This window comes from Pithys albifrons, chromosome Z (genome assembly GCF_047495875.1).
Source record: "Pithys albifrons albifrons isolate INPA30051 chromosome Z, PitAlb_v1, whole genome shotgun sequence".
Lineage (NCBI taxonomy): Eukaryota > Metazoa > Chordata > Aves > Passeriformes > Thamnophilidae > Pithys > Pithys albifrons.
The window spans coordinates 12686416-12808311 of record NC_092497.1 but is presented as its reverse complement, the minus strand read 5'-3'; the positions used below and the strand labels follow the sequence as shown (position 1 = coordinate 12808311).

Here is a 121896-nt window from a genome sequence, read left to right as displayed (position 1 = left end):
CACCTTGCAGTGGCTGAATCACTGAAAACTTACGCTCACTTTTTCTTCGTATTTTGCAGGTATGTGTATGTGGTGAATTTGAATGAACTTCAGTAGGATAAACACTGGCTCTTTTAATTCTAAGTGATCCTCCCTACTACCATTTACTTCTTTGTTTTTGGTGACCAATCTGTATGCAGGTATTTGAAGTTACGAAGCTCTGCTATCTCAAAGACCTGATGGATAAAATGGCTTGAAATTCCTGAAATCCTATACTATCAGCCCTGGGTGTGTGTGAAGCTTCTATTGCAGAGCCTTTGAAAGAAATTCTAAATCACAGTAAGAGCAGTAATGTAAAACTATTTTTATTGAAAATACATCTACAAAGTAATGTTTCTCAATCCACTCTGGGTGCATACCAATGCAAAACCAGTGAGGGATGGTGAAGGGAATCTTTCTATAATACCTGATTTCCATAAGAAACAAAGTTAGTATAAAAAAATCACATTCTTTGTGACACAATTCAGTTTTCTCAGCTGATGTCATAGAAAGACAGCCTTTTACATTGTCTTTGCAATGTATTTCCAAACAAAATCTTAAAAAATTTAAACTGTTATGCCATAAATTCTACAGTTAATGTTTATACACACATTCTGAATACAGTATCTATACAAAAATAACTCTAATTATATATCAGAAAATGCCTGTCTGTATCCTAAATTTGCATTCTGTTAGCAAAAAAAAAAAAAAAAGAACAACCCATATTTTCATTCAGTCAGAGATTCATTTGGAGCTTGCTTGGTTTGACTGCTCAATACTCTGTATGTAACCCTGCTCACTTCATTCACTAGAGAGTTCTTGACGTATTGTTCAGTAACTGGAGAAGATGAACAGGAGTTTTCAGTCCTAATTAAACAGTTTTGCCCGGGAAAAAAACTTGCCTTCAACCAGCATGCTGATATTTTCACTAGTTATTCACACTCCATATTACAGAATTTTAGTGACAGAAGGAACATATTGAATGTTTTCCAAATGGCTGCTGGGACAATGCAAGGGAATCCTTCATTTCTGTCACCAGAATTGCTTTGGTAATGGGAGGGAGAAAGAAGACAACTGGATATTTTAATAGAACAGATCACTGAACGCTATTGTGCCTGTTCATTAATATTTTTCTTTCTCTCAACTGTAACTGCATTATAGATGTTTCCAATTTAACTTCTCTAATGATGCAAGGCAAAAAAGAAAACATATATAATTTATATTTTTAGAAAAGGGCTTTGTAAGGGAATAATCTTGAAATGAACAAAAACCCCACAGGATTACAAGTGCATTTTTTCTCCCTTTTTTCAATATTTGCTTATCTATTCCCTGAAAGAAACCTACAATATTAATTTTAAAATAATTTCTAATTAAATGTCAACATTTATTGTAGTATTTACTATTTGGCAGGTTTTTTTCCTAGTAAAATGTATAAAAGCACCCATTAGTTTTACTTTCTAAAGGGTTTTTTCCCTTTCTTGGATGCTACTGATGAATGCACTAGGAATTCAAATTTCACATTGAGAGAGGGAGCCTTCTTCTCCAGATGCAAAAATGTAAATCCAGTTAACAGCTCTGTAATTTGTTAATGGAATGATCAAGAATTTGGGATGTTTCCAATCAGAAAACCTCATGCTGGTCTCAGGAATTCAGATTTAGAATCTATTCTGTTCAGGATCTTAGCATCTCACCCTTCTGCACCTCCTACAGGAGGGTGGCATTGCCTCCTTGTTACTGCTCATTAAGTAGCTCATTAGCATATCCAGAGCATGCTATTCTTTTTTCCAAACAGAGATAAGACACATTTTCTGTCCCAGAACAGGGCCTTGCCCCTACAAACACTTACATGTAAGATTGTTCAGCTGGGTTGTGATGTTGAAATTAAAGGAGCAAATCCAGACTGGAAGTACATACATGCACATGTAATGTTTGGGAGTCAGTGGAAGCCAGCTAAGCTAAATTTTCATAAAGATCAACTGAATCTAACGTGAAAAACTGCCTATATAAAATGACTTTCTCAGAAATATTTCAACTCAGCTGTTAAAAGTGCTGATTTGGGGGTACTTTTTTTCCTTATTTATATATCTTCCCCCTTTTTATCCCCTCAATTAATCTCCTGCTTTTTTATTGTCCTGCTAGTATTTGAAGAATAATACAACACTAGAGAAAAAAAAATCAAATAAAAAAGCAAAAGTCCTGTTAATTTACTTAGCTGGATGTAGTTATCAAGTTAGAAGTATTGATTGTGTGTTTAAAGATGTTAGGGATTTTGCAACAGGTATTTAAAAAAATAAAAATAATTTTCAGGCTCTGTTATCTGTTTTTACTTTCCAGTTCACAAAAACAAAACCAAAAAAGTTCACAGGACTGAGTAACATATACACAATCTCTTTTTTTATCCCCAGTTAGCATATGTCTAGCAGGACCACTGTTGTTGCCTGTTAATTTTTTTTTAAGTGGGAAGCCAACATATACCATGATCACTGCTAGTTTGGAACACATTTTCATTAACTCTTTCCAGTGCGAACATAAAGGAAGAAAACAACAGATGAACTCGATGAATTCAAGATATACATGGCCAGAAAATCAGTGTTTTGCCACACTTGTAGTGTTGAACTCACGCTTTCTCTAGCCTACATCTTGGTTTCACTGTCTAGTGGTTTCTCATTCTCATTTTCTTGGGAGATCAGTTGGTATGGTTTTGTCATTTCATTCTCCTCTATCACAGCATTACCCATTTCAGAATCCCTATTCTTCAGCTCATGCCGTGATAAATGTTCAACAATTCCTGCTCCAATGGAGTCTCCCAAGACATTTGTAGTGGTACGGAGACGATCCCTAGGGCAGAAGTAGTGAGTTAGTCTTGATTTCATTGCCTGTTCAGGGAAGTATGCAGACTAGCTGTGCAAACCTATTTTATGTATATTCACTTATCTGAACTGTTAATGCCATGCTTTCTTCTACAGACATTACCACATGTACTGCAAGGTGGAGTCACAAAATATGTTACTACTCTTAGCAACTTCACAACAAGAAAAAGCTGTGTGATGAGGACAGCACCGGGAGCACATGGCTTCTTGGAGGCAATTTTGAGACTCTGGTTGTTTTGGTTTGTATGTCCTGAACATGTTAAGCCAATGAGAATCTATCTTGCTAGGATCATTTGTCTCCTGACCATAAACTATGGTAATTTAGGGTGAGATTATGCTGAAGTGACTCAAATTAAACTACAATAATTCAGCCCTCTCAGAGTGCTCTGCACAGCCAATGTAGGTGGCAGCTTCATGAGGAAGGGACTGGCACTGTTAGCAGATAAGCTTCCACCTACATCAGGCTGTGGGCATGTGGTTAGGTAACCATCTGAAGGCACTGTGTTCTGATAACAACATGGGCAACTTCTTGCAGGGATCACTTGACAAGACAGAAGGGTAAAAGCTCCTGGAAATGATGCATAGTAGGTGTTAGGTGAAACAGAGGTTGGAGGAAACCTTCATTTGATTTAGTTCCTGGACCTAAGGGTATATATACACCTACAGGTGTCTGTCAGTCTTCTACAGATAGAGGAATGGAAAAATTTGGGGTAATACTTTCTGGTGTCTGGATAAAAGAGTTACACAACTATTTTTTGTTTCTGTGTCCACAGGGCAGACATAGCAAGAACCCTCCCTAGATTAGAGACAGCAGGGCTGCAGTTCATTGGGTGGACCTGATTGATGCAAAGGTTTTAATTGCCATCCTACAAAAAATAGAAGACTGAAGCAATTCTTTGCTATTTAATTGCAACTTGTCTGTTAGTACCCTAATATTACCAGTTTCTAAGTAACCATTTTTGCATGCAAAAGGACTCACCATTAAGCAACACCCTTTACCATTTGCACTAATAAAATACTGCAATAGCAAGAAATTGTGATTCTTTTTAACATTTGTCTCCAATTGCCTTCCATAGCAAAAAGATTGCAGTACAGCCAGAATGCCCCTGCCTATTTCACTTCTGAATATGGCTTAAACCCTTAATGACTCCATAAAAATACTTACAAGAACCAGTCCACCGCAATGATAAGGGTGATGTCATCTGTAGGCAACCCTACTGATGTCAGCACAATGACCATGGTGACCAGTCCAGCTTGAGGAATGCCTGCAGCCCCAATACTGGCAGCTGTGGCAGTAATGCTGTGCAGAGAGATGGCAAGAGCAATTAATTGACTTCCATAATAAATTCAGCTTATCATCTGGCAAACTTTAAAGCCAGATATGAAGCAAGAAGGCATTTGCTCAACAGTAAATAAAGATGAGCCCAGTCCCTTATTTGAACACCTCATAGCTGCAGGGGAGTGTGACTTTTGATCCAAAGTGTTTACACTAGACCTTTATCTAGAAATAGTGGAATATGATTTTGTCAGGTGCTAAATCCCCTACTAGATGCCAAGGGCCAGACAAAAGCATTAAAGCCACATGTTCCCACCCACTGTAAAGACTCACTCCACAAGCTCAAACATGTTAAAAGAAAAGCTGAGGAGGCGATTGTGTCCTGGCAGATCTAATGCAAGAACTTTTATTCTTTGTCCATCTCACTGTAACCTCATGACAGGTGAAGTCTCTGTTCGCCAGCAGTTGGCATTGTGCCATCTGGAAATAGAAAGCTGCCAGAAATCTTGAATCACAGTGACTTAGTAGAAATATGCCTGTTGGCACCTGGTTTAGGAAGAATCTGTTTTGTCAAGTGGTTTGCCAGGGAACAGCTCTAGTACTAATGAACCTGAAACTATTGCCTTGCAGTGTGAAGGTAGAGTTTTGCCTTAAGTTCATGAATATAGAAATAAGTCAGTGGGTTTTATGGAGGAAAGTGCTATAACTGAACTTTCATCTTTCCTATGTGGTAAATACCTATCTCTTCGTCTTACAGTGTCCATCTCTCCCCTTGCTGACATTTCTTTCTTCTGCACATGTGCTCACCACCCTTTTGTCTTCTATTGTGAAGAAAATAATGAAATCACTTCAGATCAGTTATCATTGAGTGCTAATTAGTGGGTTATTTGCTCTTCTATTTCAAACAAGAACACTTGAAAACATACCTTCTCCATTTCTGTCAGCTGATGTAATAAAAGACATTACTGCTCCTTACACAGCTTGCCCTGGCTTGTATCCTGAGACCACCAGAACTAGGGAAGCACTTCCTCTCCCAGCTTTAACACTGTGATGCTTTCGTGCTATAGCTTTGTATATGCACTATGAATTACCCATTACTGGTTGTAAGTATATAGCTCCCAACAGCTGCATGAGTTCTTTAGAAAGAAAAACTTAAAACTACATAAGAAACTGTTTTTGTTGACTTTAACAAGTGCAATGACAGGCGTCGTGTTACAATTTTTGAAGGTTCACCTAGAGGAGAATATATACTGTGGGCCCTTTACTGTGCAAAAGACGTAAATAATTACAGATATTCAGGTACTGTAGCAGTTCTTGCTTTTAGCTCTAGACGCTTTTGGTTAATCCCACATAAACCAGCAAGGAGTCATCACGAAGACGGTTTTATCAGATGTAAGTAATAATGGCCTCCATACCTGATTGTGATAATCTGACCAAAGTTCAGCTCAAAGTTGTTAACCTGTGCAATGAAAATTGCAGCCAAAGCCTCATATAAAGCAGTTCCATCCATATTAATTGTAGCACCAACTGGGAGTACAAATCTTGTGACTCGTTTGTCCACTCCATTTATTTCTTCTAGACACTTGAAAGTAATAGGTAGTGTTGCAGAACTGAAAAAAAAAATAAGGAAGGTAATTTGTCTTGTAAATTATGTAAAGAGAGAAAGAAAAGACTGTCACACATTATGATGACAACAAATGCCTTCATCTGTTTGTGATCTACCTGATTTTTTTTTTAAATGCAAAGGCAGGATTTAAGCACTGAATTTAAATGCAAAATCTGAATTTACAGTGGAGGTTCTCCTAATGCTTTTAGGAACTTTTTCCGATGGTTATTTACTGTCATTCTCTATGTAGTCCCTTGTCTGAAGGTGTCTTCTGCTAGGCAGAGGAATCTATTTAAAAAATCCCACCTCTCTTTCTAAGTCATAGAGTTGGGTTTGAATCATCCCTAAGTAGTTTGTTTGAAGTTACACAAGTTGAGCTATTAAATCTTTCAGTACAAAGCATTCTTTCTCTTATTTATTTGCTGACCCCTATGGAAGGGGCATTTTGACCAACGGTTGCATTGCTTTACCACTTACAGTTTAGCACCAGCAGGCAGCTGAGCACCACACCATACTTGTCTCCACACCCTGAGCTGGGCAGGCAAACAGGAAGGGAACAGTAAGGCAAGAAAACACTGGGGTTGAGTTTGAAAATGTTTAATAAGTGAAGGGTAAGTGGAAAAGGAGTGAAAAAAAACAAGTCCTGCATAGTCAACACTCGCCACTTCCCATGGGTAGAGCAAAGACCAGCAAGTTCCTCAGTAACAGCTGGCTACACTTCCTGAAACCCTCTCTTTTCCCCCTGCATTGCTGAGCATGATGTGTATGGCATGAGATGGCTGTTTTACTTAGTTTGGTTCATCTGCCTGGCTGTGTGCCCTCCCAGCCCATGGCACAGCCTCAATCTACTCACTGTGGGGGCAGAATGAGGGACAGAGAGAAGGTCCTGATGCTGTGCCAACACTGCTCAGCAATAGCTAGAACATCTTGTGAATGTGGTCATAACTCTGAAACATGGCACCACATGACCCACCATGAAGAAGTTAATGCTTGCCAAGCCAGGTCTGGTATTTCTACATCTGATCACAACAAAGTGAAGGGTTTTCCATGGCACAGCAATTCAGATTATTCTGCCTCAGTGAAATCATCATTGCTAACTGCTTAACAGACTTTAAAGTCTTTGAAAACTCTATCAATATTGATACAATACTGACAAAAACTAAAGAAGGGCTGTGAAAGACTGTGCTATAAAAATATCTCTGATGACAGTCATCTTGCGGTTGAATTTTGAACAGTTTTAAAATACACTTACAGTAGAATATGCTGTTTTGCATCAGTGAAGGTTCTTGCTAAGAATCTTGATCAGCTCCAGGTGAAATGTCTTACAAAAACTTGAACATATCCTCTTAACACTGTAACTGTTACCCACCAAAATTGTAGTTTCATTTTATTGTCTCTGAAATTATGATGACTGGCATGAATTTTATTTAATTTAAAAATAACTTTTAATCAATTTCTCTTGTAGGCTTTCCACTTTTAGGCATTCCACAGATTTGTAAGGACTGACATCAAAATGTCAAATGTGAAATTAGTAATTATCCCTCTCTCCCATTAATCTGCGGTCAGAATTTTTTAATCCTCAAAAGCTTTTCTGGTGATGCAAAACTAAATCAGATTCTACATTAATGGTCACAATTACTTCTCCTCCAGACCCTCAAAATAATCCCAAACACAAGGGACTTGAATTTATTACTACAGAACAGCTGCCTTAAAACACCTGTCTTTAAGAGGCACTTTTAAAATCTATTAAAATGGAAGGTGTTTTATAAAAGGCCATGTGGTAATGTTTCCTTTCATGATACATGCAAATGTTTCCAATTCACATGACTTATCTATGACTTCACCAGCAAAGAGCAAAAGTGGTATTTCTATTGTAGGTTCTATCCATCACTGGCTATCAGGATTTTGAGCATAGAATGTCAGCTGCCAGTAAGAATGCCCTCTAAACTTTCCTGTTTGCTGCTCCATTTTGCCATGCATATCCTTAACCAGCTGTATCCTTTATGAGCAAGCTTTTACAGGCTTCTTAATAATATCAAACACGAAAACTAGTCAGAGTCACAAGGTGTTCTGGCCATCCAGTCTGCATCACCAAACAGATTTATTTGATCTCTGTTGAAGGTTTCTTACAGAAAGCAGAGTTCAAGTCAATATTGGAGAGCAGTAAAACTGAAACACAGTGCCCATGTCAATACTGGAATACAGAGCTCACCAAACATTAGGCAAAATGGTTTCTCAAAACAGTAATACTATAAAAAATATGTCTTTAAAATACTTTTTTTACCTGGAAGATGTTCCCAAAGCTGTGACTAAAGCCTGGATTAAGCCTCCAATAAATACCCATGGGTTCTTGCGAGTGATCACAAAGTAGAGAAGAGGTAGGACAATGACAGCATGAATCAGCAGACCGATGATAACTGTCACAGTATACATGGCGAGCTGGCCCCCGATCACACCCATATCTTCCATCTCAACAATTTTTCCAGCAATCAAGAAGAGAATTCCAAGTGGAGCATACCTGCCATTATGAAATCAAATCACTATTACTGACCAATGTAGATCCACTCCCTCATCCATACTGTTTTGTGTTTACCTCTTCTACTCTTAACAGTTCAACCTGGATTAAACCACAGCAGTGAATGTTTCTGATGGGTTTCAGTGGAATTAAGATCTGATAAGGATTTCAAGACATACAGCATGTCTGTGTGAACGAAGGCTCATCCAACCTGGTTGTAGACTATGCCAGGCTCCCAGTACTACTCCAGTGCTGTTACCCATGTTGCTGGGGAAGGAATCCACACACAAGTCTGATAACCTCTGAAGATTTCAAGCTGCCTCTGGCCATTCTACATTTTATGCAGTGAAGACATCTGTATGGCAAAGGTTGGCTGCATTGTGGGACAGCAACAAAGGTGCTATGAACTGCTGTTTCCCATCAGGGAACATAGCTAGAGGTGAAGAAAGAGCTAGTGCTGAGCATAAAACTTTAACATAATTCGTCTGTAGTGGTAATTTTGGTACCACCTTATCTCTATAAACCTTCACTTGTATTCTCACACTAAGGTATCACAGAATAAAATCTATCCACCATATCAGAATTGCCCTTTAAGTCATCAGATCTGTGTAGAAATTTACCTAAAGTAGGAATTCTTGCCCTCTGCTTCCTAATTTTTAGCATGCTTGTAAAGGAGAAAAGATTTTTGCTTTCTATAAATCTGATCTGGCAGAACAGAATTTTAGTTACTGGAGAAAATATGCTTATTTTTAGTTTCGTATCTAGTACTGCAACCTGTATGTGTGCTCTTGAATAAGCTTTTGCAGTTGGGTTTTTTCCGTAGTAAAGAAGGCAGTAAGACAAAAATTCTCTTCATAATTAACTTTCTACCTGGCAAATAATGAATCTTCATTGTTGAAAAGATTTCATACCTTGAGGGAAAAGATATAAGTTTTATTACTTACACAATAGAGAAAGTAGGAAAACCACGTGCTGAGCAGTGCATCTGCGATGCAAGGCCGTACATGTGCACTGCACAGCCACAGGAACCAGATGTGTTGGAAACCGGCTAACAAGGCCTTGCTGTGTAGAAATAAGATTATCAGAGCGGTTTGCCAGTTTCCTTTAATGAAGTCTGATTAGGATATAAGGAAACTTCAAGAGCATACTGCTGTGATTACTGTCTTTATGAGGGCATAAGTGTAGCAACTTTTGCCACAGACCCTGATTTTTCCACTGTTGAAAGCAAAACCCACTGCAAAAGCTGGTACCTTTGGGCAGATACTGAGGTAGAGCATTGCAGTTCTCGAGTTGATGTGTGAAAAAAGCTACAAGGCAGATACAATCTTACAGCCCGACTTTCTGCCAGACAGACTTTTGCTACCCAATGCCTGATTGTGATGAAGAACATTGTTAGTAACTTAAAAAGGAGTTTATCAAAGAGTCACTTACCACATGATTAGAGCTACCAATCTCATGATAGCCTCGTTAAGGCTGTCAAAGAAGTCTTTCAATGCCTGACCTTGCTCCCTCATGCTTCCAATCACCAGGCCAAAGCTAATTGAGAAAACCACCAAGCCAAGGGCATTCACTCCGTTTACAGAACCTGGAACAGGAACTATTTCCTCTTTCATTTGGCTGAGGTTTGCCAATGCTTCTGACACATTGTTTATTATGGCAGTCACTGCGGATGTGTCATTGGACGGAGCAGGTACTTTAAACTTTCTCTTTTCATAGTTAGTTTTGAACTGTTAAAACAAGAATTAAAGACAGAATCTGTGAATCATAGTGAACAAAGGCTAAAATCACAAATTAAATTAACAATTACTACTGTAGGACTTTTTAATTCTTTGCATAACATTTCTAGGTAAAATATACTGTGAGGAAAACCTGCTTTTCCTGAAAGCAACAAAAATTCATGTGAACTTCAAGAGTTAAATCTTCACTTTTAGCTTCCAGAACTCATTTTTCTCACAAATATGTCAAAGATGCAGATTGATCCTGCTCTTGAGTTCTGTGGCAAAGTTATTGATTCTTAGTTTGCATTTTTATACATTGCTATTTTCTGAAGAACAAAATCCCAACTGTTAAATAAACAGGTCTTTTTTGGATAGCTAAGGTATTTTCACGTGCTCTGTAGTTTTTTTGTTTATCTTTTCAAATTATAAAAAAGTAGACTGAAGCTAACTTAAATAAACAAACCTATTTTTTCCTTTTTTTGTGGCAAAATCCATAGTTTACTTTGCAGTACAACTCACCACTTTTCTTAATTAAGGAAAGTATTCTACTTTAAACGGTTCCATTATGGAACAGACAAATCAATTCAAAAATCTCAATACAGTCCTAAATGTCTGCTTTGAAAACCAGTCATTCACTCCCTAATATTTTTCCAAAGAGAAATGCACATCCTGAATACTTCTATCTAGGCTCGAAAAGCCCTGCAGATTCCCACTGAGGAATTAAAGTCCGGATTAAATTCTGTTGAACACAAAGAATGCTCAATATCACTAGTAAAATGTTTCTCATATGTCTCAAGACATTAATTATTCCATTAAAGTAGCAGAATTCTGATGTCAAAGTTATTTAGCAACTTTGCATTTTAATCCTCTGCAATTACTTACCATAGATAAATACTAAGAGCTGGTGTAGCATTAGTGATATCTGGAGACTGCTGCACACTCCAGAGGTATTGGAATGAAAAGAAGTACTTAGGACTAAGATGGGAAACCTGGATCGTGATCTTTCAACACTGATCTGGTTTAATGGCTTTTTCCACACTGGAATAGTTTTATGTATTGCTTCCACACATTGGATGTATCCCCCTGGAGGCTCTAGTCTTCTAGAATGCCAAAGAAAACTTGCTTACAAAAGATTTATGAAAAGTTTCTCAGTAGTATGTAGCAGAAGAGATTTCCATGAAGGTCAGATGTTCTTGGGTTTTGAATGAATTTTCCTTAAAACCTTGTAAGATTTGGGCTGTAGTTAAGAAATCAAGGGAGCTGTTTGAAAAGCTGACTACACAGAAAATCCCAGTTCCACTGCCCCACCCACCCTCATTCACCCTCTGGCAAACTCTTGTTTGGCCTCTTACGGAGCCAATCCTACCTTTTTGAATTGGCAGAAATGTTACTAAGCAAAAAAGTGGCTATTTTTTTGGGTAAAGGCTACGTAGGTGAATCAGCTCTCAGTGACTGATGAATGTCAGAGAGGGAAAAACCACTGAAACTAGAACTACACAGCCAGGGAAGGAGGGATGGATTGCCTCTTGAAATGACAGAAAGGTATTACGAGTGTAAATTGAAATATAATAGAAGTGCTCATGAGATCATTTTTTATTCAGTCTTGTCAGGAATGTTAAAATACTGCCTAGCACAATCTTTTTTTTTATTTTTGTCTACAGGTATAACAATTGTGTTACTTATGTATCTTCATTACTGTTTCTCAGTAGGAAAAAAAACTTAGGTGGGAATTCATTAATGTAAATGTCTGAAGGATGTAACTATGGTATATTTGCAGGCATATAGAATATAGATAAACAGAAAAACAAGTTGTCTGGGACAATAAAGGCTGGAATTACAGCCTAGTTTCCTGTGAAATTTCCTATTCATTTCCCACTCTTCCTGTCACATCACAAGTGTCGTGTTCCTGACTCCGTTACCCTCATTCCTGATCTCATTCCTGTCTGTTGGACTGGGTCAGAAGCACATGTGGGGCAGCTGTTCAGCACTGTTGTGTGTTGTTCCCTGTTCGGGGTCTGCCTGTTGAAACAGCCACGAGCCAAGTAATGAACTACTCCTCCTCCAGGGGAAGCACAGCCTCAATTTGCCTGAGGATTGTGCTCCTCAAGCCACATTAAGTAGGAATTGGCCATGGTGCTCAACAATTATGACAGGGGACTGAGAAAATATCTGGCTCTACAGGGAAGAAAGCACAAGCATGTGAAGTTTCATCCCTTCAAAACACAGGTTAGGAGTAATTTTAGGCTGCAATAAGCATACTCCTTCATTTTGTGCTCATTCTGGAATTCTGTCACAGCAACTGCATGCTTTTAATTCTTTATTAGTGAAGTCTCTTTAGGGGTATAATAAAGATTTTAGGACTTCACTTAGGAAAGTTCTTTGCCATTTCAGCTACTGGATTGGTACACAGAGATGCAGATCTTACCTGTTGACTCCCCTTACTCATTAGACTTAAGTATTCAGAAATATTAGTAAGGAAAATACTCTTTCTAGAAACCCTTCCAGAACAGTGGAGAAATTATTTACTTAGAGTGAGATTCAAAAAGGTAGTCTAAGCAACAGGAACCAAAGCAACTTTCTTTGTTCTGAATATCTACTTGAGCTGGTCTTTCTTTCATTATAGCTGAACGACTCAAGGATAACTCTGTGGATGTGTCTGTCTTCTTCTGCCCAAAGCTGTTTATCAAAAGTCACGAGAAGTTTCCTGGTGAAGTGAAAGAAATGAAGGAAAACCAAATACAGAAAATGCAAAGGAAGTATCTACTCCGGGAAAAAGCATAGGTTGAACTTTACTCTTACTACTGCTTTTTCAAATGACAATAAAGGCAAAACACAAGATTGCTTGGCCACCACAATGTATTTTCTGTGTGTGAAATGCTGAAAAGGCCAAGTTCTTATAGAAGTGACTGGGTAGGAAAGACCACCCTCAAGATGTTCGAAATGTTTGGAAATAGATGAGACAGTAACAGAGTCGACTATTACTGCTCTGCAGAGTAAGGGGTGGCAAAAGATGATTTTGTAAACTTTTATGGTGTTCCTGCTTTCATAGATCTCTCTCAGTGGGAATCAAAGTTATCAGCTGATCATGTAGCTCAAACTGACAGCTTAATATCACACTGTGATTCTGCTGATCCTTGCTCCTTTTCAACATTCAGAAATGGAAGAGAAATCAGACAAAATAAAACTGCTCAGAAGAATCTCAGAAGAGAGACTAGAGGTCCACACACCCATGATGTGTGATGGGCAAGATGACACCACTGAAGTCCTGTCCTTTCTGAGAACATGTGGGGCATTGTACCTCCAGGCAGACATATTTTTGGCTGGTAAGATTTTAGATGCAAAATACTCATAATTTTTCCTTAAGTTCATGTATAGAGAACAACTGAAGAGTAAGATAAATATTTAAATATGTTAATTCTAATACCTTTCTATGAACATCCTTATCTGCAAGTAAAATAGAAAAATACCACGTTTGTGGACTCTTTTTGCAAGACATGGTGGTGGTAATAACTAACTTTAAAATTAATTTTGATTAAGTAAACTCATTATGAAATTGACAATTTTTTAAAATTCCATAATATAATGAATTGGTTGTTTACATTTCAATTATTTTTTTGTTTTCACTAGTGATAAAAGATACCCACAGTATATTGAAGGACTTTTGAAGGAGCAACACTGCAGCATGGCAGTAGCACATTCAGGTGGATAACTTGCAGAGAAGGCAATTGCATAAGTAACTGCCCTGAAAACTTGTAATTCACTGTCATAATTTACTCTGAGATTACCATTGTCTGTGCTAAATCTGTACGATGATGCTACATTTAGTGAATTATGATTTTAAAAGCAACAAGTTTGCTTAAATGCAACCCTACAATATTAAAAGAAATTAAAAGAAGGCAGTAATATTTCATTTTCCTAATTGAGTTTTTTCTTTGCTTTCCATATGGGTATGTGTTGAAAGCATTCTAAATTTTCTGCAGAAGAGCTGATGACACAAGTCACAATGTATCTTAACTAGCCAAATTATGATGAGGAATAGACAGCATATATAAGTTAGTGTTCTGAATGTGTGATTAACACTTCTAATCCCCTTGATAAGAACTAGTTCAGGAGAGAGTATGTAATTAAAAATAGCTCAGAAGAAATTCTTTAAGCTTCAGATGGCATCAAATTCCACCTATTCACAACAGAATGACCCTCCCTAAATTGTTAGACTGATTCTGTTTCTCTTGATTTCCCAAGTTCACTCATGTTTCCTTTGTCTTTTAAAAGACCCCCCACAGCACAGAATGAAAGACTAGCAGTTAAGAATCAGTACCTGCTTATGAAGCAGAGTGCTTAGCACTGCTCAGCCCCAGGCCAGACAGCATGCTTGAATTCAGCAAAGAAAGAGAAATGAACACATAATGGCCAGAGCTGAAAAATATTTATCTAAGATTTCTTTAGGTATCCCTAAACTGGGAGTGAATGTAGGGGCATAGAGGAAATTTTGAACAAAGTAATGTAAGTGTGGAATATTTACCTGCAGTCAGTCTATTCAGACTCTCCTGTTACTGATAAAAATCACAAAAGCCTCATATGTTCAGTGCATAGTGAAGGTTGTAATGTATGTCGTATGGGAATGACAAGCATCAGTTTGGATTAATAATCTGCTGTTTAACAATCAGCCTGAGAAACCTGAGATTCTCAGTGAGTTCTTCACCTCAGTCTTAACTGTCTGGCACTCAGGCTCACCGTATCTCTTCACAGGTGGAATTTGGAGGAGCAAAGTCCCTCCTACTGTAAGCAGAGACAAGGTTTGGAATGACCTAATGAAACCGAATGGAAGTCTATGGGGCCTGACAACATGCACCCCCAGGGGCTGGGAGGAACTGGCTCATGTTGCCAAACTACCCTCCATCATATCTGAAAAATCATGGCAGTGAGGTGAAGTCCCCAGTGAATGGAAAAAGGGAAATGTGGCAGTGGATCTGCAGTATCAGAAACTGAAGAAATCTTCTAAGAAATGGGCTTGTGAAGAAGATGAAGAAGCTAGACCAAATGCCTTAAAACCAGAAGCTTTTACTGTAGTGTAAATATGGAGTCCTTGTTCTTTTTCCTTGAGTCACTGTCTTCTTCCCAAAATCCCCTGAGAAAAGCATTGTCTTACCAGTCAGGACTGCATGAAGTTGTCCTTGAAAAAGTTTAAGTTCTCTTATTGGCCTTTATTTTATCCTTTCCTATTAGTTGTTATCCCTGGTTTCTTATTGGTAGTAGCTAGAATCCCCCCAAAACCTTTAAATATCTCTCCTGATGTTAATAAAGCTCTCTCTTTCATTCCTCTCCTCTGCTCTTTGTGTAGCTCTTTTGAGGCACCTCAGAGGCCATGTGGCAGGGGACAAAAGGGGAGCACATCCCCTCCAGGTAACAGGCTAGCTCCTGGGAACTGGTACCCCTCAAATGTTGCAGGGAAACATCTTCTGGGAAAGAAAATGTGTGAAGGAGGAGAATGACAAGAAATAGGAAGGGGAGGCAGCTTCACCTCACAGACTTGTTAGAAGAGTAAAACCAAGAAAGGGAATTCAAAGGACCAAACAATTGAATAAGGAACAGTAGAAAATTTAGGAATATCTGTCCTAGATGTGTCCTAAGATCCCAGTCTTCCTTTGTGACTCTTCTTCTCCCAGCAACATTCCGTAAAAGTTTTCCCAGCTCCATCCAGAAGCCCTCCCCACTTTGGTTATGTCCTCCACAGAGTTCCATTTTATTTTGCACCTTGCAGTGTGTTTCAATACAAGTCTCCACCAGGAAAGAAACCTGCCTAAGGATGCTGTAAGACAGCATGTGCGCATGTTGTGGTAAAATTGTTGAGGTGTTCTTACAACTCCTAATTAAAGGTTTTTCCAGGACCTCAGCTTTAAGCAATGTAAAGTTAAAAACCTTACTAATTCCCACTTTAAATTCAGTAATGCTGATTTATCTTTTCTTTTGTATAAATACTTTTTGTTTATCTTATTCAGCATTGTTGTCACTTTGGTTTTGTACCTGAATAGTTTCCAGTTCAGTATTCTTTTTGCTTTATTATTGTGTGCTTTTCATAACTCCAACAACTCCTCCTTCCATTGTGTTGATTTTGCATGAATCTATGCATGAAAACCCTGAATATATTGAGTATTTCAAGTGGTCACATTCCTCCAGCTTTAGTTCCTGTCTGGGTGTTCCGCCACCTAATATATCCTAGAGCTGAATTAGAGAGAGGTCAATATTTTTTCTTATTTTTGTCTTTTTAATGACTTGCTATGTCAAAGGAGAAATTACTGTTAACTTCTTAGTGTTTCATATGCGAAGAGCTACAAAGAGATAACCAAACATGCCAATATCTGCAATAGCAGATTCACTTTGTTGCTGTTACTTTACACTCTTACAGTGTGCCAGGGACCCTTCTCATTTGTCAGATATCTCAATACAAAGTGCTTGGACTTTCTTGTCATCTCTTAATTTGCGTGCATCTCATGGCAATGTCATACACAGAAGTATCAGTTGAAGGATGCCCAGTCTTCCAGCAACTTTCACTGCTATCTCCACAAATTTTACAGTTCTTACAGTACTCAGTCCTCGCTCAACTATTTCACTCTCCTCATATTAAAAACTTCTCCTTAAAATCAGAAGTCCAAAGACATCTAATGCATTACTCTTCTTTGGCACTAAAAATCAAACCATAAAAGGCAAAACAAGAAACCACCACCACAAAAAAACAAAACAGAACAAAAAAACAAACTGAAAAAACAAGCAAAAAGCCAATCAACAAAAAAAAAAAAAAAACCAAGACAAAACAAAGGGGGGAAAAAAGGATTTCGGAAACCTGTGAGGTTTTTTTGTTTGTTGGGTTTTGGTTTTGAGGTTTTTTTAATATTCTTTAGTATAACCAGGATCAAGCTAATGACTTGTTATCTGCTTAAATCAATTCCCAAATATTTTTGAAACTGCAAGCTGAAAGACACTTTGATTGCTTTCAAGAACCCTAGACAAAAACTTTCCAGCTTGAGAGATTTATGAAAAATGTTTGCCACTAGATCTGTAATGCTATGCCCTAATTATTCATTATTTTGAGATAAAGATCGTATCATTCCTGTACTTTATTGCATTAAATTCTTTGCATTTTATTTCTAGTTTAGATATAAACTTTCAAATTTCCATACTGCTCTTCTGCATCACTGTACTGAGGCCATCAACATCCTGGCTGAAGACAGAGGAATAGCATTTATTAGTTTTGGACCTGGGTCTGGTTTGTCTTTAATCTTTAATCTAGAAATCTTTAATGCAGGAAGTCACTGCTTTTTATTAATTTCTGTTTATATAACTAAAGATAATGTTACAATTTCTTTTCAATTCTTCTGCAAGATGTAACTCAGCTGGACTTTGGAAAGTGTCTACTTCATCCTCTTCCTTCTTGACCCCCATTTCAGATTTTTTATTGCTACAGCAGTATCTGGTGAACAGTATCAGTTCAAGGTTGTCTGGGAGGACAATATGAAGCAATCAGATTATGGAAACACATGTTAAAGGTTTCACTGAATCTACAATGTCCTCCGTTTAAAAAAAACCAACAATGTAACTAGTTACTATTATTTCTCTACTGTAGAGCTAAGATTGAGGCTGGGATAATGATGGAGGATTAGGGCAAGCCACATAAAAAAAGCACTCCTATGCACTCCTATCATAGATGACAGGAAGTCCCTTCCTGTACTTTTGTTACTGATATCCACAAAATTTGTTCTTCTGTTTCAAACCAGTGCACGTTTCTCACGTGTTATTCTTGAACATCTTCCAGCCTTTCTACAGATGGTGCACATCTCAGTATCTCCCAGTTTAACATAACACTGTTTTTGGAAAGTGAATTCTGTATTGACTTCAGTGAACTCTACTGTAGACTTAAGAATCTGATATTTTGAAAAAACTGACTTTTTGATTTGCCAAGCCAGGTGCTCTTTTCTTCACTTATCATAGCAAGTGTTGTCTCAGTATGATTGAAAATGAAGCACAGATTTGATTGGTTAATTTGGGGTTTTTCTTTGACAGCACACATAAATTGTCTTTCTGCTCTAATTAAAGTATGTGATAATGATAGAACAAGTGCTACTACAATACAATTTCTTACTTTGTTATGCTTTATTTGGAAATAACAAAACATTTTACCTGTTTAAAGCAAGCTTCCACCAGATTTGGAGGGAACATATTTCTGTGAAAAAGAAACAAAATAACATGAGAAGTGATAATACTATGGTAATATCTTATAAGGGCACAGCTAATAAAAGAATTGACCAGCTAATTTTTATAGGACTCCTAAGACAAATATGTAATTTGTATAGCTTTGCATATAGCATTGGCCTGGTTAGATTTATCAGGACAAAATGCAGTACATTTGGACAGATCCTGGTAATTGGAATCTCTGTACCCAATACTGTATAGCAGGTCTGACTATGGAGGAGTATATTAGCTAAATTACCAAACGGACAAAGCTCTGTGGGACAGCGCTGATTTTTAATTTCATATTTATTAATGATTTATTAATGCAGATCAATAAATAGTTTAATACTACTGGGTGCATTTCTAGTTCTCAAACAATTTTTGCAGTCATGTAGCTTAGTTCTTCATGACATTCATTACTCTATTTAGTTGTGTGATTAAAAAATAAATATTTCTGAAGTTTGAGTATTCTATAATAAAAACGCATACACATATACTTACATATGTGTCTGTACATTTGTTGCAGATGGGGTTTGTTTCTTTGCTTTCCAGAATGGTGCATTTCTGAGAGAATTAAAGCAGCCTAACTGAATAAATCTTGAGGAATCTGAGCGCAAACCTCTTCATGGGTATTTCTGAAGTGCCCCTTCCTGGCAGCATGACTCTTGGAGGCCTTTCTCCATGCCTCTGGCTTCTCCAAGTGGGTTAGTGGAACACAAAATTTTGGTGTCTTAGCCTGTTGAAAAGCTCCTGAGTTCAAAACCTCAGCTTCCCTACTCCCTGAAATACATCTGTGACATACTAGCTCTGTAAGAGAGGTATTGCAGTGTCTCTGAGCAAGGAGAAACAAGATTTTATGCCTGTGCCCCTATATTTCAAGCATTTTACTTGCTTGTTCCTGGAATTTATTTCCCATTCATACAACTTAACAAGCTGAGTAGACACACCCAGACTGGTGGGTACAATTCAAAATTCAAATGAATAAATCAGGGTTTCAAGTGAAGTGAGAAAACTGTTGAAAGTTGGAAGTAAAGAAAAGGGAAGGAATTTGGTAATAAGAATTGTGCTATGGAAGGAGGAAAAAAGACCCATGCAGATAGACAAACAGAAACCTTTCTTTTGTGAGTGGAAAAAAGAATCTTTCTTTGAATATTAAAGGCAAATTTCGTCCCCTGCAACAGCTTGATTTGGAAATAAATACATTTTGTAGCACTGTAGGGGTTAGAGATATTGGTATCATACAGCTGAAAGAAATTTGGCAACTTCATACAGTCACTGTCTAAAATTTTCTATTTTTGTTCTCTGTGAATCTATATATTACTATCATTGCTATTGGTACAGAAAACGTGCAATATCATAGCCATACCTGATTAAATCAAGAAAGGCATCTGCTGCTGTCACTTGCACAATTTTCCCTTCTCTGTGCATGTTTTCTTTAGTACCTTTCCCAGGGTGGATGATGACCACAATGATTATACCAATCAGTACAGCAATGATCGTAGTGCTCATGTAGTAGACTACTGCTCGGACTCCCATCTTCCCTGATGCTTTACTATCCAGGGCAGCAATTCCTAGTAAATTTAAGCACAATGACATTCACCTGATACATTTGTGAGTAAAGAGTATAAACTAAGCAGGATGAAAATTATTTTGTGGGAAGAATTTTGATGACCAGTATATTTAGGGCTACCCAAGGCAAGCCTTCTGCAGTTCATACAGCTACTGTCTTTCCATCCCACCCTTAATGCTTGTTGTTATGTAATTATCTATTGTAAGAGTTACAGCTTTCTGTGCTCTTTCTCCTTCCAGTAGATGCAGTTTGTGTTCTCCTTAAAATGCCCCATTGCTCCTTCTCCTTAAAATTTCAGGTGGTTGGTGACTTCCCCACAATTCATTTGGGGGAGGCACCATCTGCCTCAAAGCACTTCCAATGCTACTTGTTGGAATCAAGCTTTCAAAGTGCAGGATGAACTAAGAGATCAGAAAAGGATCTCTTGGCTTTACCATCTCCTCCTACATGGAACTGCCTAATCCAAGCTTCTGTGGACTGCCCATACACACATGTAGATGCCATCCTTGAACATATAAAATACAATGAAAGTTGGCCACCTTCTGCTCTGGATGTCTGTCTCAGAGGATGAAGCATTTAAAATAAAGCAAGAGGACTGCAAGAATATAAATAATATGGAAATATAAAACTAGAATCATGGCCTGGCAAAACGAAAAGTTTTCTCAAATTGTTACAGATAAATCATATTTCTGTCTCTTGTCTCAAGGAACAAATACATGCTCCTGGAGTTACAGTGAGAGTACTCTGGTCACTCATATAACTTAGATCAAGGCTGTGTTCTAGGCTCTGATCAAATCTTCAAAGTATAGAACCAATCACATGCTTCATACTTACCCTTTCATTTCCGCTAGTATGTGCCTGCCCTTTTGGCAGAAACCATGACAGCCAGTAAGATCTGCACCCACAAAAGGAATCGCAAAGGAAGGTCACTAGGCTCACACCCCGAATTGCTTGGTTTGTGTGTGCCACTGGTGTGGAAGAACAAAGTGTTACTGGCACAGTAAGAAACTGAAAATGGAAATCCAGTATCTGAAGCATTTCTCTGCTCAGTTTTCCATCTGTAAAACTGGACAATAATGTTCATGCTAAGTTTATGCTTGCGTTTTGAAATTCTGAGAGGAAAACAGTAAATGTTAGCAAGTAATAACTAGTTTTATTATCTTTACAGACAGGAAGTAAGTCCTGTAGCCCTCTTGGTGGATGGAAGATCAGGGTGTTTTTCTGGAGTCCCCAAAATAATGTAAATTTAAAATAGTGCAAACATTATTAAGCAATGCAAAAATAAAATTAATAATTTTTTCGGAATTTCAGATCTGCTGCTGAATTGCACTATGTTTATCTTGGATAGCATTTATTGCAAATTTTATTATTAAAGTACTTCTGTGAAAATTAAAATTAAATATAATTTACAAAGTGAAAAATGAATGCTTGCATACTAGTCAATTTCATCCTTGTATATTTAATTACTTTTTTGTGTTCTTACTTGCTCTTTCTAAAGTAGCAACATTTATCTATATATTTTTTCATTTTAGCTAGAACCAATTTTAAACTCAGTTTAAACTCCTGAGCATGAAATGTTAATGTATACAGTTCGGTAGGAATGTTTGGAAATGCAGAGATGTTGCATCAGTCAGTTCCCAGTATCCTGCCCTTGACAGGGAGTAGATTCAGAACCAGAGGCAGAGCACTGTGAGTCTTAGAGGATTCACAGGTGTATGGGCCTGTGCTTTAACCTTGCCTGATCTTTTCTTTTTGTAGTTCACATCTGATACTAGGTTGAGTCTCCTATACTCCAAAAACCATTAGGAGTCAGTGTAGGGCATATCTTGCCAATAAAGATCGCTGTGTTGAAGGATTAGAGCTTGTGATCCTCTTTCTTTCTTGGACTGATTCTGGGGCTGAGTGGTGATCCATGTGCAAGCGTCGTGTCAGGGAGCAAGAGTCATGCTCTTGTGTTTGTAAGCTTCTTTCCAGCTTGGTTTCCTGTTGTGCACTGGCTGTGACTACATGGCTCCTTATTTTGGCTTTCTCAGCATCATTCCTGCTTTTTCTATCATATATAAATTATTTCTCAGCTTGAACACAGGGAACAGCAATTCTCTCCTCTGAGGCTGTAACTGCTCATGGCATGTATAGCAGAAAGCATTCAAAGCAGAGGGATGACAGGCCTAAGTATGAACAAAAGCTGTATGAGGAGGAAGCAAGCGCTCACGTCTGAGAGCCCTCACTGGGTGGCTGCTGGGCAGCCTTCACTCCCACTGCAGCTAATGGGAACTGAGGGAACTGCAAAACCTTCCAGCACACCAAAAAAAAATCTACAAAATATTTAAAAATCTATTTTTAAAACATGAGAAAATGAAGTGGGTTGTTTTCTTTGCATTTTAAGATGTTGACAAGATTTCTTAGAACTGAATAGGGCTCTGGAAGGCTCCCCAAAGCTTTCATGTCTCACAGAGCATTGTATCCTCAGTGTGTCTTTTCACAGGCAGCCAGCTAAACTCCCATTGTCCCGCGGGAGATGTATGTGCCCCTTTCATCCCGCTCGCTGCTCTCTCCTCCCCAAGCTGCTGGCTCCAGCACCTCTGCCTCCTCTCTTCCTCTCCCCTCCCCTTCCCCAGGGGGCCTGGGAAACTCTGCTGTGCCACCGGTCCCCACAGACAGGGATGCCTTGAAGTTGTCAAGGCGATCTGGAGCAGAGCCCCTGTAATTTCTCCCAGCGTGTGCGCTCACACAACATGAATGGGAATGATTTTTTAAGTGTCGATGGGGAGGGAGACAGGCAGGGGGGCAGGAAGAGAAGAAAAAAGGGGGCAGGCGTAACTCTGCAAAACTGCAAACAAACGGAAGCCCTTATCCTTGTCCTCTGCCTTTACCTACTCTTTCCCTCTCCTGAGACATAACACTGTGGATGAAATAAAGACATGACAAGGAGTTCTCCAGGGTGTCAGAACACAAAGCAAGCACTACTTTGTACTCTAACAAAGATGTTAGTCAGAGAAGAAATTAGAAATTAAAGTCTTTTAGGATGTAGGAAAGGCAAGGAGAAAATAAGTCTGTAATCGTAAGAGGAGAAAGGATGCAGGGAAAAGGAGAAAAAAAATCTAGTTAAGCAATGTTAAAAATTCTGAATTTTTAATCTGGTAGTTCTGATTGTTCACCTGAGTTGATCACGGTTCTGCAACTTGGCATCAACTAATAATTCTATGAACCTTCATGAATATCTACTATACTAAATATACTATGACTAATTTTGTGTCAGTTGTATTTGTGTATATTGATTCAGGGACCCCTCAAAGGATTTTATCCCCTCTTCATAAAATCATATGGTCTTTACTAATTTTTAAAACTAAAGCCAAAACTACCACATCTGTACTAACTCTACATTTTATATTAATTTTGGATTTTAGCTTGTACCTTAGTCTGTCAGTTATCTTAACCATGCATAGCTTTAGAAAAAGGAGAATTTAACCCTGTAAGCTGTAAGATGAACTTTAAGAAATTAACCAAAACCTTGTTTAGATTAAAGTCTAAGCTGTAAGAAATAAATCAGAAAACCTGTCTAGGTTGAGGCTTGAAGCTGTAACATTGTTTATTTAAAAGGAAATACAGGGTTGCAGAGGTAGGAGCAGCCCATTAGATCTGTTAGTATCCTGCTTAATTTTGGGGAGGGGTTATCTATTCTAACTAAGTATATAAACCTGGAAACACAAAAGTCTCGTTGAACACGTCTTTTGGTAGAATTATCCCCCATGTTCCCAGCGCTGAATAAAAGGAAGAGTTTTGTTTTATTCTATTGGATTTGACCGTTTCTTAACTCCATATTGTACTTGCAATTCTGTATTACACATCTTATACATAATTCCTAATATACAGAATTCACCAGTATAAAATTGCTTCTTTTGTTTTTAACTTTATTGACACTGGATGCATGCTGCACATAATCTGTGTGTGATCTTGGACTGCGCCAGGCCACACTGACACAGAGGGATGGTACTGTACTCCTCAGAAAGATCAAAGATAAAATATACTGAGCAGGTTTTCTTAACTCTTAGGCCAATAATAGCTTTGAATAGGCTCGCAGAAGAATAAATTCAAAGGAATTGTTTTAAAAGCCAAAATGTAGAACCCATGCTAAGTGTTAGAAGTTCAGAATACTCTCACTTTAATTAGCACAATTGCATCAACTTGTTTTTCTCAGAACAGTGTCCGCAAGTCAGGAACTATTTCAGTCTCAGATTTGAGCTTATGGGTGATTGTTTGTTTTTAATAAAGGAGTATACATATCTACACAATTAGGTAGAATATGCATATTTACTACAACAGTAACTGGTCAGCAGCTGGTGTGACTGAGGCTCAGTTCCTGTGTGTAAGGTCCTACTCAGCAAAGCATTCTTGAGCTTACATTTGGCCACAATGTCAATCACTAACTAACATGGTTTGACAAATGAGGGCCCCTAACTGTCAGTTTTTAAATAGGATCTTTTTTCTTATACACTGAAGTAAATAGTATCCCACTGAAAAAATGGAAAAGTAGCAAGATCCATTTTCTTTTGCTTGTCCTAGAAACACAGTCCCTACTTTGGACTGATCCTAGTACCTGCCAAGACTTTCTTTCTCAGAGCAAACAAGACTGTCACTGGGAGAAAGTTGTGCATGTGTCACATGTATGCATGTGTGTAATTTCAGTTTGAAAACCGTTAATATGCATAGTGACTGCTATTTGTATTGAAAGTTCCTGTTTCCGAAATAGTTTTGCTGCCCATTAAAAACTTTTGGAAAAACTAAGTGCTTATGTGTTTGCTTTCCTGACTAAAATTCTTGTGTTTGTAACTGAACATAACATTTTTTCCCACAATGACTTTGAAATTTGGTTTCTTTAAAATACAGAATAGTTCAGTTGGAATTTGCCTACAAAGGCCATCTAGTCCAACTGCCTGTTTGATTCAGGGCTGATCAAAAATTAAAGTTATTCATAGAATCATAGAATAGAATCATAGAATCGATTGGGTTGGAAAAGACCTCCAAGAACATCGAGTCCAACCCTTGGTCCAACTCTAGTCCATTTACTAGATCATGGCACCCAGCGCCACGTCCAATCTGTGTTTAAAAATCTCTAGGGATGGTTGAATCCACCACCTCTCTGGGCAGCCCATTCCAATGCCTCATTACTCTCTCTGGAAAGAATTTTTTTCTGATATCCAACTTAAATTTCCCCTGGCAGAGCTTAAGCCTGTGCCCCCTTGTTCTATTGCTGAGTGCCTGGGAGAAGAGACCAGCACCCACCTGGCTATAACTTCCCTTCAGGTAGTTATAGACAGTGATGAGGTCACCTCTGAGCCTTCTCTTCTCCAGGCTAAACAACCCCAGCTCCCTCAGCCTCTCCCCATAGGGCTTGTGCTCCAGTCCCTTCACCAGCCTTGTTGCTCTTCTCTGGACCCGCTCCAGCACCTCAATATCCTTTCTGTACTGAGGGGCCCAGAACTGAACACAGTACTCAAGGTGTGGCCTCACCAATGCAGAGTACAGGGCAAGGATCACTTCCCTGGTTCTGCTGGTCACACTATTTTTGATACAGGCCCGGATCCCATTGGCCTTCTTGGCCACCTGGGCACACTGTTGACTCATGTTGAGCTTCCTCTCAATTAGTACTCCAAGGTCCCTTTCTGCCTGGCTGCTCTCCAGCCACTCTGTGCCCAGCCTGTAGCGCTGCAGGGGGTTGTTGTGGCCAAAGTGCAGGACCCGGCACTTGGCCTTGTTGAACTTCATCCCATTGGAATCAGCCCATCTCTCAAGTCTATCCAGATCCCTCTGCAGAGCCCTCCTGCCTTCCAGCAGGTCGACACTCCCTCCCAACCTGGTGTCATCAGCAAATTTGCTGATGATGGACTCAATCCCCTCATCTAAATCATCAATAAAGATGTTAAACAGGACTGGACCCAATACAGACCCCTGGGGAACACCACTGGTGACCGGCCGCCAGCTGGATGCAGCTCCGTTCACCAGCACTCTCTGGGCCCGACCCTCCAGCCAGCTCTTAATCCAGGAGAGGGTACACTTGTCCAGGCCATGGGCTACCAGCTTTTGCAGAAGTATATTATGGGAGACAGTATCAAAGGTCTTGCTGAAGTCCAGATAGACCACATCCACAGCCTTCCCCTCATCCACCAGGTGGGTCACCTGATCATAAAAAGAGATCAGATTGGTCAGACAGGACCTGCCCCTCCTGAACCCATGCTGGCTGGGTCTAATCCCTTGTCCACCCTGAAGGTGCTGTGTGATTGCACTCAGGATGAACTGCTCCATAACCCTGCCAGGCACGGAGGTCAGGCTGACAGGCCTGTAGTTGCCAGGGTCCTGCTTGCAGCCCTTTTTGTGGATTGGGGTGACATTCGCCAACCTCCAATCATCTGGGACCTCCCCAGAGAGCCAGGACTGTTGGAAGATGATGGAGAGTGGTTTGGCAAGCTCTTCTGCCAGCTCCCTCATCACCCTGGGATGGATCCCATGTGGTCCCATAGACTTGTTAGGATCCAGCTGGCTCAGTAAGTCGGTCACTATTTCCTCCTGGAATACAGGAGGGCTATTCAGCTCCCTCTCCCTGTCCACCAGCTCCAGAGGCCAGTTGTCTTGAGGGCCACCTGTCTGACTGGTGAAAACTGAGGCAAAGTAGGTGTTAAGTACCTCAGCCTTCTCCTCATCTTCCTTAACTATATTTCCCTCCAAGTCCAACAGAGAATGGAGGTTTTCCTTGCCCCTCCTTTTGTTATTATTGTATTTATAAAAGGACTTTTTGTTATCCCTAACTGAAATAGCCAAATTTACTTCAAATTCCACTTTTCCTTCCCTAATTTTTTTCCTGCATGACCTAGCTCTATCTGCAAATTCTTCCTAAGTAGCCAGCCCTTTTTTCCACAGACTGTAAACTTTCTTTTTATCCCTGATTTCTTGCAGAATCTCCCTATTTAACCAAGCTGGCCGTCTTCCCCTCCGGCTGGCCTTTCGGCACACTGGGACAGCCTGTTGCTGTGCATTCAAAATCTCCCTCTTAAAACATGTCCATCCCTCCTGGACCCCCTTGCCTTTAAGGGTTGTTTCCCAGGGTATGCTCTGAATCAGTTCATTGAATAGGCCAAAATCTGCTCTCCGGAAGTCCAAGATAGAGGTTTTAATGGTGGCTCTCCTTACATCCCTGAGGACTGAAAATTCTATTATTTCATGGTCACTATGCCCCAGGCAGCCTCCAACCACTACATCATCTACCAGCCCCTCTCTGTTTGTAAACAGTAGGTCTAGCGGGGCCTTCCCCCTAGTAGGCTCATTTACCAGTTGATGAAGGAAATTGTCCTCTATACACTCCAGGAACCTCCTTGACTACCTCTTCTCTGCAGTATGAAGCTCCCAGCAGATATCTGACAGGTTAAAGTCACCCACAAGAACAAGGGCTGGAGATTTTGAGACATCTGCCAGCTGCTTGTAGAATAATTCATCCCCTTCATCATCCTGGTTGGGTGGTCTGTAACAGACACCCACAAGGTTGTCAGCCTTGTTGGCCTTGCCCCTGATTCTGGCCCACAGGCACTCAACCCTGTCACTGCTGACCTCAACTTCAACAGAGTCAAGAGACTCTCTAACATATAAAGCCACCCCTCCACCTCTCCTTCCCTGCCTGTCTTTTCTGAAGAGCTTGTAGCCCCCCATAGCAGCACTCCAGTCATGTGATTCATCCCACCACGTTTCTGTGACAGCAACTATGTCATAGTTTTCCTGCTGCACTATGGCTTCCAGCTCCTCTTGTTTGTTTCCCATACTGCGTGCATTGGTGTACATGCACTTCAGCTGGGCCATTTGATTTCATTCTCAACTCGGGCTCTATGCCCTTAGGCCTATCTCTGGAGAGCCCAGTTGCCGTCCCTTCCCCCTTCAAACCTAGTTTAAAGCCCTCCTAACTAACCCTGCCAACTTATGGGCTACAGTTCTTTTGCCCTTCCTAGATAAATGAAGCCCATCTGCTTTGACGAGACTGGGCAACACGGAGTTTGCGCCATGATCAAAAAACCCAAAATTTTGATGATAGCACCATCCCCTAAGCCACCTATTGGTAAGCTGGGCTTTCCTAAACCTCTCCTCATTCATCCCAGCTAGCACAGGAACTGAGGCAATTACTACCTGTGCTCCTGTCCCCTGAAGAGATCGGGTCAGTGCCTTGAAATCTTTTTTAATTACTCTGGTACTCCTTTCATTAATGTCATCACTTCCAACCTGGACAACCAACAGTGGGTAATAGTCTGAGGGTTGGATAAGTTTAGGAAGTCTTTTGGTAATATCCCTCACCCTGGCCCCAGGAAGGCAGCAAACTTCCCTGTGGGACGGGTCTGGCCGACATATAGGGCCCTCAGTTTCCCTCAGAAGGGAGTCACTGATTACAACAACCCTTCTCTTTTTCCTCTTACCTGTAGTCGTAACCCGTCTGGTAGGCTGGGGGTAACCAGAAGATCTTGTAGATAGATCCTCCTCCTGACTGTCCTCCAACAAACTGTCCAAGTCCAGGGCCATATACCTGTTTTTTAAGGGCACCCTGGCAGGTGAAAGGGGTTGAGAGGGGGTGTTTTTGCCTCTACAACCAAGCACCTGTTTCCATTCATCCCCATCCCTATGGTTTGTTCCGTCTGCCTGATGGCAGGAGGGGCTGGGCTTCACCACCTCCTGCTGGGCTTCGTTAGGAGTGGAAAGGGTGTGACTCCACCAGTCAATTTCCCTTTCACTCTCCCTTATGTTTCTGAGCCTATCGACCTCTTCCTTTAGCTCTGCCACCAGACCCAGCAAATCGTTCACCTGCTCACATCGTATGCAGGCGCTTCTCATACTGTCCTCTGGTAGTAGGTCCAGGCTCAGACAGTCTATGCAGCCAGAGCCCTTTTTAGAGGGTTCTGTCTGTATTGACACCCCTCTACTGGTAACAGGAGCAACAGCTTTCATTTTTTTGGGAGGCATGACTGTCTTAAGCTGTGGGGAAAGGTAGAAAGAGACAAAGAAACAAACGAACAGAGGAAAAAAAAAAAAAAGAAAAGGCTGCAGAAATACCTAGGCTTCTGCCCTGCCTGTTCGAACTGCCTGTGCAAACTGCCGTGCCACGCCCTCACTGCCGTGCCACGCCCCTGTTTGCCCACTCCTGTTCGCCACACTCCAGGTCGCTTGCGCTCCCTAGAGATGTTTTTAAAGCCTTCTCACTCTCCTGCTAACGAGCAAGCCCCGCCTCCAACTCCCCTCTGAGTCACCTGCTGATAGCTGAAGGAGCAGCAAACAAAGCCTGCCAGGGAATATTAAGGGCATTGAACTCTTCAGCACTGATGGGCTGGGGACAACAGCCACCTGTCTAGGAATCCCGTTTCAGAGAGGTGTGTGACCACCTTCACTGGAAAGGAATGTTCTGAAGGTTCAGTTTGGACCTCCCCGGTGCAGTTTCCCACTTGTCCTGTCACTGGATACCAGGCAGAAGAGATAGGCATTCCTCCTCAGGAAGATGCAGAGAGCAATGAGGTTTTACCCCTCAGTGTTCTTTCCTTCAAAGCCCCAAATCCTCGGTTCTTCTCACAGGACAGTAGTAATCCTGCTCAGCAGAAAAGGGACTGTGGGTTCAGAACCTGGTGCAGAGACTTGGCTGAGGAGTCACTGCTGCCAGGGATCCATCTGTGGGCACAGGACTGAACACCGCCAAGTCAGAATTCTGCCAAATGTGGTGCTGTGTTGAAGAAAATACATATTGTGATGAACAATTCTGAACGAGTGTGTAGAACAAGCTGTCCATTCTTGTCCTTGCACATATTGATTATTGGAGTAAAAGAGGATTTCTATGTTGATGCATTCTTTCCTTCTTCAGTATATTAGAACTGAATTGTTGGCACTTCCTTGCCAATGTAGATTTTTATATAAATTCCCTTTCGATGTTTTGTACTAAGTCTCTGAAAAAACATTATGAACAGAGCATCTTTTTATTCCTAATTATTTTCCTGTTTACTTTTTTCGGACTCTTCATTAGGAAATTGCAGTTGCTTGTTAAGGACTCCTATGGTGGAACAGCAATAATGGCAACTGTTGACTCAGGAGTGTTGCCCTAATTTTGCTTCTTTAAGGTTGTCTTTCACTCTCCTAATGAAGCAGTCTCAAATGGGCTACTCCCACCCCCTACATCCACTAAGCACTGTGTGATGAGTAAACTCTCAGTGTGAGACCATGAGAACAATCCCTTTTGTGTATGTTGATGAGGATTTGTGGAAATGAACAACACTGTGCAAGGTCACGGTAAAATGTGCTGACAGAAAATTTTTAAGAAAAACCAATAGTTAGGTAAAGACAGTGAAAGTATTGCCTGAGTTTAATTAACATGAATAAGCTCTAAAGCTTTATTCTGATAGCAGCTAAGCATGTCCTGTATGGTGCTGAGCAATCTCAGAAAACAAAAGTTAAATTTAACCTTTGACAATTGAACCCTTCACAAGATTAGGTACAAATTTAATCCAAACTCTAGATTCCTCTTTTTAACAGCAGTAGCAATAAAATAATAAAATTACAGAGAAAAAAAACATTTTCAAAGGACTATAAGTACTGGTGAAGTTAATTAAGTTAATAGAGCTAATGACTTCCTGAACCCACATAAAATTCATGCCTGAAATATAGCTCTGTATGCCTTTTTTCATGAACTGACAAGGCCAGCTGCTTCCAAATCTCAGTTTAATTTCTCCTTATTTGAATATGAATATTTAGATAATAAAATTTGATTATTTTTTTACAGTTCCATTAAGAATACTGGGCAAATATCTCACAGGAAAATTAGCAGTTGTGTTTGATCCAAAGTTACGTGACCGTGAATAAGCCAAGCTGACTAATGAAACCCATGGCTAGGATATAGTAATGCAATTCAAAGAGCCAATTAAGTGGCGAAGAGTAGCTCCTAAATGACTAGCTGTGCCCCACAGCTTAGTAGTCCTGCCCCATCCTTGCCACCGGAAAACTATTAACTTTGGGTTTTGTAGGGTTACTTTTCCTGGCAGTTTGTCATTTTCAAACATCTCAGAATTGTGTTATTTGGACACCAGAACTCCTACAAGGAGAGTAGAAGGAAATAGTGTCTATGGCAGAAAACTAGCAATTTGGCATCAGTTTTCCATGACTTAAAATTGGCTGTATTGGTAAACTCCATCCTCTGCTCTTTGTCAACAGTGCTGCTAAAGCAAGTGAAGAATTCTTTAATTCCTCCTGCTTGCCTTCAAGTTGGCTCTATTCTCAAATGGTAGCTGAGCAATCACCATCCAACATCTGATCACAAGAATTTAGCAATGCAAAGTGACAACTGTACTCTTTCTGTTGGTCCCATACTTTTTAATGGAAACACACTACCAAAAATAGGTGTAATGTGTGATAACTTCAAATATTTATCCATTATCTCATTCCTGTTAAGGAAGAACATTTTGTGACTATATTACTTCATGCTTTTTCCTCCTGCTTGCAAACACACGCTCTTTCAGCTGCAGTTCATTGCTTAGAATGAAATCATTGTAAGACAATGTCTGAACATCACTGACTGGTGAAAATGGAAGAAGCCCAAATAATCTCTAGTGTCTTTACAAGGATTTTTACCTTTCAGTTAATCATGAATGATGAAAGACCATTTTGCTGTTGTTCATCACTCATACTGCTCTTTCAGTGCAACAGCTTCATGAGAATATTTGAGGTCAACTCACCAAGATTAATTCCTATATTGTAAAAACTATGGTAGTAATCCATGTTTGAAAGTATTTCCTGGGTCATCAAGTCCAGCATTCTGATACAGTAGGAAATACATTCCACGGTATTGATTAAAAATTTACTGAGCTTGAGGTTCAAACCAGCAACTGTTTTTACCCTAATTATTTCCACATTAAGAGTACTCCACAGCCTTGGTTTTGCTTGCTTTGCCAATTCTGGTGCACAAGTAATTTGATTGGTCACCAACTCAATATCCAGATGGGTATCAGTGATGAGGGTGTCCCTCAGGGGTCTGTACTGGGATGTGACCAGCCCGGTTTAATACCTCCATCAGCAAACATGGACAGTGGGATTGAGTGCACCCTCCGTGAATTTGCAGACGACCCTGAGCTGAGTGGTGTGTCTGACAGACCTGAAGGATGGGATGCCATTCACAGGGACCTGTGGACAAGCTCAAGAACTGGGCCCATGGGAACCTTACGAGAATCAACAAGACCAGGTGCAAAGGGCTACCCCCGGTATCAACACAGGCTGGGGATGAACAGATGTACATCAGCCCTGCTGAGAAGGACCTGAGGATGCTGGTGGGTGAGAAGCTGCACATTAAGCCAGCAAAAGAAGCATGACCAGCAGGTTGAGGGGAGTGATCTTCCCCTTCTACTCTGCCCTCCTGAGACACCACCTGGAGCATGGCATCCAGCTCTGAGGTCCTCAGCACAAGATATATGTAGATCTGTTAGAGCATGTCCAGATAAGACCACAAAGACATCAGGGGATGGAAAATCTCCCCTATGAGGACAAGCTAAGAGAGCCAGAGTTGTTCAGACTGAAGAAGAGGAGGTTCTGGGGAGACCTTACAGCTCTTTCCAGTACTTAAAGAAAGCATGTAAGAAAGATAGGGACAGACTTTAAGTAGACTCTGTTGATACAGGACAAGTGGTAGTGGTTTCAAAGTAAAAGAGGGTAGATTGAGACTAGATATAAAGAGGAACTCTTTTACAATGAGGGAGTTGAAACACTGGAACGCGTTGGCAAGAGAGGTGGTGGCTGTCCCATTCATGCAAATATTCAAGGTCAGGCTGGAGGGAGTTCTGAGCAGCCTGATCTAGCTGAAGATGTTTCAGCTCATTGCAGGGGGTTGGACAAGATGACCTTTAAAAGTCCCTTACAACCCAATTTAAGATTCTTCTCTCCATCAGTGTGAGCCAGTGAGGGCAGGGAAGAATCTGGTAAGCCTCCTCAGACTGTGCTTATAGCTAAGAAATTTAGAGAAAACAAAGTATATCTCCTGATAAAATGAAATAAGTAAATATTTTACACTCAGATGGTGCCCCTACTGAGTGTCAGTGATGTTTACATTACTACATGAAAGCTTCTGCAGGATTGTGCTCTACTGTTCTGAAAAGTATAGTTGACTTGCTTTTCAGGTTTACAATACAACAGGATACACTTGAAGAGCCAGTAGGAAAGTACATTTCCTGAAACTCACATCTGCCTGAGAAGGACCCTGCTGCGGGGCTGTTCAGATACTTATTTAACTCTTCACATTATTCCATCTTTTGCTCACAGTATTGGAATGTGACAAACAATATGCTTTTTGAAGGGAAACTAGGGAGAAATTTATCTTCTTTATGTGTGCTAAGCAGAGCAGGAGGGAGAGGCAAGCAGGGATTCACAGCAAGCCATGGAGCAGTGATTAGTAACAGCTGACAGTCTCAAACCAAGACTCTCTTTCTTTGGTTACCTCATTGTAATAACAGAGTACAAAGAACCGACTGTCTTCAAGCCAAGAATCAGAGACCCAGGAACACAGAAAATAGCAGCTCACAATTTTTTTTTGGTAACAAAACACTGCTGCTACCTGCATAGAGCAATTCTAAAAAGACATCCTTTTATGTCCAGACACTTGGACTAACTTTTCCTGGAAATGGGATTCTTCTATTGGGCATAAAGCTGATTATTTTCTGTATAAGGCGTACAGGAAAAAAGTGCACTTGCTTATGAAAAAAACATGATGGAACACGGTAAATTATTTCAGTTTAATTAGGAAAAAAGTTTAGTTTGGTATTTGATAAGCCAAATCACATTAAATTAGCTTAAATCCTACAGTGTCTGATGTCACAAGACTTAAATAATTACCAGTAGTGGTAAGACTTTGATTCTATTACCTGAGGATGAAAATATTAATTTTCACTTTTACTGAACATACTGCCAAAAATATCTCCTTTAAACATGAAAGGTACTGCATCCTATCAAGATCCAAGGGATAAAGATTCCTTTGCCTTCTGGAGCATGTTAAGGACATTACTTAATGCTCCATTAAAAATCCATAATGCAATTTCTTTAAATAGATGTGGAAGCTTTTAATCTGGTACAACACTGGTCTAGGTTTTGGCAGAGTGTGCCTGGAGTTCCTCACAAATGTGTTTTTCTATGTGCAGCACTTATTAAACAACATTCCACAAATGTACAGTGCTTCTGTTATCTGTGTGGCTTTATACCATGTGACAAAGCTGCAAACTATTTACTGCACTAAATCACTCCTTATGTACTTTTTAGCTGCTTCTGAAAAAATAGTGTGACACCCTTGAGAATACGGATGTGAAATTAGAGGTGTTCATAAAGGAACAGTAACTAGTAATGCAGTCTAATGTAAAAAATAATTACTTTTTACATCTTGGACATGTAATATATGCCTGAAGAAATATTTCTGTTGAAATTTTCTGTTGAAATATTTCTGTTTTGCTAGAAAAATGGACACATCTAGTCAGAGAGGTGCAAGATTTAGAGAGTGAAAAACTAAGATTTCCTTTCTAAAAAAGAGAGAGGGAGAGAGAGAGGTATCTATCAGTGTGCAAAATAAAGTGGGGTTTGGGGTACAGGATTATACAGATTGGTAACTTGCCACAGGTCTATGTTGGAGGCATCACCCTCTCACCAAAATGTGATTCAATAGTACTGGGGAGCCAGTTCCTGGCTTCTTCACCGAAACTTCCACTTACAGACTCTATTTCTGTCCATTAGGATCTGAGACTAGTTAAGTTAATTTTATAGAGTTCATGCAGCAGCCATCATTTGGAAAGAAGCTTTACCCAGCTGGATGTGACTCAACTAAGATTTGAACTAATGGTCTTGTGTGACTAATGCATCTAATAACAACCTGGCCTTTGGAATTCTGCTCAGATTTTAATTTTAGCACAATTTTTAAAACCTTGAGATTATTATTTTTGCTAATTCAGCAATATTCAGGTAATTTGGAAAAGAATAGTGTGGCACTACCTTTACATATGCTCAACGAGACTTGATTTTTCTGAGTAATCTGAAAATACACTAGTAACTGCCCACTCACTAAAGAATCTTGCATGGTTTCTATTGTTGCAGTAGCTGCTACCTATTCCTGCATCAGGTTTACTAATGATCGAAATAGCTCTGCTTTGCATTTTGTTGGTGTTTGGTTTTGTTTTGTTTTTTGCTTTTTTTTTCCCCCCTCCAGAAATCTAGTCAGTGATGTAAGACTGATTTGTCCATCTGTGTCTAACTTAGAAGTGCTCCATGTTCATTTTGCTTACAAGCTGGCAGTTCATTCATCTGCTGTTTTATCCATTGATCTTCCAGACAATTTATCTCAGTTGCTCGTGGAGCTAGTGCTTTCCTTTCTATCTCTGTTGCACACGCCCTGCTGGTGTTTACTTGTTCTTGTAGTCCTTTCAGTTTATTACATTCCTTCCCATGTACCATGCATTTTTTCAGTTTGTACTGTTTTTGCAGCACTTTTTGTGTTTCGATGGGCTGTTCTTGATGGATACACACATGGTTTGCTACTTTTCTCCTCTCACACTGTATCTATGTTTTTAACTTCCACCAAGTTGAGGTGCTATTTGCATTGATGCCGAAGGGGTTTTTTTGATTTTTCAATTTTCATATTTTGTAGATTTTAGGAACACAGTAGATGTAATGCTGTAGATTTTAGTGAATTAATATTGAGCAGCTTGTAGCATAAAGTCCTTCTATCTCTACCCCTGCTCCAGAACAGGCAGCTAAGATCTGCCAGCTATTTAGTCTCTTCCTCAAGGTACCAGATTAAAGCATATCAGAAGAGAACATAATCATGGAGCAGTGTGACCCGAAGCCCTGGAGAGCGTCCAGAGAACCTTTGTGTGCTGAAGAAGAGGAGGTGGATGAAGACAGAGGGTCTCAACGACCCCAGCCCCAATTCAACAGGGGTGGGAACTGGGAGGGGACAGAGGTGGAACTGGACATGTGGACAGTAGTGATTGGATAGGTTATATTATAAAAGCTATTGAACTTAGAGCTTGCATGCGCGCGCGTCGATGTATTCCTGGATGAGCGGGGTTGCTCATTAAAGTGCCTGCCCATTATCTTATCTCCTACAAAACTTGGCTTGGAGTCTTTTTTACAGACTTTTACGGCAACACATTCACATGAAGCAATACCAATCACTTTGAATGGAGCTCCACAGTGCTATTGCTGTCCTGCTCCCCACAGTGATACAAAATTAGTTCAGTTATTCACCTACGACAATGAAGTCAGCAATGTTGATATAACATCTTTTCAGTCTGGGGAACTTTGTCCTAAAAGGCATTACACCCAAGACTGTATTGACTTCTGTGCAGGACCTAATATAGTGGGGCCTCAGTCCCTCTTGACAGTTTGGACACAAATAAGACGCTTCACTACATAAAATCTACTCATGACAAAATGAAATGCATGGAGCTCTTTCATGTCTCTAAGTAATTATTTGTACTAAAAATTGCAGAACAGTAACTTATTTTGACAATACAGAGTACTTTTGGATTCTTATTTTTAAAGAATCACATGAACTTGGATTCAAAAGAGAAATTCTGCACATAAAGTTTTATGTGGCATCAAAAATGAATCTCATATTGATAAAAATTTAGAAACAATCGGAGACCTTTTTTATTGTATATAGTCAAGTCTATTTAAAGAGTACAGGGTCTGATGCAGACATAATTTGAAAAAAATTGTACAGATATCTTAAATTTATGAACTTGTTGCATTTTAAAACATCGGTTATAATCTGTAAATTAATAACTTAATACTAAATGAGAATATCCTAATGAACACTTCTCCTTTTTTGAATTGGACAAAAACAGAACTTAATTACAACCTAAATCTCCCCCAAGAATTTAATGGGTAACAATGAAATCAAGCTTAGGAAAGAAATTACTTTCTATTAGTGAATTTAAGGTCCTCTGGTAATATGCCATATGAATGCTAAGGAGTCATTACTGTAGCTGCAATTAGTCTATTATGTTTTAAATTGTTGTAATAATTTGGTGGATTTTTTCACAATTCAGTAATGATGTTAAGGCTCTTCTGAGAACTCATTAAGAAAGTGTGGAATTGGAGTTTCATGTGAACAGGCCTTTGTTTTCCCTCTTTTCTCTCTTTTGTTTCAACGACCTCTTGAACTTTGGGTCACTGATTCAGTTACAGCCTCGCAACATCAAAGCCGCACATTTTTGTCTTTGTATTTCTTCACCTTACAGACTTGTAGGAAGCCATGGAAAGAAGTTAAGACTTTCTCTGGAATGCCTGACAGTAGCAATCAGTGGTTTTAATATTATTATTAAGCTCCTTTTCAGGATGTTACAGTGCTAAGTACAGTTGAAAAAGAGGTTTTGGCTCCCACAATTCAAGCGCTACACATTTGCCATCTGGGCATCATCTGCTTCCAAGCAGGGTTTGGAATAGGAATTTCTATGAGACGCCTGAAGTACCAAATAAAGTTGATTTCAAACTAAATGGGTGAAAGAGAAGAGGGGATTTTTAGGTCACTGTTAATATTGGACTGTGATGTTATACAGAACAGAAAAATAGGCTATTTACTTTTTAACAAACTATTAATCATCGTAACCTGAATTTGAAAGATTTATTTTCTTAATGGATGTGGTCCTTTGCACAGGTTCATTAGTCAGGAGACAGATGTTAGACAGGCTTAGTAAGCACATGTTCTCTAACTTTGTTTTCAGAGTTTGGGGAGTTAAAACACACTGAAATTGTAAATACTGGACAAAGCTGATTTTCAGTGCAAGAATCTATTCATTAATGAAATACCCATTCATTAGGTGAACTTTTGACAAAAACCTACTTTCTGTGTAGCTCTGAAAAGAAACTATATTCACTGGAGAAGCTCTGATATTATCTAAGTATTCAGAAATAAGTTAGAAGTGGGAGGTGAAATATCAGAATAAAGTTAGTATTTAGCTTTGCATGTGAGTAAAGAGAAAATAAAGAGAGCTGTTTGTGCAGGAAAGAATCAGCATCATTATGTTAATTGTGGTGCAAATAGTGTACTTCTAGTGCTATGCTGTATTTTCTTTTTCTTATCTAACACTAGGGAGTAGCTAATGGTATAGTTGCCTCAATGAAAAGATGCAATTATCTGAAAAATGTATTAGTCCTGTTTAGAGCATAAAATTAAACCAAAGTCCAATTCTGAAAATATGATGAACTGAGGCATCTAAAAAAATGTTTGTTGTTAAAGTACTTTCCTCAAAAAGCTCTTGGAAACTTTTAATACGCTTAAAGCCCTTCAAGTTCTTAAGGAAAGTAGAGAAGATGAATATCGCTGAAAGATTAATATTAGATCTGATACATCAGGAACTCTAATTCATGTTCTCCAAATACTGGAATACCATAAACCCCAACATTTTTTTCAAACAGATGCTCTTTGTTGTGCAACTCTTGAATTTTCAGAATATAGTCAGGGATCTGTTTGTGAGCTTTTTTTCACAATGAGGTGTCCAGGAATCTAGTTTACTCTGATACTTGACTTCCACAGATGGTGGGTCTTCAAGACTAACACTAAGAGCTAAAAGCTTCTGGTGACATTAAGTTGTGTTTTCTTTGTTTGCAAGTTTATTACTCAGTATTAGAACTAAATTGCTATTCAGTTCTGTGAAACTGTATTTTTTTCCATCCTACATGACAGTATTTTTTTTTTGCACACGTCTCTCTGCATCCCAATAGTTTTTATTTGTCTTTGTAGACCATCATTAGTGCATCTGCTTTTGATAGACTCCTGAAAAGGTCCTTTCATGATACTGTTGACAGAAGGAATATACAGGACTGTGTTCGGTGAGCCAAGGAACCAAAACTTAAGAGTTTTCCATTCCAGATGCTTTTCTTGCTAGTTTGCTAGATATAACTGTGCTTAAAGTAGCAGAAATTGACAGTTTGGGGTGTACCAAGATGCTTTTTAATTTGCTACGTGTACAAACCTCTGAGGAACCTGTGTTTGTACTGACTGGATGTGTCCCTCCCTCATACAGAAACACTATGCTTTACACTTGTCCAAGGTCAAAAACGCCCGTAGAATTTCTTTTTCTCCATTTCTGAAATTCAGGTGCCACTTACTACTTTGCACAGGCACACAGATGGGCCTTTAGGGAAACAGAATTAGATTTGCTGTAGTGTCTATCAGTGGCATCATTCACTCAAGCCTTGGAAGATCAAATTCTAGAGAGAATCAAAAGAAAAAGGCCTTGTGAAATAGAAAAATTTTCTATCAGGGAGTCCCAAGGAAAATATCTGATGCAGTGCATAGAAGTGGCAGAGTATGCCCAGACTCAGCCCAAACTGATGCTTTCTAGAGAAGCCATCACTGCAAAGCCCCAGTAACTTCTGCGACTGGTGGTACGTCACAACGGTTTGGCTTCAACCTGCAGCAGTGTAACAGCACCATCAACTCATCTGTGTGAAGAAAAACAGGTCTGTGTGAGTCTGAAAAAGTTCACACCAAGAGATGTTCCACCCAGTTAAGAAAGACTGCCAATTCCGTAAGGAGATTCTAGGTTTCAACAAAGGTTTTTCCATGTTCATGGCTGCCTCAGGCATTTAACTGGAGACAACCTTGCAATTAAGGGATAAGGAAAAGCTATTTTACCCTATGCCAGCCACATGTCTTCAAAAAGTATCAGCTATGAAGAGGAACTATGGCACAACTGGAAAGCAATTTCTGTCAGTGAGGTCAGGTCTTGTATATTTGCCATAATTATCCTTTGAGAAATTGTCCACACCATAAACAACAACACTATTTACATTTTGTTGAATTAATTTCTCAAGGTCTGAACTGAAAGATGTAGGATACATTCAGAAGCTGTAAGTAACAACAAAATTCGTACCAACAGAAGTGTCTGGATGAAAGGAGCTGTAGCAAAAGCAGGAAGCGCTTTGTGCCTCTCTTGACATTCACCTCAAATCTCAGATGTGGCTGGTTCTTAATTATATCTGTAATCTCAGCAAATTGGAAATTTTTGTCCTGAGTGTCTCTGCTTTCTCTTTCTTACCCTCCATCACCACTGACAGCTGTGACATGTGGCTGGATACCAGGATGAACAACCAGATGGGCAGCCTTCCTCCTTTTCCAGATGATCCAACATCTTACTGGAACACAAACCCAAGGCTTGAGTCTTACAGGTCTTGTGGTGGTGCACAGTACCTGTCCTCATTCTCCATTGCTCAGAACTCAAGTAGGACCTCCAGCAATGCTATCAAGAGACTTGTTTTCAGTACCTCTGCCTCCAGTAAAGATGATAATGATGGACCTGAAGTTTATATAGAAATTTATAATCCAAGTACATGTCTCAAGGACAGTATGTAGGAGATCCAGCAATTAGCTTCAAGAATTAATTAGAAATAATATGTTATACCTCAACAGCTGTCCAATATGAAAAAATGGAAAAAAATTCAAGTGAAAATAAGGTTAGAGGACATAATGATAGCATTAAAGACCCCTGTTTCTGAAAGATGACAGCCTTCTGCATATGGTTTGATCTGCAGTCAGTCCTTCTACAAAGATATGAGTAGATGATTCAGTTATTCAAAAGGTACTTTGGTTCTTGTCACATTTTATAGCACTGATGAAGCAAGGATACATGTTAGTTCTGCTGATGTGGAAGTACTCCCAATAATGTTCCTGGTGTTCTCAAAATCCAGCGTCAGGAATTTTCTTCATTAGATTCTTTCAGTCTTCATGGGCAGTCATGGCAAAGACAAACTGACAAGGAGGCAAACACAATGGTGTTGTGCTATATTCTCATGTCAGAAATGAGGATGTGGATCACGGGTTCAGGCTAGAGCTAAAGAGGTGAAAGGAGTAGGAAAGCCCACAAAGCCTGAATGAAGGCTTTGTGTAGCTAACTATGCTGTGTGTAACTCTTCACAAGTTTTCAGGCTGGTTTTTGTCATATTTCGATAATGGCCTTTACACTGTTGTTATTTGTCAACTTCCCAAAAGTGGGATAATTAAGAGCTGCTGATAGAGCTATGCATACTTCTTTCTCTCTTTCCTGACATATGGTTGGCCTTAGATCTTTTATTTTTAAGTCTAATTTCATGTCATTTTGCATGAGTTTACAACTGTTGAGGGTGAGATTATTTTTAGACCCTGGAATAGTTTTGCCTTGATTTTGAACTGATTCTTGAAGACCTATGTGTGTTAGAAACCTGAAACTGTAAGACAGTAGTCATTGCCTCAGAGCAATCACTAGGTGAAATCTTAACAGGTGACTACAGACTCCTTCTATCTCACATGAAATTCCATGGAGTCCAAAAACAATATAAGCCTATGAAAATTAGTCAGTCCAATGGTCAGCCAACTTAATTCTTTGTCTTCATCTTTTCCTGACAACAGATTCTTACTGAAAGACTACAGGGAACATAAAAAGATAAGAATTAATTGTCCTTGCTTTCCCACCCTGCATTTGGGGAGCACTGGTGACCAGGGCCTTCCTAAATTGCTAGTTCCCCAAATTTAATAGTTAATAATGACTGTATCTCGGAACTCCCTAGTTACATTTTGAAGATATTAACTTCTGGCTTGTGGTGCTGCACAACACAATTTACTCGCGTTATGTGTGAAAAAGCACTTTCTTTATTATGAATGCCCTTACTAGTTATTTCATTGCACACCCTGTATTTCCTTTATTATGGTTTCCTTTATTATTCACTTTATGAAAAACAGATGGGAGATACAAAAATAAATAGTTACTCCATCGAAGCCTGTACAAACGGCTAATGATTTCTATGTACTTTAAGGCAATCTTTTCAAAGCCAAGAAGGTGCAGTGTGTTTAATCCCTCACTGCATTTCACTAGAACTCCATCCCTGTCACCCTCTCTGGACTATTAACAGTGACTCTGAGAACTCTTGCCCGTGTGCTAATGTCCATTTGAGCAACTATGATTAGGTGAAGTGTAGGTGTGGTGTGTTCCCCTTTCCCAGGTGTATTACTTTGAATTGGCACCATTCGAGTTCACTAGTCATGTTACCACAGATTCATTCACTATTGAAAACATCACTCTTTACAGTTTCAGTCTCCCATATCCTAATAAAACACTTGCTCTCAGTGTCCTAATTCCCAAAATGCAAAGGCTTCAGTTTGCATTTAGGACATTTTACTGTACAAAATACAAACCCAAGTATTTTCTATTTACAATCCAATGTAGCTGATTTTACATTGTGTAGTATTTTGAGTTTTTTACTTTTCAGGTTTGCTGTTTTTCTGTAACCAACTCATATTTGTTTGTATTAAACTCAAAAGTGTTTTCAGTCCTTCTGCCCTTGATAGAAATAGAAATGTTAAGAAAGAGACAGTGTTGTTTTACAGTGGTCCTTCAGTGCTCAGGCAAGATGCTTTAACTCCTATGTGTTCTTCCAAATAATTGTTGCCTTTTGTTTTACCAGTGACTTGCCTGTCAGCAAACAAAGTCTTGATGTTATGCATTTGAACTAAGATATAAAATCCAACCCAAGTCTTTGTGGATGGAAGATTGCTCCCTATTATTAATTCAGCTGGAATGCAAACTGAATAAAAGTATAACAACCTGTTATTCAATACTTTGTGAAAAAACTAGAAAGTAAGGGTTACCTAACAAAAGCTGTATTTTCCAATGAAATTTAAATCAGTCTTTAATTAAGGGCTACTAGCAAAATTGAATTATTTTAGAGAAGTTATTTAGCTTTGGTGCCTATAATTATTGCCAACTCTGCTCCTGAACACACTTTCTGATTGTGTATTGCTGCTTGCAGAGGCTAATACTTCAAAACCCACTGCTTTTGGATGCTCTATATTCCTCTTAGGCTTTCTTTTTTATGGTGTAATCAAATTTTGTACAGACTGTAATTTTATGCAGGAATTTAATCTCTGCTATTATTGCATTTTAACTTTTAGTCAGGTCTGAGTTAATTTTGAGTTATTCTCTCTGACTCTTTTGAAGATATATTTCTGTGCATTGCCTATTGCAAAATTGTTTCAGCAATTAGTTATAATTTAATTTTATGAACCTTTGTGTGGCTTCTTGCTTTTAGTAGTTGCATAGATTAGGATGTACAACACTTTTAAGTTTCACCCAAGGGTGTATTTATTGCACAAATATGTACAACATTTCATGATGATCTTCTAACACCCATGCCCCTTGCACAATGCTTTCTGACTTCTGACTGGGAATGGTTTATTTCCTATTGGATGAACTTCTGTGCAAAAGCTTGTTCACAAAATCAGAGTCAACTGATGGCCAACACACTCTGTATCTGCACATAGCTCCTTTGTGTTCTGACATGAAAGTTGATGTTTCCATGTGCTGAACACCAAGCTAACCTTTTTCCTTACTGATTTTTTTTAAAGTGTAGCTGCCTGCATTTAAACTCAGTTATTTAGCTTCTATGATCTTTGTCTAAAATATTTCAGAATAGTATGACATCAATATGAAACTTAACCTGCCCACCTTCCCTTAAAGACCATGGAAGGGGACAGCATAAGAAGGTTCCAATTTTTTCATCTCTGAGTGCCCATCTAAATTGTCATTAATAAAGGCTATGTGCCAGACTTGACACATGTTTGTTTTATGAAATACAGATATTGAAAAACAAGTCTTCAAAGTAGTTATGTGTGTACTTCCATGCTTGTATGCTTTCAGCTGCTGTTAGCCTGAATCTTCCATAAAGATGCCAGTTCAAGATGAAATAGTTTCTGGAACATGGATCAGTGTTTGCACTGTTTCTTCAATTGTTTCCATAACACTACAGGATATTCAATTTGCAAGGTGAACTGGACTTCTACAAACTTGCATGTGCACTCTTTAAGCCAGTTTTTCTTTTAGACAAATCACGGGGTGAGTTTTCATTTACTTGTGGAAAAAAGTATGTTGGTGTTCAAATTAAGGAACACTGTCATCCAAATATGTAAGCTGTGTGTGTAAATATCCATAGAAATGCATGAACTGATGTGTGCATGAAATGTACAAGTGCATAAATTTAAAGCTGCTGAGCAATTCAGCTTTTATGATGTTGACATGCTTAAAAAACATTGGGTGGAGGAGAAAGGAAAGAATTCCCTAAAAAAGGTAAGTTCCTTTTTAGATAACCTTTTATGTATTGGAAGAAAGGCATAAATGACAAAATAACACACTCCTATAATGTCCATGGATTGGTTACTCATAGCAGGCTTACTACTATAGGAGATGTCTACAGAATTCCTCTGCAGAGATTTCAGCACATATAGACAAGAAGCTTAAGTGCACCAACAATCCAAAAAGTGTTTCACTCAGAGAGAGTCTGTCAATTCTCTTGTTTTCCCTATAAGTAGAGTCAACTGAGACCAGTGTAAAACTTTTCAATTTTTGGTGGGCATTGATTATTCTGACTTCTAAAAGACTTGCAAAAATCAGAGAATTTGGGGAAAATTAGAAAATTTCCCAATTTTTAGAATTTGGAAAATGGATTCACTGCTCTGATCCCAGCTAACCTGAGAAACACTGCTAACTGCTTCTCAGTTTTCATGTGTATGAACTATATAAACTGAACCAGGAATGGTGTAGTTTTTTAAACTGAAACACAGAAGCCCAAGACTGAGTTTTGTTAATGTTTTTATCTTCCAGCTTAACTGTGAGTACCCAAGATGTTTCACAGGCATAGGTCTGTTCTGCCACAATGAATTAAAAGGGACATACTGCTGGCCTCCGCTGCCTTTTTTTTTTCCTGAGAGAATAACAATTCTGACTCCACAGGTCTATGCTTCCTGAATGAGAGACTTGCCACCTGTTGAAATTACCATAAATATTGTGGCTGATATGAGGCAGCACCTGGGACCTTGTGTAGTAGGTGACAGACTTTTTTCCACAATACACTTGTCAGCAACTAGACAGGAGAACACCGGGACTTCTTCAAGCAGTATGGTTCCTGCTTCACAAACCCAGGTACATGATGGGTCTCAGTCTCTTTTTTGAATAGATGATGCACAGGTCTCTTTATGAGACCTTCCTATTGTGATGTGAGTGGTTAGGATGAGAAAATTCAAAATTCTGGCCCTGTATGTTTACTGCTATTACTTTAATGTTAAGAAAGGACATTACAACTGTCAAAATGAAAAATGGTAATAATTTACTAGAGGGTAAGTGGTTTGATATGACTTAATAGCATTTACATCCAGTTACACTTGATGGGTCACTTACTGCCTCATTCCAGTGTTGGAAAGGCAGATATAAAACCTAATTTCTACAATTTAATGACATTAGATGATTTTCTAGAATAATGTGCTTACAGAAGGCTGTGTACAGCTGCTATCTGGATGTGGGGGGCTGTGCCACTACCACAGTTCCCTCTCATATAACCCAGTGTAGGTACATCATATGTGCTAACTTCAGGAGAACTTCTTTTATCTCCATGGCTAACATATTCCTGTTAAACAGTTGTATAGCTAGTGAAAAAATATGGTCTGTTGACACATATTTGATCATTGGTGATATCATCACCATTGGCTTCAAGCAGTCACTAAATAACCTGGGGTGTTTGCACAGCAGCTCTCTCAGTGATGGCCCTACATACCATTCTTGCTGCAGTTATTTCAAGTCTATTTCAATGTCTGCAGCATTTTAAGTAGCTATATAATTTGCATGTGCTGAGCTATGACAATTTAATCTACATATCTCTGTCTTCATTTCTGCCCCAGTAGCTATAAAAAACCTCACCAGCACCCCATGTATGAAGAGAAAGAAAGTAGAGATACAAAAACAAAACATGATTTGCCTAAGGTTATACAGCATGTCAGAGCACTGATTTTCCACATTTTACATCCACAAGTTGCTTTGGGCAAAATTTGGCTTTTGTGCAGTTGACTCTGTCCATATCAAGATGCTGCATTTTTCTTGACTTACATAAGGGAGTGGCTTGGAGACTATGTCAAGTTCAGCTGCTTTTTTTGAACATTATCCTTGTTTCATCGTAGGTAATTTCAAGCAACTGCATCTATAGCTTGGCTGGTAGTTGTCAACTCTGCATGTGCTTTGTTTCATTACTTCAATCCCTTCATATGCCTTTTGTTTAATCTCAGTGAGGGGATAGACTGTGTTCCTTGCTATTTGTTTCTAACAGTCACCATTCATTGCATTCCTTTGATAGCTGAAATCAAAAGCATCATACGTACATCTGAGGTTAGTTAAGATGCACCCACACACGGAAATTCCAGCTTTCTGGTCTTTCTCAACACTTACTATAGTTTTTTGTAGTGTTAAATACTACAAACAGTTTGAAAGAGTGTGGGGACAAAACCTTGTGTCTCTGAGATGCCCAACAGAAAATCACCTGTGTCTCCTGCAGTAGCTGGTATTGTAATCTGTTACTGAAATGCTACATCAGACACAGGGAAGTTTCTGTATCTTCCAGAATCCATTAACAACAGTTATGTCATTATTCAAATTAGAAAGGGGAGGGAATGTAAACAAAGATATACCCAAACTACATGTTAAGATGTTTTTCTTCTTTGATGTAAACCTGTACTTTGAAATGTTCTGCCATACAGCCTTCCTTTGTGGAAGACGATTCACAGGCTTTGTGTTTGTACAGGATCTTGCACATAAAATCTTGGTATGTGATTAGGATTCACTGGCACCACATTAGTGTTACCTCCATCAACAGTTTGGACAAGATTATTGTCGAATGCACAGTGTGTTGTGCTCTTACTCATGACTGGGATCTTTGCTTGATTCTGTAATTGCTGACCTGCTGCACTATCTTTGGTGAGCTAGTGGACCCTCAGCTTCACTGTTTCTACATTCTCCTCACCCATCTTGACTTATGTTAGAAAATAAACTGTTCTCTTACTGTTTTCACAATGTACACTAAAAATTGGGCTTGGTTTTGAATGGGCTTTTTACTCTTTTGTTAAGTTTTACCAGACAAAGGTATTTGAAACACTTGCACAGAATTTGATCCCAGTTCACTTGCATTTAAAAGTAGTGGTTCCTGTACCACTAAATTCCAAACTTTCAAAATTTTGGAAAAGGAGAAGCAACTTGTGTATTAAACTGAAATACAACTGCACAAAATATTTGCAAAATTTTTTTCAGAATTCCACTAGCTTTTATATTCGGAACAAATGTTATGCTCAAACCATGATCTTCAGAAAGAATGGTTATGAATAATTTATGTAATGGTATTTCAGGAAATACACAGTTTTGTTAGGCAAAGGTAACTGATTCTGACACCCTCATATTCAGTGACTACCTGAAACATGCAGAAAAAACTTGTGGGCCAGCTTTAAGGACTGGAATTTAAATTTCATTATGATCTTGCTGTATCAGCTCAAAAATTGTCAGGGTATAATGCTCTTAAAGCTGGTGCAATTCTTTCAGCTTTTGCCTATTTCATGAGGAATTGAATTTATTTTAAGTGTATCTTGGGGACAATGCATATTTTAAAATAATTTTGTCAAGCGATTTTCATGCCAAATGCTTTAAGTTGTAATGAAATGAGAAAGTATAAAATATTTTGAACTCCTGTAACTGCAGCAAATTCAAAACAGAAATGGAGCAAAACTGTCAGCCTTGTGTTTGTAGAGGAATTCAGGTCAGATTTGGCCATAATATAATCCAAATGGGAATTTCATCTATTTCTTTGGTTATTTATGCTGCTTCTCATACACCATGTTTTAATTTTGCCCTGGACTTTGTAAGAGACACTGACTGGGAATGCTGACTTAGGAGTTCTCTCATTTTAAAGGCTGTAAAGACCAACACATAGTATGCAGTTGAATTTACGTCTAGACCACAAAAGATACATAATATAGATATGCATTTAATCATATTTTCCTATAAACATGAAAAGATGGTGAATGGTATGCAAATGGCCTCTATTTTCTCCCAAGCAGATGTTAGTACATGCCTGGTAACACACACGTCAGAAGATAGAATCTCACAGAGAAAACTGCATACCTGCTCGAACCACGTGCAATAATGGCAGGTCATAAGGCAAATGTGACTAAAAACCTCTGAATGTGATTCTGCATTGTTTCTATCATGCCTGTACCAAAAAGCGGATAGAGAAATATGACTGGGTTGACTTCACCCTTGACAGCTTATTTTCCCTGTGAAAAATGATCAGAACAGTTTACCTGTATAGCAGAAGTCTTCAGTTTCTTAATTTATCTTTTATTTACATACCAGCCCATAGTTTCTATAATTATTATTTTGATTTCAATATTCTAATTTATTTGACATTCACAAATTTGCAAAGGAATGTCATCATTCCCAGCCTATTTCTAATGGCTCAGAGACCATATGTTCTGATATTGCCATATAGTCATATTTGGCACATTTTGCAGGACTTCAAATGGAAATGCAGAACATCCTATCTGGGAGACATTGTTATACCTGCAAACAGCCAAATATTTATTCAAATAATTGACAACTGGAAAAAGCAAGTATACTACTGTTAGTGTGAAGACCCTGGAGGAATCTTTTTGAGATTAGTTAAGAGGCATCCACTTTGCTCTGTCAAACAAAATACAGGAAATAAGAGATCTGAATCGTGGATATTGAGTTGTCTTAAGACTGACTTGAGGAGCATAAGACTTTTATCCAATGAATTATCCTATAATGAGTAAAAAAACAATCCAAGTGTACACAAAATTGCACAGAAGTACACTTGTAAAGGTTATAGTTCATTATTATTTAGGTATCCACTGATACCAGTGCATTTACTTGTGTACGAGTGTTCTGCAATAAATATGTAAAAGCACCTTCTTGAAAAAAACCCCAATTTGTACACTAAAGGAGGTGTAGAAAACAAGAGGTGTTTTTCATGGTTTATTTGACAATAAGCTGGGAAATATCATTTATTCCCATGAAAAAAAGGACATAGTCCTGCTGTATAGAATGATTTTTAAAAAGAATTAGATCTGTCATTTGTGAGTTGCATTGAGTTTTCTCTGATTGCTCCCTGCTCAACCAAGAAAGTTTAAAATGTTGTTATTCTCCTTGAAAATTACTGTCTCTACTTCAAAGGGAAGCTCTAAGAATAATCCATTTAATGTTGCAAGGTACTTACATGATAATAGGACAAATCTTAATGACAAGATTTCTCTTTGCCAAAAGCCTCTCCATAACAAAGGAAATGATTGTTACGAAAAAAGGACATAGAAAGGATAAAGGTCTCCACAGACTTTAAAGGAAATAAAAATCATCAAAAAGAATGGTATTGTTTGAATCCAGAGAATAAAAGTCTTTTCAGAATAGAATTAGCTGAAAACTCATAGTTCTGACATTTCACAAAATCTCTGCTGAGTCCTGGTGATACAGCAAATGAGCTTCTTTTAAAAAGAGCCTTGTAATGCTTCTGACTCTCTAAGTGGATTTACTAATCTTGACCTAAACAAAGTGTTTCTACATAAAATATTGAGAATTGATTCAAATCCTTGCATAGGATGATCTACCCAATTTCCTGTTTTACCTTGAGCTTTCCCAGAGAAGCAATATGAATGAAGAGTTAGGAGGAACTGAGAATTGATCACATAAATTCTCCTGTGTTAACTCATCCTGCAAAACGGAGCAGCAGTGACAGTCTCAGCTGACACTGAATAAGGGTAAATGGTAACTCCTTTCCTGCTTTTAATGATTCTTCTACCAGTGTCCAGCCAAACTGTTGAGTTCTGTGTGTGAAAGGGACAAGAAGAGAGGGTGAAGACAAAGCGACAAGAAGATATGACATGTAACAGAATAATATTTTGGTTGGGAATAAAAGCTACCATCATTTCCTCTGCAAAATTTATAAATTACTCCCTAGTTTCAGTGCTCATTTAACTCTCAGTTTCCATATAATATGTGCGTATAGAAACAAGCTTTACTTTCTCCTTGATATGCGAGAAGGCAAATGATATTGTAAGCATGAATACACACCATCTTTGGTTTCGGTGAGAATGCGAGTCTATGCTCATTTGTATTTGTAAGAGAAGATCTTAATATTTTTGAAAATGAGTAAAATAGAGAACAACTTATAGTCTCTGGATCCTCTGACATCAAGTTAGTGTCTTAGGTGTTTTAGAGCTTAGGACTGCACAGTGGGTGGTTTCGATTAAGTTTTCCAAGCTGCACCGCTATCTGTTGATGGACTAAAGTCCATGCTTTCTTTTCTTCAGGTAACAGGTAGAGTAAGTCCATCACAGGTACATTCTGAACATTATTTACAAATTTGAGAGGTCTTCCATGAAACTTAGGAGGAATGCCAATGTATACATCATCATAGGAAATGAAATATTCTATCACTAGGTAAAGGAACAACTTGGAAAGGAGTGTTCAAAGCTTAATAGAGCTGTTAGCTACAAGACAAGAAAACAGAACCGATGGAATTAAGTTTCTTCCAAACTACCCAGTCTATTCCATCTGTCATGTATAGACAAAGATCTATTGAAACAAGTCCAGAGGAGGCCATGAAAATGATCAGAGGGCTGGAGGACCTCTCCCATGAGGATAGGCAGGGACCATAGGGGTTGTTCAGCCTGGAGGAGAGAAGGGAGACCTTAGAGCACCTTCCAGTACCTACAGGGCCTACAAGAAAGTTGCAGAAGGACTTTTTAAGGGCTTGCAGGGATAGGAGAAGGGCAAATGGCTTCAATCAAAAGAAGTTATGTTTAGATTAGATATTAGGAAGAAATTCTTGACAGTGAAGGTGGTGAGGTACTGGAACAAGTTGCCAGAGAAACTATGGATGCCCCATTGCTGGAAGTGTTCAAGGCAAGATTTGATGACACTCTGAGTAACCTGAGAAACTTCGAGTGCAAAGTGTCCCTGTCCATGCCAGGAGTGTTGGAGCAAGATGCCGTTTAAGGTACCTTTCAACCCAAACCATTGTGTGATATGATCCCATTTGTTCCAATCTGTTGCCAAAAGATTAGGAGTTAGATGTTTTGTGTATCAGGGGTTACAGGCATGTGTTATTGCCTATGATCAATAGTTTCAACTTTCATGGGGTTTGGAATTATTTTTCTGAGATAAATTACCTTTAATAACAATAGGACATTGTGGAGGAAATATCTGTTCAGAAAGAGAGGAGAGTAGAGCACAGACAGCTTCATAGTAGTTCCATAAAGTAGTTTGTACAGTTGGCCTGTCCTGGAACTGGGAAAAGGGTGTTTCAGTTTCTCTTATGTTAATTCAAGCCTCTTACTACATTGTTTCTAAAGCAGTAATAGCAATGATATCTCTGTCTGCAAGTTATGACACTTCTAGGACATGGAATGCTCATTTTTTGTGTGTTTCGGAGTGTACATCTTTATCAAATTGTTTAAAAGACCAGAAAACTGTACGGTCGTTTGTTTGTTTGTTTTTGTTTACCTGTGACTAAACTGGAAACAATCAGTGGCAGGACCAGCATTTGCAGCATTCTCATGAGTAGCTCTCCTGGAAACGAAAAGTACTTCACTTCCCGATAGCTCATCTTAGATGATCGGAGAGAAAATCCAAGGATTACACCTGAAGAGAGGGAAAAGATATGATTACTTACTCTTTTAAAGTAGTAGTAACATCTAAATGTGAACATCCATAAAGTACTTACTCAACATATCTGATTGTAACATGCCATTGTTATTATGCTCCAAATTGCAGTCCTGATTCACTTTCTCCAATAACAACTGCTACTACTAGACCAATGAAGTTATTGTGGTTTACTTAGTGTTCCCAGCAAAACACTCAAACCACATCCAACTCACTCACTCCCCTGACCCCTTCCTCCCCCTCCACTGTGGCAGGATGCAGAGCAGAATTGCAGGCACAAAAGGTAAGATCGCGGGCTGGGATAAGAACAATTTACTGGAGACAGCAATGAAATAAGAAAACAAACAGTAACAGCAACAATTTTAATAAAAAACTGCACAAGAGCTGAATAATTGCTCACCACCTGGAAACCCCTGACAACATCCCATCATGCTCTGTGACCTGGTAGGGACGCTTCCCCTGTCCCCAGAAGGTGAGATGGTAGAATAACCCCCCAGTCCTGGCCATGCCCTCTCCTGGCTACCGCAAAAATGAACCCTGTCCTGGGCCAGAATGAAGACAGTCAGTTCTTCAGGTTACTTGTGCTGCTATTTTTTTAAATTTGGATTACTGTCAAAAGTTCATCTTGAGCTCCCTGCTACTTGCAGCCAAGTGTTTTGAGTTCTGGGACTTTGAGAGTCATCACACATGCAGTGCATATACGGACTTCAGAAGTGCTACCAGTCTTCAGAAGTCTTGTCTGTGCCTGTTTACTCTGCGAGGCCTGATCCTGCAGATGTGCTCCAGATTGGAGGAGATAACTGGACAGACGTATTTGAGAATCCCCTTGTGGTTTGGTCTTTTCACAGTCAAACAGCAGCAGGAGGTTAAGTAGTTTTACACAGGCCTGCCTTCAGAAATACTGGCGCTGGCAAAGAAGCTGCTAATTGGGGTTGGAAGGTTTTACTAGAGGATTAAGTGGTGGGTCTCTGCGCCTGAGGGACAGGAGTAAGGGAATGCCTGGATCCATTTATCTTGCTGGGAACAGATAAATGATGCTTGAGATACATTTCCAAATGGAAGCCAAAGATGGGCTGATGGTATGGAAACATTAACTTCTCACCTACAACTTTGTGGATTTTGTCCTATACTTGGCACCATCTGGTTTATTTATTTAGTTAGTTATTTGCTAATTGACATACCAATGGCAATTTGCAATTGTTAAATGGTTTGCTGCTTATCTGATGTAGGTCTTCTCTATCCAGCCAACCAACACATGGCTTTATCTGAAACACATTAACTATACAGATGGTGAAACTCAACTATCCATCCCATCATGACTCCACGTTCTTCCCCACTGTCTAGGACTGGTATTTGGGTTAACTCTGACTGTACAGAAAGCGGGATCAGAGGTTTGATCCTCCTTCCAAAAAAATTTATTTTATTGAGTTAATTTTTAGCCAGGTAGATTCCCAGAGGCAGCTTTTCTGTATGGCTACACAGTTGTTGGTACCTTTACAGATACAAATGTGCTTTGGAGAAGAGTGGGATTGCCCTTTTTTGGCAGATAGGCAGACTTGGGTTTCCTAAAGCATTCCATGACACTGCCTCCTGAGTAATGTTAGGCAGCAGAGCATTCCAGCTCCCTTCTAGATCCTGTCAGAACTTGAGTATGTCCTGAAAATGCTGTACAATTTTACACTTCTGGAAACTGCTAGTTCCAATTCTTAATCACTTTGTGGTTTTGCTTTTTTTAAGTCAGAGTTTTGATTGGTACATGCATAGAGCAGATAGTATCTTCATGGCAAATTCTGCTCATTAAAATATGCTGTCATGCTTCCTACACTAGCTTACTGACATCTGCTGATGTAAGGAAAGTGCTGTAACTCTCAATTTAGTGACCTTTGTCTGTCTGATCACAATTTAGGGACTTCAGCTGGTTAGTTAAGGTAGAGGAATGCAGAAATGTGGTGTGTAAAATAGAAAATCCCAGAGTTACAGCATGGGAGAAAAGTGATTAGTGCTATTGGCACCAAACATGACGTTCATGCTATGGAAGAGAGCAGCAGGACTAGACGGAATTTGATTTAGTCTCATTCATGTTCCATAGACTCAGGTAGCCAAAGTGCATTTTGCACAAAGGATCCTTTTTTTTTTTTGGGGGGGGGGGTAAAATTACATCATGAAATGCACAGAGAAAAGGCCTCTGAATTATTTTTGTTTAAAAGACCTGCCTAAGAGTTTCCCTTCTTTTCACTAAGGTTTTAAATTCCACTGCAGTGTTACTCATTATTTTCTTTTTATATGGGAAACACATTTCTCAGATATAAAGAATCCATCTGGACCTTTTGTTTCTGTACTTAATGAGCACTACATTTTGACAACTGGCTAACAAGCAAATAGAGCTAGACCAGTTTCTTACTTAGGCCACAGTTCTGCAATTAGTTCTACATGAATGAATCTCTGCACTAGTACAAAGCCTCGCTGAGGTTGGTAAGGGTTTCTGAGGCTGCTATAAGAACTAGTCCTTATGCTACTCTATAAGGCCTTGATTATCTGTTCCACTACTGTCCAAGCAGTACAAAATGACCTAAGGGAGAACCGGATGGCTGTTTAAACGAATATTATTGGTAGTGAGAGTGAGTTTCTGAACTTTCTGTGTAAACCTATTGAGCCAAAAATTATTTGGTTTTTTTGTCCTCAAGTGCTCTGTGCATAATTACAGGGTTGCCCAGCACTGCACTTTACAGAAGGAATTTCTGCAATGTGAAAAAAAATGTGCCCTGCTAGTGTATTCTGTTCAAATGGATCAACACTCAACAGTTACTAATTCTTCAACCTTAATCTTAGCACTGCTATTAATTTATAGGCAGCCATGCCTAAGACATGAGGAAGGTTTCCCTGACTCAGTTTCCCTGCTTGTAAAATAGATATGGTAGTAGTTGTTTTACAGATATTTCTGAAAACTAATTGTGTTCACACAGTGACCTTAGCAGCTCAAGAATAAATTTAAGCAAATTATTTCCTCATTGTAGGGTGTGATACTGAAAGCAAAACACATGATTCTACCAATCTTTCTTGATTTTAAATGAAAATGAAACTGTTTCTGTTCTGATTTTAAATACCTAGATACTGGATATTACATCCTGTCTGACAAAGTTTTATTAGCAAAAACTGTGTTCTTTTAACAGAGAAGTCACACTTGGCAAGGTAGCTTTGTTTTCCTTGAAATAACTTCTTAGAACCAACATTCACAGGCCTAAAGAAGTGAGATAGCAGCATACAATGACGATTTGAAAAGATAAACACAAAGACAAAATGTCAGAATAAAGTCGTGAAATAAGACCTGGTGGGAGGTACTAAACCTTTGGAAGGTGTGCAGTATTCCAACAACCATCCACTACTTTGTGTCCAGTAAGAGTTTTAGTGCTTAGCACTGTCCACGATCAAGACTGGGAAGATTAAATATTGGAACTGACCTTTCTCAGTAAAAGTTTCAAGTTTCGGGTTAATTCTGGAAATTGTAACGTAACAAAACCTTGTGTGAAACAAGCTTCCACAACTTGTTGTGCAGGTTTCTGTCTACCCTTTGTAACAGAAAAGAACAACTAATCAACGCTATCAGAGCCTGACTTCTCAAATGGTAAATGGTGTACCATTTCTGCACTGCAGAAAAGAGTAGGTTTCTCAACAGAATTTGTTAGGCTTTTTTGGGACAAAAATCCGTAGTTCTTGTTTAAATTAACAAGCTGAATTCTATACATATGTATTTCTGTAACTGAACTGCATTGCTAAATAATTATACAGTTCATAATTACGAAGCAAATAAGATTAGAGTTATACAAAGATTTTTGAGGTGTTCTTGTCAGTGATACAGTCAAATTTATGGAAAATATTTGCAGCTAATCTTGATGAAAATCAGAGCAATCCTTGAATTAAACAATTTTGTTGCATTTTTATGCCAATGTAGATGTTCAAAATGAAATCCAACCTATATGAATACAGTGAAGAGAGGACTTAAAACCTGAAAGCAGCGGAGGGTGAAAGTGATTCTGGCAGGGATCATAGAGGGATGAAATGACAAAAAAATGCTAAATGTAATTTGGAATTCCTTATTAGAAAAATAGAACGACTTTGGTGAATGGTCTAGGGTCTTCACTTCTAGATGCTGAGTACCAGAAAGGAATCAATAAAGTCCTCATGTCAGACTTTAAAAAGTATGGATGTACCTGTAATGGCTAAGAAACACAACCTTCTATATAAAAATTCTTGAATGGATTAACATCAAAGTGTGATGAAGTGAGGAATAAAATCAGGGTTTGGAGTAGCAAGACAGAAATACTTTTGTAATGGAGATGGTTGTTTAAAAGAAAAAAAAAATCACACAATTTCCTAAACTGAATTTGAAAATGAACTTCAAAATCCTCCATGGATAAAATTAAGTTTTTAATGGTGTTACAAAAATGCCTTGGTCTCACAATAGTTGAGATCTGTTTCACATAATTATTTCTCTTGCACAGATGAAATGAGTTGCACACCTACACATAAGTATGAAACACCACATCAATTTAAAAAAAACCAAAACAAAACAAAAAGCAACATCGTAACTCTTAGAAGATGAGAGATGTAGCCTTGCCCACATCTAAATACTCGCTGAAGAACTTTAGGGAAGCTCACATCTATCCTCCTCCTTGACCCACTCAGAAGATTTAGATATAAAAATTTAATAAAGACTGAGGATTGCTTTATTCATTGCATCAAGTAATTCATAATTTTAAGTCTAAGTTATTGAAATGAGTTATTATGAGCTTCTAGTCTCTATCTTGTTTCAGAATCACATAGGAATTAAGGCCACATAATTTTTGGATCGGGTATTTTTTTACAATGTCTACGCTCTCTGCTGTATTTTCATGCAGAAAGTATAAGTTGTACTTGTTAACTGCTCAGATGTCACCCGAGCATATTTCAAGAGGAAATGTCTAGCTGTGATATCAATGACTGTGCAAGAACTGCTTTTCCTTTATCAGTGCTTGCCAGTTCAATCAGAACATGCCCCTGAGAGTTATACACACTTCTGCTTTTTACTGTAAATCTCAAAACACTGTTGAATGAGGTCTGTATTAATATCCTCTCCTTTAACAGATGAGGTGCTGAATTGGTTTTTTCTTTTCCAGCAGGAAATACAAACCTTCAAAAAGAACTGGAAAAGAATACCTTCAACTAGGTAGAACAGTGCACTACAGTAACAGCTGTTAACAGTCTGGTTCTAGAAGACCTTGTAACCAGCAAGCAAGTAACATTTTGTTCTATAACAGAAGTTGGCACATAGCCATCAAGAGAATCAAGCTCCTACCAGTTTAATGGGACATTGTATATTTTTGTTAGCTGCACAGACATTTCATTCCTATGGTCCCGCAGAGCTCTGGAATGACTGCTTTTGTTCTTTGGCTCATTTGTTTCTGCTTAATTTACCATTTTGTTCTGACACCTTTTCTTCTAACAACCAATTTCAGATAAGTCCACAACTATATTTACCTGAGACAAAAGGGTAAACAACTTCTCTAGTGATAAGAAATATTTCAAGTTGCTGACAAAACGCCAGTCTTTCTTAATCTTTTTCTTTGCTTGCCACAAGAACTACACAATCCACTTGCATAATTTTGATTTTTGTAATTTTGGTTCCATAATTTTATCTTCAATTCTCACCCCCGGTTATATTACCCACTCCTCCTTTGCTTTCTGGCTTTTCTTATGTAGGTAGGGAGGTATGTTTGCTTTGAAACCATTTTGTTGAACCTAAATACCAGGTTTTAACTGCATGATGCAACTGCAGCAGAGAGCTTAAGGAACTGTGCTTCAAGTTGCTCTATTAGATGTCTGCATTGAAGTGAAATATGAGTTAATTTGGACATAAGGAGCTACCTCTCCTTTGCCTGAGAGACACTGTAAGTGGACTCATGGGAAAAGTGCCGTAGAAGAACTAGATATCCCATTCATGACTGGGATACATAAAAGATCTGGACCTGTAAAAAAACCGTATGTGAGCAAAGGAAAGGAAATGTATAGTGAAGTAAGAGTCACATTGATGTCAAAGAGCTGTTCAATGCATCAGAAGTCAGTGTGTCCCTCTGGGGTCACAAGAATGCCACGGTGCTCACAGCCATGCTGCAGAGATACACAGTCCTGCAGTCACAGTCCATCAGCAACATTTGCCCCCTGAACCTGACCCTGAGTTGTTGTTTTGCCCTGTGAGAGATACTGCCTTCCAAAAAAACCACACCAGACTTCTAACTTCACTCTCCATTACACTTTGCAGAGACTTTGGAGGTGTTGTGTAATAAACATGTTTTACAAGCACATAGATCTAGATTAACTTTGATACAGAGGCACTTCATGGTCCCAAACTAAGATACTCAAACCGTCTGCCTACAATCCTCTGCCTAACTCTGGAGGAACCTGAATTCCTGAAGCCCCTTCATACCTATGGCTAGTCACCTGCACGTTGCCTTGCCTTGCAGAGACAGCAGTTCCTTGTTCCATTTTGTGGACAGAGGACATACAATTGGAATGGGGAGTCGGGTGCTGTAAGGAAGAACTGATGTAACTAAGACAACTAGGCAAACCAATGTTTTATTAGGTACTGCCTAAACTGAACATGTCTAACACAAAATCTAAGACTGTAACAGCATCTGAGTGCTGTTGGAAAAGTTACTAAAGAAAACACAGAAATCTGTCCTTTGCTAATTCTTTGCTCCAGTGTTAGATTCACACTTTTCCCTTCTGTCTTAATTGTTTGGCTCAGTTGCCCTTCTTCCCCAATTAGGAGGTAATTTTCTTCCTTTGAGAACATGTCCAAAAGATTGTTCTCTTTTGATCAAACTTCGATTTCTCTGTTTGCCTTCATTTTCTGTTTTCTTTTCCTCCCCTTTTTTTCCTTGAACTGTTTATGTATTTATTTCTAATTTCTCATCTTTGGTTCCTCTCTCTCTCTCTCTCTCAATCTTTTTTAAAGACAACAATTTGCAGGGTGTTTGTAGAGGATTTGGAACGAAGAAGGTTTTCACTGCTGGTACTGAGGCAGACTGTTCTTAATGGAATAGGGACATTATTCTCAATTTCATCCTCAGACAAGAGACTTCATTGAAAGACAAACTATGCCTGGTTTATGTACTCTGCTAGTCTCTCAGCTATAGAAACAATAGTTTTCATGCAAAAAAATAGCAAATAATTTTATGAAAATATAGGAATCATGCCTTACTATACATACTAAAAAGATCAAGCATTCATGATACAGGTCAGATTATATTTTATGAAGTATTATTTAGAATTATGGTACTTTACAAAGTTATTGTAACAACTCTTTCCTTCCTGCCTGGCTTTACTTTGCTGCTTCACATTCTTGACTAGTGTTAATGTATTTACTCCCATAAAATAGATCCCAACAGATAAGAAAGCTGCTCTCTGACAGTTTACACAGTTCCTTTCCTCCCTTTACATTTCTCTTGTTTCTGTTTTTCCTCAGCTGGAAACTGACATAGTCCTTAGCAGCACTGATTACTGTTTTTCCCTACTACGGTTACAGTTGCCCATCCATATTATTTTGCCATTTTTACAGTATAGTAACACTAAAGGAATTGCAGTCAATGAGCCTGAGATCCCTCAGGGCCAAGAACTTTGTGCAAACATGCAGAGAAAACAGAGCTCTACTTTGAAGAACTTCTACTGTAGAGTAACAGAGTCTGAATGCAGACATTGAGATTTGGCTTTGTGTTTTTAATTCCAGCTTAGACATACACTACAAACAGTTCATTGTAGGCCAGACTGTCTTGATATGTGGTTTCACACCATTATTAGCAGGACATTCAAATTATGCATTCTTATCTCTATGGAGCTAGCTGAACTTTTAATTCCTACAAAACCACCTGTTAATTTAACTTAGTGCTGCTATTCTAAATTTGTAACTGACATGTTTGCCACTGAGGATTAAGTATTTTATTGAATCAAGATATGTGTATGCCAGAACTAGTTGGATCACAGAACACAGCACGTGGCAGAATTCGTTAAAAAAGACTTCAAAGAATCTTTTTTATCCAGTAGTGTGCTGAGACATGCAAGCACCCTGAATAGACTGAGAAGAAGCAATTCCTGTTGTAGAATACAAGACTTTTGTCGTATCAGGTGTAATCCTTTGTTTATATTTGACTTGTCATTCAGTGAATTCTTTCCATAAGGAAATCAGGTCCATGGCTGAAATTCCTGGAATCAGGTTAGCATCTTCTTAAAAGGATAGCTAGGATGCTTTCAGCCCCCAGTTGTTTGATTTTGTTACTTGAGCCACTTCATCTCTAAAAATCTCAGTATGACAGTGAAATTATTCGTAGCTAGAACCCTCCATCTATTTAGTTTATTAGCCAGCAGCCTCTTCCAACACATGAACTTCCAAAAGTGTTTTATTTCAGTCAATTAAAAAGAGGTATCATGCCTAACTTCTTGTGAGCTAACTCACAATTATTAATTTAGATGTAGCCTCCATATAGGTTGTGACACCTCTCTTCTTGCTGTTAGGTGTTACTGAGAGTGGTAAAATTTCCCTATCTTAAAGGTCACAAAAATGGCAAAGGGAAACTTGCACCTGGCACAATACTTAATTACTCAGTAAGTACCTGAGTCCAAGCTGTGACCTTTGAAGTCCCTCCAGATAAAAAAAGCTTAGCTCTGAGAATCTATAAAGTTAGCAGGCACTCTCCATTTGGTTTGGAAGACTCCTCACTATTCTGCTTGTGCTTTTCTCAGAACTGCCATGACCTAAACATCTATTTGTCTAATTCCAGTCTGAGTCCTGAAGGACTAGAAACTGAACACAACGGGCACATACAGAATGCATATAATCATCTGGACTAGGGATGCCCTGTGTCCTGTTCTTGCTGAAAGGCTCATTCACTGCCTGGGGCTCCCTGTCACAGCCGAGTGTTTTAGCCACTAGGTTAAAACATGATGCTGCCTTTTGCTCTCTTGGCACATGTATTTGTCTTTAGACCCTTTGCATTTCCTCCTACCTGGTAACAAAACATTGAAAGGAATGGAGGAATTGCATACTCCTGTAACTTGCCTTTTGAAAGGAAAAGAATAACTCAGCTCCTCAGGTGCTGCTGACACCATTCCCAAGGTGAGGGCTCCCGTGCTCCTGGATCTTCAGTGAGTGAAAATATCTGGCATGGTCCTGACTCACTCAGAAAGGAGTGGGAGTAGGAATGCAAATCTGTGTTTGTTTGTTTGTTTGTTTGTCTGTGTGTTTTTCTCCTGCAAGTTTTAGGCAGTTGCATGCTTAGGCTGTGGACTTGTGGGGTTACCCTTTAGGTCAAGTCTCCCAGCTCTAGATCACGCACTAAAAGGACACACAGCTCTGATATCTGGATTCCATACGCAGCTTCCTTTGCTTATATTTCAGGTTTTTGAAGGCCTAGGTTGCATATCCGTGTCTCTTTAATGTATGTACTTCCAAGTCAAAATTACTGTAAAAGACATCGAAATATATGCAGTAGCCTCATTTATCAACCACCTTCGGTAAGGACTCCCAGAAATTCCTGAGTAATGGCCCTGCAATACAAAGGCAATTCTACTATTTTTTTTACTTTTAGCCCTTGTGCATGGCAAAATCAGAGCATTTACTAGAGTCAGTTTGAGGGACTAGATTATGTTTCATTGTAAATAATGTTTAGGATTTGAGCCTAATCTTTTATAGACTTTTAAAAAAATAAATCGATTTTCAATTATGCCAAGTTGCAATAAATGGTAAAAGACAAGCACACACTTAGTAACTCTCAAGCTGATTTTCATTTATAATCTTCTATCCATGCCAAAATATGTATGTGCATGTAAAATTTCAAGCAAGATAACGTATTTTTTCAATGTAAGGAACTGAAAAAGAATTTAAAAGATGAATATAACTGGTGTTAAAAGAAAAAACATCGAAGAACAACCACAAGATATGAGTAGCACTAGTGATTTTTTACTGTTCTGATTTTCCTGTTATCCTTCTGGTTTTCTTTGCCTCTTTTATGGCTTTTAATTATTTTCCTGTTGTACAGTTAATCAGACCTATTATTTTACTCTTTTATTTAAAAAGGTCTTATAAAACCTATCATCAAAGGAAATTTCTCTTGTATGGGTTTTAAAAGGTTACACACCCTGTGGCTTCATTGTATTGATTGAAAGTACAAACAGTATCTGTACAGCTTCAACCTTGATGGGCTGATGTAAAAAATGGAACAATCCAGCACTTAGTAAAATTTCTCTGGAATAATTACTAGTCTTTCTTTCACTATTTTCCATAGGTTCTTCCCTACTTCATTCCATGTATTTCTGTTGTATCCATGAATAATTTAAAACTCATTGGTAAGCAGCCTAGATATTCTTTAAGACACCTTGTAGGCACCATAGCATGTTCTTTGAAAAACACAATTGGAGAAACTGGTTTAGAGGGAAGAAATCTCTCAGCTTCTTACTGTAATTTTTAACATCACTTGCATTGCCCTATTGCTCTAAAGCTCCAGATTAAACTGAACATTAATATGCTGTGAGAGAAATATATTAAACAATATGCTAAATCCCAAAGAATTATAGAAACATAAAAGTTGGAAAAGGCCTCTAAGATCAAGTCCAGCCATCAACCTGACACTGCCAACTCCACCCCTAAACCATATCCCCCGGGAGCCACACCTATACATCTTTTAAGTACTTTCAGGGATAGTGACTGCACTACCTTCCTGGGCAGCCTGTTCCAATGCTTGAAAACTCTTTCAGTGAAGAATTTTTTCCTGATATCTAATCTAAACCTCCACTGGTGCTACTTGAGGCCTCTTCTTGTTCTGTCGCTGGTTCTCTGGGAAAAGAGGCTGACCCACACCCGGCTGCACCCTCCCTTCACGTGGTTGTGGAGAGTGATAAGGTCTCCCCTGAGCATCCTCTTCTCAGACTGAACACCCCCAGCTCCCTCGGCTGTGCACCATCAGACATGTGCTCCAGACCCTTCTCCAGCTTGTCTGTCTCCAGACATGCTCCAGCACCTCAATGTCTGGCTTATTGGAAGTTTTCTTACTGTAAGATTACTGAGTTGTAATTTAAAATGGAATTAAATACAAAATCCAAAGGAAATGCACAATAAATGAAAATAATTGGGAGGATGGACAGAGGATACACAACAACTAATGTGACTACATGGATTATTTTATAGAGCTGGTGGTTCCAAAACATCTGATTTTCTTTTAACAAGGCATGAAAACTAGAAGTCAGTATCTCTCTGCTACTGATCTAGAAGTCTATGTTGTGGGACAAATTATCACAATCCTTGCATGTATCTCACTTTTTTTTAGCAGCCTTATTAACATCTAGAAGATCTAAAGCATTTGGTTTCTTCTCTTTAATTTTGAATTTATTTGTATAGTTTTTCAAATGCACTTTATTTTGATTCACCTAAAAAGATACGTATTTTATAAAAAACATTTTTTTTCATTTGGTATCACAATCCCTGGACACCTGGTTATTTCAAGCAGCTGTGTGAGAGAAGCCAAATGAATGAAAGTTTCAGGAATTCATAAAAAACTCAACTGCCATCTTCAGCCACACCTTCATTGTGGCCAACCCAAAAGCATTTTAGTGCTGATGACAGCTCATTCCAGCTTTACAACAGCCAGAGTGCTGGTGATGATCTGCGTTAAACACTCACTCAGCATACAAACCATTGGCACCTCGCTTGTCATTCTGTGCTGCTTTGCAGTCACCACAGCAATTACAGTCTATGCCTACTGAAAAATGGAAAGGATTGACAAGCCCCAGTAGTAGTCTATTTCATGATGAAATGTTTTTTTCAGACCCGTTCGATGCTCAGCTCCAAAGTTTTTTTCTTGGAGGTGACCACTGTTTCAGCTGTAACATTTGCTGATAGCAGCATGGCCATACTACAGTGGCATTCAGAGAATTTTCTTGTAAAACCTCTGAGAAACCACATCCTAAGTGTCTTGTGCAGTTATTGCCCTGCATTTCACCCAGAATAGTCTTCAAATATGGTTTATAAGAAGAAATATTACATAAATAAGTTCTAGAGAGAATTTTAAATTATCAACTGCCTCTTCACAAGCTGTATGAAGAAAGAAGTGAGTGGATAGTGTTCTGGACCATTCTATGACCACTCAGACATACCACTTTCAAGCACCACTTTGCAATTTGACAGTTCAAAGCAAATAGGATAGAAGTAAGTCTATGTCTAGTACACTTTGTATCGTTTATTGCATATATGCACAGATGCTCTCTCCTGAGAGCTTAACTGGGATTCACAAAGTAGGGAAGTTTATTGTTGCTACTCTGTGCCCTGTATGGCAGTCCAAAAAGCAGTGGTTTCATTTCAGTAACACATTCAGAGTGAATGGTAAGAAATGTGGATTGTGATATTAACATAATTTTATTTTGCAAGTATCTGTTAAACTAGAGTACTGCTCATATTTCACAGTCTGTCTTTTATGACTGGCTTCTCAAATAGCTGAATTAAAGTTCTTTGTATTTCTATGCTTTTTTCTCCCTTCTGAAAAGAATAACCTCTTTTGAAATTTTAAGTGTCACTCTGAGTTTTATGGTGTCTGTTTATGAAGGTTCTTCCCCAAAACAATAACTATTTTATACTTAAAAAATAAATAAGGTTTTGATTAGCAAACTTTTCAGAGTATTAGGAAGCTTTTGTCACTCAGTGAGGAATCAACTGTGCTAGGCAGGTGCTTTAGGAGAGCTCTGGGACAGAGTCAGCCCCTGAGTTCAGTGTAAAAAGAATTAATATCTCCTTAGCTGCACCCAAACTATCCCAATTTTCTTACATGTATCTTATTATTTTCTTTGGTAATACATTTCTCTCTTCATGTTTTAACATACTCTGTCACCTAAAACTCGAGTTCCACAGCTGTTTCTTCTTTAGTGATGGATTTTTGCTTTGTTCTCATGGAAATGTTACCAAGGCTGCCTTAGGCATTGTCTCAGTGTTCAATGTCAATGTATAATGGGGTCAAATACCCTTCTCTGGGTATGTCAGCTTCAGCCTTAAGTGAATACAGAGCATTTGTCAAAAGCAGAAAAGATGATGCTTTAACACACAAGAGACTGTCCTTTCTGTGGGCATTGTCCAGGATTTTGTCTACCTGTGTATTACAGACTTCCAACTCTTAGATCTCATTTTCAACTATTGTTTCAGACAGTAGTGTTGCAGAGACAGGAGAATCTGCTCCTCTGCACAACTTTTTCCTGTTAAGATATTGTAAGGGTTTTGTGAATCATGAAGGATCACTTGCAAACTTTATTAAACATTTTGCTTTCCTTCAGGGACAAGCGACATTGGCAATACCTTCATTTCTCCTGTCTTTCAACTAGATTTTTCTTTTTTTGTGAAGGCATTGGAAAGCTTTGGAATCTTCCACACTGTTCATGGTGTTGCAGAACAGATGTTGTATGGGCTTACCTACATTTCACATCTATTGTGAGATTGTTGGCAATTACATGAGCCTGGTTTTAGTGACACGGACAGTCCTGCATTCCCTTCAGTGGACAGGTAGTCAGAAAACTGAACTGGAGCCACCTCTGCCGCCTCTGAGTGTCCCACTGGACAACTGCAATATATAACTCTGGCAGTGCAGAAGATTTTAGCTAACAAATTGGAGCCATAATGCCTTAGTAACTATGTAGAAACTGCTTTTTGTAATACTTGCTTCACAACCTGCCTCTACATCACTGAGCCCTTCAATTCATACAGTGTTTCCCTTTGAACAGCCTGGAAGATCTTTGCTCAGCAGCTCTCTGTGTCCGGGGCTTTCCTTCAGTACACGTTCGGAATCCATAGGAGATTCTCTGGCATTTAGGAGCCCTGCCAGAGTAAAGTCTGGATTCCAGTGGCATTTTTTGGAAAATGGGAGGTAAACAGCAAAGAATTAAGACAGTCTGATAAAGGAAGGGTATCTGAAAGAAGGCATTTTGGGGACAGTATGATGATTTGAAGGAGCGTGGGAGAGAGGGCACTGCCTGAGACTTTGCCAGTAATTTGGCTAGCACTTCAAAGACTTCCTGCAGATTTTCCATGAGCCACCATGTTCCCGTTCCCTAGCCTACCTTAAATTGCTCCTGGTCATCCTGACGTTCTCAATTTACCAGTGGCCGGCTTCCCAAATATGCCTCACATAATTGTTCTCATCTACTGGGTCTTGACAGATTGACTGCAGGAAACTAATTTAGTATCTCTTTAAGTGTAGAAGAAGAATTTTGAAAGACTTCATCATCACTCACTTATTGACTCTGCTTTTCTCAAAGTTTCTCAAAGGCCTTGAAAGAAGTTCAAATTTCACTAAAATCAGTAACAATGATACGTGCTACACAGACCCTAACTATGCAGAAGGTCAAGTCAGAAGGACCTTCCATGAGGTTTTTGAGAAACAGAGAACAGGGCTAAGTAGTTCTCAACATGAATTGTAACTTCTCACAACTTCATCATAGGTTTTTGAATGAAGAATTGACTTGATATTGTAGCAGCTAAAGAATTCAGTTTAGAGTCAGAGTAAAAGCAGAAATTAGTGTAAATGGCTGTATTTCATATTATTATGTGAATGCCAGAAACACTCTACTCTGCAAAGTATTTGTATGCAACATGAAGAACTGCATGTTGTAGCTACCCTCCTCATAACAAAGTGTAAGTTTCCAGACATAAACTCAAGTGCCTGTTATAAACTACAGTCCTGAAAATGAGCTAAGATCCTATGCACTTACCTCTACCAGCATCAATCCTGTTCAGCAAAGAAATAGGAAATGCTCTGTTAAAAGAGGCTTTTTCATGTCAATCCCTTGATAAAAGAGATGTGAAAGAAATGTCTCTGAAGGAATGTTGCTCTCTCTAAACATTTGCTGCTATTAGGCTCTATGAAAACTGCTGGATTGACAGCCCTAAAAACTGTCATCTGTTCAAATTACAGAGCTTTAACCATAATTTCTTGTAAATGTTTCAGTCTAGGCCTGACTACAGTTTGGTTTCCATGTAGACTCACATCCAAGCATCTCTGAGAGAGCCAGTAGTGCTAACTGGTGGGTTACTTCTGCAATGTTGATTACTGTCTGCTAGGAGAGGATCAAGCCCACCATCTCATTTTCCACAGATAACCAAACAACTGAGTGATGATAGTAACTTAGTCCTTGCCAGACTAGACAGATGGAGTTCAATAACTGAGTGTTTTCCAAACTCTTTAGCCAACTGTTCTGTACTTCTGAATATTTCAACAACAGCAAAAAACTCAAAAGCCCCACATCCTACCTTTTTAAGAGCTAGTAACTATGATCTTACCATTCCAGTCATACATAGGGACTGCAAAACTACACCACAAATAACAAATATGAGAAAAATTTTGAGCATTCCATCACAGTAACAAGAAGACTTTCTCCCCTTGTGTTATGCAGGATATGTCTATAGGTTAGTGAGCAGAACTGAAGCAGCCAGCTCATCCCAGGCTGCACATTTTCATTAGTTCTCCAGCTTGTGTTCAAGCCCTATTGATACTCTGCCATTGCTGTAGGTGCCAGTGGAGCTGAGGACAGATCATCATTAGTCATGTAAAGCTAATTGGAACACGTAATAACAGCAAAAACACTTGTCTGGTCTACATTTCATTTTACACATTGACAAATCCATGGGAGCCACACTGGGGGGGTGGAGGACAGTTAAAAAATGGCTAAAACACCTTGGTCATAGGCAGTACAGAAAGGTGACAGTCAAAGAACTGTGTTCTTCAAGGTTGGACAGTGTTTCAAAAAATGCATAACTTGTTCTGCCTTTCCTGACCACTGTGGATAAAATGACTAATTTTTTAAGTCCTGATATTAATGGGGCTTTTACATTGAGAAAATTCTTAAGAATTAAAGACATTTATGATCAAATGCTGTTGATAAACATGAGAGACTGATAGCACTGTTACTGCAACAAAATGCTTTATTTTACCAATAAGCAAATTAATATGTGTCCCAGAAAAATACGATCAAACCTGAAATTAAAATAACACTGCAGATGTGGCATCAAACAAAAACAATGGTAAAGCCCTAGAATTTCAGTTCCTAAAAGAGTTGCAGAAACACAGCAAGAAGATTTATGTAGAATGGTACTATGAGGGACAGTAGGGCCTGCCTAGAAATAAGATATATATACCTTTATGTTTAGGTTCTAACTTTTGCTTTTTCATCATCAGGAGCAGGTTCACTATTTTACATTTTAAAGTAATAAGAAAATAAAAGTGAAAGTTTTACAAGAAAGCCACAAAGATCTTGCTCACCCCGTAAAGAAGGGTTATTTCATGAAACATATGGTGCCATTTAGAAAAATCTCTAGCTAGAGAAAAATTACCAAAACTGATCATGTAATCATATTAAGAAAAATTAGTTTGAAAACCTGCACGTTTTTCGTAGAAGATTCTCATGTTAATTTCAAAGTATGAAGCAATATTTTAAATTTACATTTTGGTGCATTCCACATCTAAACACTGTTTGATGTTCTGGATTCTTCTCCATATACTCTTAAAAGGCATTTAATCAGGTGCTATCTTTCACTCCTTTGAATAAGGAACATTGCATTATTGCCCCAATTACACCTGAAAGATACATGCGTGAGATTGTGAGTGGCTGAGAGAGAACCAACTTGTACTTAGGTTTGATTAGTTTACATTTACCAAGGGAAAACTGAAAAGACTGAGGCTGTATCATATGCCTTTGCTTACAAATGTCTCTTCATTTTGTTCACTCAGAATTTTTGTTTGCATTGCAAAGTGTTAATTCTTAGATAGGTTAGGTAAATAAAGTTTCAGCCTGAGCATTTTGCTGTAGAAAAAGATATAAGGAAGGTATTCAATTCAGCTATTATATCTGACTCACTAAAAGAGGAATCCACAAAACAGCTGTTTAGGGTTTTTTTCACCCAAATTCTTCATAGAAATAGCTAAAATAATTAAATAACTCTTCCTTAAACTTCAAAATGCAGCTGTCAAATCCAAAACTCTCCAAGTCAGAACATTCTTATCAGTGCAAAAGAATTTGGGAACACTTTTGTAATGCAAATCACACAGGCACATCGTCATTGTCAAATGCATTGGCGAACAGAATATTCCTATTGAACAAGTTACTCACCAAAAATCACAGCAACAACGGTGAAGAGCACAAAGGCATTCCTCATTAAATAACTTTTAACATCGTCCTTTGTTATGCTCTGCACTTTATTTTTTGCCGAAAGTGTACGTTTCCGGACTCCTTGTTGAATGCGTTCCATCCTACTTCCAGGTTTTGGATCTTCTCTGTTACCTTCAGTCATTTATCTTGCAGAAAGTTTTCTAATTAACTTCTGTCAATATCCTTTCAGAAAACTGGAAGACTCTTTGAAGTGGGAGGTAGTGGAGAAACCTGCAAGACAAGAAATATCAAACGTTGCAGTAAGATTTTAGAGGAATGATTAGCCTTACATTTACATGGAAGCAAATATTCTTCATGCTTATGTGAAACTTGTATTGTTTGTAATGCCTAAGCTGTTGATTGCAGTGTTTGATAAAATCAAATGCATGTCCCACGACTTCAAAATTGACTTGAATTGCTGTCATGCTGTAAACCCCAGTGGTAACTTCTTTTTCTTAGCATTTTCTAAGGTGACATACTAATGTAACATCAGTACACCTCATAAAAACGTCACGTGTTATGCTGTTTAAAACTATCTTTCAGACTTCCTTTTAACCTGTTATAGGGCCCTTACTATTTCAAAAAAATCTAGCTCATCTTCACATTAACCATTAGAGAGAAATATTTTGCTTAAATGTTTTTAAATGGTTGAATGCTTTGGCTCAGTTCCTCCCTTTCACATGGCAAAAGGCAGCAGGAATAGTTTATCTCTCAACCACTGTTTAGAAGATATGACTTTGACATTTTTATGTTAATAACATTCATCTTTTATCTGTATAAACTATCACGAGCACATCTGTAAAACATCAGAAGTAATATCCCACTTGTCACTTCAGACTCACATTGCAGAGTAATGCTCAGTTTGGCCTGATAGCAATTATGGGCATATATCACAGAATCAGGTTATACCAAACTAGAAAGGACCCATCAGGATCAGAGAATCCAAATCCTGGCCCTGCACAGGACAACCCAAGAATCACACCATGTCTGATTTTAAGAAATCACACAGATAATTACCCTTAATAAGTTTTAGTATTAAAAGTTTTTCATTGAGACATTGTATTTTATATTAAATTATGGGTGGTGGCTGGGTGTGCATTTAATTACACAGCACACTCAAAGGTGTTTTCCACACTGAGAATCCCGTTTTCTGAAGTCTTAGTTAAAACACTGGCATGTTTTTAAGAAGAAATTCGACAATAGAAAATGGATAGAGTGAGGAGCTTTTGCTGAAATCTCTCTCCATGTATAACTAGTTCAATTCTAACATTTTACTTTTTAATAAATCAAGGGCCTAAATACCTTTTTTAAATATAAATATATGGGGGTTTCAACCCTCATGTTTTAAAAGAAATTTCATGTTGCAAGTTTATTTTGATGGCATTTGATCAGAACTTCGGCCATGTGTTTCAAGATTGGCACTTTAATGCAATATCCTTCCTCAATTTTAACAGTATACTATAAGCTTTGCTTCTTTTAAGAGTGGAAACACTCTGAGACTGAGCTAGATATTTAAATCAGTTAACATTCTACCTTGGACGCGAGTACTGTGTGCAAGCAGGATTTTTTTCACAACAGTTAGTGTAAATATTTTGTAAAAAATTAAAATAATACTACTAATAAAGAATCCTTCACAGACTTTTCTTCCCAGGACGTTTAACGCAGCTAATCTGTCCTGGGTAACATGAAAATCGAGAGAGTACGAGTGCAGTGAAAAGGATCACTACACTGAGTAAGATATAAACGCAGAGAGTGCAAAACGCAGAGTTCCCAGTTAAACCCGCGCCGAAGGACGGGGTGGACTCACCTCGCAGACTTTGCGTCCCCTACGAGCGCGGTGGTGGCGGAACAAACGGGGGCTTCCCGGCGGAGACCGCGGGGTTGCGGAGCTGGGCGAGCAGGGTAAAGCTGGCACTCCGCATGTGCTCAGGATGTTCGGCAACCTACTATCACTGCAATTAAGGAAAGGGGAGGAGACTGTGAGCACAGCGCTGGGGGGGAAAAAACCCGCAACCCACAAAAACCCAACCCACACCAAACCACATATCAGCACAGAGAGGGGAAAGCTGAGCTTCTGGAATATTGATTAGTCTTGGCACAGTGAAAGCGGGGTCCCTTTCTTTGTTTTTCCTTTTAGACCACTTTCACGCTTTGTCAATTCAGCTTCGTTAGAAATGCAAAATCAGGATCCGGGAAGAGCTGAAGGATCGCACACACACAGAGGGGAGGCTGGAGCGCTTCTTCATTAGACATTCCAGACTGGGTATCTGAAAAGCCTAAACATAATTATATAACGCTCTTTCTGTGGTTTTTGAAATAAACAATAAAGTACACGAGCATGCTACTTTCTCCCAAAAAGAGGCACAGTGTGAGGCTATCACGTTTTTTCAAATTCTTCCGGACAACTACTCAAGATCCAGTCTGTCCAAGGTGGTGAACCAGACCTATCTTTCAGAAGCAACTGCAGCATTATCAAGGATAGAAAAAACCATAATCTACTATAATTCTTTGTATGTTTCTTGCAGATAATCAGAACACACGGCAAGACTTGCCTTTTGTTTGGCGATTTAAACTCACTGGTAGTAAGTCCCCATTCAGCCAGCTTCAATATCAGACAATGAATGGCAAGGGGAAAAAAACCCATAAAACACCCACTTTTGAGAAATAAATGGCCTTCAGATTTTCTAGCATTTTGAAGTGGGTACTGTTGAAAAGTTACTTGCTGGGGGGAGCCAGGGGAATCCCTAAAGAACTTTCCTTTTAGAGGAACTCTCCTTGGAAATGTTGGTGTATTTAGGTTACAATATTCCATAATTATATTTGTGTATCTTTAATGAGTTTTAAGTGTATTTCCTTATGAGATAAATGCTGTATATCGAAATTTATAGAAATTTATGCTGAATACATAATTTATCTATATATTGCTCTATCAAGGTTTGGTTTTAGATGATGTTGACTTTTAAATTCTTCTCCTGAAAAGTCATTTAAAGTGTACAGAAAAGCACTTATATACCAGATACACAAAGAGCAGTTAGGTACAAAATAAAATTAGGAATAGATTTACTTCCACACAGTCACAGTTAGGGTTTTGCTAAAGTGTTTTCTAATTTGAATGTGATTGAAATAATGATGTGGAGAAAAATAATCTTACAATTATTCCAAACTTGCTCATGATCAGTGTAGGTTTGAGATTTAACTGTGTATTGTCAAATCCTGATCTTTGGCATCTGACTCAAGAAAGAAAGTGAGCATCCAAAAGAACTTATTAATTTGACTTTAAAAAAAAATCAAGGAAAGATGTTGACATCTTGTGTTGCAAACACAGAAACACATGCTGTATTTTCTTTCACCTGGCAGAATATTTTTTTTAGCAGTTTTAAAATATTTTCACCATTTTATCTGTGGATGGGAACTGACCTTTTAACTAACCTTTGTCAAAGATGTTTATCAGCAGGGGATTTGATGAATATCTCCATTTTGGCCAGCTGAATGTGAAAATGTATCTTCTGTCTCATTAAGTGAGGTAGTGAAAGTTATTATGTTGCTTTATTGAAAACAGTGGAAGGAGATAGTGTGGTGTAATTTATATACTTGCACATGCACTACACACATCAAAAAAGACATAGGTTATGCTGTGTTAGCAAATACGAAGACCTGCCAGAAGAGATCTGCAGATCCATAGTTGGTTCTGAGTGCACAACATTGGCATAACATGCACTGCAGCGGTTTACATGGGGTTACTTCTGTTAGACACATAATTAGGTGAAGCTAAAATAATTGTAACAGAGTAGTAACGGGGTTATTAGTTCCCACAGTTTTTCCCCGCCTTTGGAGGGGGGCGGGGGGCCTTGGGCAGGCAGGTGAACCAGGCCAGACTGTGAGTCCCCAATTCCCAGCCAGTAGGAAGAGGGTCTTTTCTTTCTGGGTTTGTCTCTCAGACCAGAGAGAGACGCACACGATTCGGCTGAATGTGTTAAATAGAAGTTTAGTTTTGCTTTGACGACTTTGTTCCCTCTAAATTTAATTGGTAAGCGTGAGCATTTCGCACACTTCTAACCTTGTTTTGTGGCCCTAACACCTTTTAGTGCTTAGACTGTATGGTCTGGTTTTGTTTTTCCTCAGCAAGTCCAGCTGACACCTGCTAGGACCACACCATGAGTTTAATCAACACATGTTGCTCTTGGGCACTCTTAGGAGGAAGCTTCCCCTACTGGTTTCACTGAACTTCAGTTTATCTTTGATATGTTGCAAAATAATTGGTCAAGCTCAGTTACAAACAAAGTGATAAAATGTTCTGTTAATGGTAAAGATTAAATGTTTTTAGAAATTGCTACCATTCCATTCAAAGAACAGCTCAAAAGCAAAGTGATTTGCCGGAATGACTAGCAGTACTGGCCAATCTAATCAGCAGCACTCAGCTATTCAGCGACCTGTTTCTATGTTTCTATTTAGTGTCCCGTTGCAGTCTAACATTGCTCACTCAAGACAGACAACAAATCCTCTTGGTCATTTTGTTCCTGCATTTTGAGGCCTTGAGCTGTGAGAATAAATGTGATTTTATGCCTTTGAACTCTGTCACTTGGCAGTCGGAAGTTACACACAAAAACGCGGCATTCCTTTTCTGCTCTCTGAAAATTCCCAGCATAGAAACACGAACCTCTAGTATCTCCACTCAGCATCATAGGCTGTCTGGGCCTTAACACACACTGTATGTCTGACTGCAACTGAATAGACAACCTTGTTTCCTTTCAGCACAGGGAGTCAGATCACCACTTACTCTTGGGAGAAGGGGGAAGGGAAATGAAGTTATACTAGCAGAGGATGTGGCTCGTGAACTTTTCCCCTAACTGTCTTATCAGGCATGTGAATGTCTGTATGTACAATGGGGCGATTCTCACCAAAGAATAGGGAAAGGTTGTCTAGGAAGGATGGGGGATAGGATGGGACTGTGTCATTGTAAGAAATCTAATGGGATCTTGTTGGTAGCTGATAGCATTTCAGATGCAAACGGCTCTAGTATGGCCTCACGGGCTTTCCCACAGCCAGTGGCAGCCACTGAAATGGGCGCCGAGGGAGGGACGGGTTCATTTGAAAAGTTAATACAGCATTGTGGCCAGTTACAAAGGAGAGTGGCATTGGAGCCAGAAATTTGCTACCCCCTGTCGCTCAGGTCCCTCTTGGTTTCCTCTTCCTGATGTTTTGTTGGGGTTTTTTTCCAAAAAAAACCCCAAAATCTTTTCTCGCATCAGCTGCTAAACTTCAGTAGCCTGTGAATTGACAGAGCTGCTGGGAGTGCCCTGAGGAAGCACTGGCTGAGAGCGCACGCTGTCATGGGTACTTTAAATCGTAACCTCCAATCGCTGCCTTGCACGGTGGCAGCAGAGCAATGATCCCACATAGGTCGTGCTATGGGATAATAGCACCATTTGCGAATGTTCCACTGGCTGAACTGTTTTATGTCTTAATTCTCTGACTGGTTGTTGAAGAAGCCCATTCCTTGGATCTTTTGTTGTTGTTTATACTGGCTATTCTTTAAACAACGTGCAGGTTTGTGCAGGCTTAACACTAGCACATGTGCTAGTCTGTACAGATAGAGTCTCAGATTATTTTTTCCTTTTTCATTGCTTTTTTTTTCTTTGACACAATCTCCTTACACAAAGCAAAGGCAAATGAGTGAGAAACAGGACTAAAGGGAAATACACACTTCTCAATTAGAATATATTATCTGCTTAAAGCATATTTCATAAAACATTTGCTTTGACTTGACATCTTTGTCCGTGTTTATTTTTATAATGAAACAATGGTTTATCAGCTGTTTAATATATCCTAGTTTGTTGTTAGTGTAGCAAGTAAAATAAATACAAAGAAAACCACTCATTTCTATGAAGTTCATTTAAGAAACTAATTTATTTGGAGCAGTATGCTAATGTGACTCTTTAAATAGACATTTACTACTATGGAATCATAATTACTGTAATCAAGACACACAAAAATCTTTTGTAAAAATAATTATAATTTAAAAGCACGCAGCTCAAAGTTGCTGCTATAATAATGACTATAATAGCAACTGTTTAGCATTTGGACATTTTTTTGGCAGGAGGGCTTTGCATTGTTTATTGTGAGAAAGAAACAGGCTCTGAGAAAACATGCAAATTTTCAGCAAAGGAAAAAGCAGCATCAGGTTTGCAAAACACAGTAGTAGAAAGTCTTGTCATTTCTATCTCCTTAGTCCACATAGAATTGGATGACTTAAGGTAATTAGGTGCTTTTGGAGGCACTCCGTTTAATATATCATGAAAGATCTCAAAATATCTGCTTCATAGTATTTGAGGCATCCAGACACTCAGGCTGTGTGGTGGTCAGCATTTATTTTCTTGCTGTGTTTCTTGTTTGAAATTCCTTTCTCTGTTGGGATCCACAGTTCACAGAACTCATTGGTGATCGGCAATTTGCTTAAAATGGGCACTGTCCCTTTAGTATTTATTACTTATTGTTCTTCTTGAAAAGTGTTCTTCTTCAAATGCCTGTCTTCATATCTATAGAAAAGTTAACCATTAGATAGGGTGAATAAGTAGGTTTCAAAAAAAGATGGCAAATCACCGGTGTGATATATTGCCCCAATTTTTTCTGTTCAGGAGGATATGACTATTATTGTTGTACAAACGAAATTCAGATTACTGTAATTAAAATGTAATAAAAATTAAGAAAAAATATGTTGAGTCCATGCTTTAAAACTGTCTTTCTATTGTGAGATAAAGGATTGCTACACTGTACATTGTTTTTATTTAAAGTTCTGTGCCATACAATGAAAGCTCTTCTGACATAATTATAAATGCATCTATAGAAAGAAAACAAACAGTAGCCTTTTCATTCAGGTGAGAAATCATTAAGAGAGAGATTTGTAAATCTAGTATTTCAGTATTTTATCCATATCTTATCCTCCATTTACAAATTCATTATACAATGCAGATCAAGTTTGCTTTTGGTGGAGTCACTTACTGCATCCATTCTGCTCCCATCTAAACCTTTATCTCAAGAGAAGTTAATTTGCTGTCCTTGTCCCCACTTGTCCTCTTCTCCTTGGTAGACCAACTCTCCCCATGCTTTTGCAGCTTCACTGCTCTCCTTCTCCCTTCACTTCCATTACATTTTCTCCATTTTAACTCCTTAGCCCACCACTGCTTTCCTTTGAGTCAGAGGAAAATTATTCAGGACAGTCTTTGTTTTCATTTGAATTGGTGAATCCAGGTTTTGAGGATTTTTTTCAGATCTTGGCCCTATTTGATTCTTAGACACCTATTCCAAACTATCCCTTATTTTATGAACTTTCTCTGTATAGCCTGTAATACTCCTTTTTTCTCTGTTGCCATGTTGTCTTCTCCCTTTTCTTGTCCTGCTATCCTGTTCTTTTTCTTTAGATCACTTTATCTTTTCATCTTTAGCTTTTACTTGTGTTTTTTCTTACACCAGCACAGAGTGGTTTGGGAAATGGGATTGAAGGTCTTGCTTCATACCAGCATGTGCCATGGAAGAGTTTGTATTACAATTGTGTAGCCGAGAATGTCTCTATAGACAGTGGATGTGCACTTACATACTTAGGCTGAAAACTAGCTGGAAAGCCCTCCCTCCTCCAACTAAGCAATGATAGAGTGTGAACGATGGAACAGATTTCTGTTTTAAACAGCAAGGATGTCAGCTCTTCCCCTCCAAACAAGGATGTCTCTTCTGCTTACAGACTGCATGCAGAAAGGAATTATTTTTAATTAATTTGTTAAACCAAAGGGAATGTTGGAGTGAATAGCCAGATACCTTTCAAAACAAAAACACTGAAGCCGAAATAAGGGGAAATAAGAGACAATATGTTTGAAGTGCTGCTTTATACAAGTCTTTCACATGGCTCCAAAACCGTCTGTATTTCTTCCAGTTATGTCTACCACTTAGTGTTAACTTCAGAATTGTGATGTATTGGTTGCTTTACTCAGCCACGCTGTGAATGGCTCCCATTCACCACAAGTCCCAGCTCACTCCATATGCAGGCAAAACTCCCAGTGAAGACAATGGGAGTCCAGGTCCCCTGACTCACATTCTGCTCAGGCAAAACTCCCATTGTTCAGTGATTGCTTTGCTCAATGCGCAGTGATTCAGAAGTGCTGAATAGGACCCAGTCAGCTGTACTTTGATATTAATTTCCTGATGATTCATTATTTCTGTAAAATCATTATAAATTTCTCTGTAGAACTATCCGGGGATTTCGGTTTAGCCCAAATGCTATAAACACATCACCTATGAGAATGTGCTATCTTGGGAAAAGTATCCCTAAAACAATATTTCCTCTGAGATCTGAATACTTCTCAAAAAGTATTTGTTATTCTTAACTTCCTCTTAGCTCAGAACTATGAAAGTATTTAATTCTTTGACCAAGTTCCTAATTAGTTATTAAAGAGAGAATTCTAGTGATTCAATAACAAAATAAGAGAATAAAATGAGAGGTGAAAGAAATGAGATGATCACATTCAGTTACTTTTGTCATGTTGTAGTCAAACACCTTAAAATGAGTTATGTGAATTTTGTAAAATCGCAAGTTATTAAAATCTATGGTGGTTCAGTAAGGAAATGAAACTCAGAACTCCTCTGCACACAAAACGTAGAACACTTGAAATCTCATTTGAACTGTAGGAATAATAATTTACTCTGATTGACTGATGTGAATACCATGAAAATCAAATGTTTCAGCTCAGATTAAAATTTTTAATTTTCTATTTTCCCTATTTTATTGGTGATGTGTGAAAAAGTTAATTTCATTTTTCCTTATACCTAAAGATATAATGTAGCATAAAATAAATGTGAAATGGTACTAATTTCACTTCCCACTAATTCTGCTGTTGTGAATTGTAGAATGGTGTACTACAGAATCATGCTTTAGATAGATATGAAAAATAACCCTGAATGTACTTAATTTGTATTAGCAGAAACTCCAAGGGCTATCTCTAACAATAAGTCCCACCTTCTGCAGTTAACTCACTGCTTCATAGGATGTGGGAGCAGTGATCCAGAAAGTGCAGCTTTTTGCCTACCACAGAACTTTCCTTGGTTTACATTGAAAATGTAGATATTTAGTGCAAGCCTCTCAAAGCCTCAAAAAGGACAGCATATTGAGGGAGTCATGAATCACAAAATTTATGTTTCAAATGAATATATTAATGGGCAATTTATTAAATATTAATCTTTAGATATTCTTGAAAAAGCATTTTGCCTGGTAATCTGATATGGAGATCATCTAGGTGCCAGATTTCTGTCACCAGTGGTTTTGCTTTCCTCTGGATTCTTGTATCATTTTAGACATAGTAGTCATAAAAAATATCCCAACACTCTTCATCCTATCTCATGGGCTCTCTGCTGATGATTCTTTTCATTGTAGGGTTTTTACTTACTTTTAGCAGCTTTTTAAAGTGTGTGTGTGTGGGGGGAGCGGGGGGTTGTTGGTTTGGGGGGGGTTTTGTTTTTTTTTTCTTTTTTTTTTTTTTGGTACAGAGGTAATATTTTCCTACCAGACTCTTATGTTGGCTATTGTGGTTGATTCAGGGTAAAGATGACAGGCCTTTTTCCCATCCCAAAGATTGGTTTTCTTAAGTTTCTTCAAGGAGGCCTTACACAATAATCCCCTGAATTTCCATCCAAGTTTGAAAAGTAAACTCAGAATTCTTTTTTCTTCTGTGTTGGACTGTTTTCTGAACTATTGCCCTCTGAAGTCACGTTGGTAAATGTAAAAGAACTTACCAAATTTCTTTTCATAAGTTATCTGTGTGCTGTAGCCTACATAGTATTCTTTTGTCATTGTGGTTATGTAGATTACAGTAAAAAGCTGCCTGACTAGGTGCACAAGAGATCTTTTAACTTCCTCTTGAAATTTTAATCTTTAAAAAAATTATTTCTAAACTGCTTTCTAGAGGAAGGTTTCAGCTCTGGATTTCCGAGCACCGTTAGAACCATTTACAGTTCTGTTCATTTTCTGAGTGCTGCAGGTGAGAGTCCTGAACAAGGAACGTATATACTTAGTTCCTGCAGTGAAGCATTAGGTCATGACAATACAGATAAGAGTCCTGAACTAGGAACATATTTAGTTCTTGAAGGAGGGCATCAGGTCATGATAATACCTGCTCCCAGTCTCACCATCTCAGAACTGTTCCCTTCATTTTGGTACTTTTAACATAGTACAATATAATAGGATATACATACACATCACAGATGAGGTCTCTGAGAATTAATAGTAATCCTCATAATATAATTTTTGCTACAACTTCTCTCTCTTTTTTTTATTTGTTTAGTTTTTTTTTTAATACGAAAAATAAGTATAAACTTTCAGTTATTTTTAGTTATTTAATTATGACTTCCAGCAGGTGCCAATGACTCAGAGAGTTAGAATGTTCTCAGGCAACATTTAATAATCATAAAAATTAGGAGAAACAGTCCGTTATTGTAGTATAGCTGAAGCAACATCTTTCTACAGTGTGATGTGAAGATCCCTTGTAGACAAAAGCTTATCATTTTAGTTGGCATTATTGTAAGTCAGCATCTTTGACTGTCTTGAAAGCTGCGTGTTTTGAAAAGCTGTCACTGTGGAGGACCATGTGAAAATTCTGCTTAGGAGCTGATTTTTATCTTGTTCAGAATATATTCTGCGTTCTGAGATAACATGTTAAGGTATCCATCAAGTGCTTTGGTTATTTAAGAAAAAAAAGACTTCTACTCTCAGAGATATTCTGTATGTGGTCATTTGATCTCATTACTTACCAGAAACTGTCCACATAAAAGAGAACTTTGCCTTTTATGAGCTTAAGAGTTACATCTGCTTTTTGAATGAATCCTTGACCAACAAGTGAGATTACTGGAATATAACCTGAGCTGCAAAGTCATCTATAAATTGTTTAGGAAGTTTCCTATTTCAGAACTCCTTGTTGCTTTGTAACTTCAAGCAAATCACAAAAGGAACCAATAAACATCAGAGGCAGATAACAATAAAAGACAGGGAGGTGCAACTGGAAGGAGAAAGGTGGTCAGAGTTGAAGGAAGATGACCCTTTGGAAGAGCTGTGGTCTTTGGTGGTCTGAGGTGTAGGATACGAATATTTCCAGAAAAGCAAAAGAGGGATTTGCATGTTTACATGCACCTCTTTATGATTATTAACTCTTGAGTGAAATATCAGTGAAATCTTGATGCTGTCACAGAGAACAAACCTCAACTTGAATATTCAGATAAGAAATATGTTAATCTTAAAACTGTTCTCCTCCTGTTAAGATCTTTGAAGTCTTTCACTTTCTGAACAGGAATGTTAGTTCTACCACAGAGCAGAGAAAGCAGACACAGTTTTACTTGGAATTAATGAGAGCAGCCAGACCTGAGGAGTTTATATCCTGCTATACTAGTAATATACTTCTGTTCCTGAATTTGTTCACAAATAGTCTCATCTTGCAGATAGGAAAACATTAACTTCTCCCTGTAGGTACTCCTGCATTTTGACATTGTAAATTCTAATAAGACTGAAACAGTTATGTTATTAGAAAATCTTAATATTGAGATACTTTTACTATACATATACTCAGAAAATTTTGGGAGAGATTGTTCCAAATAGCTACAGCACCACTTCTAAACCAGACATTCTCCTGAGAAAAAGATCCCAAAGCTTTCACTTTCAGTGTGTTAATCCATCACCAATTATATTACACACATGTGAAACTTGAGGGAGAAATCTCTCAGATGCATTTTTGCAACCTCATTAATGTCATTTTGCCTTTCCTCCTTAGGCTTGCCTTTCCCTTTTGTTCACAAATGTGGTGATGAGTGAAATCTGTATGAATGTGCAATGACTTTGCACAGTTAAAGTGGTTTTGTTTTCATATTCTTCATTGTTTTCTTGATAAATCTGCACTTTGATCTTGAAGCTGACTTACCCTGGCACAATTCTCATTCCAGTGGTGCCTGTGGATTCTTTGTGAATGAAGAGTAATAAGTTGAGTCTCCAAGCACATGAAAATATGAGAGTTGTGATTCAGGTAAACTATAGAAATTTGCTGGTTTGGTCCCAGAAAAACATGAAGCCTCTGGGCAACCTCAGAGAAAATAGACTACATTTCACACAGTTTGCAGTAAGAGCTATGAATTCCTTCCAAGTGCTATTGTGTAGAAATTTCATATGAAATTTAGGTGCAAGTTTACTGAAAGAGTGAAAATGGATTGAAACAGTTATCTCAGTATTTCTCATGATATTGTCTGTAAAAATTAAAAAATTGAGCAAACAGAACAACTTCAGAAAAATATTTATTTTCCTCAGATCTGTTTCAAATTAAAGTTCTAATTAAACTGTAACTGAAAACAGGCAATTTGGATTATTAGAATTTCACAGACATTTTAAGTAAATTTCTATTCCAGAATTTACTTTGTCTGTAACCTGCTCAGTGTCAAGGAATTGGTGACTGGCAGCTGGGAGAGCCATTTCCCTTAAACATTGCAGCGCAAGGGTACACTTTCAATTCACTTTGATAACAGAAAGTGATTTGAGATACACCATAATGAGAAAATAAAAACTGAAAAGGCAGTAAGAAAAAACTGGATGTTCTTAAACTAGATTTCTCCTCATAGAATCTTTTTCAACTTGAAAAAATATTCCTGTCAGCTGTTGTGGATTTAGAAATGCCTAAGTTTTGAGGGAAAAGGCACATTTTTACTCAGAGCATTTGCACTACAGTAATAAATACAGCTTATACCTATGGCATGATATGGTCATGTTGCTTCTTATTTTTTGTTCCATATTTGTGTTTGGAAAGGTTGATATGTTGGCACAGTGGGAATCTCATGTTTGCCCTCCAGCCATACATACTTCTGTGTCACACAGGCAGCCACTGGGAGCTCCCTGGTACCTTGCCAAAAACCTCAATCCTGCAATCAAGAGCAATATTTTCTTCACAGACAAGAGGTAATTCAGTCTCTGCGCATGTTTGGTTTGGTTCTAGTGTGATGAGCAATTTAGAAAAAGCTCTTTGTATAGTTGCATGGTGATTTCATAACTCCATATGAACAGTGGAGTCAAGAAGCTCACAGGGTTTTGTGTTCCAGGTACTTTGCCATCATGACTGTGATACCTTCAAATTCTGCACATTGAAAAATCTATATTTGACTGTGTATATTAGAAGGTTTGGTTTCTGACTATAGGGCCAGCTTACATTAAGCTGCAAGCAACTACAGGGTCCTGGGTGCAGTAAAGTGTGTTCACAGATTCGGAGAGTGTAAGGGATGGATTCATTGGGCTAAGACTGACATACAGGGAGACTAAGGACAAGGAGGTTTTTTAAAAGAAAAAGAAGAAAGGTACCTTCATTTGCATATGGATTTAATATCTGATGACAAATATTGGAGAGCCTCAGCAGACTAAGCCCAGCCTGATGATGCCTTGTTGGGATGGACTGACAACAGTGGCAGATAAAGCATCTCTGAGAATCCAGATAGCACACAGGTCCCCAGAGCCTTTTGTGTCTCCTAAGCACAGAAAAGGGACAGCCTGTGCCCTGGAGGGCTTTCTGTCTGAAGACATGGACTGAGGCAGGTTGTACTAAGCAAATCAGCTTGCTGGGGAATCGGCTCTGCTGTCACATTTGTAAGGAATGCACTCTCTGTCTTTTCCTCCGAGTCTGGAGATGAGGGAGGAAGTAGCTATAAAAGGAATACTGGGATGGGAAACAGCCACAAAACCTTTATAGCTGGAAGTTTTCCAGGAGCTCGAAGTCTTACTGAGGGTTTTGGTGAAAGATAAAGATATGTCTGATTATTTATTGCAGTTTTAAAAGGCAGGTTCTTCAAACCACAGTATTATGATGGAAGGAATTTTAATTGTGTTTAGCATTGTGTTGATATAAGGAAAAAAAAGAAGACAATATAAGCATCTCATAGCAACAGGTATTATTTATGGTGTCAATATTTTCTCAATTTCATTAATTGTAAATTAGTCTGGATGCACACTGCTTTGAATTGTTAGGTTTTATTCAGGAACTAGACACACATATGAGCTTCCCATTGAATCCTGTGAATTTGATTCAGTTTGACTGAACTATTTTAGGAGGTGCTTGCAGAAAAGCCCTGCTGGCAGGGGAGAATTTGCGGTTAACACCACAAGGGGTGCACCAGTGAGTAGCCAAAGATGAATACCAGTTGCAGGGGTTTGAGCCAACACAACTGCAGCTAGAAAAGATGCATAGCCCATGTGTGCCTTAAAGTAAATAAATTCTTCTACTATACCAGCAGATATCTCCAGTGGAGCATCCAGGTCAGCAAGGAACATGAGGAAAAAGAAACACCAAAAGAACAGAACAGTCTCCTCGCCTGCCCAGTGGTACAAATGACAAAGTTTGGCTCAGACATACACTGGTCCTGCCTCTATGTCTTCCAGGCAGGGTTCAACATCTTTATGGAGTCACAGAGACTAAAAAGCTGGGAGGAATCTGGCTGGTGTTTGTACTGTGCAAGATTTTAAGATCAAGTGGCTGTACTGCTAGGGTTCAAAACTGATCTCTCTTCTGGATTCTGCCATGTTAAACTATTGAATAAAGATCACTCCCCCAGTGTTTCATGGAGAGACATATTTCAAGTACAGTTTACTAATCTGTAAGAGGCTCAGCACGGCTAGAGATAAATGAAATGCTAACAATATTTTTTTATTCTTTGAGTTTTTGATGTCTTATTGATATTATGGAAAAAGTACTTAACTGCAGTATTTGTGATATTGTCTTTAATTTTTAATATTAAAGACAATTTAATTTCCTTTTGCTTAGTTCCTCCTATACAAACACAGTAACTTATATTTTATGATGGTGACTCTAACAAATGCATGTGAAGTGTCCTCATCTTTGTTAAAGAGTCACGATTGAGTGTCATCATTCTTTCTTTTTTCACAGCTGTGATGTTTGGACAGCTGCAGAGAACGTTTTGGTTCCATTGATAGGTTTGCACACCATCTCCACCTGCATTAGCCTCCAGGGCTGACTGTAAAATGCTTATATATAGCAATTAAGCAGACAGGGCATGCAAAAGCCGTAATAATAAACTCTGTTGACCTCTCTGGATGGTGCATCTTTGATCATTTTATCTTGATTTTCTCAACAGCTCTTTTCTCAGAGTTGTTTTTTCTTGGCTCTTCTCTTGGCAGAACAGCTGCTTCTTTCTGGCCACTGGGTATGGCCTTATTTTATTTATTCTTGCCTCTAACTTTTGTAGGGCAGCCAGATACATGGGGATGGGTGTTATATAACAAATACAATAAATAAATAAAGTCCAATTTGCAACGTTTTTGCTGTCCACAGTGAAAGCTGTGGTCATGGAGAAAGGAGTTCATTACACAAAAATGCCCTGTTTGATCCTGTTGGGGCAAATGGCTAAAAAAATAGGAGGGGTAGTTTGAAAACTAGTGTGAAAGATGAAAAGCAAAATTAACAGAAAATCAACTGGGTTAGGAATAACTGCTAGACTTGATGAGAGTTTTTGTTTAAAAAACTAAATTTGAAGCGTAAAATGTCTCTTTAGGACAAACAAGTCACTGAATTTAGGTTTAAATTCTTAATCCTTCCAAATTTAAAATGGTTGAACTTCAGGTTGCTGCTGGCACTGACCACTGAGAAGCAATGCCAGAGTCTCAGTGTACTGTGGAAATTTGATTATGCAGAGCCAAAAGACTGATCAAGGATTCACACACTGCAAGCAGTCACTGAGTTTATTGAAACACTAGCATAGATTTTATAGTGTTTAGAACTTTAAAAGGGTTTGAAAGAGGAGGTCAGCAGGGTCTGTCTGTTTTTGCAGTAGGCTCTAGGGCTTGAGAAGAGGCCTTTACTAGTGTTGCCAGACTTTCCAGATGCTTTTAAAGACTAAAGGCTATTTCTTCCCAGTTTTCACCTCTACAATAATTCTCTTGCTCTTTACCATTTCCTATTTTGCCCTTTCATTAGTCCCTCTTTCTTGCTTCCCATGTCATTACTTCTCCTTGCTACTTATTACATCTCTTCCCTAGAACTATTTCTTCTTATCGCACTCTTCAGTCTTTGGTATCAAATACCATCTGCATTATTTTTCCCTTAGGGACTAAGAACTAAGTTGCTGTCTTGAATGGAGAATGTCTCCTAAGCTGGATAATAAAGTATAAGAGATGCATAATTGTTTTGTTTGAAATTGAAATGAGAGAGACCGGATGATACATTTAAGCAAACAGAATGTTGTTGCTGGCCTTGTACCTCAGTGTCACAGGCGTCAGTACCTTTATCTCTGTTAGGAGATATGTTACTGTGCCCTTCTGGAAGGCAAGCCACAGTAACAACATTACTTCTAGAGTGGAGCCTGTAAATCGAGGGAATTGATTTTTCTCCCTTTTTTGGGACTAGTTGTACCTCAATCTGACTACTGTGTCAAGTATTGGACTCCGAAGTACAAAAAAGACATTGACACGCTGAAGGAAGTCCAGCAGAGAGCTGTGAAACTGATCATGGGGCTGGAGCATCTGTAACAGATGAGGAGGGAACTGAGGTTGTTTTGCCTTCAAAAGAGAAGACAGAAAGAGGAAGATCTTACTGCTGTCTTCAAATATTTCAGATGTGGGAGGGTGTAGAAGATGGACACAGGCTCTTCTCAGAGGTGTGAAGTGGAAGGACAAGAGGGCAATTGACAGAAGGTGGAAAAAGGGACTTTGTGTGATAGTATTTTTTCTAATGCAAAGGTGGTAGACTTTGGAAAGGGAGACCAGAGTGGTTGTGGATTCCCCATCAGTGGAGGAGATATTAAACACTTGACTATATTAGTTCCTGTGCAGCACGGCCTTAAATCACACAAAGCTCTAACTCTCTTGACATGCTGTTGACCTTGCACAGCATCTCTGTGTTGAGGGCATTACCTTGAAAGATATAGTAGGAGGATGTAAATTGGGCAACAGCATACTACAGATAAAAACCATAAGCCTGATAATAGTAAGAGTGGTCAAAACTGTCTTGAGCTACTGAATTTATTTATGCTTTGTTGAAGTGAATGTAATGTTATTTGAACTTGGCCTGAGATACGCACTATCATAAAATAGACTCAAGGTTTCCTTCCATTCTCTTTGTCTTGAATTCCAGCAGGGCAGACTGAGGTATTAGGGTGTACCCTACAGAGGAAGAGAATTTCTCACATAGCCCCACAGTCCTTTTGGAAAACATAGAAAACAACATGGAAGGAATACACAAAGCAAAGCCCTCATTGCTAGAACAGGGATTAAAAATACTCAGATCTTGCAGGGCTCTGATGTGTTACTTCTTATATTCCAGATGTTAATTTTTCCATCCATGTAATTGTAACTCAATCACTGTAACAGTAACTCTTCACCATGGTAGTAAATTTAAACCAATGCAAGTATATGGTGGAAAAAACCCCAGTGTGTTTGGATCTGAATCATCAAAACAAGAGGTTTGGAGTAGTACATGCAATTCATAAACATCGGAATTGGGTTTGCATAATTAAAAATTTGTACAGAGGCAAAGCTAAATATACACAAAATTGGTGCTCTGAACAAGACTCGTTTCAACAGGATTTTATTAGAAAACTTTTGAGATTATACTTCCTTTATGGTTCCTCTGGAATATTTATCCTTTGGGGATGGAATTAGAGAGAGTGCTCTATTCTGGTTTTGTAATTTTGTAAACTCATACCTTATTATGGAGTGGTTTAGCAGAAGTCTGATCTGATGAATGAAAGAAGGTAGGAAACTAGTCATGCCAGCCATAGGAAAAAATTGGTGTTAAGATATCCTAATTCAGTGGTCTAGGAGGAATTTAAATTACTGGGCAAATTTGAAAAGATAACAAGGTAATTTACACCTACTTCTGTGCTACATAAACCCTGGGGACAAATTCTTCTCTTCACTCAGTATATTCATCTCAGAGCAAATACTAGCTTTACTTTCTCTATTGCAGAGCACACCTCTTCCCCTCCCCTCCTTTTACCCTGTCCTTCTTTCTTTCTTCCTTGGACATAGGCACTGGAATACTTTTCTGTGGGTTCCAAGTGGCCTTAGGTGACAGCTGGATAACTGACATTCCATCTGGAATGCAGAGCATGTCAAGTTTAGACAGGGAAATAATTTTAGTTTAAAATGTTTTATACTACAGATGTTGCTCATCACAAAAGTAAGCCTTCAAATTCTGCATAAATTACTTTGAGTGATTAAATTCTTGTTTTGATTTTGCCAAAGATGGGGACTAAGAATGGAAGATATTTAAATATATATATGACATATATATATATGTACACACACGCTCACACACACACACACAATATATATATAATATAGTATACAATCCATATATCTATATCTATATATGTGTGTGTATGGCTCAGCTTCGCGAACGAGACGAGGATTTGGGAAGGGATGTCCTCCTACATGGGCCTGCCCTTCCAGCCTGCGCAGTGCATTTTAGGTGAGGCTCAGCGTGCACAGAACTGGCCGCACCGTTTAAGTCCTGAGGTTCATCTGCCACGGCCGAGTGAGCTTGGACAGTGACAGTGAAGTCCTCAGGACTGTCACAGCACCCGGCATCTCCCAGGAGGTCTCCCCATCCAAGTACTAATCCGGGGCTGACTCTGCTTAGCTTCCAAGATCTGACGGGATCGGATGTCAGGGAGGCATATATAGTAGTACATATATTAAACATAAATATGTATAATATTTTAATGTTTTAAAATATTTTATTAGTCTTACCCAACATTGTTAAGGCTGTAATTCTTTTCCTGCAGCCACATGTAGAGTTGTGACAGACGCAAAAAAGAAACCAGGGCTTATTTAATTAAGCACATCCTACTGTGCTTCTTCTTCTGAAGGGGTAAAACATGAAATCGTAAAAGCTGTGACTTCGGTATCTGCATAACAGGATTAAAATATTAGTAATGACTACACGCTATAATCTTAGTTACACATAAATTGTTTCAGTTGAGGGATGTGTGTGAAAATGCCAGAAATGCCCTTACTAGAACTCAATTACTAGAAATCATATTTACAGTGAAATTTAGAGAATCTTAGACAAATACTTCCTTTCCTGTTTTTTCCTTTGTTCAGGAGTTTTTCTCTGGCCACATGAGAAACAGGTTCTTTTAGTTTGCATTTGTTAGCACTTGGATGTTTATAAAGACTCCTAACAATAACTAGGCAATGGTCTGAATGCCTTAAAACCTAGAGGCAGTTTTTTTGGGCAACTAATGTTGCAAATTAAGGTCAGAAACGGAGGGAAAGTGAAAAAAGAGATGCTATTTTGTACTCAGTATTCAGGGATTTGTGTATCCAAGTTAAAGCAAGAGCCCAGACATCAGGAAGATTCTTCATAGAGTGGACAGAGTCCAAAAAGAAATTTGCTTAAATATATCTGCTCTTGTATTGGGACAGACTGTATCTCTAGACAGAACAAACATGAAAACATTACAGAAAGCAATGCAAAGTGAATTAATTTTATAGGAGTTTTTTTATCTTTGCAGAATTATACATTTTAAATTTCTGTTTTTAAAAGTCTCACTTCTGTTTCCACATGATTTTATAGTTACTTCATTTACCTTCTGACAAATAGCAGAATGCTTTATGCAGACATCTTTACTGACTCTATGAAGACCAAAATACTGCAAAATAAACCTTTTGTATGCTTTTTTTTCATAATTGTCTTTCATTTGTGATGTAAGACTGAGATAAAAAGCACCCACCAAAAATCTCACGGGGGGGATAGAACACAACCAGCATTTCCAATGACAAGGGAAGTGTTCAAGTCACTAGATTGCCATACAAAAGATAAAACCACCAGTCCTAACTTACATTAGGAGAAAACAACTATCTATGTGTCAGTATGCAAATTCATGATTTTTCTTTGTGCTCTTAGCAACTGATGTGATCTCACCTCTACATCAAACGGTTCTGACTATTCCAGCTGCTAGTCCAGCCTGTCTCTGCTTTGTTCCCCATGTTGTACCCTCTTCTCACTTCTCTGACTCCCATTGTACTCCTCAGAGTTTTGCATAAATGAGTGCAGAGACAGTGGTAAGATCTGAGGGAATGTAACTTTTCTCTCCACATAATGTTAGTTTAAGTTGGTTTAGCTTCCTGGCCCAGATCATTGAAGTGCCAAAGAAGAACCATAACTAATGTAAGGGAGGGAGCAGACACCAGCAGGGCCAAGAGGAGAACTGTTCAGCCTGTTAGCAGCATTCAGCTATTAGGTGTTCTTAGCTGTACCATTATACCATATCCTTAAGCTGTGGTTTGTTGGTTTCTGTAAGCCTTTGCTCAAGTTGCTGCCCAGAGTCTTATTTGCCAGAATGAATTCTAGCCAAGCTAAAGAGGTGCCAGTTCAAGGGACTGATCTGGCTGAGAATCAGCTTGTGACATCAATAATAAAATTGCAAATTTTCAGCTCAATCACCTCCTTGATTGGGAAGTGTCTCCCCAGTCAAAGCTAAAGTATCAATGAGTAATTGACTCTGAGCTCTGAAGTTTCACAACTGTAGCTCTCAGACAGGCAAGGGACAGAATTCTGGGATTCACTTTTGGGTTCTTTTTAGCATTTCCTGCCATGTGGATTAAATGTTGCCCTTCTTCTTAGACTGGCTGCTACCTAGATACCCAACTCCCTCCAAACCACTGTATAGGTAATTTATTGACACCTTGGAGTTTTAATTATAGGCACTGAAACATTAAACATTTCAGTACCAAACTCATTTTTGGCTCTTGTCTGATGAATAAGACTAGAAGACAGCTCAGGAAAGATTGTAGAAAGTATCTCAAAGCTTTAGTGATTTATTTTATGGGGGGAAAGGGCTGGAGAAAAGGTATGGGATATTTCTGTGTCATTACTTTTGTCTGTAAAGAAGTTCAGGTAAGTTGTGTCATGTCAGCTCAGACCTGACATCACAAGAACACGTTTTTCAGAAAATAGTTCCTGAAACAAGCTGATGTTTTGGAACAATGCTAACTGATACCAGAATGTGGCATCACATGATGCAATATGGTCTTTATACATAATATATAAAAAAGAAGATGATCTGATTTTCCTTGCTGAATATATTACTTTCTCAACAAGGTGTTTGTTGGTTTAATAATAGCATATTATAAATCTATGTGGAATGAATTGCTTTCCTGAGCATGCTACATATATCTTGAGTTAGACTCTTGTTTACAAAGATACTAATATAAAAATTGCCTTCTTGGTCACAATGTTTAAAAAAAAAAAAAAGAGGTGTAATTAACTTGCACCTGTGTTGTATGTAAATTAAACATTCTGAAAACCTGGGCACAAAAAGATGGATTTCTCTCTCATACCAGCACCCCTTGGAAAGTTATCTCATTGATGTGATGATGAAAAATTTTCTAGTGTATTTTCCACTTGTAGCTATTGATAAGAAACAATGTAGGCATAACAGCTGTTCAGAGGCAGAAGGTGCAAAGTAAAAGTGTGTTCTCTGTTTGCCTTTCACACTGTCATGGAATCAAATCTGTCACAGGTATTTTCCCAATTTCAGTGGTTATTTTGCCTATTTATGTCCTGTCTTCCTGGGGTTAATGTCAAGTATTACATAACATGTCCTTTTATTTAATAAGAATTTCTAAAAGGCAGAGAGTACCTGGCATTGTGCTGGAAAAACAAACTTTCAATTGAGAGTTTAGTGGTGGTGCAGATAAAATATATCAAAGTAGCATGTTTTGTTTAAGAAATGATGAACTTAAAGCGTTTAAAGAATTTGATAGGAGACAGCTAGGAATGAGGCACAATGTGCAAGCTGGGGAGAACAGATGAGATGCAGAGGACAGACTTTTTGCCTAAATGAACCCTTTATAAAAGAAAGGACAGGGAAGGAGAGTCTGAGCAAGGATTCAAACAGCTGAATCACCCTCCTTTGGGGACTGTAGGGAAAGGATGTTCCCAAGTAGGAAAACTCTGAGCAGTGCTATTCCCCAAACAGGGCAGGTACCCAAGTACAGACAGCTCAATAAAGATTGCATGACTCTGTGCCCCCCACACCTCCATGTGTCCCAGACAGCACAACAGGCACAGCAGTCATTCTTCTGGTCTGAAAGGTCCCCAATTTTTACAGCTTCAGAAGTTCTCTACAAGATGGAAAGATATTATGGGGATTTCATATGTTGCTCCTTATTTTATCCTTTTACTGCTTTCTTATATATACTGAGGAGGCAGAGTGAAGGATGTGTGTCAGACTCCTATAATGTATTTTGTTTCATCTACTTTCAAACATTTTCTGCAAGCAACTTTGACCATAGTAAAGTTACTTTTGTCAAGCTTTTCACTATAATTACCTTTCATGACCATAAAATAGTCATTCTCCTTCTTAATTCCGTGTCTTAGATTTCTCCTGTATTTCCGTACAGCTGTTGCTTAAACAGCATACATTAGGCTGTAGATTTCATTCTACCTCTTACCTTTATTCTTCTGTTAATCTTGCCTAACTAGATTCCACTAACTTTTGAGTGTTGAGTAGGTATAAGGGACAGTAATATTGTTTCATGTTCACATAGGTTTTCATTGACGTGATTTATGTGTAGTGACAGTATCTGTTCAGGTATTTAAAATGCTTCAGAAAGGAAGACTTTACACTTTTCTATGGCATCTTATTCTTGCAACATTAACTCCTTTACATAAAATAAGTAATGAAGAAAATGTCTATTTTGGCACTGTGATTTGAGAGTCTTTGAGAAATACTGGGGAACTCAAAGTGTACTGCATTTGCAAGCAATTCTATGACTCCTTATGTTTTATAATTCCATTGCTAATTGTTAATTACAATTGTGAGTGGTTAAATTGTTTGCTTTCTTTACTTCATAATTGTATCTTCTTTCCAAGGCTGATGGCTGAGACTTAATAATAGTGCTGGTTTTGATTGGGTAAGTGCTATTTTTCTCCATAGTACTGCTATGGAGTTGTGGTTTAGATTTGTGCTGGAATAAAAGTTGATAATTCAAGGATGTTTTTGTTTTTGTTATTGCTGAGCAGTGCTTGCACTGGGCTGAGGCCTTTCCTGCTTCTCACATCACCCCACCAGTGAGCAGGTGAGGGTGCACACAAAGCTGGGCAGGGAGACACAGCCAGGGGAGCTCGCCCCAACTGACCACAGGGACATTCCATGCTGTTTACTGTCAGGTTCAGCCCTGCTCTCCTGGGGATGGCTGAACACCTGCCTTCCCATGGCAAGCAGGGAATTAATGACTTGTTTTGCTTTTGCTTGCATGCACAGTTTTGCATTCCCTATTAAATTGTCTTTGTATCTCAACCCATGAGTTTTCTTACTTTTACCATTACAATTTTCTCCACCATCCTGCTGCTGAGTCAATGGCTGTGTGCAGCTTAGCTGCTGGCGGGGGTTGAACCATGAAAATGATTCACTAGCAAAACAGGCATTCTTAATAATAGAAACAGCTTTGTGATACTCCTGTGCTCTGTATTCTGCACGCCAGACAGAGATTTATTGAAAATGACGATAAGAAGAAAAGAAGTTGCTGTATCTTGGTTTTCTATTTGGCAGATTAAAAACCCCACTGGTACTTGTATCAGAGATCATATATTGCTAACTCTCTGGGACAGAGTTTCAGAGTTAAGTAGATTCCCTGCTGTCATGCTGATGTCCAAGGACCTCTAGTCTACTCACCTAAAGATCTCCCTTTCATGTATTACAGCCTGCCTTTTAAGCATTACAAAAGACCTGCCCATGCAGGCAGCTGAAGTATCCCATTACCTCAGGGACACCCTTAAGATGCTCACAGAGATACCGTGTGCTCTCAGAAGAGTCCCGCCTTCCAGTCGTGTGGTGGCCTGTCCTCAAACTGCCTTCTTACTAAGACTTAGTCTGCACTCTTCTCTTCTTCGGATAGGATTTCTGCTAACATAACTTATTAAAGCTGTTGCCCTTTTTTGGGGGAAGGTTTTCCACTTCTGCTTAACATACAAAAAATCTTAAGGCCAGCAATGTCTATGAGGTTTAAAAGTCTTCAGTACAAGAAACAGACACAACCTGCCAAGAACTATCAATTTTTCAGATGAGAATAGTATTTTCCACCCTGAGAGCTGGAATTTAATTTGAAACTTTAATTGAAACTTAGAACATTTATAAATATTGGTAACTTTATTATATGAACAAAAATTACATATACAGGTTGTTTTGAGCCATCTGAGACTGAATATAGCAGTGATGAAATATTCCTGTAATAGATTTCGTTTCCATGACTTTTAACTTAGGATTTAACATAGTATGATGTCTCTTGTAGAGCATTTCTGAGCTGTAAGGTAATTCTTTTAATTCACATTTGCTGTGTCTAGGAGCAAGCATGGAGTGGTATCATGCCTTTGCTCTCAACTGTGGTTTATTACACCAGATGCTCTAAGTCAATGTCTGATATTTTACTTTTTCTGTATCTGCAAAATATTTGCCCAGCTCATTTGAGTGGCAGTTCCTTAAAACTAAATGCACTAAGAGTTATCTGGTACTTATGACTTGAATGATTCATGTAATTTGTAAATACAGTAATAATACCTGATTTTAAATCAACATCCATTAAAATAAGCTTTTTTTGTCAGCAGTATAGTGAGAATTAAAAATAACTCTTCAAAAGTGAGAATCTTTACCTCATGGGGTAAATTAGAATAGTCTGATTCTTCCTTTTAGCTTTTTAGTCCCTAATCAGCCCTGTGTCTTAACTCTGTGAGTGAGAAAGGGGAATGGAATCTGGTCCTGCAACAAGTGAGCTGACCTAAAAATACTTTATCTTCCTGCAGTGTCATGCAGGATGTGCTTTCTCTGATTCCTCTTTTCGTTTTTTCTTTTTCTTTTCTTTTCTTTTCTTTTCTTTTCTTTTCTTTTCTTTTCTTTTCTTTTCTTTTCTTTTCTTTTCTTTTCTTTTCTTTTCTTTTCTTTTCTTTTCTTTTCTTTTCTTTTCTTTTCTTTTCTTTTCTTTTCTTTTCTTTTCTTTTTTCTTTTCTTTTCTTTTCTTTTTTCTTTTTTTTCTTTTCTTTTCTTTTCTTTTCTTTTCTTTTCTTTTCTTTTCTTTTCTTTTCTTTTCTTTTCTTTTCTTTTCTTTTCTTTTCTTTTCTTTTCTTTTTTCTTTTTTTCTTTTTTCTTTTTTTTCTCTTTTCTAGTGTCAGTTTACTAAGTGTTGCTATAGCAGTCAGTGTTGCCATAGTAATTGTAAACAAATTAATTATGTGACCAAAAGTTGAAAGAGGGAGAGCACACAAACAGCAGCCCTCTGGGCAGTTCCTGTCACTACCAGAGAAGAAAGCATTAAAAAAACCCCAAAGAATGAATGCTTGCCATCCTTAACTGGCACATAAAAATAAGCAAAGGTTTCCACTGAAGTAACAGGAATCAGTTACAAGTGATGGGTCTCACTCTATTGCAGCACAGTCAAAATTGCAGTCATTGTACAACCCCTCCTGTGCTTTCTGCTATTGCCTTTTTCTGGAATTACATTCAGGTGTACAGAGGAAAATAATAGATACAAGAACCTACTTCAGGATTTTGCTCTTCATTTTTGCTATGTGACAGAGTAGCACAGGCCCATTTGCTTACACGAATGATATTTCCAGTTTTTTCACCTCTTGCTAAAGATTCTGAAGTTCACATTCAGCAGTTGCAATTTTTATCCCTATTAAAAAAACAACTAAAAAGGTCAAGCATTTTCTAGGTAGTTTGACTGCACTTCATACCTGGGGGTTTACTATATCAAAGATACAATGTGGTATAATAACCCTCAGAATGAAACAAGCACTGTTCAGTTGAATCTGAAAAAAGCCCAAATCATCAGCCAATTGCAGGGGATCACAACTGCACCTGAAAGTGTTCAAACACAAAGCATCTTCCCTCAGCTTCCTGACCTGCTGGGGCTGGAAGAGAGCTGTGCTCATTTTGGACAGCCACTGTGGAATGGAGGAGATGTGTGAACCAGGCACCTTAATTCCTCTTCGTGGATTCGTGCCTTGCTTTACCAGCAAAAATGCGAAGTATGTCTGCTTGGAAATCTGTTTTAAAAGGAACCACAAGTCATTGTAGTATGCCAGGAACAAGAGCTATGACTCTCAGAATGACATGCCATTGAAAGTCTGCCCCTAACTTTTCCATTGATCTGAATGTTAATATCAAGTGCTAGTGCTACATATGGATATTGGTTCTGTCTCAGTTTTTTTCCTTCTGCTGAAATGAAAATCTTAAATATGATTATTAAGGAAATCAAACATATGGCTGACGTTGCACAGGAATTTGCAGAATACTACAGTGAAGTTACAGTTGAAAAAGTCAGGACTTCAATGGGAGGCATGCTCTGACTTGCCAGTACTAATAGTTTTATAAAGAGAAATTTGGAGAATTTAAACGCAGGCATAACTTTCCACAGCAAGTTCTATCTGAGAGACTGTTGAAGTGTTAATGAATTTAGTTTTGAAACCAAGGTCTCAGAAAAATCCCAGTTGTTTTAAAGAGAAACTACAAGTGGAAAATCATCAAATTCAGTGGGATGAAGCAGATAAAGTTCTATAAAAGTAATTTTAAAAAAGTAAGCACAAGGATAAGACTTGTCTGTTTTTTCAGCTTTATTAGTTGGTCTAATAAAGACCAACTTCCTCTTTCTATATAACTTGTTTGCTCATTCTGTCATCCATTTGTACCCAAGCTTTTAAGGCCTCCTACAAGAATATAAAATTCTGTAAAACTTTTGCATCAGTGAGGTGCCAAAAACCCACACATGTGACTTACTTAGGCTTAACATAACACATGAAAGTATAATCTCTGACTACTTAGGTAAGTAAGAGTCAGTAAGTGTAAATATTGATTTTATATTGCTGGAGGACACAATTTCTGCTAACTCTTGTCACTATCACTCATTTACTAAAATGGTAGTGAGCAAAATTTACTGGAGGACAACACCTCCCTTCTGCTGGTGTTTGCTGCACTTCTGAACATAAAATGAAGATGCATACCCTTCTCATTTTTTCCTTTAATTGTACCTGACTTTTATGGTTTTTCAGTTATGTTTAGAAGCTGCAGGTAACTCAGTTTCTCTGGATGAATTCCTGCAGTAATTTCATATATGTGTTGCTCTGCCACAGAATATGTTCTCTGTTTAGTTTTGTTCCCAAACTTTACTTTGCAGTCCACTAATAAACCAGATGGCAGAGAAATGCTATGTTTGTATGCAGGCTAGCATGAAACAAATTCCACAAAATATGCAGCAGATAATATATTGAAGGTAGTTTTTATATTTTTCATGAAGTACTATTTACTTAGACAGGCACATGGAATGGATTTTTGCTTTTTTAATCAGAAAAATTCTGAAGACAATAATGAGAGGATTCTCATCAGTTTAATTTTCCACCAGTATACATCCCAGAATATTCATGAAGCTTTCTAAAATCATTTCTGTAAGAGAAATACCCATCCAGAAATCATTCAATATGTGTTTGTCTACCAAGCAGTAATAAAATCAATCTAGTGAAGAAACATTAGAAGGATGTACAATATCACTGAAATCTGTAATTTTATAAACAACCAAGCAGTTAATATCAGAAACCACAAACAAGTCTGTTACTGCCTTATAATTCACAGGCAATTCTTACAGGAAATGCTTGAATCGTAATATGTTTTTTCCTGCAGGTTCTTCTCCTGCCCAGTCAGAAATATTCCCTTTCCAAATGGAAAAAAATCTTCTTGATCTTCAGAAAGAACAAAGCATGAATCATGTTAATCAAAAGCATTTAATGAAATAAATCTAAATTTTACTACAATCTGAATCTGACTCTGCAATTGAATCTGAATCTGGAATGAGATATAATGTTATTTACAGTTTCTCATTGGATTTAGAGAGAACAGTTTATGGGCATTCAAATAAAAGCACCTTTAGTAAATTTACAGAATGGCATGAAAAATGCTTAAGGCAAGGGTGGTGGGTTTGACATCTTTAAAGAAATGGAATGGGAGAAACAGTATTTTGATTTATAGTTTGGTTTCAGATGTGATCATGAGGGAACATACCTGCACAGTAGCCAAATACTTGAAACCTGCAACAAAGCCACAGCTGTGTATTTACAGAATTTATAGCTCCCAGTTCCAAGAAGGAGTATGGACTGTTTCTGTTTTATTCACTGATTTGGTAGGCCCCACTTTCATGTGCACTGTTCATGTGGTGGTGTCAGCCTCATGTAAAGAATTAGGCAACAGATTGGACTGCAAATTACTTGTAACCAAAGTGACACTTCCTTTCTTTTCTCCAAATAGGTAAAATTAAGACAGCAAAGCAGAATACTAAAACACCTAAGAAAATGTATTATGGAAGATGTTCACAACCTGAAGAAAGAGAATCTGTTAAAATAAATAAATATTTATAACATTCATACAAAGAGGTGCTACAGCTTTGCTTTACATTCTTTTGTAGAGGTTAATATTACTCATTGTACTGCTATAGTATGCTGAACTAAACAGAGTTTTGATATTTGAACAAAAGAAAAAGACAAAAATAGTTTTCCTGGAACAATTTAAGTCCAGTTAAACTCAAGTCCACGGGAAGGCAACATTATCAATGGAAATCTGGAAGAGTTTTAGGCCCTCATTTTCAATTCTTATGGCCAAGAGTGATGTCAGGGCACTTGTGTACGGTGAAAATATATATGTGTGTTGCATGCATTATCCAGCTTATTTTAAATATTTTCCTAAGGTTTCAAATTTTCCTGCTTGTCTTTTCAGACTGCCTCATACTTTCATCACACATCCAAAATCCTCTCTCCTAATAGAGTCTGAAAGAAAGGTGCTTTAAGCTCAGTTTGTCAAATACTCACTTACTGTACAGCTGCTTGGACAGAATATGCTGTAAAATGAGTTTTTAAAGCAAATGTATATTCACATTTACCTGCATCTCTTTAAGGATGTCTAAATTAGCAAAAGTCCTGTGTGTAAGCTGTTTTCCAAAAATGTAAGAGTACTGATAAAAGTTACAATAAAAATTATCTAGTTCCTGTGTAAAGAGTCCCATCTGCAGATTTGAAAGTATTTCACAAAGTAACTCAGTATATTTTCCTTATTTTACAGATGGAGAAACCATAATGAGGAGAAAAAACATGACCTGAGGTTGATTATTTCTTAACGTTTCTGTATGCTGTCTAGCACAGGTGCTTCAGTTATTCTATGTCACAAGTATATTGCTGTGTAAACAGAAGAACAAGTTTAAGCTTAGCAAATAAGCTATTACAAATAGTATTTGTACAGAGGGAAAAATTGCAGAAACAAGGCATTCCTCTTTTAAAATTCTGATTTCAGTAAATAGAGAGTAACAGGGTGTGTCTGCTTGTGGTGCTGGTGAGCTAACTTTGGTGCTAAAATGAGTAAAAATTTAGATATATATATGGAGTAGTAAATGAATGTGACCGAAACAGAGATCTTTAGAGAGCTTAGTTCCCTTCCTGTTTCTTTGTAAACTGCATTTATCTGAGTTACACTGCATTTTGGGGACCTCTGGACTGATAATGAACAGATTTTAAATTGCATAATGATTAAAATTTTGAATATGCAGTGTAACAAAAATTTGAATTTAAATTACTGTTAAACAAAGATGGTTTGCTTGAATTGAGCCTTTCAAACAGAATAATCAAAGAACCACACAGTTACAGAAGGGACTAGATACTTGTAGAATTTTTAACCCCTAAAGTTCTTGTAACCCAGAAGTTAATGGATTTCTTTAATTGAATGTTCTTAAGTTGCCCCCCTTAAGTAAAGACACCTGTGTAGAATTTCAGAGCTCTGGTATTGAGGTATAGGCTTTTTAATTGGAAAACCCGAGTATTTTATAGCTTTTAAGCTGTAACATTCTTGCATATCTATAAGCAGGTTTATTTGTTCTGAAATAGAAACTATAGCTATAATATAAATAAATATATAATTTAAGATCCAGCAGGATCCAAATAAGAGGGAGCAGTTTTAAACGAAAAAAGGAGAGATTTATATGTGAAGAAGAAATTCTTGACTGTGAGGGTGGTGAGGCACTGGCACAGGTTATCCATAGAAGTTGTGGGTGCCCCATCCCTGTCAATGTTCAATGTTCAAGACCAGGCTGGATGGGGCTCTAAGCACTTGATCCACTGTATGGTACCTCTGCCCATGGCATGGGGCTTGGAACTAGAGTCTTTCAAGTCCCTTCCAACCTAAACCATTCCGTGATTCAATGACTTTGTGACAGTACTGCAGTGTTCTGTTTAGGTAACAAATACCTAATGTATTTATTTATACTTAAAGAGATGCAGACGGACAGTCAATCTGTATGCTTCTGGGCTTCCTTCTCCAATTATTGGTCTTCCACGTGTATTTTGGGATGAACACATGATACCCACTGAAGTCAACCAGTGTTGGCTGGGGAAACTAGAGAGTAAATTTTCCGTTGTAGAATTCTCTTACTCACAGAGAATGTTTTTTGTTTCTTTCTGTGCCATATGGACCAACCCCAGCATCACTTGGTGCCCTAACATAAATAGGAGCCAGATGCCTTCCTGTTGATGTCATTTCAGACCACTTTCAAATGCATTATTAAAATTATCATATTCACAAACTTAGTGTTATTGCTGGGCCTGAAAAAGGAGATGTGAAAGTTTATCCCTTAGCAAATGTCTGGTAAGAACTAGCAGTACAGGGGATTTCTGGGGCAGTAATCATGCTCAGAAGAATTCTGTTCTTATCCTGAACATTTCACAGAACTCCTGGGTATTTTTTGAGATATCACGTAGTTCAAACTTCTTAAAAGTGACCACCATTTTCATACAGAATTTGAAAAAGCTGTTTCTTTGATTTTCAAAAGGACCAAGTGTCTACTGTTACCACTCAAGAAAAGCAATGATATAGAGGCTCTGAATCAGGTTCTCACTATAAATGTTTCAAGTGATTTTATTTTTTTAAATGAACCATTCATAACTGCTATTTGGGGAAGTTTTAAAAATGCAGTCTTTCTGTGCCTTACTGTTCAACAAAATAGAAATGAAAAGTCTTCTTCACCTCAGTTTTCCTCTAGTGGAAAGTGACAGATATATGTGTATTTTTCTAGATTAAAAAGACAGAAATCTCTTTCACATAACTTAGACACACGGACTATTAGCAAATACTAGCTGAATTACCTCAAAGGTTTGCACAGTGAAGGTAAGGAACACTGAACAGGAAAAGTGATGACACCATCAAAATATAAATATGTGTATGAATATCTGCCTGAGTGATAATCTAACCTTTTTTTGTCAAATCTGTAGGACAATCTGACATAGGGTAAAATTCTTGACAGATGATGTACAGATAGGATACATGGATGTGACCTTTAAAATTAAGAATCAGTAAAAAAAAATTATTGAGTGGCTAGATGCCAGTACAGGCTTTTTTCCTCATTTCCAGTGCATGCAATGCACATTAAACATAAGGGAAAGAATCACAGGTCAGCATTTACAATTCAGTTCAGATCTAGATATATGTACAAAGTAGAGCTCTGCCAAGCCTCTGCCACATGGCAGTGTCACATTTCTAAAGAAAAATAACCAAGAATCTTGAAAACTTAAACTTCAGTAAAGTTTCAATACTCTGTTTACATTTTCCAGAGTTTATAAATGGTGGTTTAATTATTTGTGCTTTGAAAGTAGAGTAGCAGAAAGAATGATTTAAAATATTTTTCAAGCCTAATACTGATTTTCCAATAATGTGGTTTAAAGTGTCCTCTTGCAGCTGCTCAAACCCTTGAAAATGTAGGAAATGCTGTAGGTGTTACATAGACAAACCACATCAAATGTCAGTCTGTAATCTAAACATGTCTCTCAGATTATTCTGATAGGTTCAACAGTTGTATGCCATAGCCTGGAAAAAGTGTTTGCTGGTGCCACATTAACATTTCAGCTCACAGTGGTTTTTCTGCACTAGGGATTATCTCAGACAGGATCTCAGCAATGTGATAGAACACTGGCTGCTGGTACCACTTGAATGAAATATGACATCAAGCCCTTGCCCTAATGTGAATAGTGAAAAAATTTACAGCATGATTCTTAAAAGTAGGATTATTATCTTTGTGCCTTTGCCAAGGTTAAAAGAGGAAAAAATGAAAAGAGAGTCCAGTCTGGTTACTATCTTTGACAGTAACCACACCGTTTTTTTCACTCTCCACCCAGATGCTGTACATCATGAAACAACTGCAGTGTGACTCTTCACAGAGCCTGGGGGGGGAACATCCATTCAAGAAAACTACAAATATTTCAGTGTGTTTGGGCAGGATATTTGTTTCCGGAGTTAAAAAGCAGTGTGTACTTCAACTTACATATTCCACAGAGAATTTTAGATCTGTTGCTTATCACATATTAAAACCCAATCAAATGTTTGCAGATTTCAACCCAGGCTAAGTGTTTTCAAAAATTTCATTAAAATAGCCTTCTAAAATGTTTTACAATTAATTTTTAATTATACAAGTGAGAGTTGCAACCAGGATTTTACTTTTATGATCTGAGTGTGCAATACAATTTGGTTTTAGGCTTTTGTCTGGTTGGGTTTTGGGGTGTTTTGGTTTTTGGGTTTTTTTTGTTTTTCATTTTGTTTTGTTGGTTTTTTGGTTTTTGTTTTTGGTTGGTTGGTTGGTTTTTTTCCCTGAGCATTACAATTTATGTCTGTGTTTTCATTTTGTTCATTCATTTATTCCAAGCGCTTTAAACTACTTTGTTGCTGTTTGAATATTCCATGGCTGGCGACATAAGGACTCTACTCTGTGGGATGCAAACACAACTGTTGGACACTCTGTAAGCAGGGCTCAAGCTTGCCTGGCAAGGTTGAACTTTGAGAAGCCCAAATAACTACCCACACATAACCAAGAGTTGACTGTATGGCTACCATAGCTCTCACTACATTTTTCTGACCTTGCAGTCTCACAACATTAGAGATTATTCTTTCGTTATGGGCAACTGCACATCTGGTAACTGTATTGAAACTGAAGAATTCCATCAACTCTGCCTGGACAGTATTTTGAAGTGGGAGAATGAAGCCAGACTCTGGAAGAGTAGGCATGCAGTCTTGCAGTTTGCAGCATGTTATGTGCCAACTCCTGCATTTTGTGTAGGTCAAGATGACCCTCAATTTTTACTGAAGAAATTTCAGTCTTGTTATTGGACCACAGGGTAGAAATGACAGATAAGAGTGTCTCCTGCCAGTTTTACAAGCAGGGCTTAGCATGACTTAGAATGTTATCTATAATCTTTAAATCCAAGGGTTTCTTCATCTACATATATGGGCTAATAAGAGACACCCTTTTCCAGATCTGTAAAATGCTCTGAGATCCAGGAACATAATCTAGATATTATTATTTCAGTGTCTTTCAGCAAGACAGATCCGAAAATATTTAGTAAGCTATGTAGTTTAAATTCACTTTCTCCAAGTTGAAATGTTTTCTTAGAAGTACTAGGCTGTACCAGAGGACCATCCACATCTCTGGTTAGGCTCCATATACCCTGCCAGCCCTCAGCGCTGCTCCACGGCCACCATGACAAGATCTCCTGTGAAATACAACTGTAGCCATGTGGTGAATTTTGGTAAATAAGGCATATTTTCAAAAATGGGATTTGTCAGGATATTTTGGCCTGTTTTTTAAGAAGTGCTAAAAGGGGAGATGCTCAAATGTCTGAGGCAATGACAGCGATATGCCTGTGATTAAATTGTCAGCTTTTGACAATGCTTTCTTACAGCACCATCCCATTTCTAGTACATACTATAAAGCTTTCCTAAGAAAATAATGATAAGCTTAAGCCATTAACATAACTAAAATACCAAAAGGCAATTTTCTGTGAGACTTACTTCTCTGAGCATAAACCTAATTCTCTGATAAAATAAACAGCTTTTTAAAATAACCATACTTCATGAAAGTGCGTGTTTAGAGTCCCAAGTGCTGTTTGATTTTGTACTAGCAATTTAAACTACAATTAGTAGTAAAATAGCCAGTTGTTAAGGCCACCAATAAATTAAAGGCAGAAAACAATGGTTACTTGTGCTTAGTATGCAGATCATACAAACCCCAACTGCAGAGCCCAGCATTAGGATTCTGGACACCTGGTCTGCTCTGGTGGTGAATAAAGAGCAGGGTTGAATGTTGGGCTTCAGTTGTACACTTCTAGCACTTAATCCTCTTTGTAATGGTCGATTTACATGTTAGAAGATCTAAAAGACAGGAAGTACAGTGTCTGGCTTTGAGTCTTGGTTCAAGAGCTCTCTGTTCATCTTCCTATGGCAGGAATTGCCATTTATTACCCACTATTTTGTAGCTTACTTTGAAAAATTATCATATGTTGTCCAGTGATTTAGCAATCAGAAAGCATGAATACAGTTCGGGGTGTTTGTGTGTTGTGTTTCCTACAGCTGAAAATAAGGGTGTTCATAGCATATATATAGTATATGTATAGTATATATAAATACTATATGTATTAGAAACAGCACTATTGAATATGACTCCAGAATAGAAAAAAATTGTTCAGGTGGGTGAGTGCTCAGGTGAATCTCAAGCCACTTCATTGATAGTATACTGCATGCCTGAATGAAGTTTTTCTGCTTTTCAAATTTTTGTAAATACTACTAAACCATTAAGGACCTGCTCGAGGTTCAGCACTCAGTCACCACAGGTCAGACAACAGACAAGAATTTATTAAACCATGAATGTACCCACCATGTCTCAGAGGTTCCACACTCCTTGATTGAAGCCTGTGAGCAAAAAAAGTACAGACCTTGGTGTCCATGGGACCTTGTGCTGTTATAACTGGACTTTACAGCAGGACGGCTGGAACCAGATAATCTTTAAGGTCCCTTCTAATCCAAATAATTCTGCAATCTTTGATTCTGTGACCTCTCTTGTGGATTACACTGTGCCCTGATGAAGGACAGGGAAGTCACGTGAGAAAACATCACACTTATCAGTCCAGCTTCTCTCCCAGGGTGTGCAATGGCTTCTGCACAATGGGCAGGTGGTGGCACTTGTTAAAATTCAACAACATGTCTAAGGCTGTGGTATCTGAGCCCATCTGGTCTCCATGACATCATTTCAATCTCAAACGTCAATTTGGTCTCAGACAGATGCAAACAAAACTGGTGCTTAAATTTTGATGATCATTCTTTTTCTACCCAGATGCTCTGTCCCCCTCTGGGTCTCTCTTTGTCACAGCAACTTCCTTTGGTGAGCACTTTATTTACTCACATCAGCTTGAATCTGCATTTCTGTGAGATATTTCCTATAACTCCTACCTTCTCCAATAGAATCAAATATACAGATGGGATTTTGTTTGTAGCTCATTAGTGGCAAAATATGGCATGTTATGCTAGATGTTGAATGGCTGCTAGTAAGTGCATTTTTGACCTGGGGAGTCTTCAAACTGCACTCAGGCTGATAGGTATGTTAGCTGCTGCCCACCCAGTCAAAGCATGGAAACAAGTACCTTTATGGTTCCACTGATGGCTAAAACAGTGAGACATCATCCACATACAAAACCTGGAGAATGATTAGGATTCATCTGTAATCAAGGCTGCTCTGTTTCCCCCAATTAGGAAAGAGAACCTTTGCCAGAAATTTTTGAAGCATAAATGCTGCTAACATATGATACGGACTCCAGCTTCCCTTGCTGCTTCTCAGTGATACTGAGCTTTGCAGTGTGAGCAGATGAAGGATGATGAGTGAGTGGCTTTTTAGTACCTAAAGCCTAAGTTGTTTATAGATCACCGTCTGACTGTCTGAGATTTCGTGTTCTTGCTCTGTCTTGTAGAATATCTATGAAAGGGAAGGTGAGGACATAGATGTGTGTATGTATTAAAAATATCTGAAGAGCAGAGGGAAAGGGGAAACATTCATGTACTATGACACAAGCAAGCAGAGAGCAAGAGATTTCTTTCTGTGTGCTGGCAAGGAATTGCTTAATGTAGTCTGATCTTGTTATGGTAAATAAAATGGGACTCCTTATCAGTTCTGTTTAAAAAAATAAATTAAAATCCAAACAAGTCAGCAACATTAGAAGTGTCTCATTCCATCATGTTTTTTTTTTAATAAGAATTCAAAAGAGTGCAGACAGTTTTTATGTTCTGGCCTTGTTAATGAACCGTAGTACACACAAATACTTCTGTAATTTTCACAGGAAAAGGATGGGAAATCTTATTTCTTCTTACATTCTGATCAAATTCATGATCAACAGCACTGCAGGGATAAAGTTTTGGTTTTATCACAATAAAATCTAGTTCCACCGAATGGTGCTGGCTACTTTGCAGAATCAATGCCTGCTACAATTACCTTTGCTAACTTTCTTCATTCATCATGTATTTTTTTGAGAAATATGGAGAACTAAGGTAAAAAATGTAAAAACATTTTTACAGTAATTTGGTATATTTGGGGAATTGCTTTTTTTCTTTTACTGTTTTGGACTGCATCTACTACATTTATCACTGCTTACAGGTGAACAAAATTCATAAGGCTGCAAAAGAAGTTACTGCTTAGCATTTTCCCCAAACATAATTCATTTAAATCTGTAAATTTTCAAATAATTATAATCTATCAGTTAACAAAAACTTAAAACAGAAGTGAACAAATGGATGGGGATGGGGGAAAACTAGCAAATGAAGTGTCAAGTGAAAAAATAACCTCAGGTGAAACTTGTCCAACGCAACAAATAATTTTAGGGATTTTGAAAACAAGATACAGAATTTTATAAGTGCATTTCCTATGTTTGTTGATGTTTTTCTACATTTAATTGAAAAGAGGCAACATATCTGAAGTCAAGGAGTAGCATTTTATTTTAGCCAACAAATTATCTGGTTCTTTATCCTGTGAACTGGAGGATCAGTTGTTCACCCTCATTCCAGAGACTGACTTTGTGCCATGCTGGTGTACAGCTCTGCCAGAGTGGCGAGGAATAAAGCATTCAGGAGTGTAAACAATTTGGCACAGGTTTTCAAAATTAGTCAATATTGGCCTTAACTAATTTTGCTTCCACTTGTGTCATCCAAAGCTTTAGACATTGTCAGAGGAATCCTCCTTTCATTTATACCTATACAAAAAATACAGCCATTGGTGTCTAGATTCCATGAACTCCATTTATAAGGATGAACAAACTTCATTAACAACATGTTCAAAAATGATGTAGCCATTCACATAGCTAGGCTATGAATAGTCACACTGAACCAGTCATACTGAAGGTCAGTTATTAAAAACTGGAGGAAGGTTTTATTTTAAGGAATTATAAATGTATGATACATAAAGTGCTTTAAGCTAGATTTCCTTAGCAGAAAATGAGCCTTTTGAGTATGTACGCTATAGACCCTTATAGTTTCCAAAGCAATTAATGAAATAATTCTAGTTCACTGTCTGAGTGTGTTACTTACATTTGGATTAACATCTTTAGCTGACTTCGGCTCTCGTCTACAGTTCTTGTCCTTGCCCTTGATAATTTCATAATCACAAAAACACCCTAGTTGTCTGCACATCGTATCATATTGTCCTGTTTAAAGGGCCAATAACCTTGGCTGAATTTGACTGTTCCTGAAAATATCATGATTGTTGTTTGTGTTATGGTTTTTTTTTCTGCTTCTGTTCCTGCTTTTTTTTATACTTTGTGCAAATGTACTGCCTAAACTAATTCTGTGAAATTATTTTCTCCTAACAGATAATTCCACAAGACCCACTTCCTTGAACTTGCAGGAAATAGACTGTAACTTGCATAAACTTGCAGAAAAACACACAGACATTTATCTGTAAAGCATACAACAATAATTATAGGTAGGGCTTGTAGCACTTTCTTTTATGAGGGCTAATTGACATTTTTATTAAGAATCTATCATTGGTCGCTTATAACTTTTCAAGATTTTATTCATATTTTGGACTGACTGTCTCTCATAAATGGAATATTTGGAGGAATGTTTTTGTATTTAATGCTTCCATTCAGATGGAAGAACTTTTCTCCTTCAAATTAAGAGAGATATCCATCAACCTCTTCTTTGAAAAGCCCTGCCATGCCTTTACTATGGTATTTGCAGTTTGGCAGAGTGCTTATAGCTATTCCCATGGAGCTCCACCCACACATAGCCAAGTTACAGCTTTGAATTATCTCACTTGGAATATGTTGCAAGACTTCTGAAGAGTTCAGCACCTTAATCTCAAGACTGATGGAGACGGCCTCTCATGCTGGCCAGTCTGTACACGTCACTCTGAAAACACAGCTGTGTATGCTGAGTGGCAGCCAAGACACAAAACCTCTCTCAGTGCAGTTACTCCCAGCTGCTGTGGGCCAGTTCTGCTCCAAGCTAGCAGATGCTGGAGTAGCGGGATCTATCCTGCACCTTGCTGTGCAGACAGCGCTGGTGCAGGAGACACCTGGCTGGAATGCCATAGAGACAAGGAGTAACCCAGGGACAGTATGGGGACCTGAGTGTTGACTTGCAGGGTGCACATGGGCAAGGGAAATAGAGTACAGAATTGGGGGTAGGGTGTGGGACACACATACATGGCACAACATTATGGGCAAGGAACTGACAAGAAATGGGGCTGGAAAATGCTTAGATAGACAGATACTAAGAAGATTTAGACTGCAGTTCCTTATGAGAGTGAGGAAACCAAGAGGGTGATCATCTTTGCCGCATTGCTTAAACCTCACTCTGTTCCTGTTCCTCCTCTTTCCCTTCCTACATTAGATATTTTATCCTATTCCTTGCCTTGACACTAATACTGTTGCCCTTACCTGCCTCAATGCACTACATTTAATAGAAACCTATGCAGGTTTTTCTGCTCAGTTTGGCTTAAGCAACATTAGGAGACTGATGTGACCATTCAAAGGGCCCAACATGAAGTACATGGGAGAAGAATGCAGCCCATAGCACTGAAGGAAGAAGAATACAGTGCAGTAATTGAGAAAGACTCCCTTTTCAAGACAGTTTGTGGAACTGAGCTCCCAGGGGGAATTGATGAATGCCTAAAATGGCAGGTGATGGTAGATGCATGGGCTGCAGCTCTAGGCAGAGAAATCTCACAAAATTCAATATTGAAGCAAGATGGGTTTGACTGGAAGAGAAGACAAGCGATAAGGTCTGAAAATGGATTTGATTGATACATAGGAATGTTGTTGGTAATGGTAAAGTGAGAGGGTGAATTTATTTCCTTTTAGTTTTTATCTCTGTAGTCTTACAGACTGAAAGTCAAAGCATGGATAAAATGAAAAGGGAAGAAAAAAAGATAACCCCAATCATTCTGTGGTAGGCTGGATAGGCAAGGGAAATTAAGATAACATAGATCTTTTTAATTGTAACCCCCCACAAAGGATGGATGCAATATAGATTAACAATGGAAGACTTGTGTGTGTCAATACATAACACACGCTTCCCAGCTTTTATTTAGCACCCTAAACAGGAGAAGGTGTGAAAAATAATACATTAGAGCATTCATATCCCAGTTTTCTGTGTTTCGCTGCTCCTCTCTGAACTGCTATCTAGGTGTCTGGCCAAGTAGCAATTTGTCCTGGTTACCTCTCAGGCCTTGCTAAGGACTGCAACTGCTAATGATGTGACTTACTCCTTTAGTTACTGTGCTGTAGCTTTAAAATTCTTCTTCTCTTGTTTAAAAAATACAAAGAACAAACAAGAGTAAACTAACTTAAAAAATGCAATAAAAAAACAGAGGAATGGAGAGAAAAAAGGGGGAACCCCATGACAAAACTTTGGTGCTTTTTTTGTTGGTTGTTGTTTCTCATTTGCTTTCAGAGAAAGCCTAGGAAATAAAGCACACCTCAGAGCAATTGCCTAGGATTAGTAAGTATGTACTCAAGAACTCTATTGGATCTGTAACGTGCTATGTCCCCCCTTCATTTCATAGGAGTGTCATGAAAGTTAATGTAGCCAAAATGAACAACTTAGATATTATATCAATAAATGTCAGAGAAAAACACACAAGGAAAGCAAAATTTTTTGTTGTTGGAGAGAATTTTAATAGGATGTAGTGAATTTTTAGAGCTACTTCTGAGTGAGCATCATTTAAAGGAACATGTAATTTTTTTGTGATACGTAACAATGTAATATAATGCTTGTATTTGACAAGTGTTTGTTTCAAATAAAGTTGTTACCATTAATATTGTTAAAAGCAAGGGAAAAATACCAAGTTTGTCATGTCAGCAATGGTATTAGGGACTGTTGGCTTAGCATTATTCCCTCCCACAAAGCACTGTTTAGCAGTTTAGGCATTAGCCTGAGACCCTGATGTTCTGGGATCATATCTTGGCTAAGCTACAGGCATGATATATGAGACTGTAGTTAACTTACATAGACTCAGTGGCCTTACTTTTCATCTAATTTCTCGTCTAATTTACTTCCTCTGTTACATAACAATTTCAGACCATGAACTCAAGACAAGAACCTCTATGCACTGCCATAAGATTGAGAGGCACCTGGTGTTAATTATGGCCATAGAGAAAGATTTGAATGGTCTTGAGACTGGAGTAATAGAAATGTGATAGTATGAAGTGTAGGGCAATGTATTTCTAGATAATTGAAAACATTCCGAGTAGCTTAACATTTGGTAAAGCTGTTTCCAACAGATGAAAGGTTTAAATGTGCTGCTCTGAGAGATGCTGGACAGGATTGGACTTGATGATCTTGGAGGTCTCTTCCAACCCAGTTCATTCTATGATTCTGTGATTCTATGTGGTGAATCCAGAATTACAAACATGGTTGCAACAGAACTGTACAGAATGTGGATAGGCCTTCTCTGCTTAATGTCAGCATAGTTGGGTATATGCACTTCAAAATATATTGGGTTTTAAACCATACCTCTTTGCACACTCACAGCTTATTTCCTGTCTGTTATTGGATGTGATGCCAAAATACACTATAGGCACATTTATATGTGTTGCCACTTTTTCTCATTCCTATTTGTTATCATTCATTTGTGTGTATAGGACTGTGGTTACTTGTGTTTCTGTGTGTTTATATAGAAGGTACATAACGATGTATATGTGTGAGACACTGAATCACTTCCACAGTGGATTAGACTACATTTTCCCCAAGTAGATCTTGTTTTGCGATTTCATATTCTTCTGTTTTGTCAGCGTTCCTGTCCTTTGTTTGCTTCTCACCTTTGATGTTTGGATATCTTGCAAAACACAATATCCCAGTTGGTTCCCTCCCTCTTAAGGTTACTTAATTTTGTTGAGAGGCACTTGGTTCCTCTCTTTATGTGAGACTGAGTGAGGCATTTAAGCTTCATGATATTAGTTTTATAGCACAGGGTTTGCTTTCTACTCTAGTTTTGGATACAAATAGCATTTGCCATTGTTCAGTAAAAACACTAATAAAGACATGCATTTGAGAGTAGTGGAATTATTATATTGCACAGGAAAATACAGAAATAATGAGATGCTGATCAGTTATTGTCTCTTTTTCAACAAATATACACATTCAAGTATGCAATTATGCAATCAATGCACAAATCAAATAGGCAGAAATCCTACTGTCTAGATAAATGGGTTATTTTGGTTATATAGTTCAGTTTCACATTAATATTAAAGAGAAAGAAAGTATAGTGCACTGATATATGGCACCAAATTAGCCAACCTTACTCACTAATTAGCTCCAACTCTTCTATTTAGTCTTCATGCTTTTTATCCCTGTTTTTCACTCCACAATGTTGTTAAAGATGAGTACTTTCATTACCATAGCAACCATAGAAATGTGATACTGTACATATGGCACATCTTTTAAAGTACACAGCACCATGGGAACTGAGCTTTGGACTCTTTGGGAGCAGCAAATGTTTGCAATAAAAGCAATTCAAATACATCATTTAAACAAACCGTAGAAGTCTCCCACTACAGATGCAGGACAAAGACTGGGAAGCTGTGCTGTTCTAGGACTCTTCAGATATTTCCCTTTATTGCTTGCAGACTGGAAATTTTAGGCATGCTAGTGAGGAGATGGAAGACTATGATTCTTTTGTGCAGGAAAATGATTTTCTAAACCCACCAGTAATCCAATAGGCTTTGTGACTATATTCCTTTGACAATAATTACCTTTCTAAAGCTTCCCATAGCCTTGTTTCCAATGTTATGCCCTTCAGTTTAGCCTTTTTAAACCTTGCTGATTTGGACATTGTGTAGTATGTAGCAAATATTTTAGAAGTCTCTGCAGAAAAAGGTCACAATGTAAGCCATGTATTTGGGAACTAACCAGATCTTTTTTCTTGCAATTAATTTGTACTTCTTCCTTCTTTAATTATAGCTCTTTTCTTATCTTGTGCTCACTTTGTGGAAGTCTAGAAGATAAGGGGGCTAATGTGTATATCTCAAACAATAGCCAGATAGTTGCATAATGGAGCCAACCAAGGACTGTTAGTAACAGTAGTCAGAGACTGCTGTTAAGAACATGCTGTGAGAAAGAACAGGATCTGGCTGGAGAGGGGGCCATACAGAGGTAGGGCAGCACTTCTCTGGGACAAATGTCCTGGTTCTGTGTCCTGGAGATAGGCACAACAGAGCACAAGCAAGTGTGCACAACTGCAGGAATGAGGCTGAAAAGTGAGCAAGGACTGCAGGGGATCAAGACCACCTAAAACCTCTGAAGCCTCTAATCTATTTCCAGAAATGTCTGAAAGAACAGACTGCTTATGATAACTAATTCACATGGAAATTGAGAAACTTATCTCCATGGTGGGGAAAACTTGTCTATAGAAAGGTACCCCCATGAACCCCAGGTGAACATGCACACCAGGGCCCTGGACACCCCATGAGCTGGAGCCAGGACTAGTGATCTCTTTTAGTTTTTTTAGTTTTTTCAATCATCTCTCTCTCACCATCTAATTCATCTCTCTCTTTCTCTCTTTCCTTTCACCCTGCCCTTTTATCCAAAACTCACCTGCATGTTCTCATACTGGGAGATCAGGGACTCACCTGTACCAATCTCCATGTGAAGTGTGTAATTTACTAAGAAAACTGTGTAAGAATTTGCAGACCTTAGTGGTTTGTTGTTCCTTTCAACCATGAACATCTAGGAGCTCCCTTTGCTTGAAGGGTGGGATGCCACACAGCTGTGCAGCAAAGGTGTGTTGCTAAAATGACACCAGAAGGACAGATACGGATAAAAAAACAGTTCTCTGTGCAGTGCAGACTTTTTAACTTGTAAGTTGTGAAGACAAACAAAAACTAGGGTTCCCATAGCAAGTTAGGTTTGACAGGTGAAAATACATTAGAAGCAACCACTAAATGGACATCTAGTTTTATGATAATGCCATGAATTGATTTAAGCCTTCCGGAGATATATTCTGATATTTTTACAGACCAGGATTTGAGACTACTCTAAGTTAAAACAGCTAAGGCAACTTGAAATGTCTAAGATGAATCAAAATTTTACACATTGCAATGCAGTTTCCGTCTGATAAACTGAACTTAGTCACATCAATCATTCTTTGTTCCTCAACAAGATGGATCACCACAACATCAGAATATGAGAATGGCCATTCTGTGCCACACAAAAAATGTCCATCAAACTCTTGTATCTGGCAGTAGTCATAAACAAAAGCCAGGAGAACAGAAAGAGCAGGCAAATGTTACCTTTACCATCATTCAGTTCTTTTCAGTTCTGAGACTTACTGTGTCTCTTGGGGTGTTATGAGAGCAGTTCAATGAAAATATCTGGATATAAGAACGGATAAAATGAAGTTTTTCTTTTCCTCAAAAATGTGCTCAGTGGGTGAAGTAAGGCCTGTGGACTAAAGCCAGGCATGTGTATTCATTCACCAAAACAAGGGAAAATTCTAAATTATAGAGTATGAATTCCAATTGTACCTATTCAATCAGTAAATGCACACTAGAGCTACCTTTACAAACAACTAAAGTTACCTTACCAGAGTGAATAGCTGGTTTGACTGAATCAATTGACTTCATAGGAAGTGTGATTTGACCTCAAAAAAGCTATTTCCTTCCTTTTTAGATAAATAATTTAAACTGCCTCCTTTCATTACTAGCCTTATCATTTGTTGTTTTATAAGATCTTTTTAACCATAGAAATTTAACACTGCAGTTACCTGTAAATAACTCGTACATCTGTTATTTAATTCTTCTTACCTCCTGAAGGTGGATTAGGGGGTGTCCATCCTCAGGGGTTGCCTGCAGTGATGCTCAGACAGGGAATAGAAGCCCTGCAGGGTCACTCTGAGGACAGAAACATGACCAGCACACTGGAACCAGTGCTGCTACTGTGATCCTCCTGAATTAAACTTGAAATGAGCCCTGCTGTCTCTGCAGTTGCTGTGGACTAGAAATAGCTACTGCTTGTTCTCATGTCTGAAGGAAAACATGATCTTTTTTATCAGGACCTGCTTCATAGCAGGTAGGTGATTTTACCCTTTTCTTAGGCAATCAGTATGTCCTTAAAAAACCCAGTTGAGCATGCAGTAACAGCCTTCACATTTAAACCAAATGCTAATCGGAGACCACCCAAATTAGAGACCACCAAAATAAGGGAGAAATCATAAGCCTTCAGTTATTTGCAAGTTACAGCATTGCTAGGGCACTTCCGAGTGACTCACTGTGAAAGAGAGAGCAGTACTCTGAGAAAGGAAGCACTTTGAAATGAAGAAGAAAAGACAGGACAATCCCTCACAAAAAATTGTGAACACTGTATTATGTAGATTGCTGCATGATAAAAGTCCACTTGTCTGAATTGAAAAAAAAGAAATTATAACATATCTAATAGGAATTTAAGTGTCACCACAAAAATCAAGTTGTCTGGATGTTACATACTGAACAGTTTAAGTTAGGGATGCTTCACAAATATTTTAAAATTTGCAAATTGTGCCTTTGCTTATTTTAACAGTGTTGAAACTGCTACAATGGCACAAAGTTTCTCACTATTTTTGGCAATCTGGAGACGTTGTGTATATCTGTCTGTGTCTGCAGATGTGTGTATGTTGCATAATTGTTATTCTGTTAAAAACTCTATAAAATCTTATTTTCAATGCTCAGATTTTTTCACAACTTTAAGTGTCTTAGACTGGAATTTCCTGTAGGAGCTTGGCTGTTGCTAAAAGGACAGTAGAAGAAGGTATCTTTTCCTCATGTTGCATTACAAAAACTCAAAAACCTTTTGGGTCAGGAATGTACCATTTGCTGAAGCAGGATATTCAGTGTGAAAATACTGTGAACTGGTAAAAGCCAAGGTTGCAGAGGGAATTTCCCAGTTTTTCAATGCTTGATTTTTTACAATGTCAGTGAAGTTTTCACAGCTATTTTCTAAATATAGAACTATCAAACCAATTAGCCTGTTGTTTAGCTATTGTCTCCAAGCATTGAAAGCCTCTTTTACACAAGAATATAGGATATGCACTCATGCAATAAACAGTGCTCTACCATGGTCTTGTTCCTGTAGAATGGCACCCATATACCTGCCCTTATATGTGCTCTCACACCTATATTTTTCGAAAGGCTGAATTTTTACTATCTGCTGGAGACAGCAGATAGGGTAGCATTTTATAAAATATTTGGAATCTTAAATTCTTCTCTAGCACCTGGTTAGACATCTGTTAACTAAAACTTCAAAATGTAGTAGCAGTGGAGATTAATGAATCTGTTTCTTACCAAGACAATAAATGAGTAACACTTGAAAAAAAATGTAAAAAAATTATCAAAACAGTTTTCAAATTCATCTGAGATTCTAGGATTGACATTTTAAGGAAGGAAGAATTTATCCTGTGTGGGCAAAACACAGTTTTAATTCTGTATTGAGTTTTTTATCTGACCACAGTATTTCAGAGGAGTAATTAATCTGGGCTTTTTTCCAAGAATTCTCTGTAAGCATCTGAAGTGTAATGTACTGATGACTGTGTCACTCTCAGCTGAGTAGGTTTGGAAACTAAAGTAATCAGCTGTCATGATTGCAAGAGTGATATCTCTCTGATATGAACTTTTCTCTCCTTCCCTCATGAAAAAAACCCAAACCAATAACTGACATTCAGACTTATTCTTAACAACACATTCAGTGGGAATTGCACACTGAGATACAAAAGGGCCTTCAACCTTAAGATATGTTCTTAAGGTTTTGCACAGGTGATCTACTTGACTACGTGTTTTATTGAAGTTATGTTAATGCTGTAATTTTTCTCCATTTTTCATGTCTGTTTTATTTACACAGGCTTAATCATGAAAGCAGATCTTGGGCAGCAAGTGGGAAAACAGTACTCATTTTTTTCAGGGATGTTTCAAGAAAGCTTTCTAACTGTATGTAAGAGAGGTTATTTAAGCTTTCTAATTGGCATTTTTGGTCACTATTGTGTAGGAGAGAGGAATATGAAAGGAAGCTAGAAAGAAGAACATTACTAAGTTTCAAGTGATATACTGCCTTAAAAGAAAAGTGAAGCTTTAAATAAACACAAAGAATTTGGGAACAATATTTGTGTATCTATTACATTTTGCTTCAGCTGGGAGACATGACAGTTCTGTGCTGGAACTGAGCATGAAGGTACGACTGTAGTCTAGAATGGTATTTTTGTTACAGTAATGAAAGCTTAAACACAACTTCAATTTGTCTTCTACAACAATTTTAAAATGTCTAATTGGAACTGCAGAAATGGGTCTAACATTTTAGTGTGTAGATACATAGAAAAATGGGATAGAGAAAACCAAGCTATTTCTCTTTACAGAACTGTTTATGTTCTTGACTATTGTGACATTTCTTTTCAGTCTTCTTTTGTTCATGTTTTATTTAGGTTATGCTTTCAAGATATCTGAAAACCCTATAGCTCTATTAAAGTCTATCCAGTGGATCTAAGTCCTGGAAGGGCAGTGCCTCACACTGAGTGCCCTAACCATGCCCTCTGGTTTTGTCAGTGCTGTTCAGACTGTCTGACAGACAGATAATGTCACTTGTTTTGTGGCACATATTCTGTTTATATAACCTACTCTGAGTCTTTGCTTCTTCTGTGACAGCATGCCAGTCCTGGCTCACTTTCAGCTTGTGATTTACCCCCAGTTCCTCCTTAGCCAGCTGCTCTCTGTGTGGTACAGTGGCTGATTTCATATACTACTCTTATGCCTGCCTGCTGAGCTTCATTCACCAGGCACCACTCAATGCTTCCTTCCATTTTGACAGCAAAGTATCAATAGGTACACTCTGGGTATGGATTGCCAACAAATGCATCTCTTCTATGTTAGCAGAGTCAAAAAAACCTGATATCTTATGGGACAGTTATCTAAAGCCTCAGTGGTGTCTGGAGATGTGCCATTACCTTCTGTGTCCTCAGCTGCAAGTCCTGTTACTTTATAGGAAAAGACCTGACATGATTTCGTAGAACCATAGAATACCTTGAGTTTGAAGAGACCCTGAGGGTCATTGAGTCCTACTCCCTGCTCCCCACAGAATGACCTAGAACATTGTTCTTGACAATGTTTGCAAGTTGCTTATTTGTTAGTGGGATTTTCCTGGTAATTGAACACTTAATCCTTTCCATCTCCCTACACTCCCATTAAAATTAGGTATTGTATTTTCCTCCTGTAGAGACTTCTCATCTCTGTTTTCATCACAAGTACTAGAGTACAACTTATGCCCTGAGGTTATACCAAACATCTTGCTAGGTAAATTTTGATGGTGGTCCAAACCTATATGAAAGTTACTTTGAGCTGATTTGACATATATTTTAAAATGCCTTGTTATTTCTTTATTTTAAGGTCAAGCCATATGCTTGATCACTCAATGAAATGTGTTAGCTTCCCCTTCTCAAGTGTTCTCTTTAGTGATTTCTGAAGCTCATAACTTTGCCACTCTTGTGTGGAGCAGAGCTCTATTATTCTTGCTTTGCTTATTGTTTACTAATTTAATTATTACTCATATATTTCTTTCTTGTTCATCTTTGTCTTCCTTGCTAATTGTAGCTGTTTGTGTCTTGGCCCGAGTTTTGTGTCTTCTGAAAAATACTTGTCCCCAGCAGTCTAACCTAATTTCCACTTTCTCTATGCTCTCTTCCTGTGTTTGGGGCTAATAACAAGCTCATGACTTAGCCAGGACAGTCTCTTTCTACGCTTTCCATCCTTCCTCTGCATTGGGCCAGTTTGTACTTGTGCCTCAATACCATTTCTTTGAGGAATTGCCAGGTCTCTTTAAATCCTTTCCCCCATGAACTTGCCTGCCATAAATTCTTAACTAATGTTTCCCTGAGTTTACTGGAATCTACCTTCCTGAAGTTTATTGTTTTTATTTTTGCCTTCCTGTCTTTGATTTCACCGCTCTTCAGTGTTACAACAGATTTCTCTGTGGTAAGTAGTCCTGATACTCCAGAGAAGCAATGGAAGTCTTCTGAATGTTTAGAAGTGCACAGAATCACATCCAGAATCCAACACTTTTCCAAGAATCCTTCCCATGCTCGACAGCACTGCATGGTCCCTTCACTTTTATTTGCTGAGACCATTAATGGGAAAGTATTTAATACATCTTTTTAGTGTGTTTTGTTTCTGTTTACAAGGCTACAGCCAGCATAATGTGACAAGCCAGCTCTCTGTGGATGACTGCAGACAATAGTTTGAGAACTACTGATTTAGAGTACAACAGTTGCTCTATTGGAGTAGGTCCTTGGTCCATTCAAAATAAGGTGGAAAGAAACACTTAATGACTTAGAATGCACTGCACGCATGTGAAAATTACTGAGGATAAAGTTCAAGAAAGAATTAGAGGGAAAGCATAATTGCAGAAAATATTCTAAAGATTGACTCAGTCCTTAAAATTCAAGCACTTCATTTTCCAGTCTAATCGAAGTTTTATAACCAAAAGAAAACGAACATTCTCACCAAGCACTTAATGTTATTAGAATAGACAGGTTTTCTTTTCTCAACTTTCAATCTTTTCTTTGAATTAGCTTTGTTTCATTTTCTCCTCAAGCATGTGAATTCTCTTTCCCTTAAGGATGTCTCCTGCATCAAACCACCTGTTTTTGAAAGATTAATCCATTTTGTCTGAGCTCAAGTTATAATTTCAGTGAAACTTATGATTTTGCCTGTCCTGATTAACTAGTCCTTTCTTTTAACTCCTTGTTCATCTCTATTACCTCTGACAAAAAATTATATGTATTAGGTTAGAGAATTAACCTGTTTCTTTAACATGCAGTGCTTTTCAATACTGAGGTATTGTGTACAAGATGATGCACACTCAGTGGTCTTTTGTAAGAAATCTTTGGATATGTATGACATATGTCGTCAGTGTTGCATAAGCATTAGTCTTGTTCTTAGAGATTTGTTTTCCAGTTCCTCTAGCCCCTTTGCAATGGCAATCTTTACTCGAGAATTCTTTTGTTAGTTTGCATGCAGGAAGAAAGCCTTATCAATTTTCTTTTCACTGTACTGCAAATTTCCATTGCGATAGAATCAAGTGTCTTACATGCATGTGGGTGAGGTTTTAGCACCTAATGTTGAAGCAGCAACTCCACTTGGTCTTTAATATTTCTAGGAGAGGGGGAAATCAGAAGTACTGAAGTGATTAATTAAGAGGACTATGCTAATGTATGTAGAGTCCTTGAGGACGAAAATTAAATTTAAGAGTATTACTAGAAGTTAAAAGTCAAAAATACATAAAACACATAAATATACAAAGTGGGTGCTTAAGAAACTGGGATTCAGAATTGTCAAACATAGGGTAGTAAACTTCATGCTGCTATTGCATGGATGTAGAGCACTCTGAAGCCTCTCATAACTGCTGGTGTAAGAATCGTGCAAAAGATTTAGAGGTGAAAAGAGAAAAGGATGTATATTAGTGCTTTAATCTATTTTTTTACTGAGGGTACATCAGGATGGAAAACTCCACCCTCTGTAAAATACGGCTTTTTATTTAAGGACAATGTTGTGATTTTGGGTTTAGTCAGATTCTTTGAATGCCCAGACTTTCACAGTTTAATTTCAAAGACACCTTTTTGAGTTTATTTTTGAGAAAATATTTTTATCTTCATGTTTTGGCTTTAAAAACCATTTTTAAATCCAAAATAATAAAAATCAATTATAAAACCTGCAGCTTCTTATGAGGTACTTTATTAGTGTAAAGTTAAATCATCCATTCTTTAAAACTTAAATGTTCTTGTCTTTTAAAAAATATAAATTTTTTCTTAGTGTTTTGGGCATAGACTAATACTTGACAGCAGCAAAAACCTTTTTCTTTATCAGTCTGCATGTAAAATGAGAGCATTTTAGAAAACTCGGAAAAGTCATCCTGTGGAAGAAATATAGTGGTTCCTTATCTTGACAGTTCAGTCAGCCTTTTCCAAAAGAAGCACAGAAATCATGAATGATTGTTTATTTGCTGTTCTGCCATGTGGGAAACTTGCCTGAACTTGGAGAACTTTCATTTAGTGGCACATAAGCACCATCTTCTGGAGAAACCAGTCTTTCCCAATCATTATAGCGATAAAGCATTTACTACTGAAAGAGCAGATTCAAATTTATTGCTTTATGATGTTGTCAGCTTTTACACTGCAGCAAGATGCATAACTTAAAGAAATGTTATTTATATTAATAATATCTTTGTAACAACTGTTACTCACACTACCTCATAGAATAATAACAGCATTACTTTAATGCCAATAAGCCTAATTCATGGACCAGGATTTCACAGAGTGATTTTTTTTTTGGGTCAAAAATCTAACATTATAAAACTAATTACATTATATACCATCATATAAGCACAAGGGGACATTAAGATACCATTGGTCTGTATGATAAGCAAATCACAAACTGAATTATCATGCCTTTGTAGACAGTTTAGTGAAGAGTGATTTTGATTGTTGCTTATACATCCGATCCCGTCAGATCTCGGAAGCTAAGCAGGGTCAGCCCCGGATTAGTACTTGGATGGGAGACCTCCTGGGAAATGCTGGGTGCTGTAGGTTCTAGTCCTGAGGACTTCACTGGCACCGTCCAAGCTCACTCGGCCGTGGCAGATGAACCTCAGGACTTAAACGGTGGAGCCAGTTCTGCGCACGCTGAGCCTCACCTAAAATCCACTGTGCAGGCTGGAAGGGCACACCCACATGGAGACAGCACTTGCCAAATCTTCGTTCACGAAGTTTGGCCATACATATACATAAGCAATCAGGATATTTCAGGAGATGGTAGTTTGTAGAATAGTGAAGTCAATATCTTAGTAAAAATTGGAAAAAGCAGATAGGGCTATTGGCCCAAAAGTCTTTGAGACAGGGAAGGACAGTGGCTTGTGTTTGCTAGAGAAGAGAAAGAAGTGTCAGTGAAAAACTGCCTGGAAGGTTGTATCAGGACCAAAACAACAAGTTGTAGAATGTTTTCCTCTTCATACATATGAACAGAAGAATGTATCATGTGTCAAAGGCAGAAAAGCCATAACAGCTATGTGAAAAAAAGCTTGAAGAGTTTTACTGTACAAGTAAATAGGGATCTCTGCTTCTCAGGATAAAGGATATCAGTGGCAATCAAGTACAGTCTCAATGCAAGACTGTGAAACCATCTTGAACAAAGTGTGAATTCAGTGTAATGCCCAGGTAACACAGTAATCCAGGTGTGCTGAACTCCCCCCATTCCCAGCCAGGGGCTAGAGGGGGAGGGATTAATGGGCTTTTCAGCCTCTTCTGTTGATCCATCCTGGGGAATGGGCAAAATTACTGTTCGTGATATTGCTCCACTCTATAGCTCTGCATGCAGATGGCAACTGCTCGTGGGAGAAAGCTACACTGGTCCTGAGCTTTCTACACGACAGGGGAAGTGTTTTGATGTACACAACAAGAACATGCTATTCTGCACTGCCAAATACCCAACACATCAAAAAGGAAATGGGACATGTTAGACACAAAGACTATCAATGAGATAAAGTCAAGCCCATGTGTTTCTGGGATACGCTTTTTGAGAAATATCTGGTACACTCAGGACAAGATAAAATAATAAACAGTTATAATTGCTAATGACATAAAAATGCTGTGCTTTGCATGGCATGTCTTTGAACCACGAGCAAGGACAGTAACGCTGGCAAGACAAAACAGACTTCAGAACTTCAGCAAGGAACTGCACAACAGGGAGTAATTTTGAAAGGCATCAGCCATGAAAGAACTGGGCAACCTGTCAGACTGCTTGAAGATTATACTGTTAGACAGCATTTTTATTACAAAGGTTTTAGTTTGTTTTTTCAGATTTACTCGCTAAAAGCAGATGTTTTAAATTATTTGGTATTGTTTATTCAGTTAATATTTTGCAGGTGGTAATAATTCTTCAGCCTTTGAAAATAAGCATATCAGAGAAAGTAGAAAATCCTCCTTTCACAAGTGTCCCACTAGGGGAACAAGAGAGAAAACCCCAAGATCAGTTTAGAGTGTCATTGAATCAGTCATTGGAATTTCTGTAGATTGTCACGTTATGCTTTATCAGCAAAAAAGATAGTAAGGGCCCTGTTTAGAGGAATATATGAAGTGAATTAAATGATAGAATTGTTGGATAGTGGAGGTTGGAAGGGACTTCTAGAGACCGCCTAGCACAAACTCCCTGCTCAGAGCAGGATCAGCTGGGACAGGCTGTTCAGGTAGGGGTCCATTCATGTATTGAATGGCAACCTGGTTTTGTGCTCAATCCCTTCTATGTTAAAAAAGCTTTTTCTTCTGTTTAAAAACAGTGTTTCCTGTATTTTGGTGTCTTCACATTGCCTCTTGTCCTGCCCCTGGCACCACTGAGCAAAGTCTGACTCCATCCATTGTTTTGAGCCTGGCAGTACAGCCAGTTTTCCCTCCATCTCTCTGTCTGCTTACCTGGTCTGTATGCCATCATTTTGTCTGTAAGGATGTCTTGGGAGACTGTGTCAAAAGCCTTACTGAAACTGAAACAAACACCACGCACTGCTTCCTCCTCTGCCATTAAGCCCACTAGTTTTGTAGTATACAATGAAACATACAAAGTGAGTAATATATGAGAGGTGGTTGTAGCCACAGAATACATTACATTAACCAAAAGATTAGACTATATGGCTGCCATTCTTTTATAGAAAGGTTTAAAACATGTTTAATTTGAAAATGTGTGATCATATCAGAAATTAATATCAATGTTACTGACATAAACTTTGAGCAATCACCACAGTGAGGACAGGACCAGATTCTAAGGTATTTAAGCAACTTTTGTAATTGTTTCAGATAAATCAGATGCTAGTATCTTTTAAACATGGTGAGTCTGAGATGTAACCTTTAAGGGCATTTTTGCAATAACTTACTTTAAGTCTCTAAAAGACTCAAAAACTCTAATCCAGTGTAGCCATATTTGGCATCTCCAAGTATATCC

At 38.3% G+C, this 121896-nt stretch overlaps 1 protein-coding gene across 1 annotated transcript; it reads right to left on the bottom strand.

Moving 5' to 3' along the window:
• Positions 1 to 328: 328 nt before the first annotated feature.
• SLC1A3 (solute carrier family 1 member 3) lies at positions 329 to 70539 on the bottom strand. Its single transcript, XM_071580804.1, has 10 exons — positions 70362 to 70539; positions 68516 to 68785; positions 51191 to 51328; positions 19596 to 19800; positions 18179 to 18221; positions 9717 to 10012; positions 8055 to 8288; positions 5580 to 5774; positions 4054 to 4188; positions 329 to 2856 (listed from the first exon to the last, which is right to left on the bottom strand). The coding sequence occupies exons 2-10, from the start codon at positions 68694 to 68696 to the stop codon at positions 2652 to 2654; spliced, it is 1632 nt and encodes a 543-aa protein (XP_071436905.1). The 5' UTR covers positions 68697 to 68785; positions 70362 to 70539; the 3' UTR covers positions 329 to 2651.
• Positions 70540 to 121896: the final 51357 nt, after the last annotated feature.

Coding starts and splice junctions, on each gene's coding strand:
- SLC1A3 (XM_071580804.1), bottom strand. CDS start 68,696: ATGACTGAAGGTAACAGAGAAGATCCAAAACCTGGAAGTAGGATGGAA. Junction 8,289..9,716: donor TTGGTAGCTCTAATCATGTG/GTAAGTGACTCT, acceptor TCATAATGGCAG/GTATGCTCCACTTGGAATTC. Junction 4,189..5,579: donor GGTCAGATTATCACAATCAG/GTATGGAGGCCA, acceptor CTCTCTGCACAG/CATTACTGCCACAGCTGCCA.